Source organism: Salmo salar, chromosome 14, assembly GCF_965601325.2.
Source record: "Salmo salar chromosome 14, fSalSal1, whole genome shotgun sequence".
NCBI classification, from domain to species: Eukaryota; Metazoa; Chordata; class Actinopteri; order Salmoniformes; family Salmonidae; genus Salmo; species Salmo salar.
The window spans coordinates 82,357,625-82,485,830 of NC_138304.1; the positions used below are offsets into that span (position 1 = coordinate 82,357,625).

The following is a 128,206-nucleotide window of genomic DNA, read 5'->3' on the forward strand; positions in this document are numbered from 1 at the left end:
AAAGTCAGAGCCATTGAAAGTGATCTTCAGGGGCATCAATTTATGGTAATTCAAGGTATTGTCCTCAGGGACAAGCTCTCTGTCTGAAACGAAACATCAAGGGATGGTTTCCCAGACTCAGATTAAACCTGCCACTGAAATAAAAAGTACATGGAAAATCTTAATTGAAAGTGCTTTTTGGTCCAGGACTAAGCTTAATCTGGGTCCAGGAAACTGGCCCCAAATATGTTTCAACCTTATGTTATTAGTTGCTAATTCCTCATATTAATTTCCACCCTCTGTAACGGCTGTCGTAGAGAGGGGACCAAAGCACAGCGTTGATTGCTCATGATGAATATTTATTTTAACTCAGAACACTAAAGGAAAAATTAACAAAGAGAAAACGAAAGCGCACAGTTCTGTCAGGTACAGAAAACTAAACAGAAGACAACTACCCACAAACACAGGTGGAAAAACCTCCTACTTAATAAGTATGATCTCCAATTAGAGACAACGAGGATCAGCTGCCTCTAATTGGAGATTATCCCAAAAAACAACATAGAAATAGAAAACTAGAACTTAAACATAGAAATACAAAACATAGAAAAACACAAAACACCCCCTGTCACGCCCTGACCTACTCTACCATAAAAAATAACATCTTACTATGGTCAGGACGTGACACCCTCGGTGTTTGGCATTTTGCTTATCACTACTGTATAATAAATGAATGATGACATGTAAATACTCTCGATAACACATATCTGATTTCTGCCCTGTCTAATCAAAAACATTGTCCCCCCATTTTCTGTTTTGACTAAATGACTTCCTCTGGTATTAGAATAATTCTGGTATCTCCTTAGGGTTATTACAGAAGATATCTCTCTTGTCTTTCTGTTTTATCACAATCTCTCCCTGTGCTAGTCTGGTCTACCGCTGTCTGGTCTGGCATGGTTGATTAATGGGCCTGTTGCCGATGTTCATCATTGAATTGAGTTTGAATAAACAAAGAGGTTAATATTGAATGATAGAATGGGGACTCTCTCTCTCTTTCTTTCCCTCTCTTTATTTTCTCTTCTTTGAAAACACAAATAAGTGTGATTTGTTTGCATTTATTAGGCTGCCACTGACCCGCACACGCACACACACACACCCCTCTTCAGGGGCATTGCGTGGTCCTGTGTGAATTGGACAGTGCAGTTAGATTAACAAGAATGTAATATATATATATACACTGTACCAGTCAAAAGTTTGAACACACCTACTTATTCAAGGGTCTTTCTTTATTTTTACTATTTTCTACATTGTCCTCTTAAGGATCGGACCCTTTTTTTAAATTTTTGCCTAAATCTAACCGCCTGTTTCTCAGGACCTGAAGCAAGGATATGCATATTCTTCATACCATTTAAAAGGAAACACTTTGAAGTGTGTGGAAATGTGAAATTAATGTAAGAGAATATAACACATTAGATCTCGTAAAAGTAGCATTTTCAATTTTTTTTGTTGTTCCATCATTTTTGAAATGCAAGAGAAAGGCCATAAAAATCACATAGGAGTTCAGGCACAATTTAGATTTTGGCCAACAGATGGCAGCAGTGTGTGTGCAACGTTTCAGACTGATCCAGTGAAGCATTACATTACGCACAACATTTTGAATCATGTCTGCCCAAATGTGCCGAACTGGTCAACTGATACATTTTCAAGTACATAACTATAGAGAACATACAAAACATACAGAACCAGCAGGGGTTCAAACTGTAGAACCCAGCTCCTACATTTGAATATAAAAATAGATGTATCAAACAAAACTATGCTACATTTTATCTCTGAGACCCTCAGGATGACAAATCAGAGCAAGATTATTGAATGTAAGTACATTATTTATCTTCAGAGGTGAATGTATCAAACCAGTTGCCGTGATAAAAGTTTTTGTTGTTGTGCACTCTCCTCAAACAATAGCATGGTATTTTTTACTGAAATAGCTACTGTAAATTGGACAGTGCAGTTAGATTAACAAGAATGTAAGCTTTCTGCACATATAAAAAATGTCTATGTCCTGGAAAGTTGGCTGTTACTTACAACGTCATTCCAGTCACATTAGCGCACGTTAGCAACAACCGTAGAGGATAATAGTGAAGACATCAAAACTATGAAATAACACATATGGAATCATGTAGTAACCAAAAAAGTGTTAAATAAATATTTGTGATTATTAAAAGTAGCCACCCTTTGCCTTTGACAGCTTTGCACACTCTTGGCATTCTCTCAACCAGCTTCACCTGGAATGCTTTTCCAACAGTCTTGAAGGACTTCCCACATATACTGATCACTTGTTGGCTGCTTTTCGTTCACTCAATTGGGTTGAGGTCGGGTGATTGTGGAGGCCAGGTCATCTGATGCAGCACTCCATCACTATTCTTCTTGGTCAAATAGCCCTGACACAGCCTGGAGGTGTGTTGGGTCATTGTCCTGTTGAAAAACAAATGATAGTCCCACTAAGCGTAAACCAGATGGGATGGCGTATTGCTGCAGAATGCTGTGGTAGCCATACTGGTTAAGTGTGCCTTGGATTCTAAATAAAATCACTGACAGTGTTACCAGCAAAGCACCCCTACACCATCACATCTCCTCCTCCATGCTTCACAGTGGGAACTACACATGCGGAGATCATCCGTTCACCTACTCTGCATCTCACAAAAACACAGCAAGTTGGAACCAAAAATCACAAATTTGGACTCATCAGACCAAAGGACAGATTTCCACTGGTCTAATGTCCATTGCTCGTGTTTCTTGGCCAAAGCAAGTCTCTTCTTTTTATTGGTGTCCTTTAGTAGTTGTTTCTTTGCAGCAATTCGTCCATGAAGGCCTGATTTACACAGTCTCCTCTGAACAGTTAACGTAGAGATGTGTCTGTAACATTTTACATTTTTTGAAGCATTTATTTGGGCTGCAATTTCGGAGGCTGGTAACTTATCCTCTGCAGCAGAGGTAACTCTGGGTCTTCCATTCCTGTGGCGGTCCCCACGAGAGCCAGTTTCATCATTGCACTTGATGGTTTTTGTGACTGCACTTGAAGAAACTTTCAAAGTTCTTGACATTTTCCATATTGACTGACCTCCATGTCCTGAAGTAATGATGGACTGTCATTTCACTTTGCTTGTTTGAGCTGTTCTTGACATAATACGGACTTGGTCTTTTACCAAATAGGGCAATCTTCTGTATACCAACCCTACCTTGTCACAAAACAGTGGATGGCTCAAACGCATTAAGATAGAAAGAAATTCCACAAATTAACAAGGTACACCTGTTCAATAAAATTAATTCCAGGTGACTAATCTCATGAAGCTGGTTAAGAGAATTCCAAGAGTGTGCAAAGCTGCCATTAAGGCCTAGGGTGGCTACTTTGAAGGATCTCAAATATAAAATATATTTTGATTTGTTTAACACTTTTTCGATGACTACATGATTCCATATGTGTTATTTCATAGTTTGGATGTCTTCACTATTATTCTACAATGTAGAAAATAGTAAAAAGAAAGAAAAATCCTTGAGTGAGTAGGTGTGTCCAAACTTTTGACTGGTACTGTATATACTGTACAGTACTTTTTTGGAGGCATTTCAATTAATAGGTGTGCCTTTTAAAAGTGAATTTGTGGAATTTCTTTCCTTCTTAATGCATTTGAGCCAATCAGTTCTGTTGTGACAAGGTAGGGGTATAGTTTTGATGACTTCGCTATTACTCTACAATGTAGAAAATAGTAAAAATAAAGAAAAACCCTTGAATGAGTAGGTGAGTCCAAACTTCTGACTGATAATGTATATATCCATGCCATTTTAAGTATGTGTATGTGATGCCGCCAGGAATTGAACCCCAACCTTGACAATGCTAGTGCCAACTGAGCCAAACACAAGACCACTCACAGTCTTTCGTAATGAGACATTGTAATTCCTTAGGCAATAATATCTCAACCATACAGATTTTTTCCCTTGTTCTTATTTGAGTTAATTGTCAAACATGAGACAAAGGGAAATTGGTAATCTGGTGAGTTTATGCAGCCTCACAAAGAGCAACAATTAGGTATTATATAGGGGGGAAAATCTGTTTTTTTACTGTATTGTATCACCCTTGTATCACCCTGTATTGTATCACCCTCCTAAACATTACAGTGTCAGAGTATCACAGAAGAGGTAATCCTTCCTGAAACCTCAGAGGACTAGCCAGGAGGTAGATATGTCAAACGATCCCCCTCTACGGTTAAATTGGTCCCCTTTGACACTCTACTTCCCCCTATGAGCAATGTTCAGTTTCATCGGGACAAAATGAACACTCACTGCAGAGCCTAATTGGGACTAGGTCTGCAACCCAAATGGAATGCTATTCACTACATAGTGCACTACTTATGACCAGGGCCCATTAGGGTGCCATTTGGAGTGCATACTAGGACTGCCGGTGAAGGAAGTCCTTATCTAATCCAAAACCACTTGTTATGGTGGCGGTGCACCTCTCATGCTCAGAGGTACTGGAGAAGGTAAAGTGGTTGATTGGCTCATACAAAAACCATCACTGTGGCTTTCATCAGAATTATGGTCATATAAAATAAAACATTCACAACCCAGCCACCAGACAAAGCTTTTCACACTGTCTGAGTGCATTTGTTGCAGGTTTATTGTCTTTACTGTATATGTATGATGATATCAAATGAGGATCTCCTGTCAATCTGTCTTCCTATGATGATATCCTTTGACGCAAGGCATTAGCTCATCCACGGCCTAAATAGCGCATTTACAGTGCCTTGCAAAAGTATTCACCCCCTTGGCATTTTTTCTATTTTGTTGCATTACAACCTGTAATTTAAATTGATTTTTATTTGGATTTCATGTATTTGACATACACAAAATAGTCCAAATTGGTGAAGTGAAATGAAAAAAATTACTTGTTGAAAAAAATTATAACAATTTTTAAACGGAAAAGGGGTACGTGCATATGTATTCACCCCCTTTGCTATGAAGCCTCTAAATAAGATCTGGTGCAACCAATTACCTTCACATGATCTGTCACATGATCTCAGTATATATACACCTGTTCTGAAAGGCCCCAGTGTCTGCAACACCACTAAGCAAGGTGCACCACCAACCAAGCGGCACTATGAAGACCAAGGAGCTCTCCAAAACAGGTCAGGGACAAAGTTGTGGAGAAGTACAGATCAGGGTTGGGTTATAAAAATCTGAAACTTTGAACATCCCACGGAACACCGTGAAATCCACTATTAAAAAATGGAAAGAATATGGCACCACAACAAACCTGCCAAGACAGGGCTGCCCACCAAAACTCACAGACCAGGCAAGGAGGGCATTAATCAGAGAGGCAACAAAGAGACCAAAGGTAACCCTGAAGGAGCTGCAAAGCTCCAGAGCAGAGATTGGAGAATCTGTCCATAGGACCACTTTAAGCCTTACACTCCAAAGAGCTGGGCTTTACGGAAGAGTGGCTAGAAAGAAATAAGCAATCATGTTTGGTGTTCGCCAAAAGGCATGTGGGAGACTCCTCAAACATATGGAAAAGGTTCTCTAGTCAGATGAGACTAAAATTGAGCTATTTACAGGAAAATTCTTGAGGGAAACCTGTTTCAGTCTTCCAGAGATTTGAGACTGGGACGGAGGTTCACCTTCCAGCAGGACAATGGCCCTAAGCATACTGCTAAAGCAACACTCGACTGGTTTAGGGGGAAACATTTAAAGGTCTTGGAATGGTCTAGTCAAAGCCCGGACTCGTTTTGCTGTGGATATAGATACTTAAGAACGTTTTTCCTCCAGTATCTTCACAAGGTCCTTTGCTGTTGTTCCGGGATTGATTTGCACTTTTCGCATCAAAGTACATTCATCTCGGCCTCCCGGGTGGCGCAGTGGTCTAAGGTACTGCATTGCAGTGCTAGCTGTGCCACCAAAGATTCTGGGTTCGAGCCCAGGCTCTGTCACAGCCGGCTGTGACCAGGAGGCCCATGGGGCGGCGAACAATTGGCCCAGTGTTGTCCGGGTTAGGGAGGGTTTGGCTGGCAGGGATATCCTTGTCTTGTTGTGCACTAGCGACTCCTGTGGCGGGCTGGGTGCAGTGCATGCTGACCAGGTCGCCAGGTGTACGGTGTTTCCTCCGACACATTGGTGCGGCTGCTTCCGGGTTGGATGGGCATTGTGTCAAGAAGCAGTGCGGCTGGGTTGGGTTGTGTTTCGGAGGACGCATGGCTCTCGACCTTCGCCTCTCCCGAGTCCATACGGGAGTTACTACCAATTGGATACCACGAAATTGGGGAGAAAAAAGGAGGTAAACAAAAAGTTAATTAAAAAAGTACATTCATCTCTAGGAGACAGCTGTGTGGTCCCATGGTGTTTATACTTGCATACTTTTGTTTGTACAGATGAACGTGGTATCTTCAGGCATTTGGAAATTGCTCCCAAGGATGAACCAGACTTGTGGAGATCTCCAATTTTTGATTTCTTTTGAGTTTGACAGTAGGCCTTGAAATACATCCACAGGTACACCTCTAATTGACTCCTCTAATTGACTCAAATTATGTCAATTAGCCTATCAGAAGCTTCTAAAGCCATGACATCATTTTCTGGAATTTTCCAAGCTGTTTAAAGGCACAGTCAACTTAGTGTATGTAAATGTAACGGTCGTCGTGAACACAGGACCAAAACGCAGCGGGAATATGAATGCTCATCTTTTTAATAATAAGAAAAGTGAACACTTACAAAATAAACAAAACAACGACTACACAGTTCCATAAGGCAAAGTAGCTATACAGAAAACATCTACCCACAAAACCCAAAGGAAAAACAGGCTGCTTAAGTATGACTCCCAATCAGCAACAACGATATACAGCTGTTCCTGATTGAGAGTCATACCCGGCCGAAACAAAGAAATCCCAAACATAGAAACACGGACATAGAAGGCCCACCCAAATCACACCCTGACCAAACCTAAATAGAGACATTAAAAGGCTCTCTCAGGTCAGGGCGTGACAGTAAACTTCTGACCCACTGGAATTGTGATACAGTGAATTATAAGTGAAATAATCTGTCTGTAAACAATTGTTGGAAAAATGACTTGTATCATGCACAAAGTAGATGTCCTAACCGACTTGCCAAAACTATAGTTTGTTAACAAGACATTTGTGGAGTGGTTGAAAAACTAGTTTTAATGACTCCAACCTAAGTGTATGTAAACTTCCAACTTCAACTGTATGTGCAGATGAGGATGTCCAGTTAGAAATACTGGTGTGCAAAAGAGCAGAAAAACAAAAATGAGGTAGGTAGTTGGTTGGATGGGGTATTTACAGATGGGCTGTGTACAGCTGAAGCGATCGGTAAGCTGCTCTAACAGCTGATGCTTAAAGTTAGTGAGGGAGATATAAGTCTCCGACTTCAGTGATTTTTGCAATTTGTTCCAGTCACTGGCAGCAGAGAACTGGAAGGAAAGGCAGCCAAAGGGGGTGTTGGCTTTGGGGATGACCAGTGAAATATACCTGCTGGAGCACGTGCTATGGGTGGGTGTTGTTATAGTTACCAGTGAGCTGAGATAAGGTGGAGCTGTACCTAGCAAAGACTTATAGATGACCTGTAGCCAGTGGGTTTGGCGACGAATATGTAGTGAGGACCAGACAACAAGAGCATACAGGTCACAGTGGTGGGTAGTATATTGGGCTTTGGTGACAAAACGGATGGCACTGTGATAGACTGCATCCAATTTGCTGAGTAGAGTGTTGGAGGCTATTTTGTAAATGACATCGCCTAAGTAAAGGATTGGTAGGATAGTCAGTTTTGCGAGGGTATGTTTGGCAGCATGAGTGAAAGTAGGCTTTGTTACGAAATGTAACTTTATATTGGAGATGCTTAATGTGAGTCTGGAAGGAGAGTTTACAGTCTAACCAGACACCTAGGTATTTATAGTTGTCCACATATTTTAAGTCAGAACTGTCCAGAGTAGTGATGCTAGTCGGGCGGGCGGGTGTGGGCAGCGATCGGTTGAAGAGCATGCATTTCGTTTTACTAGCATTTAAGAGCAGTTGGAGGCCACGGAAGGAGTGCTGTATGGCGTTGAAGCTCGTTTGGAGGTTTGATAACATAGTGTCCAAAGAAGGGCCAGATGTATACAGAATGGTCTCGTCTGCATAGAGGTGGATCAAAGAATCCCCCGCAGCAAGAGCGACATCAATGATATATACAGTGAAACGAGTTGGCCCAAGAGTTGAACCCCTGTGGCACCCCCACAGAGACTGCCAGAGATCCGGACAACACCTCTGATTTGACACACTGAACTCTATCTGAGAAGTAGTTAGTGAGCCAGGCGAGGCAGTCATTTGAGAAACCAAGGCTGTTGAGTCTGCCGATAAGAATAAAGTTATTGACAGAGTCGAAAGCCTTGGCCAGGTCGATGAAGACGGCTGCACAGTACTGTCTTTTATCGATGGCTGTTATGATATCGTTTAGGACCTAGAGCGTGGCTGAGGTGCACCCGTGACCAGTTCAGAAACCGGATTGCATAGTGGAGAAGGTACGGTGGGATTCGAAATGGTCGGTGATCTGTTTGTTCACTTGGCTTTTGAAGACTTTAGAAAGGCAAGACAGGATGGATATAGGTCTGTATCAGTTTGGGTCTAGAGTGTCTCCCCCTTTGAAGAGGGGGGGATGACCACAGCCGCTTTCCAATCTTTAGGAATCTCAGACGATATGAAAGAGAGGTTGAACAGACTAGTGATAGGGGTTGCAACAATGGCGGCGGATAATTTTAGGAAGAGAGGGTCCAGATTGTCTGGCCCAGCTGATTTGTAGGGATCCAGATTTTGCAGCTCTTTCAGAACATCAGCTGTCTGGATTTGGGTAAAGGAGAAGAGGGGTGAGGGCTTGGGACAGTTGCTGCGGGGGGTGCATAGCTGTTGGCCGGGGTTGGGCTAGCCAGGTGGAAAGCATGGCCAACTGTAGAGAAATGCTTATTGAAATTCTCAATTATCGTGGATTTATCACTGGTGACAGTGGGCAACTGGGAGGAGGTGCTCTTATTCTCCATGGACTTTACAGTGTCCCAAAACGTTTTGGAATTAGTGCTAGAGGATGCAAATTTCTATTTGAAAAAACTAGCCTTTGCTTTCCTAACTGACTGTGTGTATTGGTTCCTGACTTCCCTGAAAAGTTGCATATCGCGGGGACTATTCGAAGCTAGTGCAATACACCACAGGGTGTTTTTGTGCTGGTCGAGGGCAGTCAAGGGCAGTCAACAATGAAGAATTTCAAAAACTCAGCAAAAAAAGAAACGTCCCTTTTTCAGGACCCTGGCTTTCAAAGATAATTTGTAACAATCCAAATAACTTCACAGATCTTCATTGTAAAGGGTTTAAACACTGTTTCCCATGCTTGTTCAATGAACCATAAAGAATTAATGAACATTCACCTGTGGAACGGTCGTTAAGACACTAACAGCTTACAGACGGTAGGCATTTAGGGTCACAGTTATGAAAACTTAGGACACTAAAGTGGTCTTTCTAGGGACTCTGAAATTGTAACGGCTGTCTGAAGAGAGAGTAGACCAAGGTGCAGCGGAGTTAGTGCTCATCTTCAGGAATTTATTAACGACGAAAGAACACTATACACACAAAACAAGAAAACCGACAGCCAAACAGTACTGTCAGGTGCAAGACACTAAACAGAAACAATCCCCCACAAAACCCAAAGGAAAAACAGGCTTCTTATGTGTGACTCCCAATCAGCAACAACGAACTACAGCTGTGCATGATTGGGAGCCACACACGGCCCAAAACAAAGAAATACAAAAACATAGAAAAATGAACATAGAATGCCCACCCAATGTAACACCCTGGCCTAACCAAAATAAAGAACAAAAACCCCTCTCTATGGCCAGGGCGTTACAGTACCCCCCCCCAAAGGTGCGGACTCCGGCCGCAAAACCTGACTCTGAAGGGGCGGCGGCTCAGGTGCGGGACGTGGCCTCCGCTCCACCCTCGGCGTCGCCCACTTAGGTGGCGCCCCTGGCCGCGCCGGAGGACTGGTGGGCGACCCTGACTGCGCCCGCCTGGCGGGCGAATCTGGCTGCGCCCGGCTGGTGGGCGACCCTGGCTGCGCCCGGCTGGCGGGCGTCCCTGGCTGCGCCCGGCGGCTCTGGCGGCTCCGGGCTGGCGGGCGGCTCCGGGCTGGCGGGCGGCTCCGGGCTGGCGGGCGGCTCCGGGCTGGCGGGCGGCTCTGGCGGCTCCGGACAGGTGGCGGCTCTGGTGTCTCCGGACAGGCGGGCGGCTCTGGCGGCTCCGGACAGGCGGGCGGCTCTGGCGGCTCCGGACAGGCGGGCGGCTCTGGTGGCTCCGGACTGGCGGGCGGCTCTGGCGGCTCCGGACTGGCGGGCGGCTCTGGCGGCTCCGGACTGGCGGCTCCTTGGTGGAAGAGTGGGGTAACATCTCACAGCAAGAACTGACAAATCTGCTGCAGTCCATGTGGAGGAGATGCACTACAGTACTTAATGCAGCTGGTGGCCACACCAGATACTGACTGTTACTTTTGATTTTGACCCCCCCTTTGTTCAGGGACACATTATTCAATTTCTGTTAGTCACGTGTCTGTGGAACTTTATGTGTAAGTTGTTGAATCTTGTTATGTTCATACAAATATTTACACATGTTAAGTTTGATGAAAATATACACAGTTGACAGTGAATGGACGTTTCTTTTTTTACTGAGTTTATGTATGACGACTGTAAGTCCAGAATGTTAAAATAACACCCATAACACCATCACCTAAGATGGAGGTCCCATCTATAAAGGGTATGCATAGGGTTTATAAATGGTTAACAAATAATGAAAGTCATTCACATAGCATACATTTTATTTAAGAAATTAACAACATCATGTATCTTGCTAAAGAGTGAGACTGATAAACGACTGCTGTCCATGTGAAAATGTCACACATTAAATTACTCAGACGTTATTATGGAAAAAAACATGCTCATAAATGATCAACTCTGAATTTATTACACCTTTGATAGCAAAGCCAGTAACACATTGATGAGACTATAGAACAGGCAGTAGGCCTAATTATTGAACTTTCTGTGTCATCCTCTGTGATGCCAGTGACCTGGCCCAGTGATTATCCAAGGCCAAATGTCGCAATGAATGCCACAAATGTATTCAATGAACACCCTATATTTTTCCCCCCCAAACACTGGAATAATCCACTCAATGACAACACAAGTTATGTTACCTGGCCATTTGCAATTTCTCTCTTTCTATTTTACTAATGTAACCATGCAAGGTGTATTAGGTACGAACCAACACAGCCATTAAGCTGACGATAACACATGAAGTGTGAGTGTAAATAAAACCGTAGGGGAAGTTGGTGGGTGGAATTATGAGGAGAAAGCAACAGACTATTAATTGGCGTGAATAAGCCCTTCAAATGGCGAAGAAATGAAAGCCACAGTGTAATATGTCCACAGGGCTGCTCCATGTGTGTGTCTGTCTGTCTCTGTCTGTGTGTCTGTGTGTGTGTGTGTGTGTGTGTGTGTGTGTGTGTGTAGTCAGAACGACTCTCCTCCACCTTATCGGAGTTAAGCAGCCAGGGCTGTGTGACTAAACCAGCCTAGCAGAGACGTCACATGAACCTGCATGCATTTGAAGATGTGTGTAGTGCAGGTCATTACAAACCAGCTGTGGGTAGCTCTATCAAACTAGCTAGAACCAGGTATTATTGTACCTAGCTAGGTTCTGAAACCTGGGTTTTTTACACTAAGCCTCATTCACGTTGCAAATGTAGCCTCTTAACAATGCTTTTCCTGAGATGGTCAGACAGACCTACCTAATCCTAGATACTACAGTATGTGAGGGAGTTTTATATTAATCAGGAATCAAACAAATAGCTGGGAGTTCCTGGGATTCTTGATAACTTTAATCATACCAAGCCAGACCCCTGAAACTAAAAATGCATAACACGATCCAGTTTCAGGGTTTGACACCTCTATCCACAGAAAAAACATTATAGGAGAAATGACATTTTGAAAAATCAGCAATTAAAGTGACAGTCATGTATGCGTAGAAACATATTCCCTCTCCACAGGACTGGATATACACAATAGTATATGTTTCTTTGTCCACCGCTACAGAAATACCTCAAAAGGTCCAGGCTCCCTATTCTGCTTAAATACCAGACTGCTTTTGAAGACATTCTGTCTGGATACTCAGAAATTCGTACTGGAATTATTGTAACTCTGTCAAGTCCTCAGCTCTCGACAAATGTTGCAAATTGCATAAATCTCTTGCACGCTACTTGTGAGATGAAGGCATTGCCTATTTTTCAGGGAGTACATCTTTCATCAACTGTACATTACTGTATCACAGCTGACCTGGAAGAAGCATGGCACACCTGTGGAGGGATGCTGTTTTTAGTCTTCACTCACACCATGTTCCTTCCTTCTGTCCCTCCCACCACCTCGCCTGGTTTCTTTCACCCTCTCATGATCATCTTCACAACCTCTCCCCAAGGCTCTGGAGGAAATCAAAGGTGTGAAACCTCATTGCAATAATCAGCTCGATTTAACATGAAGGAGATGGCACTCTCATGGTGGTGCTGTGCTATAGGAGAAAGCAAACACGAGAAGGAGCAAGACCATTCATAGCCAAATGATGGTACTTGCTGTATGTAGGGATACTGAGAACTATAACATAACATATTTATGTTGAAATAAGATGTGTATGGAGTTCCTCTAGGCTCTGTTTTAGGATCATTGTTCTGGTGATATATCGTGCTACCTCTTTCTCACTGACTTCTTGGAACTTGTATCCTTTGGGAAAGTCCTCAGCTTAACCTTTACGGGGTAATTAGACTTGATCTACTGACTTGAGGTTTCTACTGCTAATGGATGTCTCAAACCATCACCTTTGAAGTTCATTTTGTTTCACATTTTCAAGCCAAACACCATTCCACCAGACATCATTACTTCCCTGTGAAGAAATGCATATAAGAGGCTATTTTAAAGCGTGAAACAGGTGGTGTCAAAGACAGTAGAAGCCTTAATCTCAGGCTTTCTTTCCCTGAATAACATTAACAAGGTTCAACTTCTTACAATGTTATAGTCATGTGGAAAATGTCAATTCTGCTCCTATTCAAAAGCAACACATAAGAAGTATTTTTCTCTATGTCCCTTTACTGGCTCTGACCGTGTTTCTGACTGCTGAATGTTGTCCTCCTCAACATGTGGACAAGACTCAGATATTTGTATTTTCTTTCTAGTTTTTGTGGTCTCGTTTCAGTGTGTTGATCATCAGTTTCTCGACAGACTTTAGGGTCTCTTCTCTTCCAGAGAGGATGGAATATGTAAATACAGCCAGCTAGCTTGTGCCACTGTCTGTCTGTTTGCTTTTATGTGGGATTTGGGCAGCTTGTTAGCGGAGTACAGCTTACACATCACAACTCACCCAGCAGAATGCTTTGGCAGCCAGTTGGCAAAGAGGTCTCTCTGACAATACAAGGCTTTTTGCTTCGGAACTGAATTTTCATTCTGCTTATTTTCCCCATACTGGGTTTATTGAGTTGAGATTCTATTTTTTGCTGTCTCTTGTTTGGAAGGGAGTCCACGGTTAATTATTTCTCAATGACAAGTAGATATCAGCCACATTAGGAGGGTAAATGTAAAACATTTGAGAGTTTCTCAGGTACAACACTACACCAGGATGACAAGGGAGCACACCACAAGGGTACAACAATGTTAGATGTGAAGGCGTTAATTAAATTAAATTAGCTGTGTACCACCATATGGGCACACTTTGCATGTGTGACACTGTCGATAGTGATATTAACATACTGCCTATTGACATGTTGCCAATTTAATTTCTCTGTGTTTTCTCATCATTGGATGTATCTAATCACACGATTTACATACGTTTTTGAAGGATGTAAAGAACATTATAGGACTCACAGTATATAATAAGGGTTCTAAAAACCTCACGTTCAGTTTGTGAGTAATTACACTCTTCATTACCATACTCAGATGATTTCCTCTCATAGGGCCAAACAAGGCATGTGTTGCCTATAAACAAGATCATGGTTAACTCTGTTTATCCCCGTTTCAGCACGGCGCTTATGCCCTCATGCTATCCTACCATGTAGGATAGAGGCCAGGGCAGGGAGCAAAGGCTGCATGATAGTCAGTTCTTCAGAGAGAGAAAGAGAGACACAAAACCAATGTCATGGTTTGCGCATATAAGGGATAAAGACAAACTTAAGTAAATAAGACTTAAAAACACATGCTATGCTTACTTACTCTTTGTGGAGAGACGGCAAAATGTTTCTGTATATATGTTAAGTTGTCTTAAACATGTGTAGCTATTGGTGCCAGTGAATCACAACTAATCTGGTGTTGGAAGTGAGGATGTCCTTAGCAACAGCGCATCTGAAAAAATAGGAACTCATTCACTTGGATGGTCTATACAGGGTTACCAAATGTTTTGGGCCTGTGGCCGTTTTTGACATCAACATTTTTTAGCAACCCCACCATGTAAAAAAAAAGGTGATGTAATCAAAGGCCATTGTTTATTTTTTTAATTGGGGGCTATGACAGTCTATTACAAATCAGTATGACAGTACTTTTGACAGTGTTTCAAAATGAAGGAAGTATGGTTTGAAGTGACTGAAATTCAGCAGAAAAGTACTGGGAAGTTCAGAAGATCATCAGGCAATAATTTTGTATGATCTTCTGTGTAGAAAAGAACCTCATCATTGGTTGTGTTTTTCACCCAGTCTGCTTTAGTGTCTGGTCTTGTCCACTCTGTTCTAATGAGGCTTGTGGGCATTGTAGAGGGAAACAGAAGACACATACGTGTTCCTGAGAGTCTTATCTTTCAGTGATGGGGTCATACTATTTTGTAGCTTAAACCATTCAAAAGACAGAGCCATTTGTAGGAATAAAACAGAAAGCTCTCTGTTTATTACAACCACATCTAGCAGCTACCAGAGGTTACTGACGTAACGCCAGTTCTATAAACCAAGTGCAAATTATTTTCTTTTATTTCAGTTTCTCTCATATTCAAGTCATGACCCCTAGTTTAGAAAATGCTGGCCAATAAACTTAACTTCCCAGGATCCATGCCTACCGATGGCCTTACAGGCACACTCTCCCTACCCACTGCACGCCCTCCCCTTTATTCCAACGCATCTAAAAAGGGTATTTAATTCAGATGAATGGTTATATGCAATTATTCTTTAAAGAAACCCTGAATATGCTAATGGTTTTGACAGGACACCCCTGGGTCTTTAATCATACTGAAGAATGTGGAACCCCCCCGGACATCTAGGATCTATATCTTTCCATGTGAACACTGTCTGGGACTATTAACTCCCATAGTTAAGTTAGTCCATGGAAAGTATTGGAGGACAGAGTCAGACATATCTCAGCTTACTGTAGGTAACATGTAAGTATAATGGTTCAATGGCACTATTATGACATAAAGTATTCTAATGAGACCATGTTGGCAGGAGAACTGTGTTGTTGCTGTAACTGTATGTTATTTGAATTTCATGGAAGATAACTGCATATTACTGTTGTCATTGAATTCTCCTGAGTCCTTGTCTCATCGTACTGCTCACATGTGCCAGCCTACTGTCGCCTGGAAGACAGCACATAAAAGAAGCCTAAGCCTCGAGGGGATCAAGCGGGAGAAATGTCTTAACAGTGTATGAAACACAAAAACTCCCACCAATGAAAATCAATAATGACAACAGGACTGTTTTATGTCCAACTCATGGAAACTTCAAAGCCAGCGAGGCTGCTGGAACCAGGTACACAGAAGCCAACAAGCTGCTGCAGTGGCAGAGACAAATGTATTCACATATAGACAAAGAGGTGTCACATGGATTGGGAACAAAACAGAGTGCCTACGTAGAAATACACCTGCAGGCCCCAAAACAATGCTTGTTCTCTCTCGAGTAAGCCTCTCGTTTAAAAAAAACTTGACTGATTTTCTCATGCAGCTTTTGAGAGGTCCAGGAGGATCTTTCTTTGTTATTATGAAGGACCCCACGAAGACAGACACACATACATGCACACGGACACACACGTGTTGGAATTAACAGTGAACTGTAGGCCCATCACTCCCAGTGCCCAGCCCTCGAGCCGCAGCTTATTCAAATGAAGCCTCTCAGAAGGCATAGTGGGGTTTGAGTCCCATACAGCCCTTTCTGCTGGCATCATAAGCAGGGTCGTGGCGTGAAGGAGAAGGCGTCATGGTCCGTCTGTAGTGTATCCGTACATTAAAAACCAATGGTGTAAAGTACTTAAGTAAAAATACTTTAAAGTACTATTTAAGTCGTTTTTTGGGGTATCTGTACTTTACTATTTATATTTTTGACAACTTTTACTTCACTACATTCCTAAAGAAAATGATGTACTTTTTACTCCATACATTTTCCCTGACACCTAAAAGGACTCGTTACACTTTGAATGCTTAGCAGGGCAGAAATGGTCCAACTCACGCACTTAAGAGTATCAAGAAAACATCCCTGGTCATCTCTACTGCCTCTGACCTGGCGGACTCACTAAACACAAAAGCTTTCTTTCTGAATGATGTCTGAGATTTGGAGTGTGCCCCTGGCTATCAGTAAATTTAAAAAAAACATGAACAATTGTGCCATCTAGTTTGCTTAACATATGGAATTTGAAATGATTTATATTTTCACTTTTGATACTTAGTACATTTTTGCATTAACTTTTGATACTTAAGTATATTTAAAACCAAATACTTTTAGACTTTTACTCAAGTAGTATTTTACTGGGTGACCTTCACTTTTACTTGAGTCATTTTCTATTTAGATATTTTTACTTTTACTCAAGTATGACAATTGGGTACTTTTTCCACCACTGATTAAAACACCCTGTAGGATGGGTAGGGGTTTGGACACACACACACACACACACACACACACACACACACACACACACACACACACACACACACACACACACACACACACACACACACACACACACACACACACACACACACACACACACACAACACACACACACACACACACACACACACACACACACACACACACATACATATCATAGCTACACTTTTCCCCCCATATTTCTCTTTCCTATCTTTCTTTCCTCTTTCCTCTTGAGCTGTGAGCTTTCTTTCTTTAGCCTCTCTAATGAGCTATGGCTGAAGATGACAAGCAGTGTCTCTAATGGCTTGTATTATAACACACACATACGCACGTACACACACCACATGTTCATGCATGCATTACCCCCATATACACGCCCACACTAACGCTCACCCGATAAATCCATTCTCAGAAGTGGATGCATGTTTCATGATTTTATTTTACATTTTAAATTACACAAAAAAGATCACTACACTGGCAACAGTGACATTGGTTTGTGACAAAGGTGGGTATAGAATAATTATAGACGAACACAGTTTTACACGGGCAAGGACACACATGACATGAAGGACATGCATGTTCTGAATATCATTATTTCACTGACTACAAATATTCTGTACTTCATTGACTTAAATCTCATAGGAAGGTAGCCTACATTTAGAACTTGCAATAGACTTGAAACTAAATAAATGATACCTATATATCTGAGCCTATTTTGGGATAATCTATGAAAAATGTACATACCATTTACTATAATTGTCTCTTATCATTGTAGCAGGAAAAGGTCCCCCTGTTCCAAGGCACGCTACTTCACAGCATGGTTTCTTCCCAAGCACTCCAGGATCCATGTAAAATAATGAATGAATGAGCAATCGCTTCTCAGTTCTCTTTCTTTGAATGAGGGAATATAAAGTTTATGGAAATTATATCCATATAAAACATATCACACACACACACACACACACACACACACACACACACACACACACACACACAGTGTAATTAGCATTCAGATGTTATAGAACTACTATGTGAGTGGAGGATATTGACTGAGCTCTGCTATGAGATGCTGTGGAGGGTTTCAGAAGAGTCTGAGTCATTACAGTCATTACTGCACTTAGATCGACTGTGAATGAATGGCGATTCTCTTTATGACTCAGACATAAACAGTCCTCTACAGGAGAGCCCATTCCCAGGACCTAGATTTGATTGTACAGCCGATCCCGCCGCTGTTCACTCCTATGAGAAGAAATACTGAACCGCATGGCCATATAGTTGCATTTGATATCTCCAACACTGACATCTTGTGGACGTTTCATGCTATAACTAATATTGTCTAATTGAGTGCTTTATTCATTTAGAATATTGAATATGTAAATGAGAGGGTGTGTCTCAGAAGGCAAATTATAGTGTGTGATAAAGCAAAAGACAAATACACTGTAACTACCCCAATACACTTGTCATGTGTAACCTTTAACCATTCACTCCTCAATTACATCATCGGGCAGCCCTGTAATTTGTAAATTTTCTCACACTAACATATTCAGACTTCTCTATAACTGGTTAGAGTATTTGTTCATTAGAAGGGCTGAATCCATGCCACAGTAATAACACACACACACACACACAGGTGGCACAAAGTCAGTCATTCAGCTGATGATCTCTCTCATATCAGATATGTAAAGCGACATTCTCATTCCTCTACAGTGCCACATCCCATTTCATCTCAACACGGAGGTTGTCATGTGGTTAGTTGGTGTATTCAGGGTTTCAAGGCTGTTTAGGGCTCAATGTTACAGTCCAATTTTCCTCTTCTGTGTTGGTAATGATTTTAACAAAGGCCTGAGGTACTGTGGCATCATCCCAACGCTGCCACCAATTTTTTTATTTTATTTTATTTCACCTTTATTTACAACTGCGACCTGGCCAAGATAAAGCAAAGCAGTTCGACACATACAACAACACAGAGTCACACATGGAATAAAACACACATACAGTCAATAATATAGTATATATATATAAAATTATAATCATTTAAAAAAAATGTAGATAATGTGTTGGACTTAGAAGGGAGCAATCAAGATGCTTGATCCAGTGACACTATGGTGATAGGGAAGGCATGCTATCTCCTGTGCCATAGATGTCAAGACCTCTTGGACGAAGATCCTGTTGTGTATATTGTGAAGTTCTTTAAATAAAGATGGCCTGTTTGCCTGTTGATTATGGTTTATCTTTCATACAATAACCACTAGGTGGCACCACAGGTCATATTATCAATCCATGAATGAATCATTCCATCATGGTATAGGATTTCATAAACCAACCATGGCATACGGGCAGAAATGATTTATAACCTACTTTACTATAGGCCTACGGCAATATACATACCTTATAGCTGATATGAGTCAGTTATAATGCTGTTAGTAAATCAGGGGTTTAAGAAAGAGGGATGATCTGGGACCTCTGTTCAGTAATCTTTCTGGTGTGGTCCTAAAATCTCGCGATACATTCCTCTCATTTCGCTCCATTGTTCTTCACCAAGGAAACTATCCGCATTTTTTCTAATTTCCTCCCATAGAGATAGTTAGACGATGCAACATTGTATCTGTCCCATTATGGCGTCTGTGCAGCATGGGCTGCGCCATTGAAGTAGTCCATTTTCTTTTTCTACTACATCTATGAGTTGGTAAACAAACTGAAAGGGTGAATACTGCCACCTGGAGAGTTTTGTTTGAATAGGTATAAAGCTAAGGTTACTGCCACCTGCGGTTATGTAATGTTTGCTCAGAAGTATAATTCATTGGCTGATCCCTCCCGGTGACCTGGATGGAATAATGTGATCCTTCCTTAACCCATAGGATGTCCCAGCCAGTGGTGTAGTGGAGGGTGTACGCAGGTATACACCATATATCCACTTATTTTTCAGTGGGCATTGCACAAAGTCACTTGTTAATCCCCACGATGTGTATCAAAGGAGTGTAGAGGCAGTGTACACTGTATCAATTAATAAGGCTGATGGAACAAATCAGAATGTTTAGCTTAAAATGTTGATAAACTATTAGGCTATTTCTTCAAATTTTAGGTGCAGCAATGTGCACATGGCGGTAGGCCTACGTGCTAATGTTCCAAAATGCAATTTGCGGAAAACACCTTTCTAAAAGGTGCACTGCACATGCAAGCGGTTTCATGAACAGAAATGGAAATATCCATAAGAAATGAAGAGACCTAAAGATGCAACAACTGTCATGGATCGCTAATATGGCTGCTAGACAATAAAATAAAGTTGAAAGAAAACCAATAGAACAGGAGGACACATATGAGGAAGTTTTTATAAAATCATTTCTTCCATGTTTCTATGGTGGGATTTTATTTATAGGCTACTTTGAAGTAAGGTAAGATATGCTCATAATACAGATACAGGATCTTAATTTGAGCCATTTTCCTTCCACAGGAAAATATCTTGCAGCAACAGGAAATGTGAATTATTATGGTTATAGTTTTGTAGGGGTTGATACATTTTTCGTTTGGGCAAATTAAGTCTGACATTTAAAGTGTCAATTGCAAACTTTAGAAGCCTTTTGAAACCTTGAATACACCACAAGTTAGCATTTTCTACGGTACAGGAACATTCTCAGCAACAAAAAAGTAATACAATTAAGATCCTACATCTGTAGGAAGTAAATAAATGAAGGAACAACAAAAACATATCAAAGGTAATGATAGGCCTAACCATCTTCTTGTAGATGGAAAGGCTTTCCCAAAAACTGTCTCAATTAAATGTTAACTAGTTACAAAGTAGCCTATGCCTAAACGGTAGAATGATATCAAGATTATTTGCATCAATGCAGTGACCATTTATTTTGCAAACTCCATCTCGTGCTACAGAAACACAGGTAACCAAACAACAGTGCCTGTGCACATGAATTAAAGGGAACTACACTTAAAAATTGAATTTTTGTAGATTTTTCCCAAACCTTAAAAGTGGGCTCCTGGTGTGGTTTAAGCATTGTTATGGACTTAGAACATCCAATTTATTTATCTACACAGTGCAATGTCCCAAATCACTGCCCTGGGGCATTGGAATGTTTTTTTTTTAGACCAGAGGAAAGAGTGCCTCCCACTGGCCCTCCAACACCACTTCCAGGAGCATCTGGTCTCCCATCCAGGACCTTAAAAGGCAAGCCAGCAGTGGGATGCAGAGTGGTAAGCAAAGATTGTGGATAAATGAAGATGTCCCACTTAGGCCATTTACCATTGAAAAAATGGTCACAGTTCTTGTCTGCTTAAGGAGTGGTTCTCCCATAGGCACCAAGGCATTAGCAACTGGGTCTGGTCTGCTTCATTCATTGACTGTATATGAACCAGGAAAAAGCAGCGAGTGAGAGGTCTCACTTCCTTTTCCACCTCTGGTGAAAGTCCTCAGTGGTGCTGCCCAGGCTTTTGGGTAGTGCAGCTGGGATATGTGTACTATCCTATCAGAGCTTTCGTATCCCCACCCTTTACAATGTTCTTGCTGTAAAATGTTTGGACGGGAGAGGTCGAGATGTGGGACGTGTGGGATAGATCACTATGAAGGAGATGTTGAATGTTTAGTAGAAGAGAATGGCCAAGGAGCAAAGCCTTGTAACTGGGGTGGAGCACCTGAAGAGAAATCCTTGAAATGCCCGATTTGGGTGAAAGAGACTGAGGTTGGCAAAATCAGGGCAGTTATGAGAGTCTCCTATGCGAAAGTTGTCAAAAGTGTAGAAAGATCAAATATCACTGAAGGAGTTTGTTTAGGTGCCCATAAAAGCCACATTTTTTGTATTCATCCTGTAGCGTATTCGCTCACTCCCCCTCAAAGATTTTAAAAGCATTGGATTGGTGTAAGAAATATGGTATCCACTCATGGGGAGAGACTTGGAATTTAGCCTCAGATGAACCGGGTAGGTAGGCCTACACCGCAGACTGAGAATCACCAGCAGTACCAAGACATTTTTAATATGAAGAAAGTGGACTGTTCTGTCATTTATAGCAATGGTGGTAAATAGCACTGCCTGTGTGGAATTAATGTTTATTTTGTGCATTTTATTTTACCCCCGTCCAGTTGGCGGCAACAATACTCCTTGTGTATGTAGTTCGCTAGTAGACCTCACCGAAGAAGAAGAATACGTTTTTTTTTTGCAGTACTAGTCCTCTATCTATCTCTATGTCTCCTTCACTTCAAGCAGACAGTGGACATTTTTGGTCTTAAGCGAATTAAGTTGCGTACGACTTTTACAGTTTTGTGGTCTCCGGTGAATTCGTGAAAGGGAATGCCGAACGGTGAAAGGTCCGTTAGTGAAGCGCCTGGGAACGGCAACATTATGGGTAAGTTAATTCATACTGGAACTTTTGTTATTGTTTGTGTCCTCGGGGTAGTCAGCTAACGTTAGCTACTAAAAAACCTGCAAGAATTAGTTAGCTATGTTAACTTGCTTAACTAGAAAAACAACGATAGCTTGAAAATGACTGAGTACTGTGTGGCATTAACTGTATTTGTTCGACTGTTAAGTGTGTTTGGTCCCTGGCACAGAGTCGGCTAGTACTAGCAAACGATAACTAACTTAGCTAACGATACAGTAGGTAGATACCTGACTAGCATTTTGAGATACAACCAGTGAAGTTGCTCAGTTGACCTTCTTCACACAGCATATCCTTTGGCCAGTAGTCAATTTATCTGGTTCAACCAGAGAAGTTGACTACTACTGGCCAAAGGATATGCTGTGTGAAGAAGGTCAACTGAGCAACTTCAGATGCCAGTTGTGGTGTTTGTGAGGAGTTGGCAACCCCAACAAAGGTGCATCATAACTAACGTTAAGTTACGTTTCTAGCTAACTACAGCAACTTACCTACAGTAGCTAACAAAACTAACGTTACATAGCTAAGTTAGCTTACTAGCTACTAGTACAGATAGAACGAGGTTAGTTATAAACAGGTTTGCCGCTAACTAGCTAGCTAGTAGGTTGTGATGCCTGGATAGTTGATGTCGCAGTTTGCTTGCTAGCTGTTATTCTGAAAAGTCGACGTAGCTAATGTTAGTTTGGTATCAGATGTAAAATGTCAGTGTTGGTCAAATAATCATTAGTTAATTCAAATCGGTTTAATCAATGCTAAAGTCAGTGTGAGGGAAACCTGGAGCAAAGTTATGAATCTACAAAGTTCCTCAAACATCTAGTTGGATACCTACATCATTTGAGTGTCTATCAAAATGTCAAACAGAAACTCTCTATTCAGCATCAACAAAATGTTTTACTCGGAGTGGGGTAGGATGACTGCAGTATCTACTTTTTAGAAAACCTAGTCCTTTACATGAGACTGGATTCATACTGTGGTACTGTACTCACATGGTGGATGCTCTGAGTGACTGCCTGTCAGTTATTCCTCCATGTGACCTGTAGCATCTGTCATGGAATGGCTTGCAGTGAGTGTAGAGGCCGTCATAGATCGTCACCCTAGCCATTCAAATGTTTTCTCTAGTCGCTATGGAATACATACAATGTTATTACTTTAGCTTGAGTAAATAAATGCATTTTCCCACCATATCTCTCTGTTGTTATTGAACAATTGCCATCTCTCCATTATTGTGGCTAAGGTAGCCTAGTGGTTAGAGTATTGGGCCAGTAACCGAAAGGTTGCTGGATCGAATCCCGAGCTGACATGGTACAAATCTTTCGTTCTGCCCCTGAGCAAGGCAGTTAACCCACTGTTCCCCAGGCACCGTAGATGTCGATTAAGGCAGTCCCCCGCACCTCTCTGATTCAGAGGGGTTGGGTTAAATGCGGAAGACACATTTCAGTTGAAGGCATTCAGTTGTACAACTATCTAGGTATCCCCCTTTCCCTAACAACTTTTATGTCAGTCAGGGCTAGGGGTGTTGGTGACACCTGTGTTTTGTTATTCATAGGATAAAGACTCTTCTAAACACGAGGAGAATGGTTCATTGATTTTTGTCATGTTAATTGGTTGGAAACTGTGAGCATTTCTGGGTTGCAGGCCAATTGAATGCATGACAGATGTATCCTATGGACTACAGGCCAAGCCTTCCTCAGTGTGATGGATGACCTATTGTCCCCAGTGACACAACAGAAGGAGTCCAGTCTGTGAGTCAGTGTGTCACATGGCGACGGCTGGGAATGACATCAGTTTGTTTAGGTTCCCATAAAAGCTACATTTTTGTATTCTTCTTCCTCTATCGTATTCATTCAGTCCTCCTCAAAGATTTTAAAAGCATTGTTTTGGTGTGACAAATATGGCATCCAATCATGGGGTGAGAATTGGAATTTAGCCTCAGATGAGCCCTGTAGGTTATAGGGCTGGGAACTGCGAGGGACCTCACAATATTGTCATAATACTTAGGTGCCGATACTATATGTAGTACAATCCTCACCATTCTATATTGCGATTCGATGTTCCAAACATATTGCTCCCCGTATGTCTGCTGTAGAGGGACAAAATAGAACCATGAGAAAACGAGTTTTGATCAGTCATAGAAATGAAAGTACTGAAAACAAATTGGCTCCCTATTTAAAAAGAAGATTGAGAACAAGCTAGGAAGGAAAAATACTGTAGTTTTGCTGCAGTTACAGACAACTAGCACAAAAATAATATTGTCATATTGTCAACAATACGATATATCGTCAAAGATAATATCCTGATATGTAACTGTATAGATCCACCCCATCACTCTACTAGTGAATGGAGAATGGATCAACCGTCCATGTAGACCGCTCAGGACTGTCTTACTCCTACAGACTTAACATTATTCCTAAATTACAGTATAGAAATAAAATGGACTGTTATGAAAACACTCTATAGCATGCAAGACAGACTCTGATGGAGATGAAGGAAAAACTGTACACACAAACACACATACTGGTAAGTCCAGTGTCTGGGACGGTGCAGAAAGGTCATGGGAGGTGTCAGACTTTCTGAAGCAGCACAGAACAACATTCTCTACTGTGTATCCTCTAGAATTTGCAAGTCAATGTCAGTTTACTGTGCTAGGCTAACCTGCTAGGCCTTGCTTTAGGGTTAGCTTTAACACACCTCTTTCTAACCTTGGGCTCTCTGAGGCAGACTGGCCTTAATCCCACCACATCTCTTCTGGCAGTTTACCCACCACCAGCAAAGAAGAATAACAAATCTACTCTGCTGGAAGCAATGTGAGTGGGAACATAATGTATCAGGCTATCAGTGCATTGAAAAGCATGGGGAAGAGTGGTGGAAGGGGAGGCCTAAAGGAGAAGGCAGCGCTGCTTTCCTGGAGCTATGTACTGGCCTTTGTTAAAGCAATTGTTATAAAAGGTTGAGCTGAACAGGCAAGACACAGATGTCCACCACACCACGTGTCCCTCTCAGTGACCCTGGCCTAGGTGGAAGCTCTCTCTCCAACCTTGACAGTGGTATTGGAAATGTATCATGGGTGTTGCCTTGAACTTCTTTTAGTACATGTCAACAAGCCTCTTATGCCTGCTATATGAGTCAGGACGCTGGGGTAGATGTAGCCTATATTTCACTCCTTTTTTTTCATAAGATGAGGCTAACTTTTATGACCCTCTCCTTGGACTCACGGAGAAGTATGGACGGCTCATTGTTATTTGCTCTGACTTGCACATCAAACATTTCTCTTCTCAGCGCAAGCTAGCAAAGAGATCAACATTATGATGATGATGCTGCTGTCTCAGCTATGTGCTGAAGTGGTTGCCATTTGTCTGATCAGCGACAGGCACCACTGACAGTCGTACTGCATACGTGACAGACGCTTCTGCTCCAGAGCAGACAGGCAGACAGGCAGACAGGCAGACAGGCAGACAGACAGACAGACAGACAACAGGAGGAAGTGGCTTGGGCGGTGAGGCATGCTACAGTAGGCTACATCTGTCAATTTATAACCCTCAAAGACCCTCAAAGGCTAGGTGGGGCATATCCTCTCCTGTGGAAGTGGGTCGTTAATAGCCAATGAGCTGAAAAACTGTAGAGGAATGAACAGCCTCCTCCTCTGAGCAGTGCTTTACTGGCAAAAACAGCTCATCCGCTTAATAATCTCAATATTTTTGGCCCAACTTTCTGGGTCTGGGATAGCCTGAGTGAATGCTCAAATTCTTGCCACCCTGATCTTGATGGTTTTACACTACGATGTCTGAGAGACGAAACATGTAGGAAATTGCTTTTTGTTAGTGTGAGGACGGAAACATGGTGCCTAGCTACTAACTCGAGACTATCTGCTATTCGTCAGTCTCTCCAACGCTGGAAGCCGTGTGAAGAGGCCTGTGGGCTGTCGGCCAATGGGATTTCACGGCTGTGGGCTGGTAGCCAATTGGATCTCATTTCACATCAGCCGATGAAATGATTGAAGGATGCATCACCTCAACTCTGGGATTAACCAATGACAGCTCCCATAAACGGACCTAAAATACTGTAGGAAGTTTGAGTTGTAACTCAAGTGGAGGATTAGGCTATTTGAATGCTAGGTAGGTTGACCGTGTTTTCCTCTCTCTGATGTGCTGAATAACAAGCATCATTGGCTGTCCTACTGCTTTAGCCTGAACTTGTCTGTGTCGTTACAGTTGGTAAATAGGTTATTTTTCTTCTCTTAACTGAGAACATTGTTTGGCTTCTGAGCCCACACTCCTCTTCAGTAATGGCTGATATCATATTTAGGTAAAGACCTATTACAGAGGGTCTTTCATGTCACTTTACTGGCAGCCAGGGAGCTGTAAAATAATCTGAGGCTAAAATCCTGTTTTCCAGAATAGACTCGTCATGAATTGTGATCCATCTCCATGTTTCACACCCTCTATAAAAAAATATATACATGTATACATACGTACATACATACACTACCGTTCAAAAGTTTGGGGTTACTTAAAAATGTCCTTGTTTTTGAAAGAAAAGTACATTAATTTGTCCATTAAAATAACATCAAATTGATCAGAAATACAGTGTAGACATTGTTAATGTTGTAAATGACTATTGTAGCTGGAATGGGCTGATGTAAAAAAACAAATTTCAAAAAATGGAATATCTACATAGGTGTACAGAGGCCCATTATCAGCAACCATCACTCTTGTGTTCCAATGGCACGTTGTGTTAGCTTATCCAAGTTTATCATTTTAAAAGGCTACTTAATCATTAGAAAACCCTTTTGCAATTATGTTAGCACAGCTGAAAACTGTTGGGCTGATTTAAAGAAGCAATAAAAGTGGCCTTCTTTACACTAGTTGAGTATCTGGAGCATCATGATTTGTGGGTTCGATTACAGGCTCAAAATGGCCAGAAACAAATAACTTTCTTCTGGAACTCGTCAGTCTATTCTTGTTCTGAGAAATGAAGGCTATTCCATGCGAGAAATTGCCAAGAAACTGAAGATCTCGTACAACGCTATGTCTTACTCCCTTCACAGAACAGCACAAACTGGCTCTAACCAGAATAGAAAGAGGAGTGGGATTCCTCGGTGCACAACTGAGCAAGAAGACAAGTACATTAGATTGTTTCTCAAACTAGTCAGACGCCTCACAAGTCTTCAACTGGCAGCTTCATTAAATAGTACCCGCAAAACACCAGTCTCAACAGTGAAGAGGCGACTCCGGGATGCTGACCTTCTAGACAGAGTTGCAAAGAAAAAGCCATATCTCAGACTGGCCAATAAAAATAAAATATATTAAGATGGGCAAAAGAACAGACACCGGAGAGAAGAACTCTGCCTAGAAGGCCAGCATCCCAGAGTCGCCTCTTCACCTTTGACGTTGAGACTCTGTACGCCTATGTAAATATTCCATAAAAAATCAGCCGTTTCCAGTTACAATAGTAATTTACAACATTAACAATGTCTACACTCTATTTCTGATCAATTCTATGATATTTTAATGGACAAAAATGTGCTTTTCTTTCAAAGACAAGGACATTTTCAAAGTGACCCCAAACTTCTGAACGGTAGTGTGTATGTGTGTCTGTCTGGCTGAGACGTTTATGCGTGGGTTTGACTACAAATAACCTAGCCCTATAAAACATTGGTTAAATCCCTTCAAATAGAATGAAGAAACTGAGTGGGAAAAGACTGGTTATACCCTTAGTTTTTGTCAAAAATTACATTTTTGGTGAAAGATGCAGAAACTAGCATTAACCAAGCAAACCAAAATGATGTGTACCACCACCACACATCTGCTGATCTGATTGAGTGCTATAGGCAAAATAGAGTAGCAAGACCTATCAGGTATATTGTATAGGCTAGAAGTTACCAGGGTAAGCTATACCTCAAGCTATGCCTTTCTGACTACTATATGAGTAGGCATATCTCTTATTCATGATTGCACTTGCACATTGAAACGGCGTCAAAGTGAGATTGACACCTGAGAGTGCGTCTGGGCTTTTATCCGCAGGCATGAATGTGTTATTCTGACACAAGATGGATGGTGGACTCATTTGTTGGTCTTAACTGATATACTGTATTTCAAATTCTTTTTTTCCTTTATGGTGTGGTGCTCCTCCTGTCTACCGTGGACTGTGAATCATTCTGCATCTCCTCTCATCCACCACCACCTCACGGTCAACCATCTTGACCTGCACACTCTCCAAACCAGCTGTAAGTATTATTGTGACTGATTACCTTACACCACTCCACTGTACCGTACCTTTAGGCTATAATATTTACTTATTTGACAATGTTAAGAGACACTACATAACCAAAAGTATTTGGACACCTGCTTGTCGAACATCTTTTTCCAAAATCATAGGCATTAATATAGAGTTGGTCTCCTCTTTGCTGCTATAACAGACTCCACTCTTCTGGGAAGGCTTTCCACCAGATGTTGGAAGATTGCTGCGGGGACTTGCTTTCATTCAGCCACAAGCACATTCGTGAGGTCAGGGCTCTGTGCAGGCCAGTCAAGTTCTTCTACACCGATCTCGACAAACCATTTTTGTATGGATCGCGCTTTGTGCACGAGGGGCATTGTCATACTGAAACAGGAAAGGGCCTTCCCCAGACTGTTGCCACAAAGTTGGAAGCACAGAATCGTCTAGATTGTCATTGTATGCTACAGCGTTAAGATTTCCACTCACTCGCTCTGGAAAAGAGCGTCTGCAAAATAACTTAAATGTAAAAATGTCCCTTCACTGGAACTAAGGGGCCTAGCCCGAACCATGAAAAACAGTCCCAGGCCATTATTCCTCCTCCACCAAACTTTACAGTTGGCACTATGTATTGGGGTAGGTGGTGTTCTCCTGGCATCCGCCAAACCCAGATTAGTCCATTGGACTGCCAGATGGTGACGCGTGATTCATCATTCCAGAGAATGTGTTTCCACTGCTCCAGTCCAATGGCGGCGAGCTTTACACCACTCCAGCTGACTCTTGGCTTTGTGAATGGTTATCTTAGGCTTGTGTACGGTTGCTCGGCCATGAAAACCATTTTATGAAGCTCCTGACAGCACAAGAATGGTTTGATGTTGCTTCCAGAGGCAGTTTGGAACTCTGTAGAGGACAGACGATTTTTACGGACTACGCCCTTCAGCACTCGGTGGTCCCGTTCTGTGAGCTTGTGTGGGCTACCACTTCGAGGCTGAGCCGTTGTTGCTTCTAGACGTTTCCACTTCACAGTAACGGCACTTATAGTTGACCAGGGCAGCCCTAGCAGGGTAGAAATTTGACAAACTGCCTTGTTGGAAAGGCGTCATCCTATGACGGGTGTCACGTTTAAAGTCTCTGAGCTCTTCAGTAAGGCCATTCTACTGCCAATGTTTGTCTATGGAGATTGCATAGCTGTGTGCTCGATTTTATACACCTGTCAGCAATGGGTGTGGCTGAATTAGCCAAGTCCACTAATTTGAAGGTGTCCACATACTTTTGTGTATATATAGTTTAACAATGTTAGATTGGGCATATGAATTAAATTATCTGATGAATGATTGAATTCAACACAACAAATTGTCCATGTTGCTGTTTTTTGTTACCAACACCTAAATGTATTTTACCAACACCTAAATGTATTTTACCAACACCTAAATGTATTTTACCAACACCTAAATGTATTTTACCAACACCTAAATGTATTTTACCAACACCTAAATGTATTTTACCAACACCTAAATGTATTTTACCAACACCTAAATGTATTTTACCAACACCTAAATGTATTTTACCAACACCTAAATGTATTTTACCAACACCTAAATGTATATTACCAACACCTAAATGTATTTTACCAACACCTAAATGTATTTTACCAACACCTAAATGTATTTTACCAACACCTAAATGTATTTCCTGAACACGTCAACTCATCAGTTTTTATATGCAAGTGATATCCCAGCTACTGAAGCAATAAGTCAACGGTGTTGGTAACCAGACTTTTGTTTAGCCTTGTTACCTGCCCGGACAGTTGGGGAAAAGCATTAACTGATGTTTTGGTCTACAGCAACAGAAGCTTCTGGAAGGTTATGTGGGCTTTGCCAATCTCCCAAACCAAGTGTACAGAAAGTCTGTAAAGAGAGGCTTCGAGTTCACTCTCATGGTCGTGGGTAAGTAGCGATCTTTGCAGCCTATTTTAAGTCTCCCGCTCTTTTCCAAGTAAGACCCCAAAAGAACAGAAAAAAGAACCCGGTGTTCATCTGGGTAAACAGATGGAGATTTTACTGCTGTGTAAAAATCTGTTTGCATATTATTGAATGGATCAGTGAAGTATGCATGAAAATGACTGTTAGAGGCTCCGACTGTGTCCCAAATGGCACTGTAATCCCTATGTAGTGCACTACTTTTGACCAGGGTCCATAGAGTGCTGATCAAAAGTAGTTTAGTATGGGGAATAGGGTGCCGTCTCTGTTCGAAAGATGCGGACACATCTGTGTAAGAAATGTATGTGGATATCTAATATAGCCTACACATGGCCATAGACGTTCATGTGTTCAGTCCAGCAGTGTTCAATTTTACAGTCAGGAATGTTGTCATGCCATAGTGCTGGCAGCTGGCTGTTAAAATGCATTAGCAATGCTTTCTGTTGCGTTGGGATAACTTGTCTTGCATGTAAAGCGGGACTTGAAGAAACCATATTTAAAACAAATGTGCTTGAGCAATGGAGGGTAGGCGGGGTTTATTTCCCCCATACTGTGGAATGTGTTTGTACATTTGTGTCTGTGTGTGTGTGGTGTTTGAGGTGTGTGTATAATGTGCCTTTTGGATTGTGGGTGGGAGGTTTCCTGTAATTCCATTCATGCAGCCAGAGTTGGAGCCTGAACATCTGAAGAGAGAGAGGGATGGAGGGAAAGAGACACAGGGTGTAAGCCCCTTTACAACCCTGCAATTCTCCACTCCATCCTCTCTGTTCCATAAGTCCTGCCCAGAGGTACAGTGCCTTCAGAAAGTATTCACACCACTTGACTTTTTCCACATTTTGTTGCTACAGCCTGAATTTTAAATGGATTAAATTAAGATTGTGTCTCACTGAAATGATGCTTTTAGTAATGTTTACAAATGTAATGAAAAATGCTGAAATGTCTAGTCAATAAGTATTCAACCCTGTTGTTATAGCAAAACGTTGCTGAACAAGTCACATAAGTTGCATGTACAGTTGAAGTCGGAAGTTTACATACACCTTAGCCAAATACATTTAAACTCAGTTTTTCACGATTCCTGACATATAATCCTAGTAAAAATTCCCTGTCTTAGGTCAGTTAGGATCACCGCTTTATTTTAATAATGTGAAATGTCAGAATAATAGTGGAGAGAATGATTTATTTCAGCTTTTATTTCATCACATTCCCAGTGGGTCAGAAGTTTACTGACACTCAATTAGTATTTGGTAGCATTGCCTTTAAATTGTTTAACTTGGGTCAAACGTTTCAGGTAGCCTTCCACAAGCTTCCCACAACAAGTTGGGTGAATTTTGGCCCATTCCTCCTGACAGAGCGGGTGTAACAGAGTCAGGTTTGTAGGCCTCCTTGCTTGCACACGCTTTTTCAGTTCTGCCCACACATTTTCTATAAGATAGAGGTCAGGGCTTTATGATGGCCACTCCAGTAGCTTGACTTTGTTGTCCTTAAGCCATTTTGCCACAACTTTGGAAGTATTCTTGGGGTCATTGTCCATTTGGAAGACCCATTTGCGGCCAAGCTTTAACTTCCTGACTGATGTCTTGAGATGTTGCTTCAATATATCCACGTAAATTTCCCTCCCTCATGATTCCATCTATTTTGTGAAGTGCACCAGTCCCTCCTGCAGCAAAGCACCCCGACAACATGATGCGGGGTGGCAGGCCTCCCCCTTTTTCCTGCAAGCCTCCCCCTTTCTCCTCCAAACATAACGATGGTCATTATGGCCAAACAGTTATATTTTTGTTTCATCAGACCAGAGGCCATTTCTCCAAAAAGTACGGTCTTTGTTCCCATGTGCAGTTAAACTGTAGTCTGGCTTTTTTATGGCAGTTTTGCTGAGCAGCCTTTCAGGTTATGTTGATATAGGACTCGTTTTACTGTGGATATAGATACTTTTGTACCCGTTTCCTCCAGCATCTTGTGGAGTTCTACATTTTTTTTGTGCTGAGGTCTTAGCTGATTTCTTTTGATTTTCCCATGATGTCAAACGAAAAGGCACTGAGTTTGAAGGTAGACCTTGAAATACATCCACAGGTACACCTCCTATTGACTCAGGCTAATTGACATAATTTATCAGAAGCTTCTAAAGCCATGACATTTTCTGGAATATTCCAAGCTGTTTAAAATCACAGTCAATTTAGTGTAGTTAAACTTCTGACCCACTGGAATTGTGATTCAGTGAGTTATAAGTGAAATCTGTAAACAATTGTTGGAAAAATTACTTGTGTCATGCACAAAGTAGATGTCCTAACCGACTTGCCAAAACTATAGTTTTGGCAAGTTAACAAGAAATTTGTGGAGTGGTTGAAAAAAAGAGTTTTAATGACTCCAACCTAAGTGTATGTAAACTTCTGACTTCAACTGTATGAATGACTATCTCTGTACCTCACATATTCAATTGTATGTAAGGTCTCTCAGTAGAGCAGTGAATTTCAAACACATTTTACCACAAGGACCAGGGAGGTTTTCCAATGCCTCGCAAAGAATGGCACCTATTTGGAAGAGGGGAAAAAAGACATTGAATATCCCTTTGAGCATGGTGCAGTTATTAATTACACTTTGGATGGTGTATCAATACACCCAGTCACTACGAAGATACAGGCGTCCTTCCTAAGGAAGTATTTCACCATTAGGCCAATGGTGACTTTAAAACATTTAGTTGCTGTGATGGGATAAAACTGATGATGAATCAAAAACATTGTATTTACTCCACAATACTAACCTCCTAATTGACAGTGCAAAAAAGGATGCCTGTTTGCAATAAGGCACTGAAGTAAAACTGCAAAAAATTTGTAAAAGAAAACTAAATGACAGAGTGAAAAGAAGGATGCCTGAACTTTATGTCCTGAATAGAAAGCGTTATGTTTAGGGCAAACACATCACTGACTAACACTTCATATTTTCAAGCATGGTGGTGGCTGCATCATGTTATGGGTATGTTTGTCATCGGCAAGGACTAGGGATTTTTTTATTTTTTTAGGATAAAAAGAAACCGAATGGAGCTAAACACAAGCAAAATCCGAGGAAAACCTGGTTGTCTGCTTTCCAATAGACACTGGGAGACAAATTCACCTTTCTGCTGGACAATAACCTAAAACACAAGGCCAAATATACACTGGAGTTGCTTACCAAGACGACATTGAATGTTGTACAGTTTTGACTGAAATCGGCTTGACAATCAATGGCCAGACTTGAAAATGGCTGTGTAGCAGTGATCAACAACCAACTTGACAGAACTTGAAAATTGAATAATGTGCAAATATTCTACAATCCAGGTGTGTAAAGCTCTTAGACTTACCCTGTAAGACTCACAGCTGTAATTGTTGCCCAAGGTGACTCTAACATTTATTCACTGAGGGGTGTGAATAAGATTTCTGTATTTCATTTTCAATACATTTGCACACATTTCTAAGAAGATATTTTTATGTTGTCATTATGGGGTATTGTGTGTAGGTGGGTGAAAAAAAAAAAGAAAAAAAAGAAGTAATTTCATCCATTTTGAATTTGGGCTGTAACACCACAAAATGTGGAATAAGTCAAGCGGTATGAATACTTTCTGAAGGCACTGTACCAAACTTGGTTGTACAGGAAATGGCTGTGAACACCCTAATGAGGTCATATTCTGTCCCCTGGCCCTGTGGTTGGCGGCGGGCTGTTGAGTCAACCCATGCCCACCTGCCCCAGGGCCAGGAGAGTGGGAACAAGAGAAATAACGAGGGAGGAGGAGAAGAGGGGGAATGCCTGCCTGTTATTCCAGACCCACTGCTGTCAGTCTGAGTAGAGTTGAAGCATTCAAGTGGTCTCTCCCTGGAATTTCCCCTTTGCTGCGCTCGCAGGAAAAAGACAGTTATAGGTTCAATTTTGTCTGGAGCATGTAATTAGAATGGCAGGGTAATTGAAGCTGAGCTCATGTCATGCTGTAGGAGATGCATCGTCTGATAATAGTGCATGTTGTTTACTCTCTGCTGCTCTATGGGGTGTGTTTCGCTCTGTGTGTTTTCTTCATTACCAGAGAACTCATGTAATGGCCCTGGTTGCAATGTGAAGAGTGCCAAAGCATTTTAAAGGTGACCGCATACTAGTTTTAATTTGCTCATAGCAGAACTCTGCAAGGTGACGCGAACGTCTCGCATACTTCTTTAAAAGACCTCTCGCTTGAAAAATGAGAAAAGCGGCAATCGTACTGCTTGTCCCTCTTGAGATGCCGTATTAACAACAGCCAGTATACACTTCCTCAAAATATTCCAAATGAATCAAAGATAAATCAAGAAATCTGTAATTAGGCCTCCCAAGTGTCGCAGCGGTCTAAGGCACTGCATTGTTGTGCTTGAGGCGTCACTACAGCCCTTGGTTGAATCCAAGGCTGTGTTACAGCTGGCCGTGACCGGGAGACCGTGTGGTGGCGCACAATTAGCCCAGCGTCGTCTGGGTTAGGGGAGGGTTTGGCCGGCCGGGATTTCTTTGTCCCATTTACACTCTAGCGACTCCTTGTGGCGCCTGCAAGCTGACTTCTGTCGCCAGCTGGACAGTGTTTCCGCTGACACATTAGTGCAGCTGGCTTCCGGGTTAAGCGAGCAGTGTGTCAAGAAGCAGTGCAGCTTGGGAGGGTCATGTTTCAGAGGATGCATGGCTCTTGACCTTCGCCTCTCCCAAGTCCATATGGGAGTTGCAGCGATGAGACAAGACTGTAACTACCAATTGGACATCACAAAATTTGGGAGAAAAAGGGGTAAAAGAAGAGAATCTGTAATAACATTTTGACTTTTTTAGAGGGGGTCTTAGTTGAGCAATTTTACATCAGATGTTTGTTGTAGTATTTCTCCAGTGGAAAAAAGCGCATGAAAACCAGTCTCTCGTTGAATGACAACAAGCATTTCATTGAAGAATCCCATCCATAGTTCCTACTCCTAGGAGTAGTACTGTTGACCAATCACCAATGAAGAGGCATAGATTTCGGCTACTGAACTTCGACTTGCCTCAAGTGAAAAAGTTGTGTGCACGAACAGCCCCCCAAAAAACTGCCGGACACTAAAATGAACAAAAACGTCCCGAAATTGTCATAATATATGCGTGAACTGTTTCGACTGGAAAGCAAGCATGCGACAGGCTTTAGGCTCTCTTGGTCAGAACTGATTGTCAGCAGCCCAAGTCAGTGAAAGTGGGCCACAGCAGTCAGATGTTTGCATCCATCGGTAAAAGTCAATATTTGCTAATGATTTACAATGTTTGACCTTGATCTTGGCCAGAATGGCTACTGCACCGCAGGCTGCCGTAGTTCAGCTCATTGTGGTTGCCCTTCGTTGACACACTTTTTTTAATGCATTTAAGTATTTATCTTCTCTGGAAACTATGTCCCCCACAAACAAGTAGGATTTGACTCGCACGCTGACTCGTTAAAGGAAATTGATGGGTTTGCCAGAAGATATTTAAAGAGTATTGTCATGTGCTAGCCAGACTTATAAAGTTTTTTATCGTCTTTTTTCCTGTTCCCTATTTGAAGGGAAAATCCCCTTTTTCAACAAACACACACGCGCGCTATCATCTGAGACATACTTTACCTGAACGTTAAATATAGTGAAAGCAGGGTTACCTCAGCCAGTTTCTGAACAGAAGCACTTTTAATTTCAGCAGTCAGTGTATTTTCAGTCCCGTGTCACTGCAGTAGAAGGCAGCGCCGTCAAATGAACTAACAAACTGTCTCCCCTCCCTCTCTGAAATCCAAACTTTTTCCTGCTTCCCCCGCCCCATGAAGCTTCTCTCTCCTTGCATGCAGAGCAGGGTGAAGTTCCTCTGAATAAGCCTCCATGGTTGACACAGCTGCTGGACATTTCCTTTAAAGGAAGTGTGCTGCTGGCTGGGTTGGTTACTGACCAAGGAGTGCCACTGGTGGGTACGGGCCAGGCAGGGCTGCATTGAGAGGGGGGCCAGGGCCATGGTCATGCTCTGGTCTGGTCTGGTGGCTCTTGAATGCTAATTTCTAGGTCCAGGTCACCAGCATAGCATCCAGCATAGCATCCAGTTCTAGCTGTACAATCAGAGGCTTCACCTAATACTGTTAATGTGTCAGATCTGTCACATCGTTACAAACACTGCAGTGCTTCAAGGCTAAGTCTATTCATTGCCCTTTAGATAGATAATCATTTGACTGGTTTTCAAACGATGACACATTTTGAGTTGGGGGTTAGGCTACAACAGTAGCATCCATGCTAACTCGCCGGTTTTCCCTGTCATCAGACCACTGCGAATGATCCCATCCCAGTGCAGGGAGATCCCTTCCCAGGCCCCAGCTATAGCCCAGTGTAGGGAAATCCCAATTCTCATTTCCATGACCATAGGGATTTAAGAGGCCTTTCTCAGAGGCCTACTCTGCAAACAAATTCTGCAACTCCAGCTCTGAATAGCTTATCAGCTTTGATATCCCTCCCTCGCCCTCTTTCCCATTCTTTCTTCATCTATCGCTCACTCCCTCTCTCTCCTCAGAAAACAAGCAGACCCAGCTCTGAAGTCTGAATAGACAACTTGCTCTCTGGTATCCCGCCATCCCCCTCTTTGCTCCATCCCTCCTGTTCCCTTCCTTCTCTCTATCCCTCACTCCATCCTCCCACCCAGAGTGATGTGTAGTGTTCTGGCTCCTGTCTTCTATGTGGCCATAGAGCTAAGCTTCCTTTCTCTCTGCCAATCAATGCTGCTGGATCTGAATCTGTATTGGACCAGCTTCACAGACACTGAAGGCTGAATCCGCTTGGGTCTGCCATTCTGTCAGCTTATGGTTTCCCTAATGCAAGCTGACATTTTCAAGACAGGCGTATTTCAGCCCGCTGTTTTCACAAGACCACAACACGTCCCCTCCCCACCTTCCATCATTCTCCAGCCAGCTCTCGGTGGGGAGTAGGCCCTAAATCCTGACTTCCGTCCTGAAGAAATATCCACACAGATGATCATATCCACGTTGTTCCTCAACAGCCCAACCGCTAAAACATTTCCGTTATGGTGAGGTCGGTGTGGCTGCAGCCCTTGCAGAAAACATTTACCATGTGAAAGAGTGCGTTGAGAGAGCTTCTTTGAGGGATGGAGAGCGAAAGAGTGCTCTCCTTTGTGTGGTGTCTCTATTGCTCTCTCCATCTCTGCCTCTTTCTCGCTCTCACTCTCTTTCCCTGCACACAAGTGTTCAGTAGCTGGTTAATTGGCAGTAGTGAGTTGTTGTTGGAGGCTGGGCCTAACCACTCTTCTAAAGGTCAGGAAAACGCAGGGGCAGCACGGTTGGTGCACGCAGCAGCAGTGTGATGCGGTCCTGTGCCAGCCCAGCATGTGACTCCAGACCCGCCCCCTTCATCACACAGCTCCCATTGTTCAGCCGCTCTCATTGCCCCCGTCCCCATGCCAACCGTTGCTATGTATACGGTTGATGGCGTTGGGCTACCCAGACATAAGGAGGCACCTGGGATTGTTCTCTGAAAATCTGACAAAGATGTTGAAGGAAAATGTAGCCCATATACCAATTCCAGAGCATATTATTGAATGAGAGTACTATGGAACAAATATTTGGTAATGTTCATTGAAATACACTGTAAGTCAATTAAAATCATGGAAAAAGGTTGGATATTGTCTCAATATACAGCATGTTGGAAAGGGAGACCCAAAATGAATTTGAACTGTTATTGTATCGAAGACAAATTCCCTAAGTCTTTTGTGGTTAGACTTAGTCACTGTAACAGTATGATGACTTCGCCATCCCCAGGCTTCCCTCATCAGAAGAATCCCTGATTAGATTCCTGAAATGCAGACAGGAAAATAATTTGACTGGGAGGAAAGATATTCAGCCCACCCTCTCTCCATCGCATATTAAATTTAAACACTGCACAATTTACAAGTGTAAATATTGGACTATAAATCGTGCCTTCCTGTATAATAGTTATGATAAAATGTTTATTCTATTCTACTGAGCCATTTATTTTGTTTGTATAATCTTTTATTTCTTATTGTTGCATCAAGAAGGAACCTGCAAGTATAAGCATTTTGTTGGATGGTGTATACTCTTGAAATTAATCTTCCTACCCCCCCCCCCCCCCCTTCTCTAGGTGAATCTGGTTTGGGGAAGTCTACACTGATCAATTCCCTCTTCCTGACAGACTTGTATTCTCCTGAATACCCTGGTCCCTCCCACAGAATCAAGAAGACTGTACAGGTAAACACTAAGATGCCCTATCTATTTGATTTATTCATGGTATATTTGAATGGGAACAGATAGAAACACCATGAATAAACTATTCATTATATGTTGCACCATAGCTTCAACTCATTTTAAACACCCTACTTGTGTTTCTCTCTAGGAGAAAACATTATACTTCTGTCCCTTTTGTAACACATTAGAAGATACCGTCTCTCCCTCCTCTAAAAGGAAATGACTGTTCTTTTCCCAAAGAAGATAAATATTTCAGCTCACTCGCCACATTAAAAAAGCTGTTTCCCATTTCTGTTGCTTTAAGTGCAGGGTGGTAGCTAGGTAATGTGTCTCCATCCTGTCTGACTTACCCATAAGTTTCTCTTTTGGCCACAAACGGCCTGCTCTTCTCTGGTAAATGATCTGATGTGCCCCAGCCAGCTCCCACCCAGCCCTTTCACAGCCCTGGCCCTCCCTCCACTTCATACCTGCTCTCTGACATGCTTCAGGCTAGGCCACTCATAACCTGTTACACTCCGACAGGGTGGTATCTACTCATAACCTGGTACCACCGCTGCCCTGTCATCTGTCTGTGAATAACAAGGCCTACAACCAGTTAATCTACTTAGACTAGGAGGAATGACTGACTGCAAAGAGAAGGGCCTCTGTAACCATACAGAATATCAGGGGGTGGCGACTGACTCATCCACTGGGAAAACTAATAGTTTGTAAAACAAATGGCAACAGGGAGTTTTTGCTAGAAAGAGAACTAGTACATTTCATTATAACTGGAGTCATGTTCCTCCTCTCTGTTGGTGTAATAGTACTGACTACTGAGACAGAAGATGATGCTCAGGTCAGGGGAAATTAGTTGAGCTCGCTAAGGGAGTGAACGTTATTTATAATAAGGGTTACATGGAGAAAATCGTACATCTCTGAAATGGATGGCCTTCCCTTCAACAAAATATATATTTACCTAAACCCTCTATGAAAGCTTAAAAAAAAGTCAAATAAAAAACAATACAAATGACCCTGCCTGCTCCCGAGCGGCGCAGCGGTTTAAGACACTGCATCTCAGGTCAAGAGGCGTCACTATAGTACCTGGTTAGAATCCAGGCTGTGTCACATCCGACCGTGATTGCGCGCTGCCCTATGGGACTCTGTTGGCCCAGCGTCATCGGGGTTTGGCCGGAGTAGGCTGTCATTGTGAATAAGAATTTGTTCTTAACTGACTTGCCTAGTTAAATAAAAAATAAGAACACTCCCCTATACCCAAAATAATAATTAAAACAAAGTGGATAGCAGAGAACCATTTACCATCACTTATTGGACAGACCAGAGCCTTAGATATGCTGTTTTAGAAGCAGTTTTTCATTCTCTAAGCATTACATGGCAACGCAGGAATTTTGATGGCGCACAGGGCTACGGGCCAGAAGGTTGTGGGTTCGCAGACCACCGTGAACAAGACTATGGGTGGAAAGATCTCCTTCATAGTAAAAGCATTGCATGAATCTATCATCGTATTTGCAGGTTTGAGAAATTGCCTTTTTAAAAACATTTCATGTAATTCTATGTCATTTTACATATTAGCAGAATCTTTTTTAATACCACACACATTACTGGAATTACAGGCCAAGAATGAACAAAGATGGGTCTGTCTTATTTCACCAGGTAAGTTGACTGGGAACACCATTTTCATTTACAGCAATGACCTGGGGAATAGTTACAGGGGAGAGGAGGGGGGATGAATGAGCCAATCGTAAACTGGGGATGATTAGGTGGCCATGATGGTATGAAGGCCAGACTGGGAATTTAGCCAGGGATACCAACATTTCAAATCAAATTTATTTTTATATAGCCCTTCGTACATCAGTTGATATCTCAAAGTGCTGTACAGAAACCCAGCCTAAAACCCCAAACGGCAAGCAAAGCATGTGAAAGAAGCACGGTGGCTAGGAAAAACTCCCTAGGAAAAACTCCCTAGAAAGGCCAAAAACCTAGGAAGAAACCTAGAGAGGAACCAGGCTATGAGGGGTGGCCAGTCCTCTTCTGGCTGTGCAGGGTGGATATTATAACAGAACATGGTCAAGATGTTAAAATGTTCATAAATGACCAGCATGGTCAAATAAAAATAATCATAGTAGTTGTCGAGGGTGCAACAAGCACGTCCGGTGAACAGGTCAGGGTTCCATAGCCGCAGGCAGAACAGTTGAAACTGGAGCAGCAGCACGGCCAGGTGGACTGGGGACAGCAAGGAGTCATCATACCAGGTAGTCCTGAGGCATGGTCCTAGGGCTCAGGTCCTCCGAGAGAAAGACAGAAAGAGAGAATTAGAGAGAGCATATTTAAATTCACACAGGACACCGGATAAGACAAGAGAAATACTCCAGATGTAACAGACTGACCCTAGCCCCCCGACACATAAACTACTGCAGCATAAATACTGGAGGCTGAGACAGGAGGGATCAGAAGACACTGTGGCCCCATCCGATGATACCCCCGGACAGGGCCAAACAGGCAGGATATAACCCCACCCACTTTGCCAAAGCACAGCCCCCACACCACTAGAGGGATGTCTCCAACCACCAACTCACCGTCCTAAGACAAGGCCGAGTATAGCCCACAACGATCTCCGCCATGGCACAACCCAAGGGGGGGCGCCAACCCAGACAGGAAGACCACGTCAGTGACTCAACCCACTCAAGTGACGCACCCCTCCCATGGACGGCATGGAAGAACACCAGTAAGCCAGTGACTCAGCCCCTGTAAAAGGGTTAGAGGCAGAGAATCCCAGTGGAAAGAGGGGAACCGGCAAGGCAGAGACAGCAAGGGCGGTTCGTTGCTCCAGCCTTTCCGTTCACCTTCACACTCCTGGGCCAGACTATACTTAATCATAGGACCTACTGAAGAGATAAGTCTTCAGTAAAGACTTAAAGGTTGAGACTTAGTCTGCGTCTCTCACATTGGTAGGCAGACCATTCCATAAAAATGGAGCTCTACAGGAGAAAGCCCTACCTCCAGCCGTTTGCTTAGAAATTCTAGGGACAATTAGGAGGCCTGCGTCTTGTGACCGCAGCGTACGTGTAGGTATGTACGGCAGGACCAAATCGGAAAGATGGGTAGGAGCAAGCCCATGTAATGCTTTGTAGGTTAGCAGTAAAACCTTGAAATCAGCCCTTGCCTTAACAGGAAGCCAGTGTAGGGAGGCTAGCACTGGAGTAATATGATCAAATTTTTTCGTTCTAGTCAGGATTCTAGCAGCCGTATTTAGCACTAACTGAAGTCTTTTTAGTGCTTTATCCGGGTAGCCGGAAAGTAGAGCATTGCAGTAGTCCAGCCTAGAAGTAACAAAAGCATGGATAAATTTTTCTGCGTCATTTTTGGACAGAAAGTTTCTGATTTTTGCAATGTTACGTAGATGGAAAAAAGCTGTCCTTGAAACAGTCTTGATATGTTCTTCAAAAGAGAGATCAGGGTCCAGAGTAACGCCGAGGTCCTTCAGTTTTATTTGAGACGACTGTACAACCATCCAGATTAATTGTCAGATTCAACAGAAGACCCCTACTCTTACGACAATTGCCATGGGATCTTTAGTGACCACAGAGAGTCAGGACACCCGGTTAACGTCCCATCCGAAAGACAGCACCCTACACAGGGCAATGTCCCCAATCACTGCCTTGGGGCATTGGGGTATTTTGTTTTAGACCAGAGGAAAGAGTGCCTCCTACTGGCCCCCCAACACCACTTCCAGCAGCATCTGGTCTCCCATCCAGGGACTGACCATATTTCTCCAATGCCAAATCAGTGTGCCTTGTTTGCAACGAAACTGTCCCTGTTTGCAAATAATTATATCTGAGATGGCATTAGGAATCTGACTGAGCATGATACTTTCAAAAGTTAGACCTACCTTTCCACCGCAGACAGAGTAGGCCTACCAACGCAGAAAAAATGTAAGATTTAACTGCTGGCTGCTATTCTTCTGTGGTTTAACCCAACGAGACAAGGTCACAAGTGTTTCTCTTAAAGCTGTCTGGGTTTAAACATCTTCTATTGTACAGAAAGTGCATAGCTTAGTCAATTGATAGTGACCGTTAACTTCCCAAGCAAAGTCTTTTTTTTTAGGTTGTAGCTCAGCCTCTGAATGTCAAAGAAACCAAACAATTTTATATATACAGTTGAAGTCGGAAGTTTACATACACTTAGGTTGGAATCCTTAACTCGTTTTTCAACCACTCCACAAATTTCTTGTTAACAAACTATAGTTTTGGCAAGTCGGTTAGGACATCTACTTTGTGCATGACACAAGTAATTTTTCCAACAATTGTTTACAGACAGATAATTTCACTTAACTCACTGTATCACAATTCCAGTGGGTCAGAAGTTTACAGACACTAAATTGACTGTGGCTTTAAACAGCTTGGAACATTCCTGAAAATTATGTCTTGGCTTTAGAAGCTTCTGATAGGCTAATTGACATAATTTGTGTCAATTGGAGGTGTACCTGTTGATGTATTTCAAGGCCTACCTTCAAACTCAGTGCCTCTTTTCTTGACAATCATGGGAAAATCAAAAGAAATCAACCAAGACCTCAGAAAAAAAATTGTAGACCTCCACAAGTCTGGTGCACTTCACAAAATAGATGGCATCATGAGGTAGGAAAATTATGTGGATATATTGAAGCAACATCTCAAGACATCAGTCAGGAAGTTAAAGCTTGGTCGCAAATGGGTCTTCCAAGTGGACAATGACCCGAAGCATACTTCCAAAGTTGTGGCAGAATGGCTTAAGAACAACAAAGTCAAGGTATTGGAGTAGCCATCACAAAGCCTTGACCTCAATCCTATAGAAAATTGGTGGGCAGAACTGAAAAAGCGTGTGTGAGCAAGGAGGCCTACAAACCTGACTCAGTTACACCAGCTCTGTCAGGAGGAATGGGCCAAAATTCACCCAACGTATTGTGGGAAGCTTGTGGAAGGCTACCTGAAACATTTGACCCAAGTTAAACAATTTAAAGCCAATGCTACCAAATACACTCAATTAGTATGTAAACTTCTGACCCACTGGGAATGTGATGAAAGAAATAAAAGCTGAAATCATTCTCTCTACTATTATTCTGACATTTCACATTCTTAAAATAAAGTGGTGATCCTAACTGACTTAAGACAGGGAATTTTTACAACGATTAAATGTCAGGAATTGTGAAACTGAGTTTAAATGTATTTGGCTAAGGTGTATGTAAACTTCCCACTTCCACTGTGTGTGTTCTAGTCTGCAAGGAGGAAATGTCTAGTCTGATTAGGGATCTGGGAAATTAGTTTACAACCAACCAGACCACACACATGCTCACAATGTAATTTTTCATTGAGAAGCAGTGAAATGGTTGAGAGATTTTATATTTTTGTGTAGGATTATGGATTCAGTTACACTGGTCCAAACCAGTGTTTTGCTGCTGGTATAGTGGTAGTGGTATTGACAGTGGGATATGAATGGTATTAGTGATTTTATAGATATTCCCTCCTACTCTATTTGCCCACACGTTGACAAATACTTGTCTTCTCCCATCCAGTTTTATCACTGACACTGCCATGTTTCTGTATATGGAATATTCAAACGTCTGTGAAAGAAGTGTCTGTGAAAGAAGTGTCTGTAAAACATCACATAGTTGATTTGCAACATGTCTACACCACTGAAGACACCTATTTGTAAATGTCAGTTTTGCTGAGAGAGCTGTCTTTATCTGTTTTAATGAGCTAATGTATAGTTAAGAGGATTCCCAGAAATGTCCCATCCTTTTGGTTTATTCTGTTTGTCTTGCTGCTGCCTGAATGAGTTCCCTAACTCGCGTGCACACACACAAGCTCTGTCTGTCGTTGGATCTCATTTCAGGTCAAGTATGGCCTCCAGGCCAATTCCTGGTGTTGAAAGCCACAAACTGTGTGTGTGTGTGTGTGTGTGTGTGTGTGTGTGTGTGTGTGTGTGTGTGTGTGTGTGTGTGTGTGTGAACGCCATTGGATTGGCTATGCACGCGCATCACAGCACAGAGGGGCGCTCCAAACAGACTGTTTCCTGTGGTGATTGAACGGGTGATAAAGCATGGGTCTCTTATCAGAGCTGGCCTACATGCCTCTGAAGACACACGTGTGTGTATACACACACACAAACAGTTTCTCATAATATTATGACACCACACCTATCCGATGACAGATCATTATTAGTCCCATATTCTACTTGGCTTGAAGGTTTGTCAATAGGAGTATGATTTGTCATTGGATGACAGTTTGTAATGTTGTGTACATGCCAGGGAGCAGTAACCTGGGTGTCAGCCTTTCAGTCATGCCAACAATCCCATAAGGAGTTGGCAAGGGAGCAGAAACCAACTGGCACCCAGGCTAAGGTAGGTGAGGATGCATGTGTTAATAGTGCTGTAGTCATGGTCATGATGTCATTGGGCTGGTCCTGGTGTGCCTGTAGAGGGCCCGAGGTTAGTAAAGTGGTTGAGTCGTGCCAGGATGATGTACTGTACCTCTGCCAGCCTGTTGCTTCATAGCTGTGCAATCCTCAGTCTGCTGGTGAGTCACTTTTAGTATTTTGTTAGGATCCCCATTAGCTGCTGCTAACGAAGCCGTTATCCTCCTGCGGTCAACACAAAACATGACATAATACAGAACATTATAGACAATGACAGCTCATGGACAGGTTAGAGCATTGGGCCAGTAACCTCAAGGTTGCTGGATCGAATCCCCGAGCTGACAAGGTACAAATCTGTCGTTCTGTCCCTGAGCAAGGCAGTTAACCCACTGTTCCCTGGTCGCCGATGATGTGGATTAAGGCAGCCCCCTGCACCTCTCTGATTCAGAGGGGTTGGGTTAAATGCGGAAGAGACATTTCAGTTGAATGCATTGTTGTACAATTGACTAGGTATCCCCCTTTCCCTAAATTGAAAACAATACACACTTTCATACACAAGTCTCAACAGTCCATGCTTAGTAACATTACACAAAAGCCGGCACGTGGATACACTTTCATTAATCGTAATATGTTAAATACCACCCAGTGGGTCATAGTGGTTCTCTTGTGGTATAATGGTAATCTTGGTGGAGTTGTTCTTAAATGTTTTAGTCACACCAGATTGGAGCCGTTTACCCAATCACATATGTACTGTATGTTGCCTCAGCAACTGTGAAGGCCTTGACTTTTTGTAAAATTTTAGTCACCTCCAGATATAGTGGGTTGAAGTGTAAGTTAGTGGTGCTGAACAGAGTCACACTGGGGTGGAGCAATTCACAAAATGAACACAGTCCCATACATCAGTTTCCTCCAGCTAAAGCCTAGCTAATGTCATGCGGCGAAAAAGACACGGAGAGACCTAAATCTAATATCTCTCTGTTCCTATCTCTCCACTGTTTCTCTTACAGCCTGTTTGAGTTCACAGTGCCAATGGCACATCTTATCTTTAACCCAAACACCAGATGTTCTTGGGAGGAAGAGGAGTGGATAGATTTTTTTTTTTTTTATTAAAAAAATTGTTCACTAAGGAGAGGCGTTGTTTTGTGAGGTGCTGGTTAATTTGTTTTCTGAAAGCAGATTTTGCTGTGTGCTTGAGTGATTTGAGATGGCAGGTAGTTCCAGTCAATCATGCCTCTATATAATGCTTTGCGTTGCATTGTCTTAGTTTTGTATTTTGGGACTTTGAAGAAACTTGTTGCATGCCTTATGTTAGCTGATTTGAATAGACAATTTGGAATTTGTAACACAAGAAGTGATGCAGTCAATCTCTCCTCTGCTCCTGGGTTGACTACCCAGGTTGTTTGTTTGTTTGGGGCAGCACAGGCAGTAAAAGTCCCAGTCCTTACTAAGGGTTCTGGATCTGAAGGTTGAGGGAGGAACGGAGGGAGACTGACAAGGAAAGAGCGGGAGAAAGAGAAGGGAGCGGGAGGATCTGATCTGTCTGAGTGTCACTACTACCACTACTTGCCGCCATGCCAGTTGAAGAAGAGGAAGTAGTCATAGTGCTAACAAGAAGTAGTACTGAAGGTGCCAGACTTGTGGTTTACCGTCTTATGATGACGTCGTCACCTGATCAATGGTTAGCCATTTAGTTGGACCTGCTTCCTCTCCTGGGCCTAAAGCATCAGGTTACAGTAGGTGTGCTATCTTGTTTTCAGACTTAACAGAAATATCCCTCCAAGAACAATGCCCACATTGTATTGTACCTCCCTTTTGAAGTTGCATGAAAGTGATCCCGTTTCTATGATTCACTGCCAATAGAAACAGCCTCTGCCTGGGTGTGTGGTATTCCATGTAGCTAGGTTTCACCCACAGAAGCTCCAGCATTTCTCTTGAATTGTTCCCTCTCAACACTAGTCTAAATCTCCACTAAGCCCAGACAGCACTGCTCTGCTTTCACCCAGCACCCGCCAATGTGTTTACCTGCACATTACACACCCTTAAGCACTTATTAGAGTGTATCTGTGATTTCTCTGCTTCCTTTGGCTCCAATAGTGAGCGTTATGCCAGAGGTTTGGTGATAAACTTGGCAGGGTCAGCATCCAAGAAGGAAAGAGTAGTTAGTGGGAACTCTATGCTTGTTTATCCTAGAGGAGGAGGAGGAGGAGGAGGAGGGATGAATGACTAGAGCCTGATAAGGGTTATGTTATGCTATATTATGTTATTGGAGGGACAGCACTAGCCTGGTGCCAGATGTATTTGTCCTGTTCAGCCAACTCCAGTGCTCATTGCCACTGACCATAGGAGTTGGCTGAACAAATGTGGACCTGGCTAGGGTAGGCGTCTGTCAGTTAGTTAAGAACAGATGGAGAGGGTATGGGACGAGGCTAGCGCTTAGCGTGCTTAGTCTGTCAGCCCAATGTCCTCATGTAACACAGCTGAGCACACCAACCATAGTGCAGAGGAGTGTGGCAAAACGGTCCGTGTTGTTCCTCTTCCCTGTCTGTCTGTGAGGTCATTGTGGTCACACACACACACACACACACACACACACACACACACACACACAGGGAAGATCCCTCTCCTCCTACCGTTACACTTTTTAGTACCATCTAACTCATGCCACACAGGGAGTGGTCCATGTCAGTTTTTGTTCATTCAACGTCTCACACTAGCTCCTGCCATTCATGACACTGTAAACGGTGCAGTCGGTTGAATAGCATGAATAAAAACCATTTAAAAAATAATAATAATTTATGCCACTGTCAATTATCTTTGCTATGATGGAGCCTGAGAAGATACAGTTGAAGTCAGAAGTTTACATACACTTATGTTGGAGTCATTAAAACTCATTTTTCAACCACTCCACAAATGTCTTGTTAACAAACAATAGTTTTGGCAAGTCGGTTAGGACATCTACTTTGTGCATGACACAATTTTTCCAACAATTGTTTACAGACAGATTTATTTCAGTTCACTGTGTCACAATTCCAGTAGGTCAGAAGTTTACATACACTAAGTTGACTGTGCCTTTAAACAGCTCGGAAAATTCCAGAAAATTATGTCATGGCTTTAGAAGCTTCTGATAGGCTAATTGACATCATTTGAGTCGTACCTGTGGATGTATTTCAAGGCCTACCTTCAAACTCAGTGCCTCTGCTTGACATCATGGGAAAACCAAAAGAAATCAGCCAAGACCTCAGAAAAACTAATTGTAGACCTCCACAAGTCTGGTTCATCCTTGGGAGCAATTTCCAAATGCATGAAGGTACCACGTTCATCTGTACAAGCAATAGTATGCAAGTATAAACACCATGGGACCACGCAGCCGTCATACCGCTCAGGAAAAAAAAAAAAGCCAGACTATGGTTTGCAACTGCACATGGGGACAAAGATTGTGCTTTTTTTGAGAAATGGCCTCTGGTCTGATGAAACAAAAATAGAACTGTTTGGTCATAATGACCACTTATGTTTGGAGGAAAAAGGGGGAGGCTTGGAAGCTGAAGAACACCATCCCAACCATGAAGCACGGGGGTTGGCAGCATCATGTTGTGGGGGTGCTTTGCTGCAGGAGGGACTGGTGCACTTCACAAAATAGATGGCATCATGAGGTAGGAAAATGATGTGGATATATTGAATCAACATCTCAAGACATCAGTCAGGAAGTTAAAGCTTGGTCGCAAATGGGTCTTCCAAATGAACAATGACCCCAAGCATACTTCCAAAGTTGTGGCAAAATGGCTTAAGGACAACAAAGTCAAGCTATTGGAGTGGCCATCACAAAGCCCTGACCTCAATCCCATAGAAAAGTTGTGGGCAGAACTGAAAAAAATGTGTGCAAGCAAGGAGGCCTACAAACCTGACTCTGTTACACCAGCTCTGTCAGGAGGAATGGGCCAAAATTCACCCAACTTACTTGTGGAAGGCTACCTGAAATGTTTGACCCAAGTTAAACAATTTAAAGGCAATGCTAATTGCTAATTGAGTGTATGTAAACGTCTGACCCAATGGGAATGTGATGAAATAAATAATTCTCTACTATTATTCTGACATTTCACATTATTAAAATAAAGTGGTGATCCTAGCTGAACTAAGACAGAGAATTTGAACTAGGATTAAATGTCAGGAATTGTGAAACTGAGTTTAAATGTATTTGGCTAAGTTGTATGTCAACTTCCAACTTCAACTGTATCTGTAACCAGTTGAGTTTTGGTTACAACAAGACAGACGAGATGACGGTGGGAAAGTGAGTATGACCGAGAGAGAGAGGAGAGGGAAAAAATAGAGTGGAAAGTCCTACTCTGATGGTGCTTAAAGAACCAGGGTGAGGTCTATGAATAGGGGGTTAGAGGTCAAGTAAAGAGAAAGGAGGAATTTAATGTGCAGTCTGATGGATTCCTGTAAATGTAAGGGTAGGACAGTAAAAGGCAGCACTATACACACACACACCACACACACACACACACACACACACACACACACACACACTGTGAGCTGGAATGAACAGCCATGTTTTTACCCCCAGTGTCCGGTCTGGTGCATAGCAACCTAGCGTTGCCAAAAGCCCTGGTCTGCCCTTGAAGCCTATGTGAAATAAAATCGCCAGAACGACCCCCACATTTTTTGTTGGCGACTGCGGTTTTGGGCTCAAATTAGTTTATGATGAAGTTTGATCCCCACTGTGAATTATTAAATTGTTGCTAAAAATCAAGATATTTTATTAAATAGAAAACCATTCTGAATACTACGTTCTCAGCACACAGGACCATGTGCTGACAGACCAATCACGGGTCGGGAGTCTCCTGGTTGACTCTCTCGGGCAGGATGAGAATGACTACATTGACCATGATCCTTATAAATGTTTTGTTGTTGTTGGTGCCATTCAGCCCCATTCAGCAATATGACGCACTTCAAATACTTCTGGCTTCATGCGACATTGGGAGTTTTCCATAGGAATACGTGAATGACGTCAGTGCTATCACCATCCTCTGGTTTTAATGTATGGTTCTAGCAGGGTTTAATGGATGAAGAAGGAGGTCAACGTTTCACACACACACACAGTAAAGAATCCTCCAGGGGGAGACATGCATGTTGTCACGCTGCCCTATTAAAAAAAGCTGTGTGCATTCCAGCGCTGACGATTGAGTGACTCTCATCAACTGACGACTCTGTAGATTTACTGCCTGGAAATAAATATAAAGCGAACCGTGCAATTTTTCCCTCATCGTTTTCCCTGCAGTTAGTAGTTAAACTGTTCTGTGGCTAGAGCACACACACACACACACACACACACAGATGTGACTTATCTTTGTTTTCAAAACTTGCGTCAGAGAACCCATCGGTTTTGAAAAGTATGCAATTTTTCAGGGTCAAGAATGGTTGTCTAAAGTATCCATTTCCTGCTTGTGAATGTAGTCTTTCAAATCAAAGTTAGCAGTATTTTCTGTAAACTGTTGAGGATGTATGTAGATGAACTGATAAGATGATACCTGTGAAAAATAAGTGAAAGTTACACCTGCTTTTAGTGTTCGTTCTTTCTTTCTGCCCAACCAGCCAGCTGTTCTAAATGGTTTCATTATTAGTGTTGTTGGCCTGGCCACAGTGGCCTGTTCAAACAGCCATATGTCTGCATCCTACATAGACCACTGGTCAAAAGTAGTGCACTATGGGCCCTGGTCCAAGTAGTGCACTATAAGGAATAGGATGCCATTTGGGACACATGAGTCACCCACCCAGAAAGCAGACCGACCCAACGGCCTGGCAGGACACACCTCTTTAGGTTCAACACTGATCCCTTTCACTAGCTGACTGGAAATAGATGCTCACCCACTAAACACTTGTTTTCTATTTTATTACCTCAGTCTCTCCTTTTTTTTTAATGGTCATTTTTTGGGGACTTTGAATCAGTTTTTCTTTTATTCTCTCGCTCTCCCTTCTCTCTCACCTAAATCAGCTTGATTATCACCTACCAAAACACACTAGTTGTTTTCGCTCTTATTTCAGTGGTCTAGCTAAATCAGCTCTCAGGGCGTTGCTCTGTGTTACCCGGTCAAGGGGTGGCCTGCCCACAGTGGGGCTGTGTGGGGGAGAGGAAGCCTTTAGCCAGGGCCCAGCTAGTGGGCTGAGTGAGAGCAGCCATAACCCAGCCTCAGGCCCAGACCACGGGCATTCTGTGGTTCTGTCTAAGTGGAAGGTGACGGCTCAGTTTAGCTGCCTGTGGTTAAACTCAAATGTGCTGCTTTTTGGGAAACCATGGGCTGCCGGCTGGGCTGGTTTTGTCAAAATGTTCCTACATCAATGAAGCATGCCATCAAGTAAACAAAAGGCCGCTTATATCACAAAGTACATCCGGTTGTGACGTGTGTGAAAGCATGAGGTATAGTAGTGTTTTATGTTGTGGTCTGTGTACAACTAATAAAACTGAGCTTGCTTTTACTGTACAGAGCTGCATTTAACACACACAATGACGGCTTCCATTGCAATCTGAGCGGAACACGACATGCACTCATCTGTTCCTCGTGGTTTAATCATTGAAGTGCAGCTCATCTGCTAATTACAAGGGCTGGTCTGGATCGCCTGCTGATTTTAAAGCTCTCTGATCAGCTAAGAGGCCAATCTGCAAGCAGCTCTGTTCACCCTGTACTGGACACTCCAGGTGGGCAGCCAAATATAACTAGAGCTCTCTCTGGGTCTGAGGTCAAAGATTTTCTAAGACCATGTTGCTGGATTCATCTCCAGTCTGCCAGGCTGGCAACCCTCCACAAGTGTATCGCCATCTGTGATTTATATTTGTTAATAATGCTCAAAACATTTTCACCTGGGCTTTTGTAGTTTGATGTATAGCCAACTTCTCCGAACAGACACATTCTAGATAAAGATGAAAGGACTGTCAGACTTCCTAACCAAGCCCCTGAGTCTGAGCCCATCCCTTCAGAGGAGAAGTGCTCTTAGGTGGAGATCCTGCAAACTGTCACGATTAGCGCAAGTTATACACACACTATGATGCAATGCATGTTTGTACATGTCCCTATTCCAGCGTTTCCCAAACTTGGTCCTCCGAACCCCAAGGGGTGCATATTCTAGTTGTTTTGCGCTAAGCTTGATTAGTTTATTTAAATGTTTTTATCAGCTGTGTAGTGCTAGGGCAAAACCCAAAATGTGTACCCCTTGGGGTCCCGAGGACCGAGTTTGGGAAACCCCACCCTTCAAATGAACCATAAATGGGGAGATATTGATGTCATGGTGTTTTTAGAAGTTCACCATGATTCCGTGCTGTCTTTGTTGTAATTATTTACTGTTTTCTACGATCTCAGGTGGAGCAGTCTAAGGTGCTGGTAAAGGAAGGAGGAGTTCAGCTTCTTCTCACCATCGTTGACACGCCAGGGTTCGGAGATGCTGTCGACAACAGTAACTGGTACGTCTGAATGTCTGACTGGTACGTCTGACTGACTGACTGACTGGTACGTCTGACTGACTGACTGACTGGTACGTCTGACTGACTGACTGACTGACTGACTGGTACGTCTGACTGACTGACTGACTGACTGGTACGTCTGACTCACTGACTGACTGACTGGTACGTCTGACTCACTGACTGACTGACTCACTGACTGACTGACTGACTGACTGGTACGTCTGACTGACTGGTACGTCTGACTGACTGACTGACTGGTACGTCTGACTGACTGACTAACCTGCCCTATATCTCTATCTGAATGTGTATATTCTACATTAAATGTAGTCGCTGTTACCTGACATTGAGTAATGTCTGTGCTCTGCTCTCCTATAGCTGGCAGCCAGTCATTGATCACATCGACAGTAAGTTTGAGGATTACCTCAACTCAGAGTCCCGGGTCAATAGACGGCAGATGCCTGACAACAGAGTGCACTGCTGCCTCTACTTCATCACCCCCTCTGGACATGGGTAGGTACTGCAGCTGGTATGGGCTCCATTCTGAAACACAACATTGAAATTCAGTGTTGAATCACAGTTGATATTGTGTCGCTTCTCAAAATGTGAATAATTCTTCAAGGGTGAAGAATCCAGTATTTTCCTTCTCTCATTTGAGATTGAGCATGATCCTATAGCTCTTGAATGTTCCCTAACAGGGCAGACGGGGTATTGGTCACAGGATGAAATCAGTAGTACAACTACTGTGTAGCCTAAGACTGTTTACATGTTACTAGCTGGTCATCCACACTCCTGCCCCGCCCCCCCACCCTCGACCCCACGCTGAACCCCTACTTGGACTGCTGAGAGGCACACAGGGACAACATTTATGTAATCTGTCCTCTCCTGGGTTCACTTTGTTTGAGGCTGTTTCTCCTCTGTATCTTGGCTCCAGTCCGTGCTCTGCTCTGCTCAACACACAGCTGTCCCTGCTGTTACATTACATCCCTACACTGGGCTGCTCTGTGCTCCCCATGAACAAAGGGTCATTTGACAGGCCAGCGCTCTCTCCATTTGGGTGTCAGTGCCCCTCACCATCTTGGCCCAAAGTGTCTCTATATCTGACCAAGTCCTTGTTCTGTTCTTCATGTGCCTGGCTGTCTGGCAGCAGTCTGTGGTCATCCAAGAGGACTAGCACCGTATGGCTCCATTCACAATTAACATCTGTCTCCTCCTCTGTCTCCCCACGGGACTCTCACAGCACATTACCAGCACAGCTGGAACCAGGGCAGAGAGCAAAGTGTGTATCTAGGCCTAGTGTGTGTGTGTGCACAAACTGATCTTTCAAGACTAAAATGCAATCATTTCTCAAAGTCCGATGATTCATTCTGTTCTTTTGAGCGAACTCTCTGAACGTAAAGTTTCATCTAGCCACAGCCAGCCAAGTCAGACCGGAGACTTGTACTTGTTGGCATGCCCTTTAACTTTTTCTTGTCTGTGTGCCAGGATTCAACGTTGCTTAGATATCCCAGCATCTCCTTTCACAAACAGTCTGGAGTCTAACTCTGTATGAAATACCAATGTGATGGCTGTTTAAATTAGAGCTGTTTTCAGGCAGACAGAACAGAAGAATCCTGTTCTGCTCAGTGGATTTACAGTGTGTTGTGGGCGGGCCGGCCAGTGCAGTTTCAGCAGCAATGCTGCCACGGAGAGAGAGATTCATTCTGGAAACAAGAAATGCTGTTTTTTAGTCCCGAGGTCGGCCAAGCTGTGCAATCTGAGTTTTTCTCTTCTCTCTCTCCAGGTTGAAGCCTCTTGATATAGAGTTCATGAAGCGGTTACATGAAAAAGTGAACATCATCCCCCTCATCGCCAAAGCGGACACAATGACTCCTGAGGAGTGCCAACAGTTCAAGAAGCAGGTGTGTGCGTGTGTTGGCTCTGTGTACATACCGTGTTCTATGGGTGGCATGTGTGTTTATGGTTGGCTCTGTTAAAGAAAACACGTCTTTCTCTGAATGCAGAAGTCAACCGTTTGTGTGTGTGATTAGTAGTTTATGCAAACTATTCCTGTGGTAGAGAACACATGCAATAAATAAGTGATGCACAGTTATTGCACAGAGCGCGTGTGTGTGCTGAGCACAGTTTCCTCATCCTGTGTATTGACTGACCCTTCAGTGTGAGTGAATATTGGTCGCCGTCTCTCGGTCGCCGTCTCGTCGTCTCTCGGTCGTCGTCTCTCGGTCGTCGTCTCTCGGTCGTCGTCTCTCGGTCGCCGTCTCTCGGTCGCCGTCTCTCGGTCGCCGTCTCTCGGTCGCCGTCTCGTCGTCTCTCGGTCGCCGTCTCGCCGTCTCTCGGTCGCCGTCTCTCGGTCGCCGTCTCGCCCGCCGTCTCTCGGTCGCCGTCTCGCCGTCTCTCGGTCGCCGTCTCGTCGTCTCTCGGTCGCCGTCTCTCGGTCGCCGTCTCGTCGTCTCTCGGTCGCCGTCTCGTCGTCTCTCGGTCGCCGTCTCTCGGTCGCCGTCTCGCCGTCTCTCGGTCGCCGTCTCGTCTCTCGGTCGCCGTCTCTCGGTCGCCGTCTCTCGGTCGCCGTCTCTCGGTCGCCGTCTCTCGGTCGTCGTCTCGGTCGCCGTCTCTCGGTCGCCGACTCTCGGTCGCCGTCTCGCCGTCTCTCGGTCGCCGTCTCGGTCGCCGTCTCTCGGTCGCCGTCTCTCGGTCGCCGTCTCTCGGTCGCCGTCTCGCCGTCTCTCGGTCGCCGTCTCGCCGTCTCTCGGTCGCCGTCTCGCCGTCTCTCGGTCGCCGTCTCGTCGTCTCTCGGTCGCCGTCTCTCGGTCGTCGTCTCTCGGTCGCCGTCTCGCCGTCTCTCGGTCGCCGTCTCGTCTCTCGGTCGCCGTCTCTCGGTCGCCGTCTCGTCGTCTCTCGGTCGCCGTCTCGCCGTCTCTCGGTCGTCGTCTCTCGGTCGCCGTCTCGCCGTCTCTCGGTCGCCGTTTGTCTGTGTGATTAGTAGTTTATGCAAACTATTCCTGTGGTAGAGAACACATGCAATAAATAAGTGATGCACAGTTATTGCACAGAGCGCGTGTGTGTGCTGAGCACAGTTTCCTCATCCTGTGTATTGACTGACCCTTCAGTGTGAGTGAATATTGGTCGCCGTCTCTCGGTCGCCGTCTCGTCGTCTCTCGGTCGCCGTCTCTCGGTCGTCGTCTCTCGGTCGCCGTCTCTCGGTCGCCGTCTCTCGGTCGCCGTCTCGCCGTCTCTCGGTCGCTGTCTCTCGGTCGCCGTCTCTCGGTCGCCGTCTCTCGGTCGCCGCCGTCTCTCGGTCGCCGTCTCGTCGTCTCTCGGTCGCCGTCTCGTCGTCTCTCGGTCGCCGTCTCGTCGTCTCTCGGTCGCCGTCTCGGACGCCGTCTCGGTCGCCGTCTCGGTCGCCGTCTCGGTCGCCGTCTCTCGGTCGTCGTCTCGGTCGCCGTCTCTCGGTCGTCGTCTCTCGGTCGCCGTCTTGCCGTCTCTCGGTCGCCGTCTCGTCGTCTCTCGGTCGCCGTCTCGTCTTCTCTCGGTCGCCGTCTCTCGGTCGCCGTCTCGCCGTCTCTCGGTCACCGTCTCTCGGTCGCCGTCTCGTCGTCTCTCGGTCGCCGTCTCGCCGTCTCTCGGTCGCCGTCTCTCGGTCGCCGTCTCGTCGTCTCTCGGTCGCCGTCTCTCGGTCGCCTGCTGTCTCGTCATCGGCTGTCTCGGTTGCTGTGTCTCACGGACAGCGACCGCCAGACACGGACAGCGACCGCCAGACACGGACAGCGACCGCCAGACACGGACAGCGACCGCCCAGACAGACGGACAGCGACCGCCCAGACAGACGGACAGCGACCGCCCAGACAGACGGACAGCGACCGCCCGTCTCACGGCCGCTGTCTGTCTGTCAGTCTCGGTTGCTGTCTGTCTCGCGGTTGCTGTCTGTCTCGCGGTCTCTCTCGGTCTCGCGGTCTCGTCGCTGTCTGTCTCGGTTGCTGTCTCGGTCGCTCTCTCGGTCACTGTGTCGTCTCTCTCATCTCCATTTCATCTGTCATCTATCTCATCTCCATCTCTGTCATCTCTATCTCATCTGTCTCACTTTTTCTCTGTCTCCCCTCTTGGTCTCCTATGTCTCATCTGTCATCTCTAGCTCTCTGTCTCATCGGTCTCTTTCTCCACCCCCACTGCTCTCACCTTTCTATATTTTTCTCCTCCCCTCTTCTCTCCCTCCCATCCTCTCTTCTTCCCCTCTTCTCTTCTTCCCCTCCTCCCTCCCTCCCCTAATCTCTTTATAGATCATGCGAGAAATCACAGAGCACAAAATCAAGATCTACGAGTTCCCAGAAACTGACGATGAGGAGGAGAACAAGATGGTCAAGAAGATCAAGGTTTGGTGTCTCCCAGTGTGCGCATGCACACACACACACACACTGCTTTTATTCTCCACGCAAAAGATGGAATTGAATAGGAGAAAACTTGACATGACAAACAAACATGAACACGCATCACTATCTTTATCCCGATTGCGATATGTCATGTTTACAGCCCCCATAACATAAATCTAACACTAGTGTTTTGGCTGAACTGGCCCCACCAGCCCCAGTATTGACAAGAGAAGAGACTGACTGGTTCGTTAGCTACCATGGAGACTGACTGGTTCGTTGGCTACCGTAAAAAAAAAATATTATTTTATTTTGACCATAGAGCCATACAGAGAAGTTAGCTAGCTACCATAGGGCCACACAGAGTAGTTAGCTAGCTGTCATAGAGATATACAGAGAAGCTAACTAGCTACCATAGGGGCCATACAGGTAGAATTAGTATTCATTAGGCCACACAATCACAAGTCCTCTACTGGTCCAGCACACTCTGCACTTATATTGTGTCACACACGCGCAAGCATATACACGCAAGCAAATACACACAAACATATACACACACATATACAGTGCCTTGCAAAAGTATTCATCCCCCTTGGAGTTTTTCCTATTTTTGTTGCATTACAACCTGTAATTTAAATAGATTTTTATTTGGATTTCACATAATGGACATACACAAAATAGTCCAAATTGATGAAGTGAAATTTAAAAAAGAATTTGTTTCAAGAAATTATTTTAAAAAATTGACGGAAAAGTGGTGCGTGCATATGTATTCTCCCACTTTGCTATGAATCAAATCAAATGTATTTATATAGCCCTTCTTACATCAGCTGATATCTCAAAGTGCTGTACAGAAATGTTTTACCATCCCACAGGGCGCCATTAAATCCATCATTAAAAAATTGAAAGAATATGGCACCACAACAAACCTGCCAAGAGAGGGCCGCCCACCAAAACTCACGGACCAGGCAAGGTGGGCATTAATCAGAGAGGCAACAAAGAGACCAAAGATAACCCTGAAGGAGCTGCAAAACTCCCATCTCCGCTGTGGAGCATCTGTCCATAGGACATATTTAAACCGGTCACTCCACAGAGCTGGGCTTTACGGAAGAGTTGCCAGAAAAAAAGCCATTGCTTAAAGAAAAAAAAATAAGCATACACGTTTGGTTTTCGCCAAAAGGCATGTGGGAAACTCCCCAAACATATGGAAGAAGGTTCTCTGGACAGATGAGACAAAAATTTAGCATTTTGGTCATCAAGGAAACGCTATGTCTGGCGCAAACCCAACACCTCTCATCACCCCGAGAACACCATCCCCACAGTGAAGTTTGGTGGTGGCAGCATCATGCTGTGGGGATGTTTTTCATTGGCAGGGACTGGGAAACTGGTCAGAATGGAAGGAATGATGGATGGTGCTAAATACAGGGAAATTCTTGAGGGGAAACCTGTTTCAGTCTTCCAGAGATTTGAGTCTGGGACGGTGGTTCACCTTCCAGCAGGACAATGACCCTAAGCATACTGATAAAGCAATACTCGACTGGTTTAAGGGGAAACATTTAAATGTCTTGGAATGGCCTAGTCAAATCCCATACCTCAATCCAATTGAGAATCTATGGTATGACTTAAAGATTGCTGTACACCAACAGAACCCATCCAACTTGAAGGAGCTGGAGCAGTTTTGCCTTGAAGAATGAGCAAAAATCCAAGTGGCTCGACACCCCAAGAGACTTGCAGCTGTAATTGCTGCAAAAGGTGGCTCTACAAAGTATTCACTTTGGGGGGTGAATAGTTATGCACACAAGTTTTCTGTTTGTCTTATTTCTTGTTTGTTTCCCCCCCAAAAAATATTTTGCATCTTCAAAGTGGTAGGCATGTGGTGTAAATCAAATTATACAAACCCCCCAAAAATCAATTTTAATTCCAGGTTGTAAGGCAACAAAATAGGAAAAATGCCAAGGGTGGTGAGGACTTTTGCAAGCCACTGTACACACACACTAAGCACTGTTCTCAACTGTCACTGAGCTGGTGTGATCTCAATACACTACTTTATCTCCAGTCAGTTTTCCATCTAATTTAAAAAAGGGAAACCTGGTGAATATACTTCACTGCAGCGAAGGTCACACTAAAGTTCTTCTGCAGACTGTGTGTGTGCAGATAGCCTTGTCTAACAGGTTTTCATTTATTTTTGTTTGTTGTGTGTCAGCTGTGTAACACTTCTCCCTCCCTCCTGCAGGATCGCTTACCCCTGGCTGTTGTTGGTAGCAACACCATCATCGTGGTCAACGAGAAGCGGGTGCGAGGGAGGCAGTACCCCTGGGGTGTGGCGGAAGGTGAGGAGTCATGGGTCAGAGGTCACAGTCAGGTACTGGCCTGGACACAGACACGCACACACCAGTCTTTGGGTGTTATTCAATATTAGCACCAAGGTTGTCCTACACATACTGTGTCTATGGGTTTAATTTGAAAGGTTTATGTCTGGAAGAAGTACAAGCTATCTCACCCTACTATGGGGTCAATACATTATCTGGGAAACTGCACTCTGTCTATAGTTTGTGCATCTGTGTGTGTGTGTTGGGGGAAGTGCATCTGCAGGTGATGTTGATTTAGAGTGACTGTTCTGCTTTGCCCCTTAGGCCTGCTCTGTGTCTCAATGCAAATGCTCACATTTCTATCAATCAAATGTATTTATAAAGCCCTTCTTACATCAGTTGATGTCACAGAGTGCTGTACAGAAACCCAACCTAAAACCCCAAACGGCAAGCAATGCAGATGTAGAAGCACGGTGGCAAGGAAAAACTCCCTAGAAAGGCAGGAACCTAGGAAGAAACCTAGAGAGGAACTAGGCTATGAGGGGTGGCCAGTCCTCTTCTGGCTGTGCCGGGTGGAGATTATAACAGAACATGACCAAGATGTTCAAATGTTCATAGATGACCAGCAGGGTCAGATAATAATAGTGCAACAGGTCAGCACCTCAGGAGTAAATGTCAGTTGGCTTTTCATAACCGATCATTCAGAGTATCTCTACCTTACCTGCCGTCTCTAGAGAGTTGAAAACAGCAGGTCTGGGACAGGTAGCACGTCCGGTGAACAGGTCAGGGTTCCATAGCCGCAGGCAGAACAGTTGAAACTGGAGCAGCAGCACGACCAGGTGGACTGGGGACAGCAAGGAGTCATCAGGCCAGGTAGTCCTGAGGCATGGTCCTGTGACTGAGAGATATTTAAATTCACACAGGACACCGGGTAAGACAGGAGCAATTCCCAGTGACTCAGCCGCTGTAATAGTGTTAGAGACAGAGAATCCCAGTGGAGAGAGAGGAACCGGCCAGGCAGAGACCGCAAGGGCGGTTCGTTGCTCCAGGGCCTTTCCGTTCACCTTCACACTCCTGGGCCAGACTACACTCAGTCATAGGAGCTACTGAAGAGATGAGTCTTCAATAAAGATTCTCACATGGATAGGCATACAATTCCATAAAAATTTAGCTCCATAGGAGAAAGCCCTTCCTCCAGCTGTTTGCTTAGAAATTCTAGGGACAGTTAGGAGGCCTGCGTCTTGTGACCGTAGCGTACGTGTTGGTATGTACGGCAGGACCAAATCGGAAAGATGGGTAGGAGCAAGCCAATGTAATGCTTTGTAGGTTAGCAGTAAAACCTTGAAATCAGACTGAGCCGAAGCCAGCGTAGAGTCCCATCTACGTTTCTAGTTTCAGCTCACATAGTTGAAGTGACACAAGTATTTACATGGCTGCAAAAATAGTATTAAAATGTCACACTATTCCAATACTAAACATTAGATTACTAGAACCAGGTTAAGTTCAGTAGCCTCCTGCCCAACAGTTGACATTTAGAGGTATGTTGTGTTAGCAACATATTCTTATGTTTTCTCTGGCCCTGTGTGTGTGTCTTGAGTGATAAAACTCTGTCTGCTAAAACTCAGCATTATCTACTGGTGACATAATGACCATGGAATGTTCTAAACAAATAGAGTAGCACTTATGTCATATTGCATACAGCGAACATGACATTTGTTAATGTCTAAAAAATGACAGGCATTGAGATCGTATGACTGTTGCTATGTATCAAATTGTAACTATTTAGTTCTACTTCCATTCAATAGAACAGGCCCTTTAGATGGAGAGGTGTGTTTTGAGCAGGCAGTCCTGTATGTAGATGAGACCTTTGTGGTGGTTGCATGTTACCCGCCCATGGGGAGTGAGTTTTGGAATGATTTTTTTTTCGGACACCATGTAAGTGTGTAAATATAGAGAGGGCGGGAGAGGGCAAGGCCACTCTTCAGCTTTGTGATCCACTCCCTACAGCAGTCAAACAGAAACCTCAGAGGAACTAGTGTATGTGGAAGAGTATGTGGTGTCTGGCACCACCCTGTGGCTGCTTACAGTATTACACCCATACGCTCCCTGTCTACTCCCCACAGCTCTCTAGGAACAGATCTGTTGCATACTCCTTGCGTCCTCTCTCCTCATCACCTTCTCAGAACCCATTGGATGAGTAAGCCAGAGGTCCCTCCCCTCTGACCTTTTCTAATGGGTTTTGCAAGGAGAATGCAATTAAGATCTTCCCTGCAGCTGAGCCTAGCTCTCGAGCGTGCTCTCTCTCTCTCTCCTGTGACTGCCACACCCCCTGGTGGCTACTGACTGTACTCTAACTCTTTCTCCGTTCTCTCTCTAGTGGAGAATGGAGAGCACTGTGACTTCACCATCCTGAGGAACATGCTCATCAGGTACCGTTACAGCACACACACTCTCCTCTGCATTATGGTCATGCTCCACTGAGTGTCCTGGTTTAAACGCTGCATGAGCAGCAGCAGATGGTAGGGAGATTATGGTGCCAGTTTTCAGTGCCATGTCATTCCTCACTGCTCTCTGACTATTTAAATGGATTTTAGTGTCACTATCGTTTTTTACTGTAAAGTGTATTGCTGTGATTAATTTTAGTTTAAATAAAGTTGTATTTGATTTCAGTGGTTCTGTCTTCTTGTTCCAGAACTTACATGTCGTCTAAATAAAGTTTTATGTTGATCCAGAACCCACATGCAGGACCTGAAGGACGTGACCAACAATGTCCACTATGAGAACTACCGCAGCAGGAAGCTGGCAGCTGTCACATACAACGGAGTGGACAACAACAAGAACAAGGGACCAATGACCAAGTGAGTACTAACCAAAAGTTGACCAATGGTGTTTGTATGTGGTTCTGTTTTCCATTTCTCTCCATTCCAGGTCTTCTGTAACAGCGTGGATGAAGGGAAGGAGACGAGCCCTGCACTAACGCAATCCACTCCTCTGATCACAGGGACTAACACAGTCATCCACACACAGCCCAGCATCTGGGCTGGATCTAACACAGTCTCATAACCCTGAGTCACTGCTAATTCACAGTCAAGTACAGAGAACCTCACTAAAATGATGCACCGTAATATCACAGTAACCACCAGCATCCATTAGCTAGCTAATAGCTCTCTAACGCATGGTCATCATAATATCAGCATGCTAAGTGTGTGTATGTTTCTGTTTTTTTTAGATTTGACACAAATGAAGGCATGTAAGTGTCATTTCAGTTCTTAAAGAACCCCTTGTTAGCTATGTTTCTACACTCTCCTCTGTTTTTCCCTCGTACAGATATATGGGTTGTATAGAGATGCTGCTCTTTATTTGACGCTAGAGGCCCCTACCAGGTCATGAAATGGATAATATCATTCTACAGCACTCTAGCAAACTTCCCAGTCTAAACTGAATACCTGTTGGCAGAATAGTCTCCAATAGTCTTCCTGGAAAATCGTATTTGTTGTCCTGTGAAGGGGCTCTTGCTTTCTTTGTGAGCTTCACTCAGCATCCGTACCAGTAGAGCTTCACTCGGCGTCCGTACCAGTAGAGCTTCACTCGGCGTCCGTACCAGTAGAGCTTCACTCGGCGTCCGTACCAGTAGAGCTTCACTCGGCGTCCGTACCAGTAGAGCTTCACTCGGCGTCCGTACCAGTAGAGCTTCACTCGGCGTCCGTACCAGTAGAGCTTCACTCGGCGTCCGTACCAGTAGAGCTTCACTCGGCGTCCGTACCAGTAGAGCTTCACTCGGCGTCCGTACCAGTAGAGCTTCACTCGGCGTCCGTACCAGTAGAGCTTCACTCGGCGTCCGTACCAGTAGAGCTTCACTCGGCGTCCGTACCAGTAGAGCTTGTTGGTGACTTGGTGTTCACTAACTCAACGACGCAATTGCTTGGCTTTACTAACACAGACAGAAATGGCTATTGAATCGCTGGGTCTTCCTCTCCCATGTTCCTCCTCCAGGCATAAGTGTATGCAAGAGATGGTGACAGGAATTTCCACCCTGGCCCAAAGTCTGAGTTTGACTGCTTTGGGCTGGGGCTTGGGGGCAAGGCTTTAGACTGATGGATGTTGTGTGTGCACATGCCTCAACCCTGCAGGAGTCCATTGGCCCAGATGGAGGAGGAGAGGAGGGAGCACGTGGCCAAGATGATGAAGATGGAGATGGAAATGGAACAGGTGTTTGAGATGAAGGTCAAGGAGAAGATCCAGAAGCTCAAAGACTCTGAGCAAGAGGTACAGGAACCTAACAGAACACATTCACACCACTCAATCAAATCACTGAAATACTCTGTTTGTTCCCATGTTAATTCGTGTATTTTCCATAGAGCGATCTCACTAAAAAGACGCACCACTGTTTTGAATGGTAAAATTGATTTAATTAACAGAATAATAGATAAGGCCTATTATCTTACCTGAAGTTACCACTACAAAATGCATCATTAGTAATTCAACATGGGTACAGTCCATAGAGGGCTTGAGCTGTCAATTAGAGGATGATTTAGAGGCAGACAGGAAGCCCATCACTGCAGCTCCAACACCCTCAGAATGGCTTCCAGTTTCTCATCAGAAAAGAGCCACTGCTGATCACTCCTCCCACTCCAAAGCAGCAGGCAGCCTAGTGGTTAGAGTGTTGGGCCAGTAACCGAAAGATTGCTGGATCGAATCCCCGAGCTGACAAGGTAAAAATCTGTCGTTCTACCCTGAACAAGGCAGTTAACCCACTGTTCCTAGGCCGTCGGTGTAAGTAGGAATTTGTTCTTAACTCACTTGCCTAGTTTAATAAAGGTTAAATTTAAAAGCCTTTCTCCTCATGCTGCATGAATCTGTCCAGGGTCTATCTCACTGTCGCTCTGTAAAAGAGAAACATACTCCTCACCTCCGTGTACCAGTCAACCAGAAGGTTCTGCTCCTAATCAGACGGGTGCTGGCTGTGTTCAAGAAGAATGGTCACATGTCTGAGCTGGGATGTCCAGTACTGCTCACACTGCCAGAGACCCGGGCTGTCTCCCTCAACCTCTGCTACCCATGATGCCATCCATGGTACAGCCTGGACAAAATGCTGGATGAAGTCACTCAAGCTTAGAAGAAACAAGTCACATATATATATACATACATACATACATACATACATACACACACACACACACACACACACACACACACACACACACACACACACACACACACACACACACACACACACACACACGACTCCAGCCATGCAAATGGTGCAAACTGTCCTGTATCCTGTCTGCAGCTCCTGCGGCGCCACGAGCAGATGAAGAAGAACCTGGAGGCCCAGCACAAGGAGCTGGAGGAGAAGAGACGCCAGCTGGAGGATGAGAAGAACAACTGGGAGGCACAGCAGAGGGTGCTGGAGCAACAGAAACTAGACTCCTCCAGGTACAACACACTACTACAACACATTTCTATACAACAGCATTACATGGAGTCAACCATGAACAATTATTCAACCTATTTTTGTGGTGTTGTATAATACAGTATTTATTTTTCTACTCCTCACCTCATCCAGTACCTTCATAGAATATGATGGAATATTACTTAGTGTCCATTTGTTGAGTAACAGACTTGTCTCAAAGGTTGGAGGAAAGGGCAGAGATCAAAACACACACCCTTTGAGACAATACACACCTGTTGAAAGTAGAGGTCGACCAATTATGATTTTTCAATACCGATTATTGGAGGACCAAAAACGTCGCTGCCGATTAATCGGTCAATTTTTTATTTTATTTTTTTACTTTTTAATTTTATTTAGTTGGAATAATGGCAATTACAACAATACTGAATGAACACTTATTTTAACTTAATATAATACATCAATAAAATCAATTTAGCCTCATAAATAATGAAACGTGTTCAATTTGGTTTAAATAATGCAAAAACAAAGTGTTGGAGAAGAAAGTAAAAGTGCAATATAAGAAAGCTAACGTTTAAGTTCCTTGCTCAGAACATGAGAACATATGAAAGCTGGTGGTTCCTTTTAACATGAGTCTTCAATATTCCCAGGTAAGAAGTTTTAGGTTGTAATTATCATAGGACTATTTCTCTCTATACCATTTGTATTTCATATACCTTTGACTATTGGATGTTCTTATCGGCACTTTAGTATTGCCAGTGTAACAGTATAGCTTCCGTCCCTCTCCTCGCTCCTACCTGGGCTCGAACCAGGAACACATCGACAACAGCCACCCTCGAAGCAGCGTTACCCATGCAGAGCAAGGGGAACAACTACTCCAAGTCTCAGAGCGAGTGACGTTTGAAACGCTATGTAACGGCTGTCGTAGAGAGGGGACCAAAGCGCAGCATGTTGAGTGCTCATGATTAAATTTATTTTAACTCAAAACACTAAAGACAAAATAACAAACAGAAAACGAAAGCGCACAGTTCTGTCAGGTACAGAAGACTAAACAGAAGACAACTACCCACAAACACAGGTGGAAAAACCCCTACTTAAGTATGATCTCCAATTAGAGACAACGAGGACCAGCTGCCTCTAATTGGAGATCATCCCAAAAAACAACATAGATAGGGGGGGTTTTTCTATATCACGCCCTGACCTACTCTACCATAGAGAAGAACGTCTTACTATGGTCAGGACGTGACACGCTATTAGCGTGCACCATCTAACTAGCTAGCCATTTCACATCGGTTACACCGGCCTAATCTTGGGAGTTGATAGGCTTGAAGTCATTAACAGCGCAATGCTTGAAGCACAGCGAAGAGCTGCTGGCAAAACGCACGAAAGTGCTGTTTGAATGAATGCTTACGACCCTGCTGGTGCCTACCACCGCTCAGTCAGACTGCTCTATCAAATCATAGACTTAATTATAATATAATAACACACAGAAATACGAGCCTTAGGTCATTAATATGGTTGAATCCGGAAACTATCATCTCGAAAACAAAACGTTTTTCCTTTCAGTGAAATATGGAACCGTTCTGTATTTTATCTAACGGGTGGCATCCCTAAGTCTAAATATTCCTGTTATATTGCACAACCTTCAATGTTATGTCATAATTACGTAAAATTCGGGCAAATTAGTTCGCAACGAGCCAGGCGGCCCAAACTGTTGCATATTCCCTGACTCTGCGTGCAATGAAGTGACACAATTTCCCTAGTTTAATATTGCCTGCTAACCTGGATTTCTTTTAGCTAAATATGCAGGTTTAAAAAATATATACTTCTGTGTATTGATTTTAAGAAAGGCATTGATGTTTATGGTTAGGTACATTCGTGCAACGATTGTGCTTTTTTCGCAAATGCGCTTTTGTTAAATCATCCCCCGTTTGGCGAAGTCGGCTGTCTTTGTTAGGAAGAAATAGTCTTCACAGTTCGCAACGAGCCAGGCGGCCCAAACTGCTGCATATACCCTGACTCTGTTGCAGAGGTGACACATTTTCCCTAGTTAAAAGAAATTCATGTTAACAGGCAATATTAACTAAATATGCAGGTTTAAAAATATATACTTGTATATTGATTTTAAGAAAGGCATTGATGTTTATGGTTGGAGCAACGTGTACCTAAGCGATTATATGCAAAGCAGGACAGGCTAGATAAACTAGTAATATCATCAACCATGTGTAGTTAACTAGTGATTATGATTGATTGATTGTTTTTTATAAGATAAGTTTAATGCTAGCTAGCAACTTACCTCAGCTTCTTACTGCATTCGCGTAACAGGCAGGCTCCTCGTGGAGTGCAATGTAAAGCAGGTGGTTAGAGCGTTGGACTAGTGAACCGTAAGGTTGCAAGATTGAATCCCCGAGCTGACAAGGTAAAAATCTGTCGTTCTGCCCCTGAACGTTCTGCCCCTGTCGTTCTGCCGTTCTGCCCCTGAACGGCCCTAATTAATCGGTCGACCTCTAGTTGAAAGTCTGAAAACGGCACAGGGCTCAGCCAAAGTGCTCCTTGATCTCACACACACCGCAGCCAATACTGTATACACAGCTCCTTATGAAGAGCTCTGCCTCTTAATCAACATTGCTCTCTCTCGCCCTACAGGACCTTGGAAAAGAACAAAAAAAAGAAGATATTTTAAAAGTATTGCAGGAGGACCACCATGTAACAATGTACTAGTTGCCAATTTCCCAACCTGGACTGTCAGTTTGCCTGTCGACCAACAACCTGTTACTGTGTGTATGTGTGACGGAGCAGCGTGGTCTGTCTGGGGGAAGTTGGTTGTAACTGGGGGATCGAGGGAGAGAGGGTCCTCCATTAAACTCAAACTCATTTTCAGACAGACTCAGTCCTGGAACATGCTATATCACTATACTATTTCTCCTTTTATCTCTGTCTCTTTTTTTATTTATATAAATATATTTTTGTTCCTGAAGTGGGCACATTAAATGGTTGTACAATCATGTTTTGTGGTTCAGTGTGACACAGAAAAACAAAACACACCGGTATCAGCTCTTTCATGATTTCATGATCTGTTTTTCATTTTAAACTCCAGAATGCCACAACTGTTTTTCTTTCACCTCCTTTTTCTCTTTCTAGTTACTGACCTTGGAGACAGACTGCACTGCTATGTTGTAGTGTTCTATTTAACGCCAAATGACCAAACGGCAGAGTAGGAAGCTACTCACCTCAAGCTACACACCTCAGGCGTTTTGTTTTATAACGTTTTTGTTATTTAGTTGTCGCTTTTATTTTTGTAATCCTGATCCCAAAATGATATGCTCTTCCATCTCTTGTAATTTAAATGATCTAGCCATGGACGGCATGTTGGAACATTTGATTTATTATTATTTTTTCTGTTTAAAATTTTTGGTTCTCTTATATTGGCCCTGCTACAGTAATCATTTGTTCATTATTCGTTTCATGTTTGTTTGCAGGCGTTTCCCATTCTGGTCTTGGAGGTCTACTGTGCACACTGGATTTCACTCCAGCTGACACATAGTAGGCCCCCTTGACCACGGCTAGGAAACCCTGTTTTAGAAGACGGTGGGGAGGAATGCTTGGTTGTTGACTCAACCCGTTAACACAACCCTATTGTTGTTATTGTTGTTTACTTACAATTTCCAATGTCTGTAAATAAACAAGTCTATATTGACTGTAATAAACAACTGTGGGGTTCCCTTCCCAAACATGACATTTAACACTGTTCACGTACTGCATCTATTTTTTATTTGTCTTTTGTTTTGTTTTTATAGTATCGTAATAAACTTGTGATGATACAACCCAGCGTGGTTTTATTGAAGGTTTTTGTTAAAATGGAAGGGAATTACTGTGGTAAGATGTGGCTTAGCTCACTTTTGAGTCAAATTACAAGCCATAAACTGTCTTCTGAAATGAATTGTCCTTCTCACCAAGATGCACGCTATATTTCACCAGCAGGGGGCAGTGAATAACTACTGACTCCGTCATATCCCAAACAGCAGGGATCAACTAACCTCATCAAAAAAAGAAAAGTCCCTTTTTCAGGACCCTGACTTCCAAAGATAATTTGCAACAATCCAAATAACTTCACAGATCTTCATTATAAAGGGTTTAAACACCGTTTCCCATGCTTGTTAAACGAACCATAAACAATTAATGAACATGCACCTGTGGAACGGTCGTTAAGACACTAACAGCTTACAGATGTTAGGCAATTAAGGTCACAGTTATGAAAACTTAAGACACTAAAGAGGCCTTTCTACTGACTCTGAAAAACACCAAAAGAAAGATGCCCAGGGTCCCTGCTCATCTGCGTGAACGTGCCTTAGGCATGCTGCAAGGAGGCATGACTGCAGATGTGGCCAGGGCAATAAATTGCAATGTCCGTACTGTGAGACGCCTAAGACGGTACTACAGGACGGACAGTTGATCGTCCTCGCAGTGGCAGACCATGTGTAACAACACCTGAACATCACACCTGCAGGACAGGTACAGGATGGGAACAACAACTGTCCAAGTTACACCATGAAAGCACAATCCCTCCATCAGTGCTCAGACTGTCTGCAATAGGCTGAGAGGCTGGACTGAGGGCTTGTAGGCCTGTTGTAAGGCAGGTCCTCATCAGACATCACCGGCAATACCGTCATCTATGGGCACAAACCCACCGTCACTGGACCAGACAGGACTGGCAAAAAGTGCTCTTCACTGACGAGTCGCGGTTTTGTCTTACCAGGGGTGATGGTCGGATTCGCGTTTATCGTCGAAGGAATGAGCGTTAAACCGAGGCCTGTACTCTGGAGCGGGATCGATTTGGAAGTGGAGGGTCCATCATGGTCTGGGGCGGTGTGTCACAGCATCATCGGACTGAGCTTGTTGTCATTGCAGGAAATCTCAACGCTGTGTGTTGCAGGGAAGACATCCTCCTCCCTCATGTGGTACCCTTCCTGCAGGCTCATCCTGACATGACCCTCCAGCATGACAATGCCACCAGCCATACTGCTCGTTCTGTGCGTGATTTCCTGCAGGACAGGAATGTCAGTGTTCTGCCATGGCCAGTAAAGAGCCCGGATCTCAATCCCATTGAACACGTCTGGGACCTGTTGGATCGGAGGGTGAGGGCTAGGACCTTTCCCTCCAGAAATGTTCGTGAACTTGCAGGTGCCTTGGTGGAAGAGTGGGGTAACATCTCACAGCAAGAACTGGCAAATCTGGTGCAGTCCATGAGGAGGAGATGCACTGCAGTACTTAGTATCTGGTGTGGCCACCAGCTGCATTGACTGTTACTTCTAATTTTCACCCCCCCTTTGTTCAGGGACACATTATTCCATTTCTGTTAGTCACATGTCTGTGGAACTTGTTCAGTTTATGTCTCAGTTGTTGAATCTTATGTTCATAGAAATATTTACACGTTAAGTTTGCTGAAAATAAACGCAGTTGACAATGAGAGGACGTTTCTTTTTTTGCTGAGTTTAGATTCAGTCAAGTACAGATAACCTCACTAAAGTGATGCACCGTAATATCACAGTAACCACCAGCATCCATTAGCTAGCTAATAGCTCTCTAACGCATGGTCATCATAATATCAGCATGCTAAGTGTGTGTATGTTTCTGTTTTTTTTTAGATTTGACACAAATGAAGGCATGTAAGTGTCATTTCAGTTCTTCAAGAACCCCTTGTTAGCTATGTTTCTACACTCTCCTCTGTTTTTCCCTCGTACAGATATATGGGTTGTATAAAGATGCTGCTCTTTATTTGACGCTAGAGGCCCCTACCAGGTCATGAAATGGATAATATCATTCTACGGCACTCTAGCAAACTGCCCAGAAGTCTTCATTGAATACTTGATGGTAGAATAGTCTCTAATAATTGTCCTGTGTTTAGGCTGTTGCTTGCTTCGTGAGCTTCACTCAGCATCCGTACCAGTAGAGCTTGTTGGTGGCTTTGCTAAGACAGGCAGAAATGGCTATTGAATCGCTGGGTCTTCCACATCCAGGGCCTTCCCCTGCCTGTCCTCATCCTCCTCCAGGCATAAGTGTATGCAAGAGATCGTGACAGGAATTTCCACCCTGGCCCAAAGTCTGAGTTTGACTACTCTGGGCTGGGGCGCTCTTAAATCTTTTTAATGAATTTTAATCTTATTAACACTTTGTTCTAGCTAGCTATTTGTGTAGGTAGCTATCAAGTAAACACTGATGGATGTGTGTGCATGTGCCTGAACCCTGCAGGAGTCCCCTGGCCCAGATGGAGGGAGCACGTGGCCAAGATGGAAATGGAACAGGTGTTTGAAAAGAAGCTCAAGGAGAAGATCCAGAAGCTCAAAGACTCTGAGCAAGAGGTACAGGAACCTAACAGAACACATTCACACCACTCACACAAATCACTGAAATACTCTTTATTTTCCATAGAGCGATCTCACTAAAAAGACGCACCACCATTTTGAATGGTTAAATTGATTTAATTTATTAACAGAAAAATAGATAATAGGCCTTATCTTACCTGAAGTTACCACTACAAAATGCATCATTAGTAATTCAACATGGGTACAGTCCATAGAGGGCTTGAGCTGTCAATCAGAGGATGATTTAGAGGCAGACAGGAAGCCCATCACTGCAGCTCCAACACCCTCAGAATGGCTTCCAGTTTCTCATCAGAAAAGAGCTACGGCTGTCACGGGCGTCGTAACGATTGGACCAAGGCGCAGTGGGTAAAGTGCTCATCTTCTTAATTTATTTAAAGAAAACACAAACAAAATAAACAAAAACGACGAAACACCCACAAAACACAAGTGAAACAAACCCCAACTAAATATGGCCTCCAATTAGAGGCAACGACAACCAGCTGTCTCCAATTCGGAGGTCCTACCAAAACCCCAACATAGAAATAGAAAACATAGAACCTAAACGAAAAACACCGAAACACACACCCCCTGCCACGCCCTGACCAAACTACAATGACAAATAACCCCTTTTACTGGTCAGGACGTGACAACTGTTGGTCACTCCTCCCACTTCAAAGCCTTTCTCCTCTCATGCTGCATGAATCTGTCCAGGGTCTATCTCACTGTCGCTCTGTAAAAGAGAAACATACTCCTCACCTCCGTGTACCAGTCAACCAGAAGGTTCTGCTCCTAATCAGACGGGTGCTGGCTGTGTTCAAGGAGAATGGTCACATGTCTGAGCTGGGATGTCCAGTACTGCTCACACTGCCAGAGACCCGGGCTGTCTCCCTCAACCTCTGCTACCCATGATGCCATCCATGGTACAGCCTGGACAAAATGCTGGATGAAGTCACTCAAGCTTAGAAGAAACAAGTCTCGTCCAGTCTTGTGGTGTTGCCACCAATCTGAGTTCCAAATCCACATTGGCGCCTTACAACCAAACATTCTAAATTCAAATCATTCTACTGAAGTTGCTCTATTTAATTGTGATATCATCATATTCAAATGTAGATGTATTCTTAGGATTTAGAATCACCAAGGGAACGGCAGAATGCTTTCAAATCATAACCAGCTCTGACTCTTCACAGCAGACATGATGAAATGTTTTAATATGGTCATAGCTGTGATTACATCATAGGGTGCGTTCATAAATTCACTCTGGCTATCTACTCTGATTTCAGAGCACTTTTGTCTGAGTGTGCCAGAGCGCAGAATAACTGATGAATTTACGAAAGCTCAGCACCCGTTGAATATGACCGGTGTTAGTTAAGGTAATTCAATTGTTGCCAGCAGCACAGTTAGTCACCAATGCGCTGGATAACATGAAAACAACCTAACCCAGCTCTGCTAGGGCGAGTAAAACGGTCAGATTGAGCTGTTCTCTCATTTGTGTCTGGAAGTAGCTAGCCAACGTTGGCCAGTTAGCTTGGGTGCTGGACTGCAGTTGTTAGGTCAGAACGCTCGGATCAACCCTACTCCTTGGCCAGAGCGTCCGCTCTGAACGCTCCGAGAGGGAAACGCTCTGAATTTAGAAACGGACAATCTGACAACGCTCTGAATTACGAATGTCCAAAGCGCACTCTGGCACTTCAGATTGAATTACAAACACACCCTCAGACAAACACACATACTGTATGTGCACATGCGCACGCACTCATACGAATATAACACACACACGACTCCAGCCATGCAAATAAGGCAAACTGTCCTGTATCCTGTCTGCAGCTCCTGCGGCGCCACGAGCAGATGAAGAAGAACCTGGAGGCCCAGCACAAGGAGCTGGAGGAGAAGAGACGCCAGCTGGAGGATGAGAAGAACAACTGGGAGGCACAGCAGAGGGTGCTGGAGCAACAGAAACTAGACTCCTCCAGGTACAACACACTACTACAACACATTTCTATACAACAGCATTACATGGAGTCAACCATGAACAATTATTCAATCTATTTTTGTGGTGTTGTATAATAGAGTATTTATTTTTCTACTCCTCACCTCATCCTGTACCTTCATAGAATATGATGGAATATTACTTAGTGTCCATTTGTTGAGTAACAGACTTGTCTCAAAGGTTGGAGGAAAGGGCAGAGATCAAAACACACACCCTTTAAGACAATACACACCTGTTGAAAGTCTGAAAACGGCACAGGGCTCAGCCAAAGTGCTCCTTGATCTCACACACACCGCAGCCAATACTGTATACACAGCTCCTTATGAAGAGCTCTGCCTCTTAATCAACATTGCTCTCTCTCGCCCTACAGGACCTTGGAAAAGAACAAAAAAAAGAAGATATTTTAAAAGTATTGCAGGAGGACCACCATGTAACAATGTACTAGTTGCCAATTTCCCAACCTGGACTGTCAGTTTGCCTGTCGACCAACAACCTGTTACTGTGTGTATGTGTGACGGAGCAGCGTGGTCTGTCTGGGGGAAGTTGGTTGTAACTGGGGGATCGAGGGAGAGATGGTCCTCCATTAAACTAAAACTCATTTTCAGACAGACTCAGTCCTGGAACATGCTATATCACTATACTATTTCTCCTTTCTTTTCTCTCTCTTTCCCCTTCTCTCACTCTCCTCCCCAAATACCTTTCTTCTTCCTTCCTGAAGTGGGCACATTAGATGGTTGTACAATCATGTTTTGTTGTTCACAGTCTCACACACAAGTCGGAAGTTTACATACACCTTAGCCAAATACATTTAAACTCAGTTTCACAATTCCACAATTTATTTCAGCTTTTATTTCTTTCATCACATTCCCAGTGGGTCAGAAGTTTACATACACTCAATTAGTATTTGGTAGCATTGCCTTTAAATTGTTTAACTTGGGTCAAACGTTTCGGGTAGCCTTCCACAAGCTTCCCACAACAAGTTGGGTGAATTTTGTCCCATTCCTCCTGACAGAGCTGGTGTAACGGAGTCAGGTTTGTAGGCTTCCTTGCTCGCACACGCTTCTTCAGTTCTGCCCACACATTTTCTATAGGTTTGAGGTCAGGGCTTTGTGATGGCCACTCCAATACCTTGACTTTGTTGTCCTTAATCCATTTCACAACTTTGGAAGTATGCTTGGGGTCATTGTCCATTTGGAAGACCCATTTGCAACCAAGCTTTAACTTCCTGACTGATGTCTTGAGATGTTGCTTCAATATATCCACATAATTTTCCTGCCTCATGATGCCATCTATTTTGTGAAGCGCACCAGTCCCTCCTGCAGCAAGCACCCCCAGAACATGATGCTGCCACCCCCGTGCTTCACGGTTGGGATGGTGTTCTTCGGCTTGCAAGCCTCCCCCTTTTTCCCCAAACATAATGATGGTCATTATGGCCAAACAGTTCTATTTTTGTTTCATCAGATCAGAGGACTTTACTCCAAAAAGTACGATCTTTGTCCCCATGTGCAGTTGCAAACCGTAGTCTGGCTTTTTTATGGCGGTTTTGGAGCAGTGGCTTCTTCCTTGCTGAACGGCCTTTCAGGTTATGTCGATATAGGACTTGTTTTACTGTGGATATAGATACTTTTGTACCTGTTTCCTCCAGCATCTTCAAAATGTCCTTTGCTGTAGTTCTGGGATTGTTTTGCACTTTTCGCACCAAAGTATGTTCATCTCTAGGAGACAGTCTCCTTCCTGAACGGTATGACGGCTGCGTGGTCCCATGGTGTTTATACTTGCGTACTGTCGTTTGTACAGATGAACGTGGTACCTTCAGGCGTTTGGAAATTGCTCCCAAGGATGAACCAGACTTGTGGAGGTCTACAATTTGTTTTTCTGAGGTCTTGGCTGATTTCTTTTGATTTTCCCATGATGTCAAGCAATGAGTTTTAAGGTAGGCCTTGAAATACATCCACAGGTACACCTCCAATTGACTCAAATGATGTCAATTAGCCTATCTGGAATTTTCCAAGCTGTTTAAAGGAACAGTCAATTTAGTGTATGTAAACTTCTGACCAACTGGAATTGTGATACAGTGAATTATAAGTGAAATAATCTGTCTGTAAACAATTGTTGGAAAAATTACTTATGTCATCCACAAAGTAGATGTCCTAACCGACTTGCCAAAACTATAGTTTGTTAACAAGACATTTGTGGAGTGGTTGAAAAGCAAGTTTTAATGACTCCAACATAAGTGTATGTAAACTTCCGACTTCAACTGTATATTCACATAATAAACTTGTGATGATTAATCCCAACGTGGTTTTATTGAAATCAACGTTTTTGTTGAAAAGGTTTTACTTTGGTAAGATGGAAGGGAATTACTGTGGTAAGATGTGGCTTAGCTCACCTTTGAGTCAAGTTACAAGCCATAAACTGTCTTCTGAAATGAATTGTCCTCCGCACCAAGATGCACGCTATATTTCACCAGCAGGGGGCAGTCAATAACTACTGACTCCTTCATATCCCAAACAGCAGGGATTATCAACTAGATTCAGCCATGGGATGATTTTGTTTCTTGAGCAAATGGTCTGGGGGACAGAACTTAATTACAAATAATTTGTAGGATTGTTATTTGACCACAAAAACCCAATCAGATATATTTGACTAAAACAAAATTATTTCAAACCTTGCTTACATTTGTATATGATTACGTGCTTCTCTTGTCACACCCGGATCTGTTTCACCTGTCTTTGTGCGTGTCTCCACCCCCCTCCAGGTGTCATGAATCTTCCCCATTATCCCCTGTGTATTTATACCTGTGTTCTCTGTTTGTCTGTTGCCAGTTCGTTTTGTTCATGAACCCGCCCAGCGTTTGTTCCCTTGCTCCTGTTTGTTTCTTGCTACTGTTTCCTAGGCCTTCCCGGTTTTGACCCTTCTGCCTGCCCTGACCCTGAGCCTGCCTGTCATTCTATACCTTGCCCCATCTCACTTGATTATTGACCCCTGCCTGCCCTGACCCTGAGACTGCATGCCGTTCTGGACTCTTTGCACATTCTCTGGATTACTGACCCCTGCCCGCCTTTGACCTGTCATTTGCCTGGCCCTGTATTAGAAATAAACTTTTGTGTCTTTGACACTGTCTGCATCTGGGTCATTCCTGAAACCTGATAGTACGAACTGGCCATGACTGACCCAGTAGATTCGGACCATCTCCGTAACGCCATCTCCTCCCAAGGAGCCACCATTGGAAGGCACAAGGAGTTGCTTCGTGGTCTTATGGAGGGGTTCCAGACCTTGGTCAAACGCCACGACCAAGCATTGAACACATTTCTGGAGCAATTCTGTGGGTTGTCTACTATGCAGCCTACCACGACGGTAACCTCCCAGCCCCTCAGTAACCCGGCTGTTAGTGCGCCATCACCCCGGTTTCCCGGGAACCCCGCTTACCTTCACCAGAGTGCTTCGATGGAGAGTCGGGCACCTGTCGGGTGTTTCTCGCTCAGTATTTACTCATCATTGAGCTGCAGCCCTCCTCCTTCCCCGTAGACTGCTCTAAGATAGCGTACCTCATCACGTTGATGTCCGGGAGGGCTCTCGCCTGGGCTACGGCAGTATGGGAACAACAGTCGGCCGTATGCTCCAGTCTGGAGGAGTTCGTGGCAGAGATAAAGAAGGTCCATTGATGCTCCATTGTCCGGGAGAGAGGCTGCCCAGAAGTTACTCCAGATTCAATAAGGCTCCCGCCGACTACGCAGTGGCTTTCCGCACGTTGGCAGCTGAGAGTGCCTGGATCCCGGAAGAACTGTTCGACATGTTCCTGCATCGAGTTTTGGAGGAAGTAAAGGACAAGCTTGCTGCCCGGGAACTACCGACGGATCTCGACTCGCTCATCACCTTGACCATTCGGATTGATGGGCGACTACGGGAACTAAGGAAGGAGAGGAGATCTGATTTCATTCACCCCTCCAAGGATCCCACCTCGCCTCAGATGTATCCCGGAAGTCCCCGACGGCTCCGTTGCCGAGAGAACCTGAGGCTGCCCGAGTTCCCCCGAGAGTTTCCGAAGGCTGACGATTCACCTCTTCCCGAGCCCATGCAACTAGGCAGAGCTAGGCTGTCTCCAGCTGAACGGCTATACAGGCTTCACACTAAGAGCTGCCTGTATTGCGGGACTACTGGTCATTTCGTCTCCACCTGTCCACTAAACCACCAGGCTCACCGGTAGGAGCGAGTACTCTGGTGGGTCATATGGAGTACTTTTCCTCTCCCCTTACTCGCATCCCTTTTCATGCCATGTTGCTGTGGGGGAACCAGTTGAAATCTCTCCGGGTCCTCATCAACTCTAGGACCGATGAGAGCTTTATGGACGTTACCCTGGCTTCCGAGCTGGATATCCCCACTCAGCCCCTCTCCATTCCCATTGACGTTAGAGCACTGGAGGGGGCTCTATAGGCCGGGTCACCCACAATACTACCCCCATCAACCTACGTGTGTCAGGGAACCACAGCGAGACGATCCAGTTCCTGCTCATTAAGTCTCCTCAGGTTACTGTGGTATTGGAATTCTCCTGGCTCCAGGGACACAATCCCCTCATTGACTGGTCTGCCGGTGCCATCAAGGGCTGGAGCCCGTTCTGCCACGCCCATTGCCTGAAGTCAGCGCAGCCTGCCCCGGGATGTCTTCCTGGGGCCTTGGAAGTTGCCCCGGACCTCTCCACCATTCACGCGGAGTACCAGGACCTCCGGGAGATGCTCAGTAAGGCCCGGGCCTCTTCACTGCCACTGCACCGACCTTATGACTGCAGGATTGATCTTCTCCTAGGTACCACTACACCCCAGGGATGACTGTACTCTCTGTCGGGTCCGGAGACCAAGGCTATGGAGACCTACACTGAGGACTCCCTAGCTGCTGGGTTCATCTGTCCTTCTGCCTCCCCTGCCGGCGCAGGGTTCTTCTTCTTCTGGACGAGTGGAAGACTGCCTTCAACACGGCCAGCGGCCACTACAAGTACCTGGTCATGCCCTTTGGCTTACCAATGCCCCTGCTGTGTTTCAAGCTCTGGTTAATGATCTTCTCCATGACATGTTGAAATGGTTAATCTTCGTCTACCTCGATGACATCCTCATCTTCTCCCGCCCTACTCAAGAACACGTGCTCTACATTTCCACAGGTTCTCTAACACCTCCAGGAGAACCAGCTTTTTGTAAAAGCCGAGAAGTGCGAATTCCATCGCTCCTCCATCCCCTTTCTGGATTACATCATCGCTGCAGGGAGCGTACAGATGGATCCCGGGTGAGAGGTGAGAGCGGTGGTGGATTGGCCCCAGCCTACGTCCAGAGTACAGCTGCAGTGTTTCCTGGGTTTTGCCAACTTTCATTGCCTGGCTTCCCCCCTGTCTGCCCTCACCTCTCCCAAGGTTCCGGTCACGTGGTCCCCAGCTGCTGACCAGGTGTTCCGGGATCTCAAACACCGCTTCAAACAGCTCCCATCTTGTTTCATCCTGACCGTCCCGCCAGTTCGTGGTGGAGGCCGATGCTTCAGATGCGCCTCAACGCCACAGAGAGGAACTACAATGTGGAGAATCGGGAGCTTCTCGCAGTGAAGATGGAGGAATGGAGGCACTGGCTGGAGGGAGCGTAACATCCATTCATTGTGTGGACCAACCACAATAACCTGGAATATCTCCGCACTGCCAAGCGCCTCAATTCCAGGCAGGCTAGGTGGACCCTACATTTCACCCGGTTCAATTTCTCCCTCTCTTACTGGCCAGGATCCAAGAATGTCAAGCTGGATGCGCTGTCACGGTGCTATAGCCCCACGACTACTATCCCAGAACCCGAGACCATCCTTCCCACCTCGTGCCTGGCGGAAGCAGGTTCGGGAGGCACAGGGTTCCCAGCCAAACCCGGGGGGTCCAGATAACCGGATGTTCGTGCCTGATGCGGTCCTCTCCACGGTCCTGGAGTGGGCCCACTCCTCCAGGCTTGCCTGGCACCCGGGCTCCCGTTGGACCCTGGCTTTTGTGTGACAACACTTTTAGTGGCCTACCATGGTTCCTGACGTCTCCGCGTTTGTCGCCGCTTGCACGGTCTGTGCACAGAACAAGACTCCTCGGCAAGCTCTGGCTGGTCTCCTCCAACCTTTGCCTGTCCTTCACCGTCCGTGGTCTCACATCTCCCTGGACTTTGTCACGGTCAGAATGGCGGTGTTGCCATCAGACGGGGGGGGCCCGTTGTGGATCAGTTTTCCAAAGCCGCTCACCTCATTCCTCTCCCCAAGCGACCCTCTGCAAAAGAGACGGCCCATCTCATGGTGCAGCACGTCTTCCAGATCCATGGACTGCCAGTTGACATGGTTTCCAACCGGGGTCCTCAGTTCTCGTCCCGGTTCTGGAAGGTGTTCTGCATCCTCATTGGGTTGTCAGCCAGCCTGTCCTCTGGGTTCCACCCCCAGTCCAACGGCCAGTCGGAGCAAGCCAACCAGGACCTTGAGACTACTCTGCGCTGCCTGGTCTCTGCCAACCCCACCACGTGGAGCCAACAGCTTGTGTGGGTTGAATACGTCCGCAACATCCTTCCCTGCTCTGCCACGGGCCTATCACCTTCTGAGTGTTCACTGGGGTATCAGCCCCCAATCTTTCCTGATCAGGAAGAAGAGGTCAGCATACCTTCTGCCCAGATGTTTGTCCGCCGCTGTCGTCATACTTGGAGGAGAGCCCGGTAAGCCCTCCTCAAGACCACCTCCAGGTATTGACGACAAGCAGATCGCCACCGGACCCCGGCTCCCCGGTATCATCTCGGGCAGAAGGTATGGCTGTCCACCCGGGATCTGCCCTTCCGGGTGGAATCCCGCAAATTCTCCCCCCGGTTTATCGGCCCATTTCCCATCTCCAAAGTCATTAGCCCCTCTGCTGTTCATCTTCTGTTGCCCCGTACCCTTCGTATACATCCCACCTTTCATGTGCCCAGAGTTAAACCCATATCTCACAGCCCTTTGTCTCCTTGCCCCACCTCACTAGATTATTGACCCCTGCCTGCCCTGACCCTGAGACTGCCTGCCGTTCTGGACCCTTTGCACCTTCTATGGATTACTGACCCCTGCCTGCCTTTGACCTGTCGTTTGCCTGCCCCTGTATTAGAAATAAATGTTTGTTTCCTAGACACTGTCTGCATCTGGGTCATACCTGAATCGTGATATCTCTATTATGTGTGAGAATACTTGAACAGATTTCCAAAGATGTAATCACGTGGAGCTGATTTCCTGGTGTTTTTAACACTCTTTTATGTCCAGTTGGGGAACCCTGCCATATAGTCATAGGTCATATCTCAGGAGTTTCCAGGCTATGCTTGATCACTCTTATCACACACTTTCTCTCTGTGTCCTTGAACATTCTACTCTTTAGACTTGAGTACCTGATCATCTCATCATGGTGTACTCCAAACCTGAATCCTGCTGACTAGAGAAATGCACTCAGATTTTGCATGAGTTCATTGGGGAGATCCCTGATTGTGTTTGATGCCTTTTACCCACATCAGATGAAAGAGACTAAAGGTAAAAGTAGATAGTCTCTCGTTTAATGTAAGTGGCAAACAGGAATTCCTTGGTTGAGGAAATATAGTGCTTAGTTAGCACAATTACAAATTGACCAACAAGCTGAAATAAGTTGAATTGGACTATTTTCTTTTCTCATTGTCCAAATTCCTATTTATTTTTTTATTTTTTTTATTTCACCTTTATTTAACCAGGTAGGTCAGTTGAGAACAAGTTCTCATTTACAATTGCGACATGGCCAAGATAAAGCAAAGCAGTGCGACACAAACAACAACACAGAGTTACACATGGAATAAACAAATGTAAAGTCAATAACACAATAGAAAAAATCTATATACAGTGTGTGCAAATGAGGTAAGATTAGGGAGGTAAGGCAATAAATAGGCCGTAGTGGCGAAGTAATTACAATTTAGCAATTAAACACTGGAGTGATAGATGTGCAGAAGATGAATGTGCAAGTAGACATACTGGGATGCAAAGGAGAAAAAAATAACAATATGGGGATGAGGTAGTTGGATGGGCTATTTACAGATGGGCTATGTACAGGTGCAATGATCTGTGAGCTGCTCTGACAGCTGATGCTTAAAGTTAGTGAGGGAGAAATGAGTCTCCAGTTTCAGTGATTTTTGCAATTCGTTCCAGTCATTGGCAGCAGAGAACTGGAAGGAAAGGCGGCCAAAGGAGGAATTGGCTTTGGGGGTGACCAGTGAAATATACCTGCTGGAGCGCGTGCTACGGGTGGGTGCTGCTATGGTGACTAGTGAGCTGAGATAAGGCGGGGCTTTACCTAGCAAAGACTTATAGATGACCTGGAGCCAGTGGGTTTGGCGACGAATATGAAGCGAGGGCCAGCCAAAGAGAGAATACAGGTCGCAGTGGTGGGTAATATATGGGGCTTTGGTGACAAAACGGATGGCACTGTGATAGACTGCATCCAATTTGCTGAGTAGAGTGTTGGAGGCTATTTTGTAAATGACATCGCTGAAGTCGAGGATCGGTAGGATAGTCAGTTTTACGAGGGTATGTTTGGCAGCATGAGTGAAGGATGCTTTGTTGCGACATAGGCAGCCGATTCTAGATTTAATTTTGGATTGGAGATGCTTAATGTGAGTCTGGAAGGAGAGTTTACAGTCTAACCAGACACCTAGGTATTTATAATTGTCCAGAACTGTCCAGAGTAGTGATGCTGGACTGGCGGGCAGGTGCGGGCAGCGATCGATTGAAGAGCATGCATTTAGTTTTACTTGCATTTAAGAGCAGTTGGAGGCCACGGAAGGAGAGTTGTATGGCGTTGAAGCTCGTCTGGAGGTTAGTTAACACAGTGTCCAAAGAACACGGTATAGTTTACTTTTACCTGTTTGTACTTTTTTCTTTCCGTGTTACTCAAACAAAAAGGGTCCCTTTGGACTCCCCACTGCTGTGTGGAACTCACACACACTGTCCCAGCCACTCTAGAATCACGCCATAGCCCCTCTGTCAGCCGGCTATATTTGCTCACCTTTCTACTTGCTGATTGGTCAAGGGTTTTACCTGGTCATCCAGGTGATTGGTGCCTTGACCAATCTGAACAGACCAGTCTAAAGGTCCAATGTTTCAGCCCACATAGCGTGGTATTGACTGACCATTCGTGGAGACAGGGATGTAGACCATGCATTGGACTGTCTCCCAATATTGTCTGCCGCAAAGAAAGTGAACTGATACCCCTGATGATTATAACTCTGTTCTGTAAAGTATATTCTGTTGTATATTTGCTGTTACTTTCTGATTGAACAATGTAAAGTTAATGCAAAATAACTTTTGTTCATATCTAAATATCATCTTGGTCATCTAAATAAACTTCGGAACCATCCAGTTAGGATGATTTTGAGACCAAATAATTGGTAAGACTTAGCTTGACTTTTTTCCCTGACAAGAACTTTCCTTGAAAGTTTGTTTCTTAAGTCCTTTGTTGTTGTAATACATTTTTTACTGTTGTTTTTTCATCATATTTACTTGGACAGAAAATGCACTATGACACTTAAGAAGCATTATGACCATCAGAATCATATAAGCCACCCAGACCTATGACGTACATGCCCTTATGTCAGTCATCAGTCAAAAAGAGGGTGTCTTGTACTACTCCTGAAATCTGCTCCTGCATTCATCCCAGTCATCAGAAACAGAGCATTGAGGTAGCTGCATGTCTGACATCAATGTGTGCGCAATTACAAGGATAATTTAATATGGTCAATTTCAGAAAATGTTATATAACATAAACATAATGTTGACAGTAGGCGATGGTGTAATGGAATGTTTTGCCTTGTGTGGTAGGTTTTGAAAGTCTTATGTAGGTGTCAAAACCAGCCATAAAATAATGCAATATATGTATATGTCACAACAACTATAAATAAATGTGTCACGACAGTGTTATGACCATATTATGACAAGTTATGTCAGCTGTAGAAATATCAAATCAAACCAAGTGAAATGCTTGTATTATGATACAGTTATGACGTGTCATAATAACGTGTTATGACACTGGATGTCAAGTAAAGCGTTACCAAAGTGAATTATTGTAAAAGATATGATGGTGATCTAGGAATTAGCTGATCGTAATAGTTAAGCAGTAAAAGCCTGCCAATAGAATTTGGGTCTACTATTGACCGACACCCTTTGACACAGAAAGCTGTGTTGGCATTGGTCCTTGGTGTCTGTCTGTTGACCACATCAGCCAAGTCAAACTGGACAAAGGTCAAGGTTCACATCCTGCTGGCCCTGTGCTCAGTCAGCACCCATGGAACCATGCAGTCCAGAATGAACGTCCCTACAAACCAGGTTTTAATCATTTATATTGAGCTGAGGATAATAGCCAATTACTCCACTCAAAGTAATTGCATAAAATTTCAGTTCGGCATAGTGCATTTTGATCACACATATACTGCATTGACCTGCTAGGGAGCAATGAAGAAACTGAAAAAGATATCTTCCTCAGCTTTTCTATCATCCCTGTGTATTGTCACTTTGGGGCCTGCCTCAGTTGTGGGCTTTCTCTAGACACTGTATGCGTCTCTTTCACGTTGGTATAAATTATTTGGAGATAGGCGCAGAAATACATAATCTGGGGTTTTAACACACCCAAAATAAACACGTATACAAAACACTGGGATGTACCCAAACAAAAGAGCGAGGGTAAACCTCGTAGAACGACACGGGACCTGTAACACACAACGCACAAAACACGCAGCACAGGCTGAGACAACGCATAGGTACTCACACCACCAACGGACATGGGAACAATAATCGACAGACCAATGGCGAAACAAAGGGCACATTTATACAAATACAATCAGTGAGGAATTAGAACCAGGTGTGCGTAATGACACAGTTCAGTGCAGCCTAGAAGGCCGGTGATGTCGACCTCCGGAACTGGTGAACAGAATGAGCAGCAGTACCGGGGGGATCCGTGACAGTCTCTATCAGTCCACTTAGGTATAAGGATCCCTGACTAATTACAGTGCCCTATTCAGCTCTATGCCTCAGTGGAGTGGTTACTAATGCTAAACCACTGGCATCAGCAGTCTCTTGCTGCCCGGTCCATGGGAAACTGGATCCAATCTTTGTTACATAACACTGTATGACACTCCGATCTCCCTCACTGTCCACAGCACTCGGTGCCTTTCTCTAGTCTATCACCCTGAGACCTCCTTTTTGCCAAATACTGTTCCATAGCTGGTGAAACACAGGGGCTCTTGCTAAATGCAGTCCCCTGACTTGGCTTGCACAGTCTGTTCTGCTTAATAGCTCCCTTTGACAATGACCTCCTTTAGATTTTTTTGGAGCTCTGTGTGTGGTGTGCTGGAGTGGGTCCAAGCAGACAGACAACAGAGGGAGAAGAATTGCTGCTGCGCTGTCAGCAAGTTTAAGCTCTTTTCTCTGTGTTCCCATGGCTTGGACAAGGCAACACATAAACACACACTGTGCGACACACACTTGCTGTTCCACACACACAGGCAGTACACACACATTTGCGAGGGGGCGTGCTGTGGGATTATTTAAGATACTCTTTGAAGAGGTAGGGTCTCGGATGTTTTCTGAAGATGGGCAGGGACTCTGCTGTGCTAGCTTCAGGGGCAAGCTTTGAAGGCTGAGCGGGAGCTGCCCTCCCTCAAGGGTGGGAGGGCCAAGAGACCAAAGGTGGCAGAACAGAGTACTCCATTTGGGGTGTAGGGTTTGAGCATAGCCTGAAGGTAGGAAGGGTTCTTCTTTTTTATTTATTTTACCTTTATTTAACTAGGCAAGTCAGTTAAGAACAAATTCTTATTTACAATGACGGCCTAGGAACAGTGGGCTAACTGCCTTGTTCAGGGGCAGAACGACAGATTTTTACCTTGTCAGCTCAGGGATTTGATCTTGCAACCTTTCGGTCACTAATCCAACGCTTTAACCGCTAGGCTACCTGCTTGCTGGCTCCGTAGGCAAGCACCATGGTCTTGTAGTGGATGCAAGCTTCGACTAGAAGCCAGTGGAGTGTGTGGAGGAGCGGGGTGACATGGGAGAACTTGGGAAGGTTAAACACCCGGTGAACTGCGGCATTCTGGATAAGTTGCAATGGTTTGATGGCACAAGCAGGGAGCCCAGCCAACACACACAGTGCACTCACTTGGTGTGCCACACTCACCCGCTCTCTATTTATCTCTCTCTTGTTGTGCCGCAGTATGGTTGCACAGCAGTACGTTAGTCTCTGGACCCACTAAGGGATCAGGGGCCAGATTCTATTCTATTCTGTCTGTGTGTCTGCATCGTTTCACCACGTGTGCTCTCTGCCACCATGGAGACTGGCCTTTTGTTAGCCAGAATCCCATTATGTCATTGGACCAGACAATGTTTGTGTCTGTGTGTCTTTGTGCATCTCTGACTGCGTTTACAGAAGAAGCCCAATTCTGATCTTTTTTTCACTAATTGGTTATTTCAACAATCAGATCAACTCTGAAAAAGATCTGATGTGATTGGTCTAAAGACCGATTAATGAAAAAAGATAACATGAATTGTGCTGCCTGTGTAAATGCAGCTTAAGTGTGTACATTCTTGGAAAAAAGGGTTCCTTTTGGGTTCCAGGTAGAACACTTATGGGTTCCAGGTAGAACCCTTTTGGGTTCCATCTTGAACCCTCTGTGAAAAAGGTTCTGCATGGAACCAAAAGGGTTCTACTTAGAACCAAAAAGGGTTCTCCAAAGGGTTCTAGATACCTGTACATGGTCTAGATACCTATATCCAAAGCCACTTACAGTTGGTGAGGGCATGCATGTTTTGTATGTGATCCCTGTGGGAATTGAACCCACTCCCTTGGCAGTGCTAGCACCAGTTTTGCCAACTGTGACACTTCGTATACGTGTCTGTGTCAACATGGGCAAATACGTTTTAGTGGTGATATGATCAGAGTAACTGAGAGAAGTTGGTTAGGGGTTAAGAAGACAAGGTGTTGGTTGTCCTCTGGTCACACTGCAGCTCCATGCTCTGTAGACCAACCTCCAGCCCTCTCTCTGCAGGTCAAGTGGGGCCAGGAGCCTTGGCTGCCACAACTAGAGGATTAGTAAGTCAATATTGGCAAAGAAGTGGCATGGAACAGAACACAGGGTTACTGGCAGAGAAAGATGACACCTCAATATCTGTCTGTTCATCACGTATGATATCTAAATCTCCTCAGCTATTTCTGACTGTGTTTACTTTGTTTTGGATTATCCAAAATTATCAAACTGTTTTGGTACATCTTGTTTTGTGGTTTTATTATCTGCAGACATACATTACCTGTTGGTGATTTCTCAGTGATTCTGACCTTGGTATTGCGTAATAAGAGCAGTGTTGAAGTGAATGTGGAAGTGTTCTGACTTTGAGCCATTTCATGAAACACTCTGATGCTATATAAAGAGGTGTGATGGGAACACTGCAAGCATGGCTTTCCCCATTAGTACTGGTGGGGGTACTGTACTGGTGTAGGCTGCATGGCGATCAGATAGCTTCCTGTCTACAGCTTCCTGGTTTATGCTAGGTAGATTCCTGGGCAGGGGTGGCCTAGATTTGATGAATCAGGTGTATTTAGAGCAGGGCTAGAGCAAAAGCCTGCATGCACAGTTCCAAAAGGGAAGTCCACTGCTTTGTTATGCTGAACCCACACAACATAATGTCCACATTGCTTTTAATTAAGATTCCATTCTGACAAAACAAAATAATCAAATAAACTGTTGCACAGCTCTGTTACAGACATGTAGTTCAGAAAGTGTTATAAAATTCAACAGTTTATCGATCACCAACTTTATGTCGCTAGAGATGAAATCCAACATATTCCCATTTTGGCTCATATAAAATGCAAATTAGATGCTAATCAGAGGAGAAAAAAACTGTAATGTAGAGAGCCAGAATGGTATTACTTAGCCTGGCTGTACATTGAAACTGGCCACAATGCATCATGTTATGTAGAAATCTTCAGCACCTCTCTCTCATTGGTTGTTCTGTTGTCTGCAGATTTCTATTTGAATGGAGAAGGACAAAATGGGTGCCTAGTTTATTTACTTCCATTTTAGAGAGAGAGAGAGAGAGAGAGCCTGGTGGCTGTGAGGTATATGAAGCTTTGAAATACCAATGTATATGATATCCCTGCTTGCACAGTGCCCGCATATCTGTGTATTTATTTGACTGAAAATAAATGAAGTGTTGTAACACTATTTGAAATGCAAAACTGAGAACATGTAGGGGCCTCTGTGACTGTGAACAACATGGAGACACGTTTGATTATTATTGGCTATTAAGTGGCTGTGTGTAAAAAGTGATGTTACACATATTATATTGAACAAAAATATGAACAACAATTTAAAAGATTTAGTTCAAATTAAACTTTTTTTGTCACATGCGCCGAATACAACAAGTGTAGACCTTGAACTGCTTACTTACAAGCCCTTAACCAACAGTGCAGTTCAAGAAGAGTTAAGAAAATATTTACCAAACAAACTAAAGTAAAAAATTATAAAAAGTAACACACTAAAATAACAATAACGAGGCTATATACAGGGGGTACCGGTACCGAGTCAGTGTGTGGGGTTACAGGTTAGTTGAGGTAATTTGTGCATGTAGGTAGGGGTGAAGTGACTATGCATAGATAATTTACATTTACATTTACATAATAAACAACAAATAGCAGCAGTGTACAAAACAAATGGGGGGGGGGGGGGTCGTCAATGTAAATAGTTACAGTTCATATAAGGAAATCAGTCAAATCAGGCCTGGGAGGGCATAGGCCCACCCACTTGGGAGCCAGGCCCACCCAATGGGGAGCTAGGATCAGCCAATCAGAATGACTTTTGCCCCACAAAAGGGCTTTATTACAGACAGAAATACTCCTAAGCGCTTCTTTAGTAAAATAGAAAAGAGGATAAGGTGAAAAAAAGCTGCCTACTTAATTGAAATAAATCTGGTGTACCCACTTGTGTAACCTTCTGAACCCTTCATAGGTGTCAAACAGAGACCAACAGATTAGGAGATTTAATCGAAAATCTAATTTTAGGGTTTTGATGTGGATTAAGTTTTTTAGAACCTGTTGTTTAAGTAATATTCCTTGTAACACATACAATGGATTATACCTCTCCACAGTTGATTAATCCTTTTGTAAAAAAAAAAATGTTATGCAAGTGAAAGTAGGCTAGTTTAAACTATTAGGCTACGTTTTATATGTGATAGCCTGAATAGAGATATAACATTTTGACAGTTCTTTCTTTAGACTGTAACCATTTTGATTTAAGCATGTGTTTTAATGTACTCTGCATCAGATCTGAAGTCATCTTCAGAGTAGAACACTTGGACAGAAAAAACGGATTCGTCGGTCAGATTAGAGCCACGCCCCCCTGGTGTGACGATGAGACCAGCTGGCGTTTAATCCCAACACGATTCTGCAGCATCAACTCGCCACTGGACAGTTCCTCTAGGCAAACTGACCGGTGTGGACGGGTAATATACCTGAATACTCAGCAAGGAAATAACACCAGCTTCATGACAAAAATGGAGTGAGAGACAGCTAAACGGCTAAAGAATTGGACTTGCGAGGGGAACCGCTGTTTTGTGCATATGTTCTATCTATTTTAATCCCGAAAAAGCAAACACACGATAACATACTACGGGTCATATGTTTGTCAATTAGTAAAAACTGTCTTGAATGCAGGGCATGTATCTAAGCAATAGTCGATCAATCACACCGTAGTCTACTTTTCCACGTTGCGCGCCTGCTGCGGTGCGGCTGCTTTCGCCGCTCTGCCCGGTCTACCCACGGTCTCTAGACTTCGAAGCCACTGTGAATTGCACTGCCAACTGAGCCGCAGCCATGGGTGGGAATTTGGGGTGCCACCGCTCGATCCCCAAAGACCCGACGGATTTCAGCAACAGCAAGCGCAAGTTTAGCGCAGCGTGCAACTTCAGCCACATCCTCGTGAACCAGGAGCGGTTGAATATCAACACGGCCACCGAGGAGGAGCTGATGACTCTACCGGGAGTGAACCGTATGGTAGCACAGAATATCGTGCAGTATCGGGACTGCATTGCGGGGTTTAAAAAAGTAGAAGATTTGGCTCTCGTGAGCGGAATTGGTGCCGGCAAACTGGAGATCATCAGACTGGAAATATGCGTCTCGAGCAGGACGAGTTCGTCCCAACACTCGCCGTCGTCTCTGCGTAAAGACTTCGAACCCCACCTGTCATGCACAGGTATGAACATTAATACCGCCACACCAGCGCAGCTCATGAGCATCCGTGGCATCACGGGTAAAATAGCGAATAACATAGTAGAATACAGGTTAGAAAACGGTCCGTTTAAAAGCATCGAAGACTTGGTGAGGGTCAATCACATAAACTCGTCTCTATTGGACAAAATCCGCTTTCAAGTGTACGTGGAGCGTTCCAGAACACCTTCCACCAATACCAACGGGGGGTTGACATACACCACCAAGTCTCATCCGAGCCCCACATCGTTCAGTCTCCTGAGTGAGGACCTGGATCTTCCAGCCGGGGGGCCGACTCGGATCATGTCTGTGCGGCCCGACGTGGAGCCTCCTTCGGGGATGCGGGAGGGGAAGGCGGTGGTCAGGGTGGCTACCTGGAACCTCCAGAACTGCTCCTGTGAAAAAGCCAACAACCCTGGCATCAAAGAGGTCGTGTGTATGACACTGCTTGAAAATGAGTAAGTATTGATCTGAAACCTACAAACGGTCCTTTTTATAGACATATGTTGTCCTGACATAATGACATAATGACAGGCTATTATACATTGTAGATTACACGGTACAAAATATTTAGGAACAACTTCCTAATATTGAGTTGTGTACCACCTTTTGCCCTCAGAACAGCCTAACTTTGTTTGGACCTGGGCAATACACAGCCTGCTTTCATAGACCAGACATAACATGGTAAATGTAAATCCGAGACATTCAAATTAGGTTATGTTTGGTATGGTTACTTAAGGGTGGTTGATCACCGTGGATGGTTGGGCATATACAGTTGAAGTCGGAAGTTTACATACACTTAGGTTGGCGTCATTAACTCGTTTTTCAACCACTCCACAAATTTCTTGTTAACAAACTATAGTTTTGGCAAGTCGGTTAGGACATCCACTTTGTGCATGACACAAGTAATTTTTCCAACAATTGTTTACAGACAGATTATTTCACTTATAATTCACTGTATCACAATTCCAGTGGGTCAGAAGTTTACATGCACTAAATTGACTGCGCCTTTAAACAGCTTGGAAAATTCCAGAAAATGATGTCATGGCTTTAGAAGCTTCTGATAGGTTAATTGACATCATTTGAGTCAATTGGAGGTGTACCTGTGGATGTATTTCAAGGCCTACCTTCAAACTCAGTGCCTTTTGCTTGACATCATGGGAAAATCAAAAGAAGTCAGCCAAGACCTCAGGAAAAAAATTGTAGACCTCCACAAGTCTGGTTAATCCTTGGGAGCAATTTCCAAAGGCCTGAAGGTACCATGTTCATCTGTACAAACGCTAGTATAAACACCTTGGGACCACGCAGCCGTCATACCACTCAGGAAGGAGACTCGTTCTGTCTCCTAGAGATGAATGTACTTTGGTGCCGAAAAGTGCAAATCAATCCCAGAACAACAGCAAAGGACCTTGTGAAGATGCTGGAGGAAACAGGTACAAAAGTATCTATATCCACAGTAAAACGAGTCCCATGTCGACATGAAAAACCGCTCAGCAAGGAAAAGCCACTGATACAAAACCGCCATAAAAAAAGCCAGACTACGGTTTGCAGCTGCACATGGCGACAAAGATCGTTTTTGCTATCTAATGAGTTTTTGCTATCGTTCTTTTTTTACATCCGTTATTAGACAGTGGCAACGATGATGATTAGGAACATGGTCTTTTGCCTGCTGATGCCTGCATTGCAGTGACGAAAACGATATGACAACAATAACGTCTAATGTAACTGGCCCCTCTAACAGTACAACTGGCCCCAGCAAGGCCCCCCCCAAGTTGAAATGGTCTAGAACCGCCACTGGTGGGTATGACATCCCCAGTAGACTGTGTGTTTAGTTCAGGTGGTTGTCTTATATAACCCCCAGAAGAGAGAAGTGCGATGCAGCAGTGAGTATAGAAGCTCTTCCTGGCCCTCCTCAGTGAAAGGGGAACACATTCTCCCCAGGTGGTGTTAGGACACACCGACACACTGTTTGTGACTGAAACTATCCCTGGTGTTACGACAGAAACGTCGTGGCGGCCGATGATTGGCTGAATTCCTGGGGCGCAAGGTGGTTGGAGTTGTCAACAAAGCAGCATGACAGAAATATGATGGCAAGTTTTTGATCTACCGGTAGTGTCTTTTGAGAAAATGTATGAAGTGATCTGTGCATTTGAACAACAGCTTAAATACACGTGTTTGACTTTTGCATGTCAAAAACAAAATGACCACTGTTTTGAACAGATTTGACTATACTATTATAGAATGAGCTACCAGCTCACGAACGAACGAGCTCATGCATCAGGGAGAATGCAACAAGCATGCAGATGCAATAAGTGAAAACACTTTATCGAACTGGGGATAGCTAGCTAACATATCAGAAAGCATCATGCGCTAGCCAGCTAACTTTCATTCTGAAATAACTTCATATTTTTCGAGTTAGAAATTAGTTTTAGAAAGTCTTGAAATTGGCATGAGGGAGAACTAGCAAGCTACCAGGTAGATAACTGGTTAATTTGACCCAAACAATCTACCAAACTATTTCTCAATGTTTCTCAAAACTAGTGTTGCTGTCTAATTAATATGATCAGGTTGTGTGACACACCCGGTTTTAACGCTGTTTGTGTCCTACCAGATCCGTTCTAGATAGAGAAGGTTCTAGATAGTGTATCCCTCTGTCCTTCCACTCTTGTTGGATATAGTTGTCCGGTTTATCTGGTCCCAGGCTCCCATAACTGTTATGATTTATTTATTTACAAGTTAATTACAATTACCTTTTTTGTTTAGTGCCATCTGTACCTGATAGAGTAGGTGTATTCGGAAGTAAGCCGTCTGATATGAGAGACTCATTGGGAAGAGGAGACTAGAGCAGAGCCATACGTTTTGACTGAACGGATGCACATCTGAGTGCCCCAGGACCATCCATTTACTTTGTGCTGCTATAATTTATGCTATGAAATCCTGCAGTTTCATTGGGGCAGTTCCCCATCATAGCAAATAGCTGGAAAACCCCACCAAGCAATGTTCGCATGGCCTCTGCACCCATGGAGGCAGAGCTGTTGCTGCTGGCAGTCCCTGAGGGGCAGAGTAGTAGCTGAACAGCATGTTTTCAACAATATATATTTTTTGAAACAGGAAAATATACACATTTACTGCACTTTTATGAGCATTTTAAAACAAAATCCATGAATTATATAATATATACTGTGTACAAAACATTTAGAACACCTGCTCTTTCCATGATATAGACTGAGCAGGTGAAAGCTATGATACTTGTTAAATGCACTTCAATCGGTGTAGATGAAGGGGAGGAGACTGGTAAAAAAAAATATTTTTTAACCTTGAGACAATGAATTAATTGATTGTGTATGTATACCATTCAGAGGGTGAATGGGCAAGAATGTGCAACTCAGTATTAGGAAGATGTTCATAATGTTTTGTACACTTTCTATATAAAAATGGGCTCAATCACAAGTGGGGGCCCGTCCCTAACGCCCTAATGAGTGGGCTGCCCCTGAATCTGCTACTGTCAGAACGTGTCTTATCTGTCATGGTAATTTCGGCACCCAGAGTCAAATCTTACATGCAGTCCCAAATCCAATCTATCACGAGAGTACTGTCATCATGCACATGATCCCCTCGTGTCTGTCGCTTAATATAAAGAACACTAAATACTGCCCCACCCTAGTCTAAAAAAAGTACACTGACACACACACACACTTAATTTATTTTACTAAACTCCTGGGGACACAATTGATTCCCATTGAAAATCCTATTTTCCCCAACCTCTAACCATAAACCTAACCTCTAAGCCTAAAAATACCCTTTTTCCTTGAGGGGACCCCACTTGTTCAAGTTTTTGTTTACTCTTCTTGTGAGTTCTTCTGGTCCCCACTAGTATAGTTATACATGTCCACATGCACACCTACTAATGCAAAACTGAAAGTCCTACATGCACAGCAATCAGAGAAAACAAACCCCTTTCAGAATGATTTTGACCACCGTTAGCACAGTACTTTGACCCCAGATACTCCCCCCCCCCCCCCCCCCCCCCATCTTCCTCTGTACAGGTTTGGAAGCGAAAGCTATTTTCAAAGCTAGGATAGTTCCCCTGACTGTCCCTCCCTTTTCCTGTGTTCTGTCAGCCTGTAGGTGGGGGTCCTGGCTGGGGACATCGACGTGCAGAGAGGAGAGGGAACAAAGGGAGCGGGAGATGGAGGGGGGGAAATGGGGGAAGATGGAGAGAATGGGAGCAAGGGAGGGTGAGAAGGTGGATGGGAATAGAGCGAGGGAAGAAAGAAGGGGAAAGGGAGGTGTAGTGAGGGGAGTTGGAGAGGGTGTTGTCTGTTTGCTTAGCGCTGAGCTGTGGAGCGAAAGATCACAGGCTGCAGGCAGGCAGCAGGGCTGATACTTGAGTTCACAGTGCAGGCTGAGCTGGATTGTCTTGGCCTGCCTCCAGCTAGTACAGGGAGCGAGTCACTGGAGTTCAATGAACTCCTCTGCTCTGTGCTGCAGCACGCGGAACCAAAGGTTAGACAGACAATCGTAAACCAGTGCCGACCCGCCTGACGCAGTGGCAGTTCTAGACCATTTCAACTGGGGGGGCCAAGCTGGGGCCAGTTGTACTGTTAGAAGGTCCAGTTACATTAGACGTTATTGTTGTCATATCGTTTTCTTCACTGCATTGCAGGCATTAGCAGGCAAAAGACCATGTTCAGAATCATCATCGTTGCCACTATCTAATAACGGATGTAAAAAAAGAACGATAGCAAAAATGTGTTATTTCATACTCCACATTTAGGGGGGCCACAAAATTGTTGTCACAGGGGCACTGGTCCAGAACCGCCCCTGGCCTGACGCAGCCTTGGAGGAGAGGAACACCCTTGGAGTTGTGTAATGAGTCAGCTGAGCGGTTGGTCTTCCTGCTACCAGTCCCTGGCTGAGACAGACGTAGACTAAGGGAAGTGGCCCCATCAGGCTAAGTAGCTAGCAGGGACACGATAGGGAGGTTACCATAGGCTAGCAGGGACATGACAGGGATAGGGAGATTACCGTAGGCTAGCAGGGCTCATGACAGGGATATGGAGGTTACTATAGGCTAGCAGGGACATGACAGGGATATGGAGGTTACTATAGGCTAGCAGGGACATGACAGGGATAGGGAGGTTACCATAGGCTAGCAGGGACTTGACAGGGATATGGAGGTTACTATAGGCTAGCAGGGACATGACAGGGATATGGAGGTTACTATAGGCTAGCAGGGACATGACAGGGATAGGGAGGTTACTATAGGCTAGCAGGGACTTGACAGGGATATGGAGGTTACTATAGGCTAGCGGGGACATGACAGGGATATGGAGGTTACTATAGGCTAGCAGGGACATGACAGGGATAGGGAGGTTACCATAGGCTAGCAGGGACTTGACAGGGATATGGAGGTTACTATAGGCTAGCAGGGACATGACAGGGATATGGAGGTTACTATAGGCTAGCAGGGACATAACAGGTATATGGAGGTTACCATAGGCTAGCGGGGACATGGCAGGGATATGGAGGTTACTATAGGCTAGCGGGGACATGGCAGGGATAGGGAGGTTACTATAGGCTAGCGGGGACATGACAGGGATATGGAGGTTACTATAGGCTAGCGGGGACATGACAGGGATATGGAGGTTACTATAGGCTAGCAGGGACATGACAGGGATATGGAGGTTACTATAGACTAGCGGGGACATGACAGGGATATGGAGGTTACTATAGGCTAGCAGGGACATGACAGGGATATGGAGGTTACTATAGGCTAGCGGGGACATGACAGGGATATGGAGGTTACTATAGGCTAGCGGGGACATGACAGGGATATGGAGGTTACTATAGGCTAGCGGGGACATGACAGGGATATGGAGGTTACTATAGGCTAGCGGGGACATGACAGGGATATGGAGGTTACTATAGACTAGCGGGGACATGACAGGGATATGGAGGTTACTATAGGCTAGCGGGGACATGACAGGGATATGGAGGTTACTATAGGCTAGCGGGGACATGACAGGGATATGGAGGTTACTATAGGCTAGCGGGGACATGACAGGGATAGGGAGGTTACTATAGGCTAGCAGGGGGTTAATTCAGTTCAGCAGTATAGAGGATGTGTAGAATGGAGCTGCTGACACACAGCTGACTCATCTCTAGAAGAAAAACAAGTAGTCTGGCTAAGATGTTGAACAGCTGTATTGCTGACAGACTCCAGGGATACCCTCTCTGTGTACTATGTTGTCAGGGAATGGTAGGCGAGGGAACGGTAGGCCACAGAAATGCTGTAATGTCAGTTTTGCAAGATCGGTAGAGTGCCATGCATTGCGATATTGATTTGTGCAATTTTTTCACTTTGTCATGAGGCAACTTCTTTCTTCTGTTGAGCTAGTGGTTGGGGATTTGATATTTGTCAGTGTTATGCAATAACTATTGTGGAAATGAGATTTGGACATAAAGTAGTCAAAACTGAGAAACCACATAGGTTAACCGTGGATGTACAGCTCTAGGGAAAACAAACCCACATGCTGCCCTAAACATACACTCTCTCTCCCTCTAGGTCAACCTCTACAGGGTTAGTGAAAAAGGACTTCCAAGGTTTAAGTGGGTCTGAACTGACTTGATGCACTGAGGAATCCACTCTTGTTTTTACAGTGAGGGTAAACGAACAACTGCTTTCACTGCAGTCTGAACTTCTATACAATCATCCCTTTAAAAAAACGACTTCCTCCACCCCAAGGCATGTCTGACACACTCAGGACAGGGGTGTGGATTAGATACCTGTTGGAATGTCTTCTGATTTTCATGGTTAGTGAGGTTTGTCATTAGAACCCTGACAGTGTTTCTGATATAAATCGATTCGACCAACCCAATAACAGAAACAATGTGTTGTGTTCATCTGAATGGACATGATCTGATAACGGAAAATCGGATCAGCGTATCTAGTTAGCTATTCAAAGGTCAGTCGATCAGTCTTGTAATGTAATCATCCAATGATTCCCATCACCACACAATCTCTGGACAAGATCTTCTCCACTTCTGAACAGATTACTGGTATTACAGATCAACTGTGTTCTCTCGCGTCTAATATTGAAGCATTATGTTCTTTCCATACATATTTATCCATGGAAGAAGTGGTCAGAAAGGGATTTTTAAGACCTGAATGCCAAAACATTTAGGATGGAGGTCCTCAAAGTTGACCCATTTTGCATACCCTACCATGAGACATCCATGCCTTCATCACTGCAAAAGATAAATGGTTGAGTTTGATATCATTTAAAAGATTACAAACAGTGTTGTCAAACTATATTTTATACATTCTTGAAAAAACACAGAACCCTGTATTCAAGAGCCACTGGTGGGCACAGCACAAATACCTCCAATGTAAAATAGGGTCTAAGTTACAACAGATGTGAAAATTGTAACAAAATCAGAGTTTACGCGTTTTTAGATCATTTATGTTAAAGGCAGGTGTTGGCGCTGCCTGCCTGCCACTTACCATGTTAATCCCTGTCCTAGTGCATGAAGGGAAGGCCACATCTACATCTCACCCGCAACAGCAGGTCCCCCTGTCAAAACAGACAGCATGACTATGTGCTGGACTCTACTGCAATGGTACACACCCTCTGTGCATCCCAATGAAATCTGGAGCTATCGGAGAGGCACCGTTTCTCTCACCCCTGTCAGTGTGTTTTGTGTGTGTGTGTGTGTGTGTGTGACAGGATTGATGCTGAGGTCATGAGCGGTGGTGTTGGGGAGGTCGCCGCTGACAGGAATGTATGTATGTATGTATGTGTGTGTGGGTGTGTGTGTGTGTGTGTGTGTGTGTGTGTGTGGTGTGTGTGTGTGTGTGTGTGCTCAAAACACTCAGCGCAAGCTCCAGAGGGAGAAGGTGCTGGTGGAAAATTCCATCAGCGCAGCAGTTTGTGGCAACAGACTGTGTGTGAGAAGCATTGCCCAGAAAACACTGCTTCTGTCAGTACCAGGACAGGAGCCATCATTCCCAGTCCCTCCTGTAACAGTTTACACTGGTACACTCGGCCTTGAAACCAGTATTGCACTGGTTCTCAATTGACCTAAAAACCAAGCTACACTGATACACCACTATCTAGTACAGTAGACTCTGAGACAGGATTATTCCAAGGTGACCTTCGTGCTGCAGCTCATTAATTTTAGTTACAAAACTATATCAGTGTTATCAGATTTACTCTTATCTGAGAGGTACAGACTGTTTTCCTTCATTGTGTATTCAGTGCGCGTGTGTGCGTACGTCTACAGTAGATTTCCTACCCAAGTAAATCATTCTAAGTTTCTGCGTGACAGTGGTTCTTTTTTTCCATTGTAATGACATTGAGGGATTACAGTTTCTCTCTGAGCCGTATATAGTGTGACTCAGCTCTCCCTCTTCTCTGATGCAGTGTGGATCTTTATGACCTTTGCTGCAAGCCCCCTCCAACTTTTTTTCATTCTGTGTGTGCGCGCGTGCACACTCTCACTTGTTTGTACATTGCAGTAGAGCCCTTTACTCATTCTTTGTAATGTTTTTTTTGGTGCTTGCCTTAATCGTTGACAGGGTGCATTTGTTAATCTGCCTATCCTGTCGAGCTGTGAGGAGAATTGAGTGAGGATTGGAGGACTTTGAACACGCTATCCTGTTATTTGTATATATTTTGTTACGTTACAGCCTTATTCTAAAATTGATTGAAGAGGAAAACATTTTATTTAATCTACACACAATACCCCATAATGGCATGGTGACATTTTTGGGGGGGAAATTTTAGCAAATGTATAATAAAAAAAAAAAAATTATTTACATAAGTATTCAGACCCTTTGTTAAGAGACTCGAAATTGAGCTCAGGTGCTTCCTCTTTCCGTTGATCATCCTTGATGTTTCTACAACTTGATTGGAGTCCACCTGTGGTAAATTTCAATTAATTCGACATGATTTGGAAAAGCACACACCTGTCTATATGAGGTCCCACATTTGACAGTGCATATCAGAGCAAAAACCCAGCCATGAGGTCCAAGGAATTGTCCATAGAGCTCCGAGACATGATTGTGTTGAGGTACAGATCTGGGGAAGCATGGGGGTGGCAGCATCATGCTGTGGGGATGTTTGTCAGCGGCAGGGACTGGTAGACTAGTCAGGATCGAGGGAAAGATGAATGGTGCGAAGTACAAAGATCCTTGATGAAAACCTGCCCCAGAGTGCTTAGGACCACAGACTGGGGTGAAAGTTCACCTTCCAACAGGACAACGACCCTAAGCACACAGCCAAGACAACGCAGGAATGGCTTCGGAACAGGTCTCTAAATGTCCTTGAGTGGCCCAGCCAGAGCCCCGAAATGAACCCGATTGAACATCGCTGGAGAGACTTGAAAAGAGCTCTACAGCGACGCTCCCCATACAACCTGACAGAGCTTGAGAGGTTCTGTAGAGAAGAATTGGGGAAACTCCACAAATACAGGTGTGCCAAGCTTGTAGCATCATACTCATGGCTGTAATTGCTGCTAAAGGTACTTCAACAAAGGACTGAGTAAAGGGTGTGAATTTTAGAATAAGGCTGTTTCGTAACAATGTGAAAAAGTCATGGGGTCTGAAGCTGTGTGAGAGAATGCAAAGTGTGCAAAGCTGTCATCAAGGCAAAGGGTGGTTACTTTGAAGAATGTCAAATGTAAAATTTATTTTGATTTAACACTTACTACATGACTATATGCGTGTTATTTCATAGTTTTGATGTCTTCACTATTATCCTACAATGTAGAAAATAGTAAAAATAAAGAAACACTTCAATGAGTAGGTGTGTCCAAACTTTTGACTGTGTGTGTAAATTACACTCCTGTAAGGTCGTGGTCACACTAGCATCAGGCCCCGTGTGTGCGCTGTGGCCAGGTCACCCGTGGTCAGTGCAAGGAGGCAGTGGAGTCCCAGAGGCTTTCTATTGTAGCCTCACATTGTGTGATCACACCTCGAGAAGAGGAAGGGAACGGCTGTTGTCACCCTCCTAGAGAGCTCTGGCTCCAGACCTGTTTGTGTTCACTATCTCTGATTGCGTAGTTCCTGTTTGGAGACCAGAGATGTCAAGATCTCTCTCACAATCTATTATGAAAGAATTAGGGTTTTAGGGTAGGGTGGAAGCTCTAGTGTGGTGGGTAAGCAAAAGCATCAAACCATTTGAAGACCACAACCAATACAGCTAAAAAAAGTTCAAGTGCTGGTTATGGAGTGTTCCTTTGCAAATGGGTCCATAGTACAATATGTAATAATTTGTCTCCATTTACTATCAGTCGATATATTACTGAAATAGGAGACTATCTCTGGGTGGACTCTCTGCTGTCTGTTCTTATCAGTTTAGTCTCGTCGGTCATCCCTGCCTTCACTCGTTTATGCTCTTCATGTCATTCCCTCCCTCTTTTTATGGACTGGGTGCTCCTGTGAACCACCACCTCATCCGTCCCTAGCAGAGAAGACCGAGAGGCTAACGTTGACACGTTTATTTTTTCCCTTCTACTTATATTAGTAGATGCGGCGTTGCATAATGGGTCAAAGTCAGAACAGATGCAACAGCAGTGTTGTGTAATGTTCAATAATAACTGCTGGAAAACAGCCAACCTACTGTGTTTGAGACGTGTTTGGGAGTAGAGAGTGGCAGGGTACGAATCCTGCTCGTCGCAAGGTCTCCAGTCCACTTCTCCAGTCACATCCACAGTGACTGAGCTGTATGCTAGAATTAGAAAATCAGTCTAGGCTTAGCTGTCCTGTCTGTCTCCTGATTTAAACTCAGCAAAAAAAGAAACGTCCTCTCACTGTCAACTGTTTTTTTTCAGCAAACTTAACGTGTAAATATTTGTATGAACATAAGATTCAACAACTGAGACATAAACTGAACAAGTTCCACAGACATGTGACTAACAAAAATGGAATAATGTGTCCCTGAACAAAGGGGGGATCAAAAGTAACAGTGAGTATCTGGTGTGGCCACCAGCTGCATTACGTACTGCATTGCATCTCCTTCTCATGGACTGCACCAGATTTGCCAGTTCTTGCTGTGAGATGTTACCCCAATCTTCCACCAAGGCACCTGCAAGTTGCCTGACGTTTCTGGGGGGAATGTCCCTAGCCCTCACCCTCCGATCCAACAGGTCCCAGATGTGCTCAATGGGATTGAGATCCGGGCTCTTCGCTGGCCATGGCAGAGCACTGACATTCCTGTTTTGCAGGATATCAATATGGCTGGTGGCATTGTCATGCTGGAGGGTCATGTCAGGATGAGCCTGCAGGAAGGGTACCACATGAGGGAGGAGGATGTCTTCCCTGCAACACACAGCGTTGAGATTTCCTGCAATGACAACAAGCTCAGTCCGATGATGCTGTGACGCACCGCCCCAGACCATGATGGACCCTCCACCTCCAAATCAATCCCGCTCCAGAGTACAGGCCTCGGTGTAACGCTCATTCCTTCGATGATAAACGCGAATCCGACCATCACCCCTTGTGAGACAAAACTGCGACTCGTCAGTGAAGAGCACTTTTTGCCAGTCCTGTCTGGTCCAGAGACGGTGGCTTTGTGCCCATAGGCCACATTGTTGCCGGTGATGTCTGGTGAGGAGCTGCCTTACAACAGGCCTACAAGCCCTCGGTCCAGCCTCTCCGCAATAGGCTGAGAGTCTGAGCACTGATGGAGGGCTTGTGCGTTCCTGGTGTAACTCGGGCAGTTGTTGCCATCCTGTACCTGTCCCGCAGGTGTGATGTTCGGATGTACCGATCCTGTGCAGGTGTTGTTACACGTGGTCTGCCACTACGAGGACGATCAGCTGTCCGTCCGGTCTCCCTGTTTTATTGCCCTGGCCACATCTGCAGTCCTCATGCCTCCTTGCAGCATGCCTAAGGCACGTTCACACAGATGAGCAGGGACCCTGGACATATTTCTTTTGGTGTTTTTCAGTCCGTAGAAAGGCCCCTCTTAGTGTCCTAAGTTTTCATAACTGTGACCTTAATTGCCTACCGTCTGTAAGCTGTTAGTGTCTTAACGACCGTTCCACAGGTGCATGTTCATTAAATGTTAATGGTTCGTTAAACAAGCATGGGAAACGGTGTTTAAACCCTTTTCAATGGAGATCTGTGAAGTTATTTGGATTGTTGCGAATTATCTTGAAAAACAGGGTCCTGAAAAAGGGCGTTTTTTCTTCTTTTTTTGCTGAGTTTATATTAATGTACTGGATCCCTGGTTCCAGAACTAACTGTGAAGGTTGAGGAGTCGAGAGGTGAAGATGACAGATTCCACAGCGTTATGGATCTGCGGGGTGAGGGGCCTAACGTGAGAAACGTTTCCCCAGGCTGTTGGGTGGTGGTAGAGAAAGGGAGTCCACTGCCCTGTGGGTGGTGCTGTCTTGTGAAGTGATTGAGGGCCCAGTGCAGCAGCTAGGTGGAGTGAGCACCTATGGGACCTGGCACCAGGTGAAGTAGAGACCACAACTCAGACCTCCATATTGATTGATTGCCCTGATGCAGAAAATGCTAATTGAGGATGGTGCTTCTTGCAAAAGGATAATGTGGGCAGCGTACTAAGGGGAGAGGGAGGAGGTATGGGCTTGAATAATACACCATTGTGAAGCCTGACTGAATCTGTGTGGTTGGCCACTCACCATCTTGTAGGACCACAAATTATGTTGTGACAAACATCCCCTCAGCCAACGCCTTCTCAACATTTTGCTGCATCACATGACATAAGTCTATCACAACTACGCAGAACCAACTCATTTAAGGCCGTTATTATTACGGTCACCGACATTTGCCACATATCGTGATTGTGTGTTACATCATAACTGTTATCCCAACATATTGTCTCCATTCATGGAGTACATGTGGGCCACAGCAACCCACCATGTAACCGGCCCAGTTTCACAAATACTTTATGAAAGAATGCAATCTGTTGAAAGGCTCTTTTTTTTAATGATCGGCGTGGAGCTAAGCTTGTGGTGGCCTCTGCAGCAGCGTTTCACAAATAGAAACCCCCCTGCCTATGCAACCTCATTTCGCTGCCTCTTTTTAGGATTACTAGGTGTGTGTGTGTGTGTGTGTGTGAGAGAGTACCTAGCACATAGAGAGCTTCTTCAATAGGCATAAAATACACTAGACTACATGTTTTAGCCCAGAGAAATGGAGTCTCATTTTTCACTGCCGTAGATGTAATTATCTAATTAAAGTTAATCAGCCTTGATCAATACTGTGGACGGGGCCATAAAACACTACCTGGTCGACATTGGAGCCTGAAGATGTGCAGTAAAACGTGAGGAGGCGCTGTGAAATATTTCCATAATGGACATAATGTAACGTGTGTGTGTGTGTGTGTGTGTGTGTGTGTGTGTGTGTGTTATCCCATCTGTGAAATACCTCTTCTGTTACAACTGTAGTCCATAGTCTAAGCCCTCCGTTGAAGATAAAAACAATTATAAATCCCATTATCAAATGAGGTTTCTCTGGGGCCTATTCGTTTTAAACAAGTCTGAATGAGTCAGTGAACGAATGAGGAATGTTCAGTTTGCTCATTTAGTTAATAGACAGCAGTGAGGGAGACATGAAAACAGTGTGTGTACAGCAGGATATAGAGAGAGGAGATAGTGGCCTAGACAGAGGGAGAGAATAGTGCTTTGCCCTTTTTTTATTACGCTTACTAGTGGGCTGGAAAAACAATTAGAAAGTAAATGGATGAATGTTTACGAGATAAAGTAGGTTCCATGCTATCTCTGCACCAATGTGTTTGTATATAACATCTCCTGGGCTTGTCATTTTTATTTTTGTAATTGCTCAAGGGCACAGACAGATTTTTCACCTAGTCAGCTCAGGGATTCGAACCAGCAACCTTTCAGTTACTGGCCCAATGCTCTTAACCACTAGGCTACCTGCCACCCGTAGTTCAGTCTCCTCTCCACCCTCTGCTATTCTCTGCATAATAAATGATTTGCATGCATCCGAAATGGCACCCTATTCCATAGTGCACTACTTTAGATCAGAGCCGCTGTGTATAGTGCACTATGTAAGGAATAGTGTGCCATTTCAGACGCAGCCATTGAAGCTAATCACATGGTGCTTCAGGGGAAAAGACTCATGTTATGAGTCATGTTATGTGTTGTAGAGACGGGAGCATCCTGGATGTGGACGGAGGCCCTCTGTGTTTACTCATAACTTTTGTGGTTGTTGTGTAAATAATGCATTGGCCTCTCTCTATTACCAGAACGTGTGTGTGTGTGTGTGTGTGTGTGTGTGTGTGTGTGCTACCCTATAATATGGCTAATAATAACACAAAAGTCATCTTGGATAACAGAGATTAAATCACCACTGTTTTATTGATGCATCCATGTGTCTTACACCATCTTTCTGTCCCATTTTCTCTCTCCAGCATCAAGTTACTGGCAGTCCAAGACCTGGTAGATCAGGAGGCCCTTGACAAGGTACAGTGTAGCAATCCCTTACTTCACCTACTAGATAAAATAGCATTTCTTATTGATTTGGGGAGCAAAGCTCTGTGTACCTATTAGTCCACCAGTACAGATCATCTTTATGTTCGTGATAATTATGAGATGCTCTTGACAGTAAAAACATGTAGCGATCCTCCCTCGATTGCTGTCTCTCTCACCCATTTAACCTTCTGTTCTTTCTCAATTAAGCGTAATTCTCTTTCTCCCTCTCTCACACTCACACAGCTGTTACTAAAAGTCTGCTCCAGCACTGATATAAACACCAATATCATCTAGACACTGGCCAACATTTACTTGTAAACACACAAATGATCTTCAGACTAGATCTGATCTGTTATCTATACGTCTATCCATTTAACTGAGTGCATATTCACCAAACATCAGCCCCTAGATATGACCTTCTCTGATTCTGTCCACAGCTACATTCTCCTGACCTCGATACCAAAGTAGACCACAGATGTGCATAGAGGGCCTCTAATGGGTTGGCAACATTACATAACATCCAGTAATGGAGAAGCAGATATTCTAGCGGTATACAGCAGCATACCAGGGCAGTGTCCCCCACCTCTATCTCCTCGCACTCGTAAAGAAGACCCTCTCCCTTTCTCCACACCTACCGTAGCAACTACTGACTTATTTATAGCGGTGAAAGCACAGGAGAGTGGCTTCACAGTTCACACACTAAATGTTTGCCTTAAAATAGAACATAGTTTACACCGAGGGAGAGAGAGACCGCATGTGATGTACTCCTGGAGAGAGAACTAGGTCGGCAGAGCTGCTGTCTCACAGAGAGAGTTACATAGAGAAAGGTCCTCTCTAAAGAGAGATGAGGGAAAGGAGCTGAGAGGAAAATATAGGCGGAGGGAAGGAGGTTTGCTCTATGAAGAGAAATTATCCATCGATTCCTCTTTCCACTCGTCTTCCACAGATAAAATGTTCACTCCCTCCCTCTTATCTCTGCAGTGCAGGCAGTCAGTGAGTCACGAAGTGTGAACGGTTCTGAATTCACACTATGTCCAAACCCAAAGGCTACGCAAGCTGTCAGAGACTCTGTCGCTGCTCTAACATCACATCTGTCCTCCTTGTCTTATTCCCCAACTAATTCATCAACTCCCTGCAGGGATTCTTTAACTCTCCAATGAAATTCCACAAATTGAATGTTAGGTAAAATTCCAAACTGAAATTACTTTTTTGTTTTTTCACCTTTATTTAACCAGGTAGGCTAGTTGAGAACAAGTTCTCATTTATAACTGCGACCTGGCCAAGATAAAGCTCAGCAGTGTGACACATACAACAACACAGAGTTACACATGGAATAAACAAACATACAGTCAATAACACAATAGAAAGGTCTATATACAGTGTGTGCAAATGTAGTAAGATTAGGGAGGTAAGGCAATAAATAGGCCATAATGGTTTCATAACATCCAGTTTAGAGTTCCCCCTATAATCAGACAAAACAAGATCGAACTGTAGATGCATACAGTGCATTCAGATAGTATTCATACCTCTTGACTTTTTCTGCATTTTGTTACGTTACAACCTCATTCTTAAATGGATAATCTATCTACATGTAATACCCCGTAATGAGAAAGCGAAAACATGTTTTTAGATTTTCTTGTAAATTTATTACAAATAAAAAACGGATAGTTTATTTACATAAATATTCAGAACCTTTTTCTATGAGACTCAAAATTGAGCTCAGGTGCATCTGGTTTCAGTTGATCATGTTTGATGTTTCTACAACTTGATTGGAGTCCAGCTGTGATAAATTGAAATTATTGTTCATGATTTGGAAAGGCACACACCTGTCTATATAAGGTCTCACAGTTGACAGTGCATGTCAGAGCAAAAACCAAGCCATGAAGTCAAAGGAATTGTCCGTAGAGCTCCGAGACAGGATTGAGTCGAGGCACAGATCTGGGGAAGAGTACCAAAAAATATCTGCAGCATTGAAGGTCCCCAAGAACACAGTGGCCTCCATTTTTAAATGGAAGTAATTTGGAACCACCAAGACTGACCAATCAGGGGAGAAGGGCCTTGGTCAGGGAGGTGACCAAGAACCCAATGGTCACTCTGACAGAGCTCCAGAGTTCCTCTGTGGAGATGGTTGACCTTCTGGAAGGTTCTTCCATCTCTGCAGCACTCCACCAATCAGGTCTTTATGGTAGAGTGGCCAGAAGGAAGCCACTCTTCAGTAAAAGGCACATGACAGCCCGCTTGGAGTTAGACACCTAAAGGACTCATGAACCATGAGAAACAAGATTCTCTGGTCTGATGATTGAACTCTTTGGCCTGAATGCCAAGTGTCACGTCTGGAGGAAACCTGGCACCATCCCTACGGTGAAGCATGGTGGTGGTAGTATCATGCTGTGGGGATGTTTTTCAGTGGCAGGGACTGGGAGACTAGTGTCGTGTCTTTGGCTATGCCAGATTAAGTGATATGACATGCTATTCTCTAAAATAATTTCTCTGTAATTAATATTACCTGATTTAAGCTAATCAGGTAAATGTAATTAACTACAAAGTCGGGGCACCACAAAATAATGTTTATAGAGCTGTTATCTTCCGAATAAACCCTTAAAGACCTAGTAATCTTTTACATCGTAGCAGTCAATATTTAATCCTCGCCTTATTCAGTCTCATCTGAAAGTTGTAAATTCTTGGTTATCTTCACGAACCCTGGCTAACAAGTTGAATCAGCAATACAAAATTTGGTTTAATTATTTATTTACTAAATACCTAAATAATCACACAGAATTACATCTACACAGAATGGATCATACATGGATTACAAATGATGTCATAAAGGAAAACGTCCCTAGCGGACGGAACAGATATGATGGCTGGTTACAAAGAGGGTGTTGGGTTTGAGTGTCTCTATTGGGCCGTAGGCAGCTATGCTATTGTAAATACAGTATCTTATGCATTCTAAATAACTGCCCATTTGAAAAAGGAAAATGCAATAAATATTTACTCTGAGCTGTGCTTCGGTACATTGGTCGTAGATAGAAGGCCCGGGTTGTCCAACATGGATCTCTTGTGCTCTGAAGAATGTCTCTGGTGGTAAACTGGATACGTTGTAGTATCGTTGTTTGTTAGACTGGATACATCGTCCGTCCTTTCCTAGCCCACGTTTACAGCGGCTGCTGCTAACTCAACGGCTAGGAGGTGTCACTTCTGGAGTGAGTAAGAGTTCAACGTTTCATACCAAGTTGCCATACTTTTAAGCTTGTGCTATATTCTGGATGGTATAGTCGAAATTCATCATTTCAGCGTGTCGATCATCACCTTCACATTGAACACGATGATAATTTAGTTAGGTTATTATCTGAGCCCATTTAACGTAAGACCGTCGTCCTCACGACCTCGGAACAGGAAGTTAGATTTTCGTCAACGGGTTTATATAGTGGTGAAGAGAAGGACGTGTTTCATAGTCTACAAGCAATGTCTGTTTACTTGGGCGGGGCCTCTGAGTGAGCAGAGTTTACTCTATGACAACCAATTCTCTCCTTTTAGAAGCTAAAATTACATTTAATCTTTCCACAAATAGTTTCATATTTAAACATTTAAATTGTGCAACAATTCCATGTGAATCTGATAACTATAATGTGTAGACTTTCCAAGATGCAGTTTGTCGTCCTGTCATCAGTAATAATGTCTCAGACACCAACTGAACTGACATCATATTCATTAAGTACCAATGCATATTTTCAACTGGTTGGATTACCGAAATATGGTTGTTTCCCACCTTTTGATGTTACCAGACTCTATGTTAACAAAGGGATTTTCAATAGTCACATAAGTAGAGTAGAGAGAGGAAAAAGGGGAAAGGTATTTATGGGGGTCATAAACCTCCCCAACAGGCCAACGTCATGACACTAGTCAGGATCGAGGGAAAGATGAACGGAGCAAAGTACAGAGAGATGATGAAAAACTGCTCCAGAGCTCGCAGGACCTCAGACTGGGGCAACGATTCACTTTACAACAGGACAACAACCCTAAGTACACAGCCAAGACAACGCAGAAGTGGCTTCGGGACAAGTCTGAATGTCCTTGAGTGGCCCAGCAAGAGCCCGGACTTGAACCTGATCAAACATCTCTGGAGAAACCTGAAAATAGCTGTGCAGCGATGCTCCCCATCCAACCTGACAGAGCTTGAGAGGCTCTGCAGAGAAGAATGCGAGAAACTCTCCAAATACAGGTGTGCCAAACTTGTAGCATCATACCCAAGAAGACTCCAGGCTGTAATTGCAGATTGAACTGCTGCCTCCAGGGGTGATGGCACTACTACTGGACAAGCCCCCAACACAAATACATTATTTGATTGGCTTTCTATTGGTTTCTGTCATTTGTTTACCTTTAATCTCTGCAAATATGGTCAACACATCTTATGAGTTGTCCATCTGTGATGCAGCATCACACACCACACGCTATGACACTATGACTAAAGCAGCAATTTGAGTTGGCATATTTACTGACAGTTGACATTTTTCAGTGTTTAGTCACTCTAAGCATGTGTAGCAGTCGTGGTCACTGTTTTCTTGTTCTGTCTTGTAGTTTACATTTTACATTTTACATTTACATTTTAGTCATTTAGCAGACGCTCTTATCCAGAGCGACTTACAAATTGGTGCATTCACCTATAATATCCAGTGGAACAACCACTTTACAATAGTGCATCTAAATCTTTTAAGGGGGGGGTTAGAAGGATTACTTTATCCTATCCCAGGTATTCCTTGAAGAGGTGGGGTTTCAGGTGTCTCCGGAAGGTGGTGATTGACTCCGCTGTCCTGGCGTCGTGAGGGAGCTTGTTCCACCATTGGGGTGCCAGAGCAGCGAACAGTTTTGACTGGGCTGAGCGGGAACTGTGCTTCCTCAGAGGTAGGGAGGCGAGCAGGCCAGAGGTGGATGAACGGAGTGCCCTTGTTTGGGTGTAGGGCCTGATCAGAGCCTGAAGGTACGGAGGTGCCGTTCCCCTCACAGCTCCGTAGGCAAGCACCATGGTCTTGTAGCGGATGCGAGCTTCGACTGGAAGCCAGTGGAGAGAGCGGAGGAGCGGGGTGACGTGAGAGAACTTGGGAAGGTTGAACACCAGACGGGCTGCGGCGTTCTGGATGAGTTGTAGGGGTTTAATGGCACAGGCAGGGAGCCCAGCCAACAGCGAGTTGCAGTAATCCAGACGGGAGATGACAAGTGCCTGGATTAGGACCTGCGCCGCTTCCTGTGTGAGGCAGGGTCGTACTCTGCGAATGTTGTAGAGCATGAACCTACAGGATCGGGTCACCGCCTTGATGTTGGTGGAGAACGACAGGGTGTTGTCCAGGGTCACGCCAAGGCTCTTAGCACTCTGGGAGGAGGACACAAGGGAGTTGTCAACCGTGATGGCGAGATCATGGAACGGGCAGTCCTTCCCCGGGAGGACTGCCCGTTCCATGATCTCGCCATCACGGTTGACAACTCCCTTGTGTCCTCCTCCCAGAGTGCTAGTTAAGGAACCTTCTGTGGTTTATGGTGAATTACTGAGCAATGATTCATCTTTTCCCCTAAAAGATTACTCTTGGTGTTCTTCTAGTTGTTTACCAGGATTTGCTAGTGTAAGGTTCAAAAGAACTTGACTGTGTCAACCTGAGTTACATTAGGGCTGAGGCTGACTGACAGGGACTTTCACATACACATTTTCTTAGCCCAGTCTTCATTAAACCTAGGTTAAATCTGACCAAGGTGGCTTACCCTTGTTTCACACAAGCACTTGTTAACCCTGGGCTAACCAAACAACAAGCAGTAGTAGAGTAACATGGAGGTAACCATCATCTAGTCAGTTGGCTACATCACAACACACACTATTTACAATTTTCACCCTTACGAACACACCCCCACAATATTGCTGTCTATCTTCCCGTTTCACACTCCCACACATTTCCTTTTGTTTTCTTTCCCTCAGACTAGTACTGTATTTATCTATTGTGTAACAGTAGTGAAACGTGGTAGTCGTGTGGATTTGCTATGCTTCCTTATTTCCATGACAACAAGTAACTATCTGGAATAAAGCACTCACAGCTGCTAAAACATCCAATGTCTCCATGGTGACCAGGTACAGTGTTTTATGGCCCCCTGTCCACAGTATTGATCAAGGCCCTCGGATCAACCGCGGGGGGGGGGGGGGGGGCTCAGTCAGTCTCAATGTTGCGAGTTACAATGGGTGCAATTTTGAAATTTGATTGTGGATTAACAGTTTTTCTCCTATGTCAGTCACTGATAGTCAGTCAGTTAGCCCATGTCAGCTAAATATTTTTAGATTGGTAAATTAGTCTATCTAAACTTGTAGTATTCACGGACGAATAACTGCCAAGGGGGGCCCCCATATTTAAAAAAAAATGTTTTGTCAGTGTGACTAAGATGTCATATTAACAACTGCAAACATTTCTCTCCGCCCTACGGAAAAATGTGTAGAATTGGAGGGAAGTTGCTTTAAAACAACAACAAAAATCTGACACCCTGTGGTAAAATGTGTAGAATTACACAAAATGAACTCTAAAAAGTAAAAGGAATTTTCTACAGGGTGGGGTTTGGCGGCGCAACTGCCACCCGCAGTTCCGATTTTTCTTTTTGTGGCCCCCACCCCATCAAAGTTGCCCACCGTGCTAGATCAGTGGTTCCCAAACTTTTTATGGTCCCGTACCCCTTCAAACATTCAACCTCCAGCTGCGTACCCCCTCTAGCACCAGGGACAGCGCACTCTCAAATGTTGTTTTTTGCCATCATTGTAAGCCTGCCTCACACATACACACTATACGATACATTTATTAAACATAAGAATAAGTGAGTTTTTCTCACAACCCGGCTCGTGGTAAGTGACAAAGAGCTCTTATAGGACCAGGGCACAAATAATAATAAATAATTTTTCTATATATATATACTGCTCAAAAAAATAAAGGGAACACTTAAACAACACATCCTAGATCTGAATGAAAGAAATAATCTTGTTAAATACTTTTTTCTTTACATAGCTGAATGTGCTGACAACAAAATCACACAAAAAGAATCAATGGAAATCCAATTTATCAACCCATGGAGGTCTGGATTTGGAGTCACACTCAAAATTAAAGTGGAAAACCACACTACAGGCTGATCCAACTTTGATGTAATGTCCTTAAAACAAGTCAAAATGAGGCTCAGTAGTGTGTGTGGCCTCCACGTGCCTGTATGACCTCCCTACAACGCCTGGGCATGCTCCTGATGAGGTGGCGGATGGTCTCCTGAGGGATCTCCTCCCAGACCTGGACTAAAGCATCCGCCAACTCCTGGACAGTCTGTGGTGCAACGTGGCGTTGGTGGATGGCGCGAGACATGATGTCCCAGATGTGCTCAATTGGATTCAGGTCTGGGGAACGGGCGGGCCAACCCATAGCATCAATGCCTTCCTCTTGCAGGAACTGCTGACACACTCCAGCCACATGAGGTCCAGCATTGTCTTGCATTAGGAGGAACCCAGGGCCAACCGCACCAGCATATGGTCTCACAAGGGGTCTGAGGATCTCATCTCGGTACCTAATGGCAGTCAGGCTACCTCTGGCTAGCACATGGAGGGCTGTGCGGCCCCCCAAAGAAATGCCACCCCACACCATGACTGACCCACCGCCAAACCGGTCATGCTGGAGGATGTTGCAGGCAGCAGAATGTTCTCCACGGCGTCTCCAGACTCTGTCATGTCTGTCACATGTGCTCAGTGTGAACCTGCTTTCATCTGTGAAGAGCACAGGGCGCCAGTGGTGAATTTGCCAATCTTGGTGTTCTCTGGCAAATGCCAAACGTCCTGCACGGTGTTGGGCTGTAAGCTCAACCCCCACCTGTGGACGTCGGGCCCTCATACCACCCTCATGGAGTCTGTTTCTGACCGTTTGAGCAGACACATGCACATTTGTGGCCTGCTGGAGGGCTCTGGCAGTGCTTCTCCTGCTCCTCCTTGCACAAAGGCGGCGGTAGCGGTCCTGCTGCTGGGTTGTTGCCCTCCTACGGCCTCCTCCACGTCTCCTGATGTACTGGCCTGTCTCCTGGTAGTGCCTCCATGCTCTGGACACTACGCTGACAGACACAGCAAACCTTCTTGCCACAGCTCGCATTGATGTGCCATCCTGGATGAGCTGCACTACCTGAGCCACTTGTGTGGGTTGTTTACTCCGTCTCATGCTACCACTAGAGTGAAAGCACCGCCAGCATTCAAAAGTGACCAAAACATCAGCCAGGAAGCATAGGAACTGAGAAGTGGTCTGTGGTCCCCACCTGCAGAACCACTCCTTTATTGGGGGTGTCTTGCTAATTGCCTATAATTTCCACCTGTTGTCTATTCCATTTGCACAACAGCATGTGAAATTTATTTTCAATCAGTGTTGCTTTCTAAGTGGACAGTTTGATTTCACAGAAGTGTGATTGACTTGGGGTTACATTGTGTTGTTTAAGTGTTCCCTTTATTTTTTGAGCAGTGTATTTAGCCATCTTCCATATAAAACCTTATTTGTTCATCAAATTATGAATAATTCGCCACAGGTTAATGAAAAGGGTGTGCTTGAAAGGCTCCACATAACGCTGCAATGAGGGTTCTATTGGAGAGAGTCTCAGTCTTAAATAATTTTCCACACAGTCTGTGCCTTTATTTAGTTTTCATGCTAGTGAGGGCAGAGAATCCACTCTCATGTAGGTACGTGGTTGCAAAGGGCATCCGTGTCTTAACAGCTCGATTTGCCAAGGCAAGAAACTCTGAGTGCAGCCCAATCCAGAAATCTGGCAGTGGCTTTTGATTTAAATAAAATGTTCACAGAACCACTTATTGCAATTTCGATGAGGCTCTCTTGTTCAGATATCGGTAAGTGGACTGGAGGCAGGGCATGAAAAGGATAACGAATCCAGTTGTTTGTGTCATCCGTTTCAGGAAAGTACCTGCGTAATTGCACACCCAACTCACTCAGGTGCTTCTCTATATCACATTTGACATTGTCCGTAAACTTGAGTTTATTTGCACACAAAAAATCATACAATGATGGAAAGACCTGTGTGTTGTCCTTGTTAATGCAACAGAGAAGAGCTCCAACTTCTTAGCCTCAATTTTGTCCCGCACATTGAATATAGTTGCAGAGAGTCCCTGTAATCCTAGATTCAGATCATTCAGGCATGGAGAAAACTTTAGTGAGAGAAACTCGGTATCATGCAAGCGGTCAGACCAGGGGAAATTATGGTGACTAAAGAACTGTAAGCTCGTCTCTCAGTTCAAAGAAACGGGTCAATACTTTGCTCCTTGATAACCAGCACACTTCTGTATATTGTAAAAGCATTAAATGGTCGCTGCCTGTATCATTGCATAATGCAGAAAATACACAAGTTCAGGGGCCTTGCTTTAACAAAGTTAACCATTTTCTCTGTAGTTTCCAAAACGTCTTTCAAGCTGTCAGACATTCTCTTGGCATCAAGAGCCTCTCGGTGGAAGCTGCAGTGTACCCAAGTGGCGTCGGGAGTAACTGCTTGCACGCGCGTTACCACTCCACTATGTCTCCCTGTCATGGCTTTTGCGGCATCAGTACTGATACCAACACATCTTGACCACAAGTCCATTTGATGTCACAAAGCTGTCCAGTATTTTGAAAATATCCTCTCGTGTTGTCCTGGTTTCCAGAAGAGGATGTCTTCCTTAATTGACCCCCCCATAAACGTAACGGACATATACCAGGAGCTGTGCAAGGCCCGCCACGTCTGTTGACTCATCCAGCTGTAACGCATTTAATTCACTGGCTTGTATGCGAAGCAGTAATTGTTTCAAAACACCTCCTGCCATGTCACTGATGCGTTGTGAAACAGTGTTGGATGAAGACATTGTCTGTATAGTTTTTGGTCCTTTTCCCCCAGCATTGTCCCAGCCATATCCTCGGCAGCAGGAAGAATTAAGTCCTCCACAATAGTATGGGGCTTGCCTGTCCTAGCCAGTCTGTAGCTCACCATATAAGACGCTTTTAGCCCCTTATTAATGGTATCTGTTGCTTTTATACATGTCTTACTATTTTTCTAATTGTCATGTTTCTAAATGTCTGCGCAAGAGTGAAGGTTTCCGGCGAGAGAGTAACGGTTAATGTGATTGGATGTTAATTATTTGACTAGGCTACCTGTATTTGACATTGTGTTGTTATTTCGCTGAACACCAGATGGTTCAATTGTATTTTTGGCAGTGAAACGAGGATACTCAGGCGAGAAAAATACCTCACCCAAATGTATAGCCCCTTTGGAAAATATAAATGTAACAGTTACTGTTTGAAAATGTGAAGGGTAAAAAAAATGAATTTTATTTTGCGTAGCCCTGACGGCATTGCGTACCCCAGTTTGGGAATACCTGTGCTAGATGATTACATTCGCAGGTCTCGGGACCTGTGCCAAGGCCTCCTCTCTACCCACATCTTGGTTCATCCCTGGTTGAGTTATGGCTGTGTGTTTATTGTTCCTGGGTAGAGCTGCCTTCCATCCATCCTCATATCTCCCTCCACTTCTGTCGGATCCAGGCATAAGGACGATAGTAAATCCTGCTTGTTTTCTTCCGGCTGCCATTTTGAAACTTTGTTATTAGCATCATTTATGGTGAGCTGCTTGGCGCTGTGTCAGCCTAAGTTGGTTCTTGACATTAATGGGGCCGACAGGAGAGGATGATGGGGTATTTATTGATGATAGTCACACTGTTAAAGACCCTCTGCTTTCCTGGTGCCCCATAGGAAAGCTCTCCCTCTGGGACTTATAGTAGACCTAGTAGCAGGTCAGCCAGGAAGAGAAAGTCTTCCTTGCATTCTTTCTCCCATTCCATCATTGCCAAACTTCAGTGACCTTTCACACGTTACAACACTACTGGTGTCTGGTGCACCCTGAAATACATTTGGTCACTTCCTTTTCCTGAGTCTCTTTCCTGTAGAATACGGTACTGCTGGAGATAATTTCAAATTGTATCATTTGAGACATTTCAGTTATATCTTTCACTTCATACTAAAACAGTGCTCATTTAATTGTATGTATTTTAAATATCTTCTGTGGCTATTTTAAGAACAGATCGTAGAGGATAAATAAACAGAGACAAAAATAGTGTTGACTGTAGGTGTGATATGTGATGTCCTGCTCTGTGTAGTCATACACATCCTACATCCATTGCAATGCCCACTTCATTGAAATGGAGTGATGAGAATGTAGAATGACTAGTACACTATTTCTATGGTCTACTGTCCAATCCGGTGTTGTGTAATAAAACGTACCCCTCTATTGTGTTGCAGTTCTGTGTGGAACTGAACCAGGGCTCGTTGGACAGCGTGAGGAAGTGGAGAGGACCACGGGGGGTCTGGAAGAGTATCGTCTCTGAGAAACCCACAGGACTGTTCAACAAGGTAGGGTTACTGATTACATCACTGCACTAATTAATATTTTTTTTCTCATTCTGTCGGTCTTTCTTGCTTCTCTCTTCCCAACTCTCTCCCGCTCTGTCCCCCCCCCCCCCCCCCCCCCCACAACCCCTCTCTCACATCCCATCTGAAACAGACCATCCGTCTCAATAGTTCACACAGCCATTATCACTAAAACATTTACTAACCATTTACACTCTTGAACAACCTTTCTACACTCATTAAACAGAACCGAGTAAGGGGTTGCTATCAGTGACCAGACGTAGCAAAATAGTTCACATCATCTAAGGCCTGCTGTAGGGATCAAAGGTCTAGTACAGTATGATTTAAAAGGTGGTTGATTTATGAGATCCTTTTTAGAGGACCTTTCAGTTCCCAGAATGTCTGTCTTAGTGGTTTAAGATTCTCTCTGAGATGACACACTCTGTCATCCCGAACCCCAGAAGGAGTAAATAGCAGTGTTTATCCTGAGAGGAAGTTAGTCCTGATATGGACCCTTGATGTAAACTTCAGAGGTATTCTGTGGCGATGGGTCCTGTCAATAAGATGGATAGTACAGATGATGTGGAGGGGGGGGGGGGGGGGGTTGTAAACAAACCCTCCCCTCAGACCTCTAGTACTGTCAGCCTCCCAGCCCTGTCCTCCCCTCTGTCCTCTTGTACTGTCAGCCTCCCAGCCCTGTCCTCTAGTACTGTCAGCCTCCCAGCCCTGTCCTCTAGTACTGTCAGCCTCCCAGCCCTGTCCTCTAGTACTGTCAGCCTCCCAGCCCTGTCCTCTAGTACTGTCAGCCTCCCAGCCCTGTCCTCTAGTACTGTCAGCCTCCCAGCCCTGTCCTCTAGTACTGTCAGCCTCCCAGCCCTGTCCTCTAGTACTGTCAGCCTCCCAGCCCTGTCCTCTAGTACTGTCAGCCTCCCAGCCCTGTCCTCTAGTACTGTCAGCCTCCCAGCCCTGTCCTCCTAGCCCTGTCCTCTTGTGCTGTCAGCCTCCCAGCCCTGTCCTCTTGTGCTGTCAGTCTCCCAGCCTTCCCTGCCTCCCTCTCCTATTCCTGCCTCTCCTATTCCTGCCACTCCTAGTCACTGCAAGCCTCCCAGCCCTCCCTCTCCCAGTCCTGCCACTGCCAGCCTCCCAGCCCCCCCTCTCCTAGTCCTGCCACTGCCAGCCTCCCAGCCCCCCCTCTCCTAGTCCTGCCACTGCCAGCCTCCCAGCCCCCCCCTCTCCTAGTCCTGCCACTGCCAGCCTCCCAGCCCCCCCCTCTCCTAGTCCTGCCACTGCCAGCCTCCCAGCCCCCCCCTCTCCTAGTCCTGCCACTGCCAGCCTCCCAGCCCCCCCCTCTCCTAGTCCTGCCACTGCCAGCCTCCCAGCCCCCCCCCTCTCCTAGTCCTGCCACTGCCAGCCTCCCAGCCCCCCCTCTCCTAGTCCTGCCACTGCCAGCCTCCCAGCCCCCCCTCTAAGAGTCCTGCCACTGCCTCCCAGCCCTCCCTCTCCTAGTCCTGCCACTGCCTCCCAGCCCTCCCTCTCCTAGTCCTGCCACTGCCTCCCAGCCCTCTCTCTCCTAATCCTGCCACTGCCAGCCAGTCCTGCCACTGCCTCCTAGCCCTCTCTCTCCTAGTCCTGCCACTGCCTCCCAGCCCTCTCTCTCCTAGTCCTGCCACTACCAGCCAGCCCTCTCTCTCCTAGTCCTGCCACTGCCTCCCAGCACTCCCTCTACTAGTCCTGCCACTGCCAGCCAGCCCTCCCTCTCCTAGTCCTGCCACTGCCTCCCAGCCCTCCCTCTCCTAGTCCTGCCACTGCCTCCCAGCCCTCTCTCTCCTAGTCCTGCCACTGCCTCCCAGCCCTCCCTCTCCTAGTCCTGCCACTGCCTCCCAGCCCTCCCTCTCCTAGTCCTGCCACTGCCTCCCAGCCCTCCCTCTCCTAGTCCTGCCACTGCCTCCCAGCCCTCCCTCTCCTAGTCCTGCCACTGCCTCCCAGCCCTCCCTCCCCTAGTCCTGCCACTGCCTCCCAGCCCTCCCTCTCCTAGTCCTGCCACTGCCTCCCAGCCCTCCCTCTCCTAGTCCTGTCACTGCCTCCCAGCCCTCCCTCTCCTAGTCCTGCCACTGCCTCCCAGCCCTCCCTCTCCTAGTCCTGCCACTGCCTCCCAGCCCTCCCTCTCCTAGTCCTGCCACTGCCTCCCAGCCCTCCCTCTCCTAGTCCTGCCACTGCCTCCCAGCCCTCTCTCTCCTAGTCCTGCCACTGCCTCCCAGCCCTCCCTCTCCTAGTCCTGCCACTGCCTCCCAGCCCTCCCTCTCCTAGTCCTGCCACTGCCTCCCAGCCCTCTCTCTCCTAATCCTGCCACTGCCAGCCAGTCCTGCCACTGCCTCCTAGCCCTCTCTCTCCTAGTCCTGCCACTGCCTCCCAGCCCTCTCTCTCCTAGTCCTGCCACTGCCTGCCAGCACTCCCTCTACTAGTCCTGCCACTGCCAGCCAGCCCTCCCTCTCCTAGTCCTGCCACTGCCTCCCAGCCCTCCCTCTCCTAGTCCTGCCACTGCCTCCCAGCCCTCCCTCCCCTAGTCCTGCCACTGCCTCCCAGCCCTCCCTCTCCTAGTCCTGCCACTGCCTCCCAGCCCTCCCTCTACTAGTCCTGCCACTGCCAGCCAGCCCTCCCTCTCCTAGTCCTGCCTCTGCCTCCTAGTCCTGCCACTGCCTCCCAGCCCTCCCTCTCCTAGTCCTGCCACTGCCAGCCTCTGCAGTTTGTCAAGGAGCTGTATTGTGTTGTTAAGATGCTCTGGAATGGCGCTATAACTCTTATGCTGCTGCCCTGATCTGTTCACTGCTGCCCTGATCTGTTCACTGCTGCCCTGATCTGTTCACTGCTGCCCTGATCTGTTCACTGCTGCCCTGATCTGTTCACTGCTGCCCTGATCTGTTCACTGCTGCCCTGATCTGTACGATTTCAATTTAGTTTTTATAATGGCTTTTGGTGGTGGGGTGTGTGTACGATTTTTTTAATTTGTTTTTAGTTTGTGTGTGCGTGTGGTATCTGCCCTCTGCATATGGTTTAAAACGCTCTTCTGATTTAGCAACAGCAAGATGGAGCCAGTGGTTATCATATCTGTCTGAGGCTCCACTGCAGTGTCCTAGTTCACTGGCCTTTCGGATCTGACCAACAACTCTCTCAGTATCAAACTGGGCCATCTGCCGCTGGGTCTAGCTATGATGCTGACCGTGCCCCTCTCTTACCCTGCTGTTACCCCCTGTTGCTTTATCTTGGCCAGGTCGCAGTTGTAAATGAGAACTTGTTCTCAACTAGCCTACCTGGTTAAATAAAGGTAAAATAAATACAAATCCCAGCACATGATACCCTCAGAGAGGCGTATACCCTCCCTGGGTGAGAGAGGGCTCATTCAGCCAACAGAAAGGAGAACTGAGGATATCTACAGTATATGGGCCATATATCCCAGGCTCTTTATATTTAGAGGCTAACCAGGAAACACCCTTAGTGATATAGTACAGAGTCTGAGCTCTGGCTTTGGGAAGTTCACTGAAGACTGAGTTGACTCCAATACTGGTTCAAGGGCATCCTGGAAGTTGAACTAGTCTTCTTTTACTCCTGTCTTGTCCTCCCTTCCTCCAGGGAGTCAGTTATTCTGGTTTCCTGTGGGACAACTCTTCAGGGATTGACCTGAAAGATGCTTCGGTCCTGGAGAGTCCTGTCGTCAACGGCAACGGGATGCACCCCCACCCCCGGCCGTATCTCGCCCACTTTTATGTAAGTCAACAAGGAGTGTGTTTTTGGTGGGAACTCCCTAAACTGAAATTACGAACAGAACGCATGACTCATTTTATTACCCCTATCAATACCATTATAACCATATAATGTCCTGCCAGAGAGACTAACATTATGTTAATGGTTAATATGTGACTAGGTTGGATCGTTAGAGATGACAATGGTCAATGTCCACATGAGTGCTGGGGCTTGGGAGTGCAACGGTAGGAACCACCCCTCTGAGGAGGTCAAGGCCCACAGACTGACCTCCAGGATCCAGGACACACTGAAAGGTCAGTAGCTGAAGGTCACCCTATTCTGTCTTTTCTAACCTTACATCCTCTTCCTTTATTCTTGCCATCTTTCTCTTCAGTGGTTTAATGTATTAGTTGAATTGACCTAGTTACAAAGCTAATGTAGCTACATTGCTCATGTCCATCTGTGGTTCATCTGTGTGACAGCTCAGAAGGGCCTGGTGGTGTTGGGAGACTTTGGCTTGCCCCCCCAGAGCAGTGAGCTGGACCAGCTGAGGAAGGAGAGGCTGAGCCCACTGGTGTCCCCTAACATGTTCACCAACATCAGCACCCGCTCCCCCAAGGGATCCCTCTGTCTGGACAACATCTGGGTCAGCAAGTCACTGAAGAAGATCTACGCAGGTACGTCTGTTTGTCTACTGATGTAACTGTGTGTGTCGGTGTAACTAGAAATGGTATGAACGCTACATATTATAACTGCAATAACATACCATTGGCACATGAATGCTAGATTTGAATTTGTCTGTTAGTGTTATGAGCTTGGCTATGGAGGGATTTTAGTGCCACCAGGAATTGAATGTGTTACCCTCTGACCTGTCTATCTCCATGTGTGTGCCGCCCCCTGCAGGACACTGTCTGGTGGTGCGAGAGGGCCTGACCAACCCCTGGATACCTGACAACTGGTCCTGGGGCGGGGTGGTGTCCGACCATTGTCCTGTCATGGCCGAGTTCTTTGTGGACGTGGCGCAGAAGGAGCTGAGAAACAGAGTTTCCGTGGTAGAGAGAGGAGAAAGTATGTCGAAACATGAGCGGTGACTGCTGCTCGCGGTCGCCACGGAGATACAGAAGGGAGGATGTGATATCAGACTGACTTGACTTTGCCCTGGACTGGATCCTACTTTGGTCTGGGTTTTGCAGTGGATCAAAGGTGGATTTACCTGACGAATGTGAATTGAAGCACCGAGATTGCCTTTTTAGTTTCCTTTATCAATGTACAGTAGAGACTATCATGACATTGTTTTGCAGTAAATAATTTAAAACTGATACAGTGTTAGACATCAGTGTGCCAAAACATTTTTAAAATGTATATGAAATAAAAGGAAATGGACATTCCCTTTCTGTGCTCATCTTTGATATGAGATCCAACCACAAGAGCACAAGCATGTTCAACACGATACAAGCAAACACAACTAATGTGAATTTCACATGATTTTGTTGTACTTGCGCCTGTGACCTACAGTGTATTTGGAAAGTATTCTTACCCCTTCCCTTTTTCCACATTTTGTTACGTTACAGCCTTATTCTAAAATTGATTAAATTCATTTTTTTTCCTCAGCAATCTACACACAACACCCCATAATGACAAAGTGAAAACAGGTTTTTAGAATTGTTGCACATTTATAAAAATATATTATTTACATAAGTATTCAGATCCTATGAGGCTCAATTGAGCTCAGGTGCATCCTGTTTCAATTGATCATCCTAGAGATGTTTCTATAACTTGAATAGAGTCCACCTGTGGACATCTCGATTGGACATGATTTTGAAAAGCACACACCTGTCTGTAAAAGGCACATGACAGCCCACTTGGAGTTTGCCAAAAGGCACCTAAAGGACTCTGACCATGAGAAACAAGAGTCTCTGGTCTGATGAAACCAAGATTGAACTCTTTGACCTGAATGCTAAGCGTCACATCTGGAGGAAACCTGGCACCATCCCTACAGTTATCATGCTGTAGGGAGGTTTTTCAGCGGCAGGAACTGAGTGACTAGTCAGAATCTAGGGAAAGATGAACGGAGAAAAGTACAGAGAGATCCTTGTGGAAAACCTGCTCAGGACCTCAGACTGGGGTGAAGGTTCACCTTCCAACAGGACAACGACCCTAAGCACACAGCCAAGACCATGCAGGAGTGGCTTCGGGACAAGTCTCTGAATGTCTTTGAGTGGCCCAGCCAGAGCCTGGGCTTGAACCTGATCGAACATCTCTGGAGAGACCTGAAACTAGCTGTGCAGTAATGCTCCCCATCCAACCTGACAGAGCTTGAGAGGATCTGCAGAAAAGAATGGGAGAAACTCCCCAAATACAGGTGTGTAAAGCTTGTAGCGTCATACCCAATAGCTGCCCCTCAACCATCCGAGACCCCTCCCACAGTCCCCGTCCCCCCCCCAAGGAAAAATAATAAAAAATGAAATGTATTTCATTCCCCACCCCCAAGAAACCCCCCAGTGCTCCAACAACCAAGAAAATTTACTAAAGAGAAAACAACAATGCAAAAAAACTAAGGACATCAAGGACAACTAAAATCATAACAGCAAGGCCAACTGTATATGTTTGAGTGCATGTCTGGCACTATTTACGTGTGTGTGTGTGTGTATTCGAATGAGAGTGTGTGTGTATATGCATGTGTACAAACACCTGCACAGCATCAGGCGAACCAACATTAGCTGTAAAAACACTGCCCCTCAGTGTCAATCAAACATACTTTTTATTATGTTTTATTTTGACTTTATTTTTTATACTTTTATCTTTGACCATCATTCTATCTCCCGCCCAGCAACTCCACTCCCACTTGTCTCCATTTCCACATTCCAACCCTCAGCTTCCCTCAGCCCATCCCACCTATCTCTGCTGGCCACCCTCTTTGGATTTCTACACAACATATATCTTTCAACTATGCTGTGATGTTTAATGTACAATTTCAATCTATCTAATCTAATAGAATCCACAGGTTGCGAGTTGAAGATAAATACTTTTACTAAGAGTATTAGTAATTGAGTGACCCGGTCTCTCCAGATCTCCTAACAGTACTATTTCTAGGGTCAATTTTAGATCAATGTTATGCATTTTCAGCCATTCCTGAACCTGAGACCAGAAAAAGGCTACCTGAGGGCAATACCAAAATAAATGGTCTATTGATTCTGTATCCTCACAACAAAATCTGCAGAGCTTCGATGATTTTGCGCCCTGAATATTCAACATTTTGTTGGTGGCAAGAATTCTATATAATAATTTTAGCTGAAAAGCATGTAGTCTTGAATCTTGCGTCATTTTATATATCAACTCATACACCCTGTACCATGGAATCGGATCCCAACTATTTTGCAATCTGTATGGCACAGTTGTCAACATCCTGGTCCTCAAATGAAACTGGTATACATTCCTATTTATGCTATTTTATTCCTCTGCCAGTTTTGATCCTTTATATTGAGCAGAAAGACCAGTTCCCCATCTCCTCCTCCTGCCACCTGCCGCCTCCATTTTTGGGGCAATGCGGTAATCAATTGGTTGTACTCTTGGATTGAGCAGACCTTCCCGTACAATTCTGATAACTCCATGAAAGACATAACTCTACCATTACAATTTACAATATAATTTAAGAAAGAAAATACCCTTTTCAAACATCTTTCCCATAAATACAGGTATTTTATCAACCAGCACATGAGTTCAGCCATAGAACAAATATTATCTTTTCAGGGGGATGAAATTGAAATTGTAGTCTGCAATGCTTGTTTGAAAAAAGTATCATTTTCAATTAATCGAAAATGAGACACGGCAATCTGCACAAAGGCAAAAAGGCAATTTTTGAACAATGGATTAGCGTTTCTTAGTAATCTACTTGAGAACCATGTAGGGTTCAAGTAAACTTTTGAATGAGTGAAGCTTTTAGAGGTTTAGTGCTTTTATATTTAACCATCTCAACCCACCCAATTCATATTCATTATATAGATAGGCACGCTTTATTTTGTCTGGTTTAGAGTCCCAGATAAAGTGAAAATATTTTTGCTCATATGATTTGAAAAACGAATCATCAGGAGTAGGCAGCACCATAAGTAAGTGAGGCAACTTGACATGGAGCCCGGCAACCAATTACTAGCTCCTTCCAACACATTGTCTGTCCAGATGAAGATAGGATACAGTATGTGAACTCACACACACACACACACACACACACACACACACACACACTGATCTCTGAACTACAGTGTTCAACCCCCTGACTAAATACATGTTAGAATCACCTTTGGCAGCGATTACAGCTGTGAGTCTTTCTGGGTAAGACTCTACGAGCTTTGCACACCTGGATTGTACAATATTTGCACATTATTTTAAAAAATCTTCAAGTTCTGTGAAGTTTGTTGTTTATCATTGATAGACAGCCATTTTAAAGTGTTGCCATAGATTTGCAAGCTGATTTAAGTCAAAACTGTAACTAGACCACTCATCCAATGTCATCTTAGTAAGCAACTCCAGTTTATATTTGGCTTTGAGTTTTAGGTTATTGTCCTGCTGAAAGGTGAATCTGTCTCCCAGTGTCTGTTGGAAAGTACACTGAACCAGGTTTAACTCCAGGATTTTGCCTGTGCTTAGCTCAGATATTTATCCTAAAAAAATAGGGGCGTAACTTTCACTGGGGACATTCTGAAATTGCATTTTTGTCCCTCACAGTTTTATCGTTAGAATGTGATACAAAACAAAGCAACGGTGTGCTTTTGGACCACGCGGTCGCCTCCGAGCGGTTGGGTAGGCTGTTTGGAGTGTTTATCCAACTGGATTTTTTTTAAATGCCCCCCCCCCCCCCCCTCCCACTTCTAAAACCGAAGTTGCACCCTGTGAAAAAAACTCCCTAGTCCTGACCAATGACAAGCATACCCATATTATGATGCAGCCACTTACAATTATCTGTATGTGTGGGGTACAGAAAGTCATTAAAAAATCATGTTAAGCACATTTTTACTCCTGAATTGATATAGGCTTGCCATAACAAAGGAGTTGAATACTTATTGACTCAAGACTTGAAACCCCACCTCTTTAAGGAATACCTAGGATAGGATAAAGTAATCCTTCTAACCCCCCCCCCCCCTTAAAAGATTTAGATGCACTATTGTAAAGTGGTTGTTCCACTGGATATCATAAGGTGAATGCACCAATTTGTAAGTCGCTCTGGATAAGAGCGTCTGCTAAATGACTTAAATGTAAATGTAAATGTAAGACATTTCAGATTTTCATTTTTCATTCATTTGTAAAAAAAAAAAATCTAAAAACATACTTCCACTTTGACATTATAGGGTGCTGTGTGTAAGCCTGTGACACAATCTCAATGGAATCCATTTTAAATTCAGGTTGTAACACAGCAAGATGGGGAAAAATGGTTGTGACTACAGTGGGGGAAAAAAGTATTTGATCCCCTGTTGATTTTGTATGTTTGCCCACTGATAAAGAAAGGATCAGTCTATAATTTTAATGGTAGGTTTATTTGAACAGTGAGAGACAGAATAACAACAAAAAAATCCAGAAAACTGCATGTCAAAAATGTTATAAAATGATTTGCATTTTAATGAGGGAAATAAGTATTTGACCCCCTCTCAATCAGTTATATTTCTGGCTCCCAGGTGTCTTTTATTCAGGTAACGAGCTGAGATTAGGAGCACACTCCTGTCCACTGAAGCAATCAATCAGATTCCAAACTAAGTGTCTAGTCAAGATAAGATGGCAACCCTCCAAGAAGTTCCTCTTCTCCTAACTCTATGATGGAAGTATTGTGTTTTCTCTCCAAGTTAGTCTCTGCATTTCCCCATAAAGCCTAGGATGGATGGATGGGAGCTGAGCTGGGGCCTCATTTATTAACATTGCGTACCCACAAAATATTCCCCCAAGCTTGTGCCATTGAGGGTGAATGGACAAGATAAAGGATTGAAGTGCCTTTGAAGGGGGTATGGTAGTAGGTGCCAGCCTGGTCTCATAGAGTAGAAACAAAAAAGTTATGTCAAATCCGAGACACTGAAATGAGTATGATATGTTAAGTTTGGTATGGTTACATATAACAAAAGGCTACTTAAGGCAAAAATAAAAGGTGGGCGGGCATATAACTTGATGATCTAGCAACCCAAAGGTTGTGTGTTTAAATCTTGTCATGGACAACTTTAGTATTTTAGCTAATTAGCAACTTTTCAACTACTTACTACTTTTTAGCTACTTTGCTAAATATGTTATGTACTTGGAAAATGTGTGATATGTTACGAATTCCAATATGTTGTTGCTAACATTAGCTAGATGGCTAGGTTAAAGGGTTAAGGTTAGGGGAAGGGTTAAGGTTATGGTTAGGGGAAGAGTTAGCTAACATGCTAACTAGTTGCAAATTCGTAAAGTATCATACAAATTGTAATTCGTAACATATATGAAATGGATGATGGACATCCACAAATTAATACATACCATACGAAACGTAACATATCATATTAAATGGAGGGTCTCGGATTTACGTAGAGAATAATATGAAATGTTCTGAGACTAGGTTAGCCAGAACTGCAATGCTGCTGGGTTTTTCAAGCTCAACAGTTTCCCATATGTATCAAAAATGGGTCACCACCCAAAGGACATCCAGCCAACTTGACACAACTGTGGGAAGGATTGGAGTCAACATGGGCCAGCATTCCCGTGGAACACTTTCGACACCTTGTAGAGTCCATGTGTCCTCGAATTGAGTCTGTTCTGGGGGCAAAAGGGGGGAGTGCAACTCGATATTAGGAAGGTATTCTTAATGGTTTGTAAATTCAGTGTATATCATAACCATTGCACCTTTTCTGGCTATGATGAGTTCATATTTCTGAAGTAGCCATACAACAAATTACTATGAGCATCTCTCATTTAATTGGGACTATTAGATAGGCTATTATAATTTCAAGTTTTTGCTCTATGCATCCGAAAGGGAACGAGGTTTATAACATATAGTAGAATTTAACAGGTGAACAGACAGTTGATCTTTTGCATTGAAGTGTGTTGGCTACCCCTGTAAGTAGGCCTACTGTAGTTTACATTTTGTTCCAGAGTAGACAATGTTTCAGAATTTGCGGACAGTGCAGCATATTTAGGTTCATTTAGGTCAGACAGGCCTACAGTAAAAGTCACCGAAAAAATAAAAAACATTCTGCCAACACTTCCAAAGACATTTGATCAAGTTCTTCATTGATATTTCCTTTAGGTACACTGTCTTGGCCTAATTCCAATACTTTCAAAGTATACAGCAAATAAGGGCATTATTATCACCATAAAAGGTGAATTCAGGCGGAGTTATAATGCTTGTTCAAGCGCGTACAGTTTTCCAATAGGTGTGCATGCACATTCTTTTCAGAAATAGTGCACGCAGATATTTATTGTCAAATGTATGCAACGGTGATGACTACCCCTGATGACTTGGTCACGATGAGTCAGCACAATTGCTTCTCCCTCTTTTTTAAAGCCTTCCCTGTGGCTCAGTTGGTAGAGCATGGCGTTTGCAACGCCAGCATGGTGTGTGCAATGCCAGGGTTGTGGGTTTGATTCCCACGGGGGGCCAGTGCAAAAAATGCATGAAATGAAATGTATGCATTCACTACTGTAACTCTCTTTATCTCTCTCGCTGTCTCTGGTCACTTTCACAATCAGACAGAAAAACAGGGCAATAACCTCATCGGAGGATAATAACCTCCCTTGTTATTGTTTTAAAACCAGACACAGACAATGGTGACATTTAACAGATCAAAGCTGCTCTGTAAAAGCCACAGAAACTGAGAGTGTTTTTCATACAAGTGATCTTCTGCAACCCGCTGACTTTGATTTATTCATTTTTATTCATGTTGAGCTTAGGGATAGTGATAGAATGTAGCCTCTTAACAGAGGTTAGAGAAGTGGGTTTGAATCCTAGGGCTGACTGTTATTATAACACTTCAATACCCACATGAAAAAATACTATAGTATTCAGTGTAGTGTTTTTGCAGAATTTACTGTAGTATTCACTGTAGTCTGAAAAAACACTACAGTGAATACTGTAGTATACTGTAGTATTTACAGTTAACTATGGTATAAATACTGTAGTAAAAGACAACTGTAGAATATACTATAGTAATTAATGTTATTGTGTATTGTACTATACTGTAGTATTTACTGTAGTGTTTTTGCGCACTGTACTATATTGTAGTATTTACTGTAGTGTTTTTGTTTTATTATCTTTGACATAGAAGTGGAGGCTTTCTTCTTCAGGAAACCTACTGGAGAAATACTAAAAGAACACATTTTCCATAACCTGTAGGTAGGTAGGGCTGGGGTCGGTACAGATAGTTGAGAGCTTCTGCCCTTTTCTATAATCTGTAGGGAACACAATATATGGTCTATACATAGGTTTCTCACTTGTTGGTGGCTCAAACTGCGATATGGGGGAGGGGAATTGGCAGGGTATATGCAAATTAAACACTGTAGTATTTACTATAGTTATAAAAGTGCAGTGTTTTTGCAGACCTTATTGTAGTATTTACTACCGTTTTTTTTGTAGATTGCACTGTAGTATTTACTATAGTATTCTACAGTATACTACAACATTCTATAGTAAGTACTACAATACACATGATCGATGGATCCTACAGTGTGTAGTATAGTATTCTACAGTATACTACAGTTTCTGTTATAATTCTATAGTAAGTACTGTAGTATTCTATAGTAAACTGTAGTATTTTGTCATGTGGGCAGACATTTAAGAGTATTCTTTATCACTATCCTAAAAAAGTAGACCTGGCTTTCCAACCAGATGATTAATGTGAAAATAAGGACCATTCATCTCTGAGGTTCGTATTTTGGAAGCTGTGACATCCTGAAGGTAAGTGTGCCTGGAAAGTGTCGAGCTCTGCTCTTGCGACAGCTTATCCGTTTCATTTCAGCCAAGTTCTTCTTTCAGTGGCACATGTCTGAGTGAACTGCGCTTGGGGGATGTTACATCCTCTATTGCTATGGTTACATCACTATCAGCATCATGTATTACAGGATGAGGAAGTTCAGAAGGAACCTTCGGTCTGTGATGTCATGTATACAAACATATCCTCACTAAGAGTATGGTTACTATCGGTCAATACTGGCTGTGTCACATTAGGATGGAATGTGTTTAAAGTAAAATGCACCTTTTGTAATGTTCATAATTCTACTTTCATCATTGGTATATGATGTTGGGAGTTGAGTTGCCGCTTTCTTCAGTTTTTAAGTGATTTCACATATCATAGTCGAATCATATCACTGCCGAATAGAGCTATGGAGAAAG

At 44.3% G+C, this 128,206-nt stretch overlaps 3 protein-coding genes and 1 long non-coding RNA gene across 10 annotated transcripts; 3 read left to right on the forward strand and 1 right to left on the reverse strand.

Moving 5' to 3' along the window:
- Positions 1-22,072: 22,072 nt before the first annotated feature.
- LOC106570300 (septin-7) lies at positions 22,073-68,451 on the forward strand. Of its 7 annotated transcripts, XM_082961219.1 has the most exons (15): positions 22,073-22,269; positions 23,058-23,062; positions 30,356-30,458; positions 38,606-38,712; positions 52,449-52,549; positions 52,925-53,059; positions 54,330-54,447; positions 56,821-56,913; positions 59,138-59,234; positions 61,591-61,642; positions 61,946-62,071; positions 62,443-62,463; positions 63,344-63,479; positions 64,504-64,649; positions 67,270-68,451. In XM_082961219.1, the coding sequence occupies exons 1-15, from the start codon at positions 22,215-22,217 to the stop codon at positions 67,304-67,306; spliced, it is 1,332 nt and encodes a 443-aa protein (XP_082817345.1). In that variant the 5' UTR covers positions 22,073-22,214; the 3' UTR covers positions 67,307-68,451. The 7 variants fall into 7 exon arrangements, with proteins under 7 accessions (XP_082817345.1, XP_013997943.1, XP_082817340.1 ...); XM_014142468.3 differs by lacking the exons at positions 23,058-23,062; positions 62,443-62,463 and adding an exon at positions 22,946-22,947 and having other exon boundaries at positions 22,074-22,269; XM_082961214.1 differs by lacking the exons at positions 22,073-22,269; positions 23,058-23,062; positions 67,270-68,451 and adding exons at positions 28,504-28,522; positions 64,078-64,286.
- Positions 68,452-70,853: 2,402 nt separating this feature from the next.
- Positions 70,854-73,793, forward strand: LOC106570301 (septin-7-like). The gene is made up of 3 exons (XM_014142472.3): positions 70,854-70,982; positions 72,810-72,955; positions 73,343-73,793. The coding sequence occupies exons 1-3, from the start codon at positions 70,854-70,856 to the stop codon at positions 73,377-73,379; spliced, it is 312 nt and encodes a 103-aa protein (XP_013997947.2). The 3' UTR covers positions 73,380-73,793.
- Positions 71,025-71,899, reverse strand: LOC123726781 (uncharacterized). The gene is made up of 2 exons (XR_006758926.2): positions 71,742-71,899; positions 71,025-71,367 (listed from the first exon to the last, which is right to left on the reverse strand). It is a non-coding gene; the product is annotated as an uncharacterized LOC123726781 (long non-coding RNA).
- Positions 73,794-88,382: 14,589 nt separating the features above from the next.
- LOC106570299 (endonuclease/exonuclease/phosphatase family domain-containing protein 1) lies at positions 88,383-120,257 on the forward strand. The gene is made up of 7 exons (XM_014142466.3): positions 88,383-89,700; positions 103,651-103,702; positions 115,024-115,134; positions 118,759-118,893; positions 119,051-119,183; positions 119,352-119,546; positions 119,773-120,257. Exons 1-7 carry the CDS (start codon positions 88,850-88,852, stop codon positions 119,958-119,960), a joined length of 1,665 nt encoding a protein of 554 aa, XP_013997941.1. The 5' UTR covers positions 88,383-88,849; the 3' UTR covers positions 119,961-120,257.
- The last annotated feature ends 7,949 nt before the right edge of the window (positions 120,258-128,206 follow it).

Coding starts and splice junctions, on each gene's coding strand:
- LOC106570300 (XM_082961219.1), top strand. CDS start 22,215: ATGCCGAACGGTGAAAGGTCCGTTAGTGAAGCGCCTGGGAACGGCAAC. Junction 62,464..63,343: donor TTTGACACAAATGAAGGCAT/GTAAGTGTCATT, acceptor TCAACCCTGCAG/GAGTCCATTGGCCCAGATGG. Junction 64,650..67,269: donor CAGAAACTAGACTCCTCCAG/GTACAACACACT, acceptor CTCGCCCTACAG/GACCTTGGAAAAGAACAAAA.
- LOC106570301 (XM_014142472.3), top strand. CDS start 70,854: ATGTGCCTGAACCCTGCAGGAGTCCCCTGGCCCAGATGGAGGGAGCAC. Junction 70,983..72,809: donor TCAAAGACTCTGAGCAAGAG/GTACAGGAACCT, acceptor TCCTGTCTGCAG/CTCCTGCGGCGCCACGAGCA. Junction 72,956..73,342: donor CAGAAACTAGACTCCTCCAG/GTACAACACACT, acceptor CTCGCCCTACAG/GACCTTGGAAAAGAACAAAA.
- LOC106570299 (XM_014142466.3), top strand. CDS start 88,850: ATGGGTGGGAATTTGGGGTGCCACCGCTCGATCCCCAAAGACCCGACG. Junction 89,701..103,650: donor ATGACACTGCTTGAAAATGA/GTAAGTATTGAT, acceptor TTCTCTCTCCAG/CATCAAGTTACTGGCAGTCC. Junction 119,547..119,772: donor ACTGAAGAAGATCTACGCAG/GTACGTCTGTTT, acceptor CGCCCCCTGCAG/GACACTGTCTGGTGGTGCGA.